The sequence below is a fragment of the Salvelinus sp. IW2-2015 genome, unplaced genomic scaffold (genome assembly GCF_002910315.2).
Source record: "Salvelinus sp. IW2-2015 unplaced genomic scaffold, ASM291031v2 Un_scaffold2056, whole genome shotgun sequence".
NCBI lineage: Eukaryota > Metazoa > Chordata > Actinopteri > Salmoniformes > Salmonidae > Salvelinus > Salvelinus sp. IW2-2015.
The window spans coordinates 1-109,857 of record NW_019943400.1 but is presented as its reverse complement, the minus strand read 5'-3'; the positions used below and the strand labels follow the sequence as shown (position 1 = coordinate 109,857).

General features: G+C 41.5%; 1 protein-coding gene across 1 annotated transcript; it reads right to left on the bottom strand.

The window, feature by feature from the left end:
- Positions 1-42,571: 42,571 nt before the first annotated feature.
- Positions 42,572-103,625, bottom strand: LOC139024947 (piggyBac transposable element-derived protein 4-like). The gene is made up of 3 exons (XM_070439944.1): positions 103,533-103,625; positions 46,595-46,653; positions 42,572-43,817 (listed from the first exon to the last, which is right to left on the bottom strand). Exons 1-3 carry the CDS (start codon positions 103,623-103,625, stop codon positions 42,572-42,574), a joined length of 1,398 nt encoding a protein of 465 aa, XP_070296045.1.
- Between the last annotated feature and the right edge of the window lie 6,232 nt (positions 103,626-109,857).

Genomic DNA, 109,857 nt, shown 5'->3' with positions numbered 1-109,857 from the left:
CAGGACTATTCCAGAGAAGTGACCTATACTCACGAAGGAGATGGAAGCAAGTACAATATATCACTGACCTCTTCTGGAAGAGATGGATCAGGGAGTATCTTCCACTTATGCAGGAGCGGAACAAGTGGAACAAAACTAAGAGAAACTTCAGTCCTGGTGACCATGTGGTCATCGTCGATGACACCGCCCCAAGGAACTCTTGGCTAATGGGGCGTGAGGTGAAGGCTTTGCCAGGGGCCAAAGGTCTTGTCCGGAGCGTCATGGTTAAGACTAAGACCAATATCTTACAGAGACATATCAATAAACTCTGTCTGCTCCTTGAGGCGACGAAGTGAGACACACACACACACACACACACACAGTGCTCCATCTTTGAATCACGTGCACCTCTGATTCYTTGATGTCGTACTCTTACATTCTTTGATGTCATAKWTTTTTMGGACGTCAAWCTCTTGACATTTTTTGGAAGTTGAACACCTTTACACTTCAACTCAGACTGAGATCTATGGACTATTTTCCTATATGGCACCTTGTATATTTGTATATAGCTATGAACTGTAATGGTGCTCTGGTATAGAATGTTTTTGTATTGGCTCTACGTTTGAATATTAAGTAATTGTTGTGCATTCAGTGCAGTCAACAATTAGGGGCCGGTATGTTAGAGACGATTTGGACATATTTGTATAAAAGACTGAACATACTGAGCTCCATGTACATTTGTGTAAATATATTAAATATGAATGTATATGATGAAATATTAGGTACGTACCTTTATGATTTATTTACCTGATTGAGATATATTCATTTGTTATTAGTGTAACTCAGTTTTTGGCCCCCCCTCTTGCCCATTCATTGTACTGTGTTAATTGTGTTAGTATAAAGGCAGGAAGTTGGGCCTTCGGGGGGGAGTCCTTGCTAGATGCGGGAGCGGTATAGTTTTTTGACGATACAGACATACAGAAATACAGAAATACAGACAGACAGACAGGTCATATTATATTATGTATTTGCATTTCAAGTAATCTCTGCTTTAAGTTGATTGGAGAATACCTTTTTGTTAGATAAGAAGAATAAAKAWWWWTTGTTGCACCATATCCCTGGATCTCATTGAATGTTTGGCCGTTTGGAAACGTTGAGTGTGGACTGTATGCGTCCGAAACAACCCCGCTTCAGGCTTGGGCAGTGGCTATGGTAAAGAGGAAAGGAAGCCACTACAAGAAATATAGAGGTATAGACCGCATAAAGGTACTGGAGTTGTACTGTATGTAGTAGGTGTTGTCATCTGATTGGATTATGTGTTTGACAGATCAGTTTTAAGAGCGACATGTTAAATCAGGTCAGACATATGAATAGCTTGGTGAATCACTTTATGGGATTGCAGTTAATAATATGCAATCAATACTGTGGCAGGGTTCAGGTTATCTTGTCGTGGGAGTAAACACAGTGATGTAGTGGTAAGAAAAACAACCATTAGTATTAACCAAAACGTATTACATTTTTAGAACTGTGTTGTTTGATTGCATTTTTACGCAGGTCTATAGAGAAGGCCTAGTGTAATTGTCTGTTTTGGAGGGGATTGAACTCTATTTCCCTCTAGATACACATACACTCTTACATATGCATTCACACATATGCATTCACACAGTGGGTAGAACAAATATTTGATACACTGCCGATTTTGCCGATTTTCCTACTTACAAAGCATGTAGAGGTCTGTAATTTTTATCATAGGTACACTTCAACTGTGAGAGACGGAATCTAAAACAAAAATCCAGAAAATCACATTGTATGATTTTTAAGTAATTTATTTGCATTTTATTGCATGACATAAGTATTTGATACCAACCAGTAAGAATTCCGGCTCTCACAGACCTGTTCGTTTTTCTTTAACTTCTCTGCGCTACGGATCCCTTTTACGGGATCACTTTCCTAAACAACCGCTAGAATTGCAGGGCGCCAAATGCATAAATATTACTAAAGATATTTATAATCATAAGTGAAATATATCAAAACACAGCTTAGCTTGTTGTTAATCCACCTATCGTGTCAGATTTTGAAAATATACTTTACAGCGAAAGAAATCCAAACTTTTGTGAGTGTTGCAATCAATGCTAGAACAGCTAGCCCCAAATTAGCATGGTCACGAAAGTCAGAAAAGCAATAAAATGAATCACTTACCTTTGATAATCTTCGGATGTTTGCACTCACGAGACTCCTAGTTACACCACAAATGTTATTTTTGTTCGATAAATATTACTTTAATCACAAAAAAACGCCATTTGGGTTGCGCATTATGTTGAGAAAACCAAAGCCGTGTTCCATTCGACAAATTCCAAAAAGTATCCATAATGGTCGTAGAAACATGTCAAATGTTTTTTATAATCAATCCTCAGGTTGTTTTTAACAAACATAATCGATAATATTTCAACCGGACCATAATCTATTCTTTAAGAGAGAAAAGGAAAATGGGGAGCCCCTCTCTCGCGCGCAGGAAACATTCAGAGGACACCTGACTACTTATGAAACATCTCGCTCATTTTTCAAAATAAAAGCCTGAAACTATGTCTAAAGCCCGATCACAGCCTGAGGAAGCCATTGGAAAGGAATCTGGTTGATACGCCTTTAAATGGAGGATAGACAGGCCAGGAAACACAGATTATTATTTTTTTTATCACTTCCGGGTTACATTTTGTCAGGTTTTCGCCTGCAGAATAAGTATTGTTATACTCACAGACAATATTCTGACAGTTTTGGAAACTTTGGAGTGTTTTCTATCCTAATCTGTAAATGACATGCATATTCTACAATCTGCACCAGAGAAAATGTCTGTTTACGTTGGGCACGTTATTTAAAAACCCTAGCGCTAAGAAGTTAAGAAGCCCTCCTGTTCTCCACTCATTACCTGTATTAACTGCACCTGTWTGAACTCGTTACCTGTATAAAATACACCTGTCCACACAATCAAACAGACTCTAACCTCTCCACAATGGCCAAGACCAGAGAGCTGTGTAAGGACATCAGGGATACAATTGTAGACCTGCACAAGGCTGGGATGGGCTACAGGACAATAGGCAAGCAGCTTGGTGAGAAGGCAACAACTGTTGGCGCAATTATTAGAAAATGAAAGAAGTTCAAGATGACGGTCAATCACCCTCGGTCTGGTGCTCCATGCAAGATCTCACCTCGTGGGGCATCAATGATCATGAGGAAGGTGAGGGATCAGCCCAGAACTACACGGCAGGACCTGGTCAATGACCTGAAGAAAGCTGGGACCACAGTCTCAAAGAAAACCATTAGTAACACACTACGCCGTCATGGATTAAAATCCTGCAGCGCACGCAAGGTCCCCCTGCTCAAGCCAGCGCATGTCCAGGCCCGTCTGAAGTTTGCCAATGACCATCTGGATGATCCAGAAGAGGAATGGGAGAAGGTCATGTGGTCTGATGAGACAAAAATATAGCTTTTTGGTCTAAACTCCACTCGCCGTGTTTGGAGGAAGAAGAAGGATGAGTACATCCCCAAGAACACCATCCCAACCGTGAAACATGGAAGTGGAAACATCATTCTTTGGGGATGCTTTTCTGCAAAGGGGACAGGACGACTGCACCGTACTGAGGGGAGGATGGATGGGGCCATTTATCGCGAGATCTTGGCCAACAACCTCCTTCCCTCAGTACGGTGCAGTCGTCCTGTCCCCTTTGCAGAAAAGCATCCCCAAAGAATTGGGGCAACTAAGGAGTGGCTCCTTAAGAAGCATCTCAAGGTCCTGGAGTGGCCTAACCAGTCTCCAGACCTGAACCCAATAGAAAGACCTGAACCCAATAGAAAATCTTTGGAGGGAGCTGAAAGTCCGTATTGCCCAGCGACAGCCCCGAAACCTGAAGGATCTGGAGAAGTCTGTATGGAGGAGTGGGCCAAAATCCCTGCTGCAGTGTGTGCAAACCTGGTCAAGAACTACAGGAAACGTATGATCTCTATAATTGCAAACAAAGGTTTCTGTACCAAATATTAAGTTCTGCTTTTCTGATGTATCAAATACTTATGTCATGCAATAAAATGCAAATTAATTACTTAAAAATCATACAATGGATTTCTGATTTGGTTTTAGATTTCCGTCTCTCACAGCTAGGTAAGTGCAAACCTGATGTCAAAATCCTTACCAGACTCTACATGCTTTGTGAAGTAGGCAAAACCTGCAAATCGTCAGTGTGTCATATAATTACTTGTCTCTCCTCCACTGTATATGCTTGACATGTTCCGCCCTAGACACACATTTGGTGCACAGGAGTTCAGGAGGTGGGCTTGTTGCTTTTGGAGTTCAGAGTTGGATCCAACTTAAACTTAATCATATGTTTGACATCTTAAATGATTGTGCCCATAAGAAAAAACAACATTGAATGGTCTATAAACCAACACTTACAATGTCTTGTAAATTCCCAAGATGTGAAACTTTACTGCAGGATCACGTTTTTCCTGATTACAGACAGTGTTGCCAATGGAATAGGCTTGGAGATTTCACGAAAAGTATAAATGTTTTTGTAGTTGTCTTACCTTTTAAATATTATTATGTGTCACTTGTTTTTACCATCGAGGTAAAAAAAAAAATAAAAACAATATCCCCTTTCCGCATTGGGGGGGGGGTGGAAAAAAACAGAGCATTTTAATTCTCTAGGAGTGGAGCATTCTAATAAGTATGCATAGTATAGTAGATTTGTATAGAAAAACACTGCTGAACTTTCGTAAACTGTTTTAGAATCAGATCTTTAGTTGTGAGTATAACAGAACTTATTTAGCAGGCCCGAAACCAGAGGGATCAACCATGTCAGAGTTTTTTTTTGGAGGTCACTCTCTTTTCAATGATATTTCATTGGGAATACAGATTTCTAAGCGACTTGCTTGCAGTTTCTACGGCTTCCACTGGATGTCAACAGTCCTGAGAAATTGGTTGAGGTTAATCCTTTGTGTAATGAAGAAATACGGCCATCTTGAAGTCGAGTCACTCTAGGTGTCCTGTTAGATTGAAGCTCATGACCAGAAGGCATGCTACATTTGGTTTTAATCCTGTATTGAACACACATCATCCCGTCTTCAATTTTATTGATTATTAACGTTATAAAATACCTAAAGTTGTATTACAAAAGTAGTTGTAATTTTTGGGCAAAGTTTACAGGTAACCTTGAGATATTTTATCGTCACGTTTGAGCAAGTTGGAACCTGTGTTTTTCTGGATCAAACGCACCAAATAAATGGAGCTTCTCAACTGTTTTTACCCCCAAGCGATAAGACTCCTGAACAGGTAAGCAAATGGCTACCCGGACTATTTGCATTGTGTGCCCACCCAAACCCCTCTTTTTTACGCTGCTGTTACTCTCTGTTTATCATATATGCATAGTCACTTTAAGTATACATTTATGTACATAATACCTCAATTGGGCCGACCAACCAGTGCTCCCGCACATTGGCTAACCGGGCAATCTGCATTGTGTCCCACCCACCACCCGCCAACCCCTCTTTTACACTACTGCTACTCTCTGTTCATCATATATGGATAGTCACTTTAACCATATCTACATGTACATACTACCTCAATCATCCTGACGAACCGCTGTCTGTATGTAGCCTCGCTACTGTATATAGCCTGTCTTTTTACTGTTGTTTTATTTCTTTACCTACCTATTTATCACATAATACTTTTTTTTGCATTATTGGTTAGAGCCTGTAAGTACGCATTTCACTAAGGTCTACACCTGTTGTACTCAGCACGTGACAAACGTTGAATTGATTGATTTGATTTCAGGTGATATCCTCTGGGTACACATTGTACATTTTGTTTTATATGTCTGTTACCCAAAATAAATTAAATTCCTATTCGACAAGTTACCACCGGCTAAATCGATGATGTTAAAATGCCTATTTACTCTGTTCCATCTGACTGCCCAATCCACTGTCTCATCAACCCTATCTACAGGCAGATCTCCACTATAAAAAGGATCTCGACATTATCTCACATTTCTTTAAGAATAACATTTAGTTTTCAACAGCGGAGATTTGTATAAACCTTGTCTCTCTGACATTTGCAACATTGTTTCAATATTCAAATTCAATCTCCAGCTGTCCCATAGTAATGAACGGGTAGGGGTCGGTAGTCAGGACGAGAGACAGGCAGGCAGAATTTCTCAGCCAGTCAAAATCATGAATCAGCTGGCATAATTTTTATGGATATATCCAAAGAAATGTCAATGGAAAAAAGGTAAAACTAAACCAAGTGCAGCTAGTTTGCAGTCTTTTCAGCTTCAGTGTTTGAAGTGATTGTGTTAGCTGTGTTGTTGGCTAGCTCCTCTGAACAACCAAGTCCCGACGAGAGAGCCCATTTTCTATGCCAGGCGAAGTCGCGCCTCATTAGCTCATTGTTATGGATGCATCCAAATAAATGTCACTAGAAAACAGCTTACACAAATGCAAACACAGCTACTGTTATTCTTTTTGATGTTTGACGTGACTGTAAGTTAGCCAGAGCTTGCTAGCTAGCAAGCAAGGGATAAGAACGTTGCCAGTCAGTATGGCAATGGAACATTTAGAACGAACGACTGGGTCGCGCCCATAGATACAGAACAAAAAGACTGAACGTCTGGGTCACGTCTCTGGCAAACGAACCAATAGAATGAACGACCAGCCGGGTTGGGTAGCAACCCTAGATTTGTGACAGGAATATATCTTCTGGAAGGATGAAATAGTATTCAAAAATTCATAAAAATAACATTTTTCATGAAAATATGTCAAACATAATTTGAATATGTTGGTAACCCATTGTATAAAGGTGATAATGCCCTTGAAGCCAGTGCCAATATATCCTACAAACACCGGTTTATTGGGCATTATCACTTAATTAATCAATTATAGAATAAGGCTGTAACGTAACAAACTGTGGAAAAAGGGAAGGGGTCGGAATAGTTTCCATATGCACTTTAGGCCTAAATAGCATCATTGATGATACTTGACTTATAAAGTATGGTTACATTCAATTTGCTCTGTTAAACCTACCCTTTGGAATTACTTCGATAGCAACAGTGAATCTAGTGGAGATTTCTCAACACGCATTCTCACGATAGCATATTGGTAATAGTCAGAAAAATATCAAAGCTAAGCAGGGCTTGGTTAAAATCCTGGATGTGAGACTGAACGGATAGCTGTAGATAGATCAACTCGCCAGTAGGAGTTGATTCCCACGATGAAGTGCTGACGTACTTTCAATGGTCAACATATTTTACATCTGCCTCACCTAAAGCCCATAACAGTCAGTATCTGGATAATATGTGTGAAATGATTAATGTATGTGTCACGTTCTGACCTTCTGACATTAATGTATGTGTCGCGTTTGCCTGTTACCAAACCTTGGGATACCCCCCCTTCTCTCAATTTCCACCTGAAGACATACCCTAATCTAACTGTCTGTAGCTCAGGCCCAGAAGCAAGGATATGCATATTCTTGGTATAATTTGAAAGGAAATACTCTGAGGTTTGTGGAAATGTGAATTGAATGTAGAAGAATATAACACAATAGATCTGGTAGAAGAAAATAAATATAAGTTTTCTGTTTTGTATTGTTGCATCATCTTTCAACTGAACAAGAACAGCCAAACATTCAGATATGATGCTGGGGATAATTTCGATGCAGAACATAAGAGGGCAACAGTATTTGAGAAATGTTACAGACATATCTTCAGGAATGAGTGAGCTACATGACATTGAGCATGTAGTCACCCAGGTGTCCCACAAAAGTTGCCCAAATGTACCCAAGTGGCCGAATTGGTACAGTGATACATTTTGATGTGAATAACTATATAGAAAATACTAAAATGCTATTCTAACACACACCCCAATTTTTTTAACAAAAATAACATTTGAAAGAAATAAAAATAACGGTAACTATTTACACACATTCAATGTATAATGTACAATATTGTGAAGACCCTCAGTCCTCTACACAATATTGTGCTGCTGATGCCATGCCCCATAGCAGTCTCTTTCTGTGGTTTTGCAGGCCTCAACCACACTGGTAGAGGTTTTATTTTGCAGAGCATATCAAACCTTGCTGTGCCTCGCTTCTTCTCGTTGTCCTCATCAACTTCTGGGTCACTGATATGAAGCGCCTGTGAGATTGTCAGAAACCTTTTGTATGACATGACAGTGGAGGTGAGCGGTTTTCCAGTAGTCTTTCAGGGTTTTCAGCTTCACAAGACCCATGTAAATGACCATTGACAGGTAACAAAAAAGATCTGACATGGAAATGGGCTTCCATCCCTCTTTCTTGCCTGCCTGCTTCTTAGCACCATACTTATTAGTGTTCAACACTAGGCAGTCAACAACTGACGAGGTGAAAAACAGCTGAAAAAGTTGAATGGGGCTTTGAGGTCATGTCCAGCTGAGGTCCTGGTGGCCTTTTGAATCTGATTGTTTGAGGAACTGGCTCGACATCCTCCTCCAGCACAGTGCTAACGACCCTCTTCCTCTCTGTTGCAGGTTTATCTCTTCCCCACCTCCGCTTCTTTGTCACTGACTTCACTGACTTCACACCCGGCCGGGCGGGGGTAGGTGTGGAGCCGGAGACAGCAGGGGTCCGGCTGGATGAACCAGCTTCTGTGGGGGATGGGCACCTTGGCAGTGGGGGCTCCCAGTCAGAATCGCTGGGACTGTGAAATAAAGACAGACACAGACACAGATTATATATAGAGGAGGGAACCAAATCACTATGGTGAGGTGTTGTTCCATTCTACCCATTCCATGTTTAGATAAAATAAAAATATATATTTTTTAAATATATACAGACACACAGATACAGACACAGATTATATATAGAGGGAACCAAATCACTATGGTGAGGTGTTGTTCCATTCTACCCATTCCATGTTTAGATAAAATAAATGTTAAAAATATCTAGTATATACAGACACACAGACACAGACATACACACAGACATACATACATACCTGCCCATACACCATGTAGAGCCATGTGTACTTTACAAATTTAATGACTGATTACATTTTTATTATTGGCAAATAAAATAAAAATATCTCCAAAACAACTCAAATGAATAATATTTGATTTTATTAATTTCAAACAACGGCATGAGAAGTACTTACCAGTCCAACACTGCATCTTCTCCATACAAGAACATCTCCTCGGATTTGCGAGTCAAAACTATTGTCACTATCTGACTCATCTTGTAGTAATTCCGTCTCACTTTCAATTTCGTTGATAATATCGTGTAGATATGTATACCTAGACTTTGCCTTTGATTTCCCCGATTTAGTCGCCATAATTCCTCAGATAAAACTGCGGAAAATGCTCTCTAAACAATACTGCTTTTGCATAACCAGCATGGCTGCTTCAGGTAAAATTTTCAATGGCGAATGAGTGTCTTTACGCTCGAGTTTCAAGCAAGGGCTAGTCTTCCCGGATATAACCATTACACATTGCCGTTTACCTCAGCTCATTGGCTATCTACCAAGCTATATTACAAGACGATCAGTGGTCATTGGGCTGAAATACAGTCAATCAACGAAGCACTGGTCATATCATTGGTGCGCAATGAGGTCATTGTAAATGTAAAATGTAAAATGTTGTTTGGTGTTTTCAAATCAGTTCCTTTCGGTCAATACGTCCCATGAAAAGAACCATGAAGTATGGTTGTGTTACTAACAGAGGATTGCAATGAAACCAACCATGACTAGATAAACGTAAGTTTTAGTGTGAGTAATTACATCGAATGTTTCGTCGAATGTTGAAGGAGACGGAATTCATGACACAAGCCGTTTACAAAATGTTTTGTGTTAGGCTATAAAAATGGATTTTATCGAACAAAACAACCATTTATTGTGTAGATTGGACCTTTTGTATTGCCAAAAGAAGAAGATCTTGAAAGGTAATTGATTATTTTATTGCTATTTCTGACTTTCGTGACGCTAATGCTTTGTTGGAAAATGCTAGTAATACTTGTGTGCTGGGCGCTGTCCTCAGATAATTGCATGGTATGCTTTCGCCGTAAAGCCTTTTTGAAATCTGACACAGCGGCTGGATTAACAAGAAGTTAAGCTTTTAAATGAGTTGTCATTTTATTTTATTTGTCGCGCTCTGGTCAATGTTGAGTAAGGATACACACCTGATTATGCATAGAAGTAGGCCTAGGCTACCTGGACTGCACGCAAACGTAGGCCTATAAATGTGACTATTTGGGGATCTGATAGTATTTCTGATTGTCTTATTTGTCTTAACCACTGTGAAGCTTCTCAAAGTAATGTTTTCTTTACCTCAAACAGTAAGTAAACATAGCTCTCTTTCGATAACCACTTGTGTGAAAGGGGTAAAACATTTCATAATCTGATCCAGTGGAAACGTAAAAAAATAGGCCTACCTGATTACTTCTTATCCCTTGCGCAAATAGCATACAGCTGTGTCTGTCTGGAACTCACTGGAGTGAGAAACTGAGGGACCAGAATATTTAATACAATGTTGCAAGTTTGTTAGCAAGAGCTTCAGACCAAGCCAAGTTGATACAATGTTTCAAGTTCCTTGTCAGACAGGCCCAGCATTGCCAATGTGATTCATAGGATTTTTATCAGGATATTTCATACCTGCAGGCTTCAATGTTTTTATTTGTTGGCTTTATATAGAATATTTTTACATAGTTGGCTACGGAAATATAGGTTATTTTGAGATACGAAGACTTTAATATAAATTCAATTAAACTGTTCCATATGAAAATCATAACTGGCACGCAGATCGGTAGAAATGGTAAGATAATTGGCACTCCAAATGGAAAAGGAGGTCGACCCCTGGTGTAACCTATTACCAGCAACTTCAGGAGCTTAATTATTTAATCACAGTGTGCTTAAAACATCTGACAAGCTCAGTAGCCTACATATAGCCTATTTGATTTTATTAATACATAGGATGTGTCTAAATGTGGAAAAAATACACATTTTTAAATTTCAACTTTCAATCGACCCAGATTTATTTTAGTAAGGGACAGCCCTACATGAACTGAAATTGAACTGAGACAGCATCCTTTAGAACTGAGAATATGTATTCCCATGTAGCCTAATGTATTAATATTGTAATATCACACATGTTCAAAGTTAAGCCATCGCTCAGGGATTTAATCCAGGCCTATGAACTCTGTTATACAACAGGTGGAGGATGAGTTTGTATGAAGAGAGATTGTTTGACTCTCTTTATGGAGTACAATTGTTTTACATGGAGTTTAAAATCTTCCTAGAGAGTCCAATTTGGGTGTTGCTTTATTTTCTGCCAACTCAGCATCCAAAATCTCCTCAGATGGCTCTGTACCCCCAGAGTGACATCATCAGCGCAAAACATCTGTCAGTGCTGCAAATGTATTTTAGAAAAGTGTGCTGGCAACCACTGTTTATTTTAGAGGATGGTTGCAGCATTACTCCTGACCACTAGAGTGTGATTAGCTGCTCTTCTGCTCTGATAAGAGGAGAGGATCCTGCAGGGCTGTGTCTCTCAGAGAGTAAGTAACAGGCCATTTTTAGACAATGACTCCACAGCCAGGACTAATGGCCCAAGATGCTGAATGGCTGCCTGGTGGCTTTGCTGCCTCCGGGCAAACAGAAATGGGCTCCATTAAAAGTAACGTTTCATTAAGTTGTGAGGGTGTGATGTGGAAACTGGGGATTGCTTGTTGGTTCTGTTGGCTGGGTTGAGCTGAACTGAGCTGCATTGCTCTGTGGTAGTCCTGGAGCCAAGCCCAGACCTATCTGTCTCACTGCAGCTGTAGGCCAGCGAGCACGCTAAAATGCTAAAGCTAACACGCCAGGATAGGAGGAACAGATTTCATAGAGCATATGGAGGCTCACCAGGGCCCAAAATAAGCAGGCTGCTGCTGAAGCCCTCTGCAGAAAACAATTAATCCTCACTGTTCCCTGCCTCACAGAGAGGGGAGGATATGGTGAGGGAAAATGAGAGGGAGAAAAGTGGAAGATATATAGGGTTCAGAAAACATGTCATGTTGCTCTTATTAGAGACAGTTGTTTTTAAAACTGAAAAGACAGCAATGTTCTTTGGCTTTTCACCCTGCCCAGACACTCTTCTCCAGTCACCTGTCCATGACCCTGGAAGATTCATATTTTTATTTGCTGAGAAAAAGAGAATGACACAGACAGCAGAAATTGTTTATAAAGACATAGGATGCACACAAAGTAGAGAGAATGGTGAAAATACAGGGTTCAGAAAGAAGAGAAGTACATGCTACTCTCGTCTGTTTCCATTAGAACAGGTATTCACAAACTGGGGTACGCGCAATGCCGTCAGGGGCACACATTTAAAAAAAAATATATATATATATATATTATTCACATTTACAAACAGTTAATTTATATTTTCCAATGCGGCTATACATTTGGATGAGGTTTTTTTCTCGCCTGAGTAGCCTCTTTTCACTGCCAAAAATAAAATAAAACCACCTAGTGTTCAGCGAAATAACAACAATGTCAAATACAGGTAACCTAGTAAAATAATTAACCTCTCTAGGACGTTCCGCTAGCGGTTCATATTTATATTTATATAAATTTATTTATATATTTATTTATATGAACCGTGTGGCTCAGTTGGTAGAGCATGGCGCTTGCAATGCCAGGGTTGTGGGTTCAATTCCCACGGAGGGACCAGGATGAATATGTATGAACTTTCCAATTTGTAAGTCGCTCTGGATAAGAGCATCTGCTAAATGACTTAAATGTAAATGTAAATGTAAATATCCAAAAACCTCAGTTTACATTTGGCTTTGCCTCCAAAACATCCCGTGAATTTGCACAGAGCCACATCAATTTACAGAAATACTCATAATAAACATTGATAAGATACAAGTGTTATTCACAGATTTAAATAAATTCTTCTCCTTCTTAGCGCTAGGGGTCAGATTATTATTWTTTTTTTTAAATAACGTGCCCAAAGTAAATGGACATTTTCTCTGGCCCAGATCGTAGAATATGCATATAATTTACAGAATATGATAGAAAACACTCCAAAGTTTCCAAAACTGTCAAAATATTGTCTGTGAGTATAACAATACAATACTTATTCTGTAAGCGAAAACCTGAGAAAATGTAACCCGGAAGTGATATTTAAAAAAAATAATCTGTGTTCCCTGGCCCGTCTAACCTCCATTTAAAGGGGTATCAACCAAATTCCTTTTCCAATGGCTTCCTCAGGCTGTGACCAGGCTTTAGACATAGTTTCAGGCTTTTCTTTTGAAAAATGAGCGCCATTTTTCAAAAGTAGTCAGGTGTCCTCTGAATATTTCCTGCGCGCGACAGAGGGGCTCCCCATTTTCCGTGTCTCTCTTAAAGAATAGGTTATGGTCCGTTTGAAATATTATCGATTATGTTTGTTAAAAACAACCTGATTATAAAAAAACATTTGACATGTTTCTACGACCATTATGGATACTTTTTGGAATTTGTCGAACGGAACACGGCTTTCGTTTTCTCAACATAATGCGCAACCCAAATGGCGTTTTTTTGTGATAAAGTAATATTCATCAAACAAAAACAACATTTGTTGTGTAACTGGGAGTCTCGTGAGTGGAAACATCCGAAGATTATCAAAGGTAAGCGATTAATTTTATTGCTCCAAATATTAATCCCAGCTTCGAAGCCATCATCACAGTAGGCATTGATTTCCAAAATGCTCTGTGTAGTCCATTTTTCTTCTCCAGATCGGGCGAATTCAGTCTGTAGAAACTGGCATGTGACAGAAAACTCAGCTTCCACAAAGTCTCATGAGATTAAGTCCAGCAGTGACTTCACTTTTTCCACATCCATAAAGGTTTCATTCTCTGGGTGCAAGGCACACAGGGCCTCAACAAGTTGGCTTTTTTGTTCATTAAATCTTGCTGACATTTCTCCCAATACAGCATCCAGAGTGCTAAAAAACAGTATTTTGCACTCCCTCTCATTATCCCCTTCTTGCTGGCCCATTGTTGTTTCAATCAGATATTCTTTCAGATTACTACTCACTACTCTTTGCCGTTTGCTTGGAGCAAGAGTATCCGTGTGCTTGTATTTCTCCCATAACTCATCAAACTCAGTCATGTCACAGTTTTTCTAATTAATTGTGGGCACTGAGGACGACTTGGATGCCAGTGTACAGATCAGTTGCCTGAAGTAAATTGTTAGGGGGAGGTTGAGCAGGCTGAGGATTTTGTGGACCATGATGGCAATGAATCTGAAGCTCGGCTCGGAAACAGTCACACCTCTGTAACGTAGGTGCGGGTACTCTCGATTTTTCTAAGCAGGTGGCCAAATGACCAGTCCATCGCTGCTCAAGTAGCCATTTCAGTTTCTCTCCTGTATATTGTGCAGCCACAGTTGGTTTCCTGAGAAACACTGTAAAGGGAATTACACACATAAAAAAAGTAATCCAATGCACCCTCAGAGGACATGGCGTGCACTATGACTAAATGCAGCTCGTAGTTAAAGCACTCCACATACAGCACATCCCGATTCAGTTTGTCCTACACTTCCTTTTTCATGCCCCCATGTTACCAGACATCACCCTGCCCCATCATAATATTGACTAAGAATATTCTCGGTGCTAAGACCACCATTTGTTAGCTCTGACAGGACCAAGTTAGTCAGTAATAAAGCATCACGTTCTTCACTAGTTGCCATTGACAGTAGCCGCTCACAAACACGGTTGTTTTCGCCCACATAACGGAGTACAATTGAAGTGTTCTCACACCCGGTTGGGTCTTTAGTCCCATCCACTTTAGGTGTGTACCATGAATCACCTACTTCCTTCACAATTTCCTCTGTGACTATCTCACTCATGAGCCCAATTATTTTGTTCTGGATGTCATGAGAAGTGGCATGAGATGTGGCATTATGGGGAAGTTCCTTGTCTTTCCTGAGTTTATAATCCAACATTGCCAGGAATAGTCCACCACCCCCCTCCCCTCTTGCATCCATCACATCCAAAGTTCCCCTGAGAGTAAGCTCGTTGTGTCACGTTCCTGACCTGTTTTATGTTATTTTTTGTATGTGTTTAGTTGGTCAGGGCGTGAGTTGGGGTGGGCATTATATGTTTTGTGTTTCTGTTTAGGTCACTTGAAATTAGCCTTATATGGTTCTCAATCAGAGACAGGTGTTTGACGTTTTCCTCTGATTGAGAACCATATATAGGTTGGCTGTTTCACACTGTTTGTTTGGTGGTGTTGTCTTCCGTGTCAGTGTATGTTCGCACCACACGGGACTGTTTCGTTGTCGTTAGTATATGTAGTCTGTTCCTGTTCGTGCGTCTTTCATGTTTTATGTAAGTTCTCTCGTTCAGGTCTGTCTACGTCGTTTTGTTGTTTTGTAAAATTATCAAGTGTTCTTCGTGTGTTTAGTTTCGTCTTGTTAATAAAAATATCATGTCATCATACCTCGCTGCAAATTGGTCTTCCGATCCCTCTCTCCTCTCCTCGTCCGAGGAGGAGGAAGAATTAGAGTTGCGTTACAGAACAACCCACAAATTACCAGAACAAAGCAGCGGGGAAAAGGGCAGCGACAGCAACCGCAGAAATCCCAGGATTAATGGACATGGGAGGAGTTCTTGAACGGAGAAGGACCCTGGGCACAGGCTGGGGAGTATCGCCGCCCAAAGCTGAGCTGGAGGAAGCGAAAGCTGAGCGGCGGCGATATGAGGAGGCAGCACGGCAGCGGGACAGGTACGAGAGGCACCAGAATTTTTTTGGGGTGGGGGCTAGAGAGGAGTGTGGCTAAGCGGTAGCAGACTGAGCGCACTCCTCGTGCTTATTATAAGCAACGCGTCACTGGTCAGGCACCGTGTTATGCGGTTAGAGCCACGGTGTCGCCAGTGCGTGCCCATAGCCCGGTGCGCTATAGGGCAGCCCCCGAAAGTGTCAAGTGAGTGTGGGCATCCAGCCGGGGCGTATTGTGCCTGCTCAGCGGTCTGGTCTCCGGTACGCAGTTTCGTCCAGGATATCCTGCGCCGGCTCTGCGTGCTGTGTCTCCGGGGCGCTGGGAGGGTGCAGTGCGTCCTATGCCTACACTCCGCTCGTACCGGGACATGTGGGAGTGGAGCCTAAGGGAGAAGTGCGCGTAGTAGGCACTAGATCTCCAGTGCTCATCCAGCCCGTTTCAACCTGTGCCTGCACTCTGGAGGGTACGGGCTGGAGTAGTATGCCAGCCTGGGGGAGTGGTGCCAAGGCTGCGCACCAGAGCTCCAGTGCTCCCCACAGCCCGGTCCTTCAGGTGCCTTTTAACATCAAGCCTCCTGTAGGTCGCTCCAGCTGGTGGGTCCTGTGGCAGCCCCACGCACCAGGCTGTCTCTCCGTCTCCTCCTACAGGTGTGCCCGTCTACCCAGCGGCACTGAATGCCCGTGCCAATGGCGCTGAACTGCCGTCTGCCCAATGGCGCCTGAACTGCCCGTCTGCCCAATGGCCGCTGAACTGCCCGTCTGCCCAATGGCGCTGAACTGCCCGTCTGCCCAACGGCGCCTGAACTGCCCGTCTGCCATGAGCCTGCAAAGCCGCCCGTCTGCCATGAGCCTGCAAAGCCGCCCGTCTGCCATGAGCCTACAGAGCCGTCCGCCAGACAGGAGCCGCTAGAGCCTTCCGCCAGACCGGATCAGCCAGAGCCTTCCGCCAGACCGGATCAGCCAGAGCCTTCCGCCAGACGGATCAGCCAGAGCCTTCCGCAGACGGATCAGCCAGAGCCTTCCGCCAGACCGGATCAGCCAGAGCCTCCGAGACGGATCAGCCAGAGCCGTCCAGCCAGGACCAGCCTTCAGAGCCGTCCAGCCAGGACCAGCCTTCAGAGCCGTCAGCCAGGACCAGCCTTCAGAGCGTCCTGCCAGGACAGCCTTCAGAGCTCCAGCCAGGACCAGCCTTCAGAGCCGTCCAGCCAGGACCAGCCTTCAGAGCCGTCCAGCCAGGACCAGCTTCAGAGCGTCCAGAGGACCAGCCTTCAGAGCCGTCCAGCCAGGACCAGCCTTCAGAGCCGTCAGCCATGACAGCCAGAGCCGTCAGCGAGCCATGACCAGCAGAGCCGTCAGCGAGCCATGACAGCCAGAGCGTCAGCGAGCCATGACCAGCCAGAGCCGTCAGCAGCCATGACCAGCCAGAGCCGTCAGCGAGCCATGACCAGCCAGAGCCGTCATCCAGCCAGGGTCGCCACCTTGAGAAGGCACAGAAGGGGGGATTTATTATGGTGGGATGGGATCCACGTCCTGCGCCAGAGCCGCGCCGCGGACAGATGCCACCCAGACCCTCCCCTAGACTTTTTTGTGGTGTGTCCGGAGTTCGCACCTTAAGGGGTTGTCACGTTCCTGACCTGTTTTATGTTATTTTTTGTATGTGTTTAGTTGGTCAGGGCGTGAGTTGGGGTGGGCATTATATGTTTTGTGTTTCTTGTTTAGGTCACTTGAAATTAGCCTTATATGGTTCTCAATCAGAGACAGGTGTTTGACGTTTTCCTCTGATTGAGAACCATATATAGGTTGGCTGTTTCACACTGTTTGTTTGTGGGTGGTTGTCTTCCGTGTCAGTGTATGTTCGCACCACACGGGACTGTTTCGTTGTCGTTAGTWTATGTAGTCTGTTCCTGTTCGTGCGTTCTTCATGTTTTATGTAAGTTCTCTCGTTCAGGTCTGTCTACGTCGTTTTGTTGTTTTGTAAAATTATCAAGTGTTCTACGTGTGTTTAGTTTCGTCTTGTGAATAAAGAATATCATGTCATCATACCTCGCTGCAAATTGGTCTTCCGATCCCTCTCTCCTCTCCTCGTCCGAGGAGGAGGAAGAATTAGAGTTGCGTTACACGTTGACAGCAAGACATTCCACAATGTCCACAATTGATGACAAATACATACAGAATCTGTGCAGAATTCACAAGTGTTGAAGTCTCCGCTCCCTGTGAATTCCTTGCTTGCCTTTCTGACCAAAGTACCATGAATTTCAAATGTTCTTTGCTTGATGCGTGCCTCCCAAGTCCCTTGTTGCTATCAATGGCATGTCACCAGTTATTATATCCAGTTTGGGTGAATGCCTTATCGGCCTTTTAACCAAATGCTACAAAATGCCCATTTTCTCCAACAGTACAGGCGGATTTGGTATTTCCCCAGACAAACCTGCGCTGGCTCCTCATCACCGAGGTTGTCAGGCACTAACCGAGGTGTGGGTGCTGGTAATATCCTGGTGGTGCTGCTGCTAGTTTCGGTCTTGGTGACTGCAGGCCGGTTGGTTACCTCCTATGTCACAGGCTGCAAGACGGTTGCGCAGGTACCTTTGCTGCTGGGCTTGACGTCCTTGGCCTCGGTGATTAGCATCGGCTCAGCGGCCTTGTGGCAGGCTTCTCCCCCTCCCTGCCGCTTTGATCCGATGCTGCCTTTCTAATATCCATCATGCTATTAGCTACCTACCTAACATTAGCTAAATTACATCCAGCAGCACAGTTAAACTTGTATTTATTTCCTAGTACGTAACTTTGAAAGTAAACCTAAACGGTCAAATTGACCCCGTCCTTCTACTGTGAAGGTCAATCAAAATTCATATTTTTCAACTGCGTTACCCCCTTTTGCCCCCTTGTGGCGCCTACGTAACATGGATTTTTTTCAATTTACAGAATGTTGACAAGGCTTCCAGCTTCCCCTTCTCACCCGGATATATGCAATTTCAGCAGAAGGTTCTGGAACACAAAACACCACAGCACCCAGTTGCTTTCCATGGTCCCTCTCTACCTCTAGAGCACATACAGTATACCAAGTATCCCACCAGGAAAAACACAATCTGCCCGCTGGGCCAATGCGGAGATGTGGCCCGGATAGACAGGGGATCAGTTGGGTATACCCTGGCTCAAGACAAAATGTGAAGTAGTAGACTGAAGCAATTCCAATCCTGATTTAAAATGCAACAGCTGTAATATTGGTGGGCTGGCTTTAGGACCACACAGAGCATTGCTCGGAGAGCAGCTGCCAGCCTGCGCCCTTTTCTTTAACTTTTAGAAGGCAGCGACAGTGCCAGTTTTCTTTGCCAGTCAGACCATTTCTTTGAATTTGATGTTGATATTTGTATTTGGCCTTGTAAATCTCGTTGTAGTCTGATAGCTAGGAGTTAATTGAATTGTGAGGTGAGGGAACCCTCCTTTTTGGTGACCATTTTATTTCTGTTAAAAAATACTCTAGGCCTAATTCATATGTTCATTCATTTGCCCAGCAGGCTTGTGCAATTTTGGCTTCATGTATTGGTATGAAAATTAACAACATGCAATTTACTGAACTGAAAAACATGCAATTTAGATTATTCCCCCAAAAGACAATTGTAGGCTATAACAAATGTACATTGTCATGCAGTGACAGAATGATAATTGAGATAATGCAAATCATTCATGATTTAGTTAAGCTAACTTTTTGAAATGTATTGCTGTGGGCCTACATGCCACAAGTGGTCTCTTCACAGTCCCCAAGTCCAGAACAGACTATGGGTGGCACACAGTACTACATAGAGCCATGACTACATGGAACTCTATTCCACATCAAGTAACTGACTCAAGCAGTAAAATTAGATTTTAAAAACAGATAAAAAAACACCTTATGGAACAGCGGGAACTGTGAAGCAACACAAACATTGGCACAGACACATGCCTGCCTACACACCACATCACACACACCACACACACCCAACACACACACACACACACACACACACACACACACACACACACACACACACACACACACACACACACACACACACACACACACACACACACACACACACACACACACACACACACACGATAACATACACACTATACATAGACATGGATTTAGTACTGTAGATATGTTGCAGTGAAGTAGGGGCCTGAGGGCACAAAGTGTGTTGTGAAATCTGTGAATGTATTGTAATGTTTTAAAATTGTATAAACTGCCTTAATTTTGCTGGACCCCAGGAAGAGTAGCTGCTGCTCTGGCAGCAGCTAATGGGGATCGATAATAAATATATCCATCTTCCCAGAAAATCTTACAGCTTAATCTTGCTGGCAAAACGTCATTAAATATTGCTAAGTTAATTAGCTGTAATGTGGATGTAGGAAACTTAAATATAATAATCACCCAGATAGTGCAAATACCTGGGGAAAAATGTACGATCCACCCCTTTGTTGGCAACTATGTTGCAGTCAATATTCTCAGAGCCGCCTTGTTTATACAAAATGTTTCAATATCCTTAGAGCTGCGCTGGTGATACATTGCTTCAATATTCCCTGGCGAATAATGGAGACTGGCAAATGCTAAAATTTGCGGGAAGAGCAGGTGACAATTTTAGTGGAAAGCGCAGGAGACAATGACACTGTCATAGTACACTGTATGCACCGTTCCAGAAGGGGGTTTTCATATAGCCTATAGCAGGGGGTTGGCAATCTTTTTCATGTGGAGTGCCAATTTACAATTGATCCTACCATTTCTAAAGATCTGCATGCCAGTTATGATTTTTATATGCATTGTAGGTTACCTAACTGTGCCCAAAACATTTCTAAAGGACCACAAACTAAATAATTCTATAGCTGGTTACTAAACAGAGGCGCTGTCCATTCAGCGCCGAGGTGCTGTCCATTCAGCGGCCTTAAATCTCCTTTTAAAAAGGCATGTGTAGATTTTCCTTTTGTATATCATGATTTTCTTCGGTCTAGTTTCTTTGTCTTCATGCATCCTTGTCGATTATAGGCCTAAGTAAGTCCTTTGATTTTTTATATTTTTAGCTTTATTTAGGCAAGTCACTTCTTACGGCTGAGATCCCGTTAACGGGATTGATATGACAACAGCCAGTGAAAGTGCAGGGCGCCAAATTCAAAGCAACAGAAATCTCATAATTAAAATTCCTCAAACATACAAGTATTTTACACCATTTTAAAGATACACTTCTTGTTAATCCCACCACAGTGTCTGATTTCAAATAAGCTTTTCGGCGAAAGCACCACAAACGATTATGTTAGGTCAGAGCCAAGTCACAGAAAAACACAGCCATTTTTCCAGCCAAAGAAAGGAGTAACAAAAATCAGAAATAGAGATAGAATTAATCACTAACCTTTGATGATCTTCATCAGATGACACACATAGGACGTCATGTTACACAATGTTTTGTTCGATAAAGTTCATATTTTTATCCAAAAATCGTAGTTTACATTGGCGAGTTATGTTCAGTAATGTTTTGCCTCCAAAACATCCAGTGATTTTGCAGAGAGCCACATCAATTTACAGAAATACTCATAATAAACATTGATAAAAGATACAAGTATTAAACTATAAACTTTTCCTTAATGCAACCGCTGTGTCAGATTTTTTAAAAACTTTACGGAAAAAGCACACCATGCTATTATCTGAGTGCAGCGCTCAGAGCCCAAATAAGCCATAAAGATATCCGCCATGTTGTGGAGTCAACAGATGTCAGAATAGCATTATAAATATTCACTTACCTTTGATGATCTTCATCAGAATGCACTCCCAGGAATCCCAGTTCCACAATAAATGTTTGTTTTGTTCGATATAGTCCATCATTTATGTCCAAATACCTTCATTTTGTTCACGTGTTCAGTCCAGTAATCCACATTCATGACGCGCAGGTCAGACAAAGTCAAACAATTCCATTACAGTTCGTAGAAACATGTCAAACGATGTATAGAATCAATCTTTAGGATGTTTTTAACATAAATCTTCAATAATGTTTCAACCGGAGAATTCCTTTGTCTTCAGAAATGCGATGGAAAGCAGGTCACGCTCACGTGACCGCCCATGTTCAGCTCGTGCCAAACACCTGACTCAGAGCTCTCCTTCCCTCATTCTTCACAGTAGAAGCATCAAACAAGGTTCTAAAGACTGTTGACATCTAGTGGAAGCAAAATGAGCAATATCCCACTGTATATTGGATAGGCAAACTTACAAACCTCAGATTTCCCCATTCCTGGTTGGATTTTATCTCAGGTTTTTGCCTGCCATATGAGTTCTGTTACACTCACAGACATCATTCAAACAGTTTTAGAAACATCATCATGTTTTCTATCCAAATCTACTAATAATATGCATATCTTAGCCTCTGAGCCTGAGTAGCAGGCAGTTTACTCTGGGCACCTTTTCATCCAAGCTACTCAATACTGCCACCCAGCCATAAGAAGTTATTTAATGCCACACGGTCAAGGATAGGCTTGCACAGATCGGGAGGACCGTAGGAACGTTCCTGTGATTGAATTGTCCTTCTAGCCCTAACAGTTCCGCCTCTGTCCCCCAAAAGCACCTGAAATTTAGGGCCAGGCTTCATTTTGGGCCTACTTTTTTGAACGGTCGCTGCGCTCAGAACGAGTGAGCTACGGTAAAGTGGGGTATCTCGTTGAACTCTGCACGGCCTAGAGAATAGGTTGATGGCATTTGTTTCCATTTCTGTGATGATTTCAGCCTGTCTGTAAGTTTCTAGTAAATATTGTGCTTCCAGAACAGCAGGAATACAGACTACAGCAGGTCTTTATTGTTTATTTCACTTTTGTTTATTATGTACTTCACTTGCTTTGGCAATGTTAACATATGTTTCCCATGCCAATAAAGCCTAACTGTTTTTTCCAACCTTGAAAGACAGTAAACACAGTGAAAGTTCAACACTTGCATATTAAGTGACGCAGACCAAATCCAAACCTTAAAAAAAGCACAACACAAAGAATTACTCAAATAATTATTTAATAAAACAGCACAAACCTTGACATTATAAAGAATCACACCGAAATAGAAAATAGAACAGACAGTTAGAGTAAATTACACACATTGTACATTTTTGAAATCTGAACAAGCACACGCCAAAATAGAAAACCACAACAAACAAAATCAGAACAGAGTAAATGTAAGACAGTCTTTAAGAGTCTTCGGGAAGAGGAAGTCTCATTGTTGGTCAGCTCCCCTTCCTTCTAGATGCATCAGGGCTCCCCTCTTCCCTTGTGAGCCTCCTTTATCCTCCTTGAGGCAATGGCTTTTTTGAGTCTGACTCTTTTTGAATTCAGCTGATGCATGCCTTGCAATGTGACAATGGGGGAGTTGAGGGCCGACTTGCTCTTCACTTTGAGGGGTGAGACTAGCAGGGGGCTGACGGCCACCACCATGCGGCGCCTGAGGATCGTCTGCTTCCTCTTTGGCGTAAGTTCCAGCTGAGGCTTGGTCACCTTGGAGGGTGTCTTCTGACAGAGCAAACACAAGAAATTAGATATATCTCAAAATTCACACTTGACTGTTTCATAGTTTACAAGTACATTTTGATAATCGAATGTGTCCTGTCAGAATAGCTGATCTTACTGCAGATTGTCTGGCCGTCTGTTCCTCATCTTCATCCTCTTCCTCCTCCGAGTTCCCGGGGGACGTGCCAGACTCCTGGTAGATCACCTTGGTCTCTTCAGGGGTGGTGCTCCCCTCTGAGATGGAGGCGTCCTCTCTCACCATCTGCTTTCTTTTTCCTGAGTTGGAGGGCTGGTTGCCTTGTTTTTCTGGAGGAATTGAACCCATTTCAAAAACACACACACAAATACAAAAAGGCACTCGCACATCTGAGCAATCTTATTTGCAGGTGCATGGCATCAATTGAACAAGATGAAGGAAAAGGAAACCGCACACTGCTCTTGATAGTATCACCGATATTTAATAAGCTTACGTATCGGCCACACGGCCTTCGTCAGAGCTTTTGGGATTTTTTGAAAGTTGCACCCTTATGTAGACCTGGCTCCACCCACATCCGTTCTACACATCGAAGGGGGTTGGAAGCAAAGGAAAATAAATAAGTGCTACCAAATATAACAATGTGCATTTCATAAATATTACAAAAGTGTATAAATAAGGCGTATTGAACACTTCTGTATAATCTCAATGAGGACATAGCAAGTTCATTAGTCATTGGGTACATCATATGAAAAACGTCAGAATAATCTACAAGAGACACACACTTTCATGTTCCAATTCACAGCATAACATACAAAGGCATTTCATCATTAAGTCCTTTTGGAAACAATGTCTGGAGGGTGAAAATCCAAAAACATTCTCTTTTACTCAGAGTATTATTAATATCACCTCCCCTGTTCTGATATAAAAACACACACACACACACACCATATAATCAAATACTGTATTGTTAAACTTCTTATGGCTGCATCCGCTACCGGGATCAATATGACAACAGCCAGTGAAAGTGCAGGGCGCCAAATTCAAACAACAGAAATCTCATAATTAAATTCCTCAAACATACATGTGTCATATTATTTTAAAAGTAATCTAGTTGTTAATCCACCAAAGTGACCATTTTAAATATGCTTTTCAGCGAAAGCACTACAAACGATTATGTTAGGTCACAAAACCAAACACAATAAGCACAGCCATTTTTCCAGAAATATAGCAGTCACAAAAAGCAGAAATAGAGAAAATGAATCACTAATCTTTGATTATCTTCATCAGATGACACTCATAGGACTTCATGTTACACAATACATGCATGTTTTGTTTTTTGATACAGTTCATATTTATATAAATATATATATATATAATAAAAAGGACTCCTTGTACAACATTCTGAGGAAGCTCAGCAAAAGTAAGAAAAATGTATGATGTTATTTCGTATTTTTGTGTAAAATGTTGAGTCCTATTTCTCCGCCGTTTTGGTGAGCGGTGTCTCGCAATAACGCAAGCTGTATGTTATGGTAAAGTTATTTTAAAAAATTGGATCTAAAAATCTACAGCGGTTGCATTAAGAACCAGTGTATCTTTCATTTCCATACAACAAGTTATTTTTATGTAAAGTTTATGATGAGTTTATGATGAGTTCTTTGGTCAGATTAGGTGAGTGTCCAAAATATCTCCGGAGATTCTGGTGAATCGATGCTACGTAATTCACAATGTATAATCAGGATTTGTAGCTCTAAATATGCACATTTTCGAACAAAACATAATTGTATTGTATAACATGTATAACATTGTATAACATGATGTTATAAGACTGTCATCTGATGAATTTGTTCAAGGTTAGTGATTAATTTTATATATTTTTGTGGTTTTTGCGAAAGCTACCTTTTGCGGTGAATAAATGCGTTTGTGTGTTTGGCTATCGTGGTAAGCTAATATAATTCTATATTGTGTTTTCCCTGTAAAACACTTAAAAAATCGGAAATATTGGCTGGATTCATAAGATGTTTATCTCTCATTTGCTGTACACCATGTATTTTTCATAAATTTTATGATGAGTATTTATGTATTTCACGTTGCTCTCTGTAATTATTCTGGCTGCTTTGGTGATATTTTTTGATGGTAGCTGCAATGTAAAACTATGATTATACCTCAAATATGCACACTTTCGAACAAAACATAAATGTATTGTATAACATGTTATAAGACTGTCATCTGATGAAGTTGTTTCTTGGTTAGTGACTAATTTTATCTCTATTTTGTCGGTTTGTGAAAGCTACCTATGCGGTAGAAACATGGTGAAAATATGCGGTTGTGTGTTTGGCTATTGTGGTTAGCTAATAGAAATACATATTGTGTTTTCGCTGTAAAACATTTAAAAAATCGGAAAAGATGGCTGGATTCACAAGCTGTTTATCTTCTTTGGGCTGCAGGGGCAGTATTGAGTAGCCTGGATAAAAGGTGCCCATTTCAAACGGCCTCATACTCAATTCTTGCTCGTACAATATGCATATTATTATTACTATTGGATAGAAAACACTCTCTAGTTTCTAAAACCGTTTGAATTATATCTTTGAGTAAAACAGAACTCATTTTGCAGCAAACTTCCTGACAGGAAGTGGAAAATCTGAAATCGATGCTCTGTTCCAGGGCATCCCTATCAATTTGCTTGTAATTTATGACTATACATGAACTTCATACGCCTTCCACTAGATGTCAATAGGCTGTGAGAGGTGAAATGGGGTTTCTAGGTATATCTAGGGTCAAAAGAGATAGCTTGGAATGACATGACCCCAGAAATCCTCTGTTCAGGAAGCGCATAGAGGTCACCAGTTTTGGCTTCTGAAAAGCATTCGTTATAAGACGTCTATATCTCCGGCTTTGATTTTATTTGATAAATGTGATAATATCATCGTAAAGTATGTTTTTTCAATATAGTTTTATTAGATTATTGAATTGTTTTCGGGACGTTAGGCGTGTTGCGTTGTCTGCATTTGTTGACAATGGAGAGCTTCGCGCAACTTGGCTAGTTTGGCTTGCTAATTCGAGAGGGAAAAATGCCATTCTAAAACCAAACAACGATTGTTCTGGACAAAGGACCTCTTGTACAACATTCTGATGGAAGATCATCAAAAGTAGGACCCATTTTATGATGTTATTTCATATATCTGTCGGAACATGCTTACTATTAGTTTTGCGCCCAGATTTTGGGCACTCTCTCGCAATAACGTAAGCTGGATGTCGTAATGAAGTTATTTTTAGAATTCTAACACGGCGATTGCATTAAGAACTAGTGTATCTATCATTTCCTATACAACATGTATTTTTTAGTAACAATTATGAATAGTTATTTGGTCAGAATAGTTGTGTCATAAAAATATCTGGACTTTCTGGGGAAAAGATGCTACGTTAGCACAATGTATAACCACTGATTTCAGCTCTAAATATGCACATTTTCGAACAAAACGTAAGTGTATGTATAACCTGATGTTATAGGACTGTCATCTGATGAAGCTTATCAAGGTTAGTCAAAAATGATATATCTTTTGCTGGTTTGTTACGATCGCTAACTTTTGCTGCTGGTAAATGGCTTGTGTTTCTGGCTATTGTGGTAAGCTAATATAATGCTATATTGTGTTTTCGCTGTAAAACACTTAAAGAATCAGAAATATTGGCTGGATTCACAAGATGTCTGTCTTTCATTTGCTGTACATCATGTATTTTTCATAAATGTTTTATGATGAGTATTTAGGTATTTCAATTTGGTCTCTGTAATTGTTCTAGCTGCTTCGGTGCTATTTCCGATTGTAGCTGCAATGTAAATCTATGATTTATACCTCAAATATGCACATTTTTCGAACAAAACATAGATTTATTGTATAACTTGTTATAAGACTGTCATCTGATGAAGTTGTTTCTTGGTTAGTTTGGTTGGTTCTTGGTTAGTTAGGTTGGTTTTGTGCAAGCTACCTGTGCTGTGAAAAATGTCTGTGCTTTTTTGTATTTGGTGGTGAGCTAACATAAATATACGTGGTGTTTTCGCTGTAAAACATTTTAAAAATCGGACATGTTGGCTGGATTCACAAGATGTGTATTTTTCATTTGCTGTATTGGACTTGTTAATGTGTGAAAGTTAAATATTTCTAAAAAATATATTTTGAATTTCGCGCCCTGCACTTGGACGGGCTGTTGTCATAAGTGTACCGACACCGGGCTGCAGCCATAACAGGTTATCTTTCATTTGCTGTATTGGACTTGTGATTTCATGAAAATTATATTATATGATATCCCTGTCCCGTTAGGCTAGGCTATGCTAGTCAGCTTTTTTGATGAGGAGGATCCCGGATCCGGGAGAGAGAGGCGGTAACTTCTCTAGGATAGGGGGCAGCATTTTCATTTTTGGATAAATAGCGTGCCCAATATCAACTTCCTTCTACTCATCCCCAGAATATAAGATATGCATATCATTAGTAGATTTGGATAGAAAACCCTCTGATGTTTCTAAACTGTTTGAATCATGTCTGTGAGTATAACAGAACTTATGTAGCAGGCAAAGCCCCGAGGACTAACCATTCAGATTCTTTTATTTTTTTTTCTGTTCAATGATTTTTCATTGGGATACTAGATTTCTAAGGGACTTATTTGCAGTTCCTACCGCTTCCACTGGATGTCACCAGTCTTTGGAAATTGGTTGAGGTTATTCCTTTGTGTAATGCAGAAGTAGGGCTATCGTAAATGAGGGTCACATGAAGTAAATTGTTTGAGAGATGCACGTTACGAAAAAAGTTGCGTCAGTTTGTTTTCTTTTTGTATTGAACACAGATCATCCCGTCTTCAATTTGATCGATTATTAACGTTTAGAAATACCTAAAGTTGTATTACAAAAGTAGTTTGAAATGTTTTGGCAAAGTTTACACGTAACTTTTGAGATATTTCTTAGTGACGTTGCGCAAATTGGAAGCTGTTTTTTCCTGGATCAAACGCGCCAAATAAATGGACATTTTGGATATATATGGACGGAATTAATTGAACAAAAGGACCATTTGTGATGTTTATGGGACATATTGGAATGCCAACAAAAGAAGCTCGTCAAAGGTAAGGCATGATTCATATTTTATTTCTGCGTTTTGTGTTGCGCCTGCAGGGTTGAAATATGCTACACTCTCTTTGTTTACGTTTGTGCTATCATCAGATAATAGCATCTTATGCTTTCGCCGAAAAGCCTTTTTGAAATCTGACATGTTGGCTGGATTCACAACGAGTGTAGCTTTAATTTGGTGTCTTACATGTGTGATTTAATGAAAGTTTGATTTTTATATAATTTTATTTGAATTTGACGCTCTGCATTTTCCCTGGCTTTTGGCCAAGTGGGACGCAAGCATCCCGCCTATCCCAGAGAGGTTAACATGATGCCTTCTAATTGCAGTCGCTGTACTCATAATATACAGGAGAGAGGATAGCTGTGCTGCAAGCCCAGCATCAGACGCAATCATTAGGCAAGGGTAATTTCAGTGTAGGAAAGGATGAAATAGCGTCTGTGCCACCAGTAAGTACAGATAGTAGTATAAATCCCCTCGCACAGTCCCCGCAGCCGGACAACTTTCTCATGGCTTCTGGAGGGAAATGCTGTAGGAATGCTCAACCGGTGTCGCTCATTCAGCCGACAGAAACTTTCAACCCTTTTTTCCCCATTAAGCAGCGGGTCGGAGTCTGAGGCCGAGCATTATCTTGTTTCCACTCCTCCCGTTACGGGGTCTGAGACGCCGAAGCTTCCCACCATTAGCTCTGACAAATTGAAAACCCTAGTCATTGGCGACTCCATTACCCGCAGTATTAGACTTAAAACGAATCATCCAGCGATCATACACTGTTTACCAGGGGBCAGGGCTACCGACGTTAAGGCTAATCTGAAGATGGTGCTGGCTAAAGCTAAAACTGGCGAGTGTAGAGAATATAGAGATATTGTTATCCACGTCGGCACCAATGATGTTAGGATGAAACAGTCAAAGGTCACCAAGCGCAACATAGCTTCAGCATGTAAATCAGCTAGAAAGATGTGTCGGCATCGAGTAATTGTCTCTGGCCACCTCCCAGTTAGGGGGAGTGATGAGCTCTACAGCAGTCTCACAACTTAATCGCTGGTTAAACTGTTTTCTGCCCCTCCCAAAAGATAGGCAGCAGGCTGTTAGCCAGGCTGTTAGGGGAGTCTGCCACTAGCACAGTCAGTATAGTCAGCTCAGCTATCCCCATTGAGACCATGTCTGTGCCTCGACCTAGGTTGGGCAAACTAAACTAGGATAAATACCTCCTCCATTCCTGCCATTATTGAAAGAGATCGTGATACCTCACATCTCAAAATAGGGCTACTTAATGTTAGATCCCTCACTTCAAAGGCAGTTATAGTCAATGAACTGATCATAATCTTGATGTGATTGGCCTGACTGAAACATGGCTTAAGCCTGATGAATTTACTGTGTTAAATGAGGCCTCTCCCCCATGCATCCCGCAAAGGCGGAGGTGTTGCTAACATTTACATTAGAAAATTTCAATTTACCAAAAAAAAAAAGACATTTTTGTCTTTTGAGCTTCTAGTCATGAAATCTATGCAGCCTCCTCAATCACTTTTTATAGCTACTGTTTACAGGCCTCCTGGGCCATATACAGCGTTCCTCACTGAGTTCCCTGAATTCCTATCGGACCTTGTAGTCATAGCAGATAATATTCTAATTTTTGGTGATTTTAATATTCACATGGAAAAGTCCACAGACCCACTCCCAAAGGCTTTCGGAGCCATCATCGACTCAGTGTGTTGTCCAACATGTCTCTGGACCTACTCACTGCCACAGTCATACTCTGGACCTAGTTTTGTCCCATGGAATAAATGTTGTAGATCTTAATGTTTTTCCACATAATCCTGGACTATCGGACCACCATTTTATTACGTTTGCAATCGCAACAAATAATCTGCTCAGACCCCAACCAAGGAGCATCAAAAGTCGTGCTATAAATTCTCAGACAACACAACAATTCATTGATGCCCTTCCAGACTCCTTCTGCCTACCCAAGGACGTCAGAGGACAAAAATCAGTTAACCACCTAACTGAGGAACTCAATTTAACCTTGTACAATATCCTAGATGCAGTTGCACCCCTACAAATATTTGTCATAAGAAACTAGCTCCCTGGTATACAGAAAATACCCAAGCTCTGAAGCAAGCTTCCAGAAAATTGGAACGGAAATTGTGCAACACCAAACTGGAAGTCTTCCGACTAGCTTGGAAAGACAGTACCGTGCAGAATCAAAGAGCCCTCACTGCAGCTCGATCATCCTATTTTTCCAACTTAATTGAGGAAAATAAGAACAATTCGAAATTTCTTTTTGATACTGTCGCAAAGCTAACTAAAAAGCAGCATTCCCCAAGTGAGGATGGCTCTCACTTCAGCAGTAATAAATTCATGAACTTCTTTCTAAGATCATGATCATTAGAAAGCAAATTACGGACTCCTCTTTAAATCTGCGTATTCCTCCAAAGCTCAGCTGTCCTGAGTCTGCACAACTCTGCCAGTACTTAGGATCAAGAGAGACTCAAGTGTTTTAGTACTATATCTCTAGACACAATGATGAAAATAATCATGGCCTCTAAACCTACAAGCTGCATACTGGACCCTATTCCAACAAAACTACTGAAAGAGCTGCTTCCTGTGCTTGGCCCTCCTATGTTGAACATAATAAACGGCTCTCTATCCACCGGATGTGTACCAAACTCACTAAAAAAGTGGCAGTAATAAAGCCTCTCTTGAAAAAGACAAACCTTGACCCAGAAAATATAAAAAACTAAAATCGGCCTATATCGAATCTTCCATTCCTCTCAAAAAAATTTTAAAAGCTGTTGCGCAGCAACTCACTGACTTCCTGAAGACAAACAATGTATACGAAATGCTTCAGTCTGGTTTTAGACCCCATCATAGCACTGAGACTGCACTTGTGAAGGTGGTAAATGACCTTTTAATGGCGTCAGACCTAGGCTCTGCATCTGTTGTCGTGCTCCTAGACCTTAGTGCTGCCTTTGATACCATCGATCACCACATTCTTTTGGAGAGATTGGAAACCCAAATTGGTCTACATGGACAAGTTCTGGCCAGGTTTAGATCTTATCTGTCGGAAAGATATCAGTTTGTCTCTGTGAATGGTTTGTCCTCTGACAAATCAACTGTACATTTCGGTGTTCCTCAAGGTTCCGTTTTAGGACCACTATTGTTTTCACTATATATTTTACCTCTTGGGGATGTCATTCGAAAACATAATGTTAACTTTCACTGCTATGCGGATGACACACAGCTGTACATTTCAATGAAACATGGTGAAGCCCTAAAATTGCCCTCGCTAGAAGCCTGTGTTTGACATAAGGAAGTGGATGGCTGAAAACGTTCTACTTTTAAACTCGGACAAAACAGAGATGCTTGTTCTAGTTCCCAAGAAACAAAGAGATCTTCTGTTGAATCTGACAATTAATCTTGATGGTTGTAAATTCACAAATTAAACTGTGAGGACCTCGGTGTTACTCTGGACCCTGATCTCTCTAGAAACACATCCTGTTTCAAGGACAGCTTTTTTCCATCTACGTAACATTGCAAAAATCAGAAACTTTGTCCAAAAATTATGCAGAAAAATGTATCCATGCTTTTGTTACTTCTAGGTTAGACTACTGCAATGCTCTACTTTCCGGCTACCCGGATAAAGCACTAAATAAACTTCAGTTAGTGCTAAATACGTCTGCTAGAATCCTGACTAGAACCAAAACATTTGATCATATTACTCCAGTGCTAGCCTCCCTACACTGGCTTCCTGTTAAGGCAAGGGCTGATGTCAAGGTTTTACTGCTAACCTACAAAGCATTACATGGGCTTGCTCCTACCTATCTTTCCGATTTGGTCCTGCCGTACATACCTACACGTACGCTACGCTCACAAGACGCAGGCCTCCTAATTGTCCCTAGAATTTCTAAGCAAACAGCTGGAGGCAGGGCTTTCTCCTATAGATCTCCATTTTTATGGAATGGTTTGCCTACTGTCATGACGTTGGGTTGGGGGTAGGTTTACGACAGTCATAAATACCTCCTTCCCCCTTTTTCTCTCTCCCCACTATAACTGATGTGACATAAGGAAACCCATGGGTTAACATAGAGATTCTGGGTAACATCAGAAGTTGGGGGGAAATGAACTATATTCTGGCAATCCAACCAACTGAACATATGCGGTGGTACTTAAGGTATATTATGTCAGTTCGGTTGCCCGCTGACACATTCTCATCAATGATAGAATGACAAACTCTACTGTGAAAAGTCTAAACGTCAGAGGTATCGGATTCACATGGAATTGTTGTTTAATTGAAATGTTTGAATATGACATTATTTGTGAAGAGGTGAAATGTAATTTTAGCTTCCAAATGAGAGATCTGTGCTTTCATAAGTTTTCCTCTGCTCACAGTGGCCCGCCCCTGTGAAGAGGCATGGGTTATAAACTTTTCAGACACACCCCTCTACCTCCACTATATAAAGCCAGTGACAAAAAGGTAACATCCTGTTCCGGGCACATTTTGGATGACGATCCGATGTCAAGATGGTTCAGACAATAACTACAGAACTAGGCCAACATCAGCATGGACTTTGATTGTGAATGGTATGAACTTTGAACTCGTGTTCACTACAGAAGTGATATCTCCTAGCCGTTGAGTTGGCAACAGCTGCTACAAACGCAGGTTAGGAAGGACAGTCCGAGTATCCCGTCTTCCACACACAACGGTACTACAAAGTATCCCGTGACTACCAGAGACCAGAGACATCCTCCAAAGGACAGAGGACTCGGGTTGGCGATACGGTCTTCCATCTACCACCAACCTACTGAAGCYCAGCTCAGAGTAAATATGTATTGCATTTTCTTTCTTAAATGGGCGGTAATTTAGAATGCACCAAATACTGATTTACGAGAGCACAGCTCGCCTATGTTCCGAATCTCCCGCTCTTTCACTAAAATCCCGCCCCTTCCCTTTGTGTAACAAGCTGTCATATCTATTCCGCCCGCTAGGGACGTTTTCTGTATGACGTAATTTGTGATCAAGTTATGATTTAATTGTATATGTGTGATTCTGTGTGATTAGTTAGGTATTTAGTAAATAAATAATTAAACCCAATTTTGTATTGCTGATTCAACTTGTTAGCCAGGATTCTTGCAGACAATCAAGGACTTACAACTTTCAGATGAGACTGAATAAAATTACGATTAATGTGACTGTTATTTAGTAAAATATTACAAAATCTTTAAGAGTTTATTCGAAAGATAACAGCTCTATAAATATTATTTCGTGGTGTCCCTCTCTAGTTAATTAATATTTACATGGTTAGTTCAATCAGGTAATATTGATACCGGAGAAATTATTTTATAGAATAGCATGTCATAGCAATCAATCTGGCATAGTCAAAGACACGACACTACCCATGTGAGAGACGCAGACTCGGTTTCAAAGTTTAAGTCTTTACTGAAGACTCATCTCTTCAGTGGGTCATATGATTGAGTGTGGTCTGGCCCAGGTGAACGGAAAGGCTCTGGAGCAACGAACCGCCCTTGCTGTCTCTGCCTGGCCGGTTCCCCTCTCTCCACTGGGATTCTCTGCCTCCAACCCTATTACAGGGGCTGAGTCACTGGCGCTCTTTCATGCCGTCCCTAGGAGGGGTGCGTCACTTGAGTGTGTTGAGTCACTGACGTGATCTTCCTGTCTGGGTTGGCGCCCCCCTTGGGTTGTGCCGTGGCGGAAATCTTTGTGGGCTATACCCGGCGTTGTCTCAGGATGGTTAGTTGGTGGTTGAAGATATCTCTCTAGTGGTGTGGGGGCTGTGCTTTTGCAAAGTGGGTGGGGTTATATCCTTCCTGTTTGGCCCTGTCCGGGGGTATCATCGGATGGGGCCACAGTGTCTCCTGACCCCTCCTGTCTCAGCCTCCAGTATTTATGCTGCATTAGTTTGTGTCGGGGGGCTAGGGTCAGTTTGTTATATCTGGAGTACTTCTGTCTTATCCAGTGTCCTGTGTGAATTTAAGTATGCTCTCTCTAATTCTCTCTCTCTCTCGGAGGACCTGAGCCCTAGGACCATGCCTCAGGACTACCTGGCATGATGACTCCTTGCTGTCCCCAGTCCACCTGGCCGTGCTGCTGCTCCAGTTTCAACTGTTCTGCCTGCGGCTATGGAACCCTGACCTGTTCACCGGACGTGCTACCTGTCCCAGACCTGCTGTTTTCAACTCTCTAGAGACAGCAGGAGCGGTAGAGATACTCTTAATGATCGGCTATGAAAAGCCAACTGACATTTACTCCTGAGGTGCTGACTTGCTGCACCATCGACAACTACTGTGATTATTATTATTTTACCATGCTGGTCATTTATGAACATTTGAACATCTTGGCCATGTTCTGTTATAATCTCCACCCGGCACAGCCAGAAGAGGACTGGCCACCCCTCATAGCCTGGTTCCTCTTGGTTTCTTCCTAGGTTTTGGCCTTTCTAGAGAGTTTTTCCTAGCCACCGTGCTTCTACACCTGCATTGCTTGCTGTTTGGGGTTTTAGGCTGGGTTTCTGTACAGCACTTTGAGATATCAGCTATAAGGGCTATATAAATAAATTTGATTTTATTTAATTGCTGCCACCTACTGTGTGGGCTGTGTATCAGCCTACTGTTCTGGAGTGTGAATTAATTACAATTTGTGACACAAAAAGGAAAGGGGAAAAAAGAATGGCGAAAAGGGAAGAAAAAATTGCCCTACCAACTAACCCTACACCCATTAAAACCTCACCACTATTCCACTACTTGGCGCTATCTGATTCTACACCAGGCCAGCAGCCTGTGAGGACAGGACACTATCAACCAACACACCTTGTAACTCTTCTACAGTAAAATCTCATACACCTAAGTACTCCTTTGTAGCTACTACCATAACATCTATTTTCTGGGATTTACTGTTTTTCCAATCACTCTCTATTGGCCTCGGCCTACTCACTGGGATCCCCATATTCCTCTACTACTACTCATATCTAGGAATCTCTCACCTACACACTGCTGCAACATGACCATGAGCTTGGCACATAAAACATTGTAATGGGTTCAGGACAAAAGCTCTCACTGACACATCCTAACCTGACTTTGTCAGCTAATGACTCTGCATTAAACTCAGTGTCTTCTCTGTTTCACCACACTCTCCACCTGGTCTGCATCGCACCAAACGGCGGGCGTCAAAGACACCGGGAATATGACATTTCAGTTGATTTAGTAATGATCGCATTTGCTTTCCAAACTGTTCTCTCAATTGCATTTTGAAAATTACGAAAGGCAAACTGACAGCCCCAACCAAACATAGACATATAATCCATAGATGGCAGTTCCCATTCAAGTCAAGACTGCCAGCCTATGCTAGTGTACCCATGAGTTCAACAGTAAAATGTCCAGGGTTAGAGGTTTATGGGTTTTATGTCTATGGTCACAATGGTCACAATGAAACAAGCTGTTCCACAGATAGAAGGAGCAATAAGAGTAGGAAAAAGGTGTTTGTGCGTTAATTGATAAGCACACCAAAGACGGCATCAATGATAAGTAATAGTATAAAGACGGTACTTCTAAAAGCCTATTTCACACCATAGCCTGCTGAATTTGCAAGATTCATTTTGATTTCGGCACAAATGAAAATGTGGCATTGACTCGCCCATGGATTGATGTTTCAGCATGATCTTAATGAAGAGTTCAGCGTTCGACTAGCCATGTGCGACATGCACACACAGTCACAAGCCTGCTAGAGTTAGCGGCAGAAGGACGACCAATATCCACTGTCATAGTACAGATGAAGCCTGAGCTGGAATGTGAAGATAAATTAAGCTGGTTAGCTTTAGAAAACCCTGAGTAGATCTAGGTTGCTTCGTAGGTTACCTCACTGATGCCGTGTCACAATAAAAAATAAATACTTTTGCAAGATTAATGCCTAAGGAAATTCATTTCCATATGTCCTATCTGTGCTTGGAGTTCAACAAAGTTAAGTATAAGCTAGCAGTGTTAAAGAACGTCCAGTTTTACTGGTCAGGAAACGTACGGCTTTGTTCCCACAACCAATGTGAAACCAAAAATATACATTCCCACAACTTCCAAGAAACCAAATGTGCTAGCTGGGTGTGCTCAAATTCACCACCAAACACGCATTTACCCCAAAAAAGAGAAGGGAGAGGAAGACAAATGAAAATGTTTGTGTTTGATTTGCCAAGTACTTCAACTTAAGCACAGACTAGAGTTTTTTTTAAATGAACCTACAACTCCTTTGAGTCGCTATGCAGCTGAAAGATTAAAAAAAGGTCTGTTCCTCTAAGATGGCAACTCTAACGTGCAAATTGAATCTCCCATCACCCATTCTCCAAATACTCAATAAAAAGTATGGATTTCAGCAAACATAGAAAGCACGCAACAAGAGAGGACAAACATAGGTATACAGTAAGGGTCTAAAAAGTTATGTTTTTTTAAGTATCGACTGCATAGCAACTCGAAAGAGTCGGATGTCTCTGGTCTATGCTCAACTCCGTGGAGGAGTTGAGATATTTGACTAGTGTTTGCTCAACACAGCAAATGCAGACTGAAGTGTGGCAAATTCCTCTAGACTTTTACACAATCACAAGTGGTCTATTAGTGCAAGTGAGTATTCTGAGTTTCCGCAGCTGAGATGTGCAGCTAGCTGTGATCCTGCCATCTGCTCAGATGAGCATCAGACACACTGGACCCAATTCACAATCAACAGAGGTTTGACAAGCTCGGTGAATCAGACTCAAGGCCAGATTGAAGAGACAGAAGCTGCTTAATGTGGCCTTGGCAGGTAGCAGAAACAACAGAGATCGTCAGGTTACAGGTCCTGAGGCTTTAACAAGATGGAACCAACACAACTGACAACTGATACAGAAGCCTTTTAGAGATTAAGCATATCTCAGAGAGAGTAGCAGTGCCGAGAGGAGATATACCCCCACGGAGACAAAGTCAACCGGATGCGTCATGCTGCTACACTACAAGAATGCAGTAGAGAGAGGACAGAAAGGAGAAAGAGGGATAGAGGATGAGAGTGGGAGTGGGAAATAGAGAGAGCGCCGACACAACTGTAGACTGCTGCAGGCTGAGAGGCCAAATGCAAAGTGTAGAGGGCGAAGAGAGAAAGAGAGAGTGAGGCGAAAGGGGACATCAACAGAGGCCAACGATACTGATCATTTTAAGGCCAGAGAGAGCGATAGAGAGGATGGGGGAGGCCAGAGAGAGAGAAAGGCCAGACACCAGACATTCATTATCACCTCACCAACCTGAGAACCACACTGTGTGACTGTAATAGGACTGGACATACTCATCTGCCAAAGCCCGGCGAGAGACGAGACGCTTTCATTCCCTCTCCTCCATATCTCACACCACTCCATTTTCCATTCTCGTTGTAACCCCTCACTTTTTTGCTCTCTCTCTCCCTCTCCTGTGCCCACGCCTCTGAGAGTCTCTGAAATAACAGCCCATGATTATTCTGATTGCGAGTCAACTGCCTCAGCTTTAGTGAAATGTTGAAATACTTGAATGGAAGCTCAGATGTTAAAGACCTTGTAATATTACATTGTCACTCACCCTTGCAAACCTGTAGGTGAAGTAATAATGTCTATTTATATATATTTCACATCCCACATTTTGTACTTTACATTTTTTTCTCTTGACTGCTTGCCCTAAAACAATAGAGTGCTATTTCACGTTTGCATATTTGCCTTTGCCAGAGGAAAGAAGCATTCGCTATCCAGCGAGGTTTGAGTAATAGTGTGTGTGTTTCAGCTGTTGGATTCAACATTTTGAACATTGAGATATTAAATAAATGAAAGGAAAGAAGCATAGAATTAACCTCTTGACGCTAGGGGTCAAAATTGTTTTTCTTCTTAAATTAACATTCCCAAGGTAAACGGACATTTTCTCTGGCCCAGATCGTAGAATATGCATATAATTTACAGATTAGGATAGAAAACACTCCAACGTTTCCAAAACTGTCAAAATATTGTCTGTGAGTATAACAAAACGTATTCTGCAGACGAAAACCTAGAAAATATAACCCGTAAGTGATATTTAAAAAAAATAAAAAAAATCTGTGTTTCCTGGACCGTCTTTCTTCCATTTAAAGGGGTATCAACCAGATTCCTTTTCCAATGGCTTCCTCAGGCTGTGACCAGGCTTTAGACATAGTTTCAGGCTTTTATTTTGAAAAATGAACGAAATCTTTCAAAAGTAGTCAGGTGTCCTCCAAATAGTTCCTGCATGCGCGAGAGGAGCTCTCCATTTTCCTTTTGTCTCTTAATGAATAGGTTATGGTCCGGTTTAAATATTATCGATTACGTTTGTTAAAAACAACCTGAGGATTATAAAAAACATTTTACATGTTTCTACGAACAGTACGGATACTTTTTGGAATTTGTCTAATGGAACAAGGCTTTGGTTTTCTGAACATAACGCGGAACCCAAATGGCGTTTTTTTGTGATAAAAGTAATATTTATCGAACAAAAATAACATTTGTTGTGTAACTGGGAGTCTCGTGAGTGCAAACATGGATCCCTTTTACGGGATCACTTTCCTGAACCACCGCTAGAATTGCAGGGCACCAAATGCAAAAATATTACAAAAAATATTTATAATCATGCAATCACAATTGAAATATAGATTCCCTTAAGGGAGTAATACGGGTTTGGTATCCTGTTACCTTCTTTCTATTGAACCATAAGATGTAAGGATTGGAGAGAAGGCATGTCTTAAGTAGGATGCTTATAACTGTGATGTAGAGAAATGATTTGCTGTCTGAATTACAGCTGTAAGGTAAGTCGTATGGGGTAACGCCCTAGTAGGTTGGTTCCTGCTAGTACTATAAAGTCAATAGTAAATCCCAGTGGATTAATACCTGTGATTACTATTAATATAGGTTGAGTCCCAGAAGGTAAGCCCGCGCAGGTTGGAACCTGCGAAGGGTAAGTCCTAGGGGGTAAATTCCCGCGGGGTTGGTTCCCTGCATAAACTATAACGGGGTGAGAGCCACTAGCATAATCTGCTATTGTTCATCACCCCAACAGGGCACAGAACTAACCTCCCATTCACACACACACACTTTTATGGCTACTACAACTATGTTGAACTATGTTGAAGAAGCAAACCCAATTGCTTCTTCAACTCGACAAATGCTTCCTCATACTCTTGATTCCACTGTCACATAATCTGCTATTGTTCATCACCCCAACAGGGCACAGAACTAACCTCCCATTCACACACACACACRTTTATGGCTACTACAWKMWTGTAGTASRRWTAWYYSTACTACAWKMWTGTAGTAGCCATAAAYGTGTGTGTGTGTGAATGGGAGGTTAGTTCTGTGCCCTGTTGGGGTGATGAACAATAGCAGATTATGTGACAGTGGAATCAAGAGTATGAGGAAGCATTTGTCGAGTTGAAGAAGCAATTGGGTCAAGCGCCAGCATTGGGATTGCCAAACTTAAAATGAACTTTTCATTTTTTTATGTGGTATGATGGTTATGGAGAACCACATGGGGAGAAGGAGACCAGTGAATCGTTAGACACGATGGAGAGATACTATCGCCGCGTTGTGGGATTTATTGGATGGGGTCTTTTCAATTCAGTTAAAATGGGTATGCAGGAGGATGAAATGTTTGAACAGGTATTTAAATGGTTTCCGAAGGACAGGGAAAGAAAGGGAGAGGAAACATTTTAATGGTGTCGAAAGCCCTGAATATTAAAAATTCCTAATGTGTCACGCCCTGACTTTAGTTGTATTTGCTTTCTTTATTATTTGGTTAGGTCAGGGTGTGACAAGGGGTGGTTTGTTTAGTTTTTGTATTGTCTAGGGGTTTTGTCTTGTCTAGGGTTTTTTGTTATATATGGGGATTTTGTATTGTCTAGGGGTTGTAGGTTTATGGTGGCCTGAGTGGGTTCCCAATCAGACAGCTGTTTATCGTTGTCTCTGATTGGGGAGCCTATTTAGGTTGCCATTTTCCATGTTGGTTTGGTGGGTAGTTGTCTATGTTTAGTTGTCTGTGAGCACTATGTTGGTGTTTCGTTTGTTAAGTGTTCTTTGTTTGTGTGCAGGGAGTTTGCGTGCAGGGAGTTTGCGTGCAGGGAGTTTGCACATCGAAGCTGTTCGGTCGTTGTATTCTTTATTGTTTTGTCCTGTTTTAGTTTCACTTCCTGATTAAATTATGTGGAACTCTAAGAACGCTGCGCCTTGGTCTCTTCCTTCCGACGTCACCCGTTACATAATGAAGAATAATCAACTTCATTAGGAATTAAATAGACAGGGGGATTTCATTATATAATTCATGAGAAACACCATTCTCTGTCCAAATTGTACCATTACATTAGGAGATTATTATTTTTTCTGTAGGGAGTTATAAAGAGTTGCAATTCTAAGTTGATTAGTTATACGAATCTATTAATTCTTTATTTAACATGTTTTTGTTTAATCACGTGTTTGAAAGGGGTATATTACCAGTTCCCTGAGGTCCTGGTCTTTGGGGTACTTATACAGTGATACTGTGTTCAGGCTGTATATAGAAAGGACAATATATGTTAATAAGGGATGACAATAACTTCAAATGGATTGTGATATATGTATTGCTGATTTAATGTTGAGTTTTTGTTTTGACACAAATTTCACCAGATTGGGATCCTGGAGTGGGAATTCTGTGAGGGGTTAGGGTGCTATCTTCATGATCTGGTAACTCTTCCTAGAGGTCGCCAGTAGAAAAAGGGAGTATGGACTAATTTAGAAGATGTTTTTTTAGATGTAACATTATGTTATGTTTTTTGACATTTGTCTTAGAGATGTTATTAAGAAAAGGTTGTCATAATTTGTCATATGGTCAATGTTTGTCTGGTTTCCTGAAACTGAAATGTAATGAACTTAACTGTTGTTATGATCTCTGCTTTTTTGAGGTTATCATGGAAGGTGATGTCAGATCGTGTCTTAAAACTTGTTAGGGATAGCCCTCCCCATTTTCTCAATTTCTGCCTGAAAACATACCCTAATCTAACTGCTTGTAGCTCAGGCCTAGAAGGAAGGATATGCATATTCTTGGTATCATTTGAAAGGAAACACTCTGAAGTTTGTGTAAATGTGAATTGGTCCCGTGTGGCTCAGTTGGTAGAGCATGGCGCTTGCAACGCCAGGGTTGTGGGTTCATTCCCCACGGGGGGACCAGGATGAATATGTATGAGCTTTCCAATTTGTAAGTCGCTCTGGATAAGAGCGTCTGCTAAATGACTTAAAATGTAAATGTAAATTGAATGTAGGAGAATATAACATAATAGATCTGGTAGAAGAAAATACAAGGAAATCAACAGACGTTTTTTGTTCTTTTACTGTTGTTGCATCTTTAAAATCAACAAGAAAGGCCAAACATTCAGTTATGATACTGGGGATCATTTCAAATCAGAACATAAGTAGGCAACAGTATTTGACCAAAGTTTCAGATAGATACCTTCAGGAATGAGTGAGGTACATGCCATTGAGCATGAAGTCACCCAGGTGTCCGTCACAAGTCTCCCAAATGTACCCAAGTGGCCGAATTGGTACATTGATACAAATAACTATATACAAAATACAAAACAATTATTCTAACATACCCCAAAACATATATATATATGACAAATTCAAGAAAAAAAATGGATATTTAAAAAAAATTATAATAACAAGGGTAACTATTTACACTTCAATGTTCAATCATGTGAAGATTCTCAGTCCTCTACACAATGTTGCGCTCCTGATGCCATAGCCCATAGCAGTCTCTCTCTGGTGTGAAACAGAGGGTCACAGAACAGGTGGTGCAGGTGACAGGGGACTTCTTATGGCACAGGGCACAACGAAGCCGCCCTACTGAGCCCTTTTTTCCCTGAGGCACATTCCTGCCTGCAATGATGAATTTCAGCATGTGCGTACCYCTGGTTGGAGCAGAAGGGACAGAGGTAGAGGGGACAGAAGGTGCTACAGTGTTCTTGCTGTAGCTAGCAAGCTCCTGGATGAGCAGCTCCTTGAAGGCTAGCTGTGAGATGGGGGGCTGTCCACAGCTCTTGGCCATTTCCTTCTGGAGGATGAAGGAATTCACCACAGCAATGTCAATAAAATGATAAAACAAAGTCTTGTACCATTTCATGGTCTTGTGAAGAACATTATAGTAGCCTATCAGCGCATCCGATAGGTCTACACCTCCCAAGCTCTTGTTGTAATCCTTCACAGCAGCTGGAATGGGGACATTTTTGGTGGTTCAAGCGCCTGTAGGACCTTTCAAACGTCGAACAACGTGATCCCCACCGAAGGACTTGTGAATAGTGGAGCACATGACCACCTCTCTGGTGTCCATCCACTTCAAAAAGAGCAGGCCATCTTCACGGATCCATCTCATGGTACCCCGCTCAGCCCGCTTAGGCATGTCYTTCACCCTGGTTTTTGGAAAGCCCACTCTGTTGGTCCGAATGGTGCCACAGGCCCACATCTCCAGCTTCCTCAGGTCTGTGAACAGGGTAGGGCTTGTGTAGAAGTTGTCTACAAATAGTTTGTAGCCCTTCCCTAGCAGCTGGAAATCTAACAACTGCATAACGGAGTCATAGCTAAGTCCCTTACCGCTCGCACAACTGTTCTTCCCCTCATAGACAAAAAAATTGCACGTGTATGCACACGCAGAATCGGCCAAAACAAACAGTTTGTAACCCCATTTTGTCGGTTTGTTACGCATGTACTGTTTTAGGCCAATTCTGGCCTTTGAGGCTACCATTCTCTCATCTATGGAAAGGTTCTGGGCGGGCTYAAAATAAGTCTTGCAMGCCTCAARGATATCGTGGTAGAGAGGTTWYATCTTGCAGAGCTTATCAAACCCTGCCGTGCCTCGTTTCGTCTCGTTGTCCTTATCAACTTCTGGGTCACTGATGTGAAGCGCCCGTGAAATTGTCAGAAACCTTTTGCAAGACATGACCGTTGAGGGGAAAGGCAGTTGATAGAGGGGTGCAGTTTTCCAGTAGTCTTTCAGGGTTTTAAGCTTTACAAGACCCATGTAGATGACCATAGAAAGGTAGCGAAACAGATCTGACATGGAAATGGCCTTCCATGTCTCTGTCTTGCCTTCCTGCTTCTTAGCGCCATACTTATTCGTGCTCATCACCAGGGTATCAACAACTGCCGAGGTGAAAAACAACTGGAAAAGTTGCATGGGGCTGTACTTGGAAGTTAGGTCCAATTGAGGGCCTACTTGCCTTTTTGGTCGGAAAATTGGAGGTGGTGGGGCCACATCCTCCTCCAGAACAGAGTGCCAACGGTCCTCCTCCGCTCTGGCAGGTTCCACGCTGGACGCTCTGGACGGTTCCACGCTGCCCTTCCTCCGCTTCTTTGCCGCCGGCTTACCACCCCTTGATGGCTGGGCGGGGGTAGGTGTGGTGCCGGAAACAGCAGGGGTCCAGCTGGATGGACCAGCTTCAGTGGGGGATTTGCACCTTGGCTGCCAATCAGAATCGCTGGGACTGTGAAATAAAGACACAGACACAGATTATATATACAGTAAGTGACTATGGTGAGGTGTTGTCCATTCCATTTTAGATATAAAATACATGTAAAAAAAGATGTAATAATTACACAGACACAGATTATATATACAGTAAGTGACTATGGTGAGGTGTTGTCCATTCCATTTTAGATATAAAATACATGTAAAAAAAGATGTAATAATTATACAGACACACAGGCACAGACACAGGCACAGACATACACCCACAATGTAGAGCAATATGTACTTTCTACATTTCAATATACTTATGTGTACTTTATATTTCATGTCCTAGTCATATTTTTATATAAGGCAAATAAAATACAAATATCTCAAACAACTCAAATGAATAATATTTGATATTATTAATTTCAAACAGCGTTACTCACCGATACAAAACAGCGTCTTCCCCGTAGAGGAACATTTCTTTAAATTCAGAATCAAAGGAATTCTCACTTTCCGATTCATTTTGGTGTTCACTTTCACTATCTCTATCTATTTCGTCAATTATGTTGTGTAGATCTGTGTATTTGGTCTTCGTCTTCGATTTCACTGATTTATTTGCCATTATTCCGCTCTGAAAATGCTCTAAAAAAACTGAAATGTTGCGCGTAACCTGCGTGGATAGTTCTTGTAGAATTTTCAATGGCGAATAGCTGTGTGTACACATGAGTTTCCAACAAAGGCTAGTCTTCCCGGGTCGAACCATTACATGTTCCCATTTACCTCAGTTCATTGGCTATCTACCCAGCTAGATTTCAAGAAGATCAGTGGTCATCGGTCCGAAATACAGTCAATCAACGAAGAACAGGTCATATCATTGGTGCGCAATGATGTCGTTGTTTGGTGTGTTCAAATCAGTTCCTTTCGGTCAATATGTCCCGGGAAAAGAACCATGAAGTTTGGTTGTTTTACTAACAAACAGAGGATTGCAATGAAACCGAACATGACTCGATAAACGTCCGTTTAGAGTGAGTAATTACATTGAATGTTACGTCCAAAGTTGAAGGACACTGAATTTTCCACACAGGCCGTTTACAAAATGTTTCGTGTTAGGCTATAAAAATTGATTATATCGAACAAAACGCCACTTCATTGTTTCGTCGTGACCTTTAGTATTGCCAAAAAAGAAGATTTACAAAGGTAATTGATGAATTTTATTGCTATTTCTGACTTTCGTGACTAATCTACTTTGCTGTAACTGTACCTAATGTGTTGTTTACTGATCGATAATCGCTTTTGCAGTGAAGCTTTTCGAAATCGGACATGGTGGCTAGATTAACAAGAGGTATAGCTTTCAATTGGTGTATTGCACTTCTGATTTAATTGAAGTTAAATATTTATAATAATGTCATTTCGCCAATTTTTTTGAAACGTTCCGCTAGCGGAACCCCAGTCCTAGACAGGTTAATGCATGGTAGAAATAATTTGACCATAGACAGTGTGTGTAAACCTCAAAAGCCTCCCTAACCGGCTGAAGAAAGAGCGACACAGGCGTGTAATGAGAGACAGTGACTTTTACCACTCCTATTTGAGTCCGAGCCATAAACCAGGGCCGGAGTGCTGAGAGCGCGTGTGGAGTGAGCGTGGAGAGAGAGAACAAGCTCAGGTGAGAGATTCATGTACATGGGAGGGTTGGAGGTATCTACTTGGATATTAAAATTGGGACATTATCAAGGGAAATGAAATGTGACAGGCAAAAGTTACATGTGCCATTGGGAAAATGAACTGTAAACAATATCTGAAGAAGACACGCTAGAATGTGCCAGGTGAAGGAAAGGGGGGGAGTGGTATACGCCCTGCTAAATATTTAGACTAAGAATGCATTGAGATACTGACCTTTCTTTACCAGGCCACTCGTGACAGGAAAACAGAGACAAAGGGGGGGGCTGTAACGAGAAGAGTTATGACTGGCAATAAAAGGTTGTTCATAAATGTATGTTCTAACAGGGATGATGTGTGCCAAGTTGATAAACTGGAATTACTAGACGCAAAGTAAGCACTGAAGTCAGTCTATCTAAAATGGGGATGGATGATTGATACAATGTTTTAATTGTCATTGGGATACAGCGAGAGAGAATTGCTAAAGCAAGATTACATTTATTTGGACGAAACTTGGTTAAAGTTTCTCTAGTGTCCGTGGGTTATTTACTCTGGGAAAAAAAGAACCTAACACTGCAATCTATGTCTGAGTGCTGTCTGCGTTACCTATCCCTGTAAACTTGGATGAGCTGAACGCTGCTTGAATCAGAAACCTTGACAGCCAAAACAAAGAGCACCATAGGTTCCACCGCCTGCACACAATCAAATGAAATTAAACATGGAAAACATAAAAAATATAAAAGAGATAAGATGTATGCCCCTGAGATGGTGTCATGCTAGTGTAATAGAAGGGTTTGCTCCAGGAGGGTTTGGTAAGAACAGAGGAGGCTCTACTGGATAGAAGGAAACACCTCCTCTAGGGGACTAAGCCAGCCTTATCAGGTGTGAAGCAGAAATCTTGACAGTAAATTCCAGTTTGTGCCTTGAAATCTGGACATTCCACCTGAGACCGCCTCCGGTGCTTTGGTATGTATGTACCCCTCCAAACCCGCTTTCAACACGCAAACTCCTGCACAGACACAGACACACACAAGAGCACACACACACACACACACACACACACACACACACACACACACACACACACACACACACACACACACACACATGAAGCTCTTACATCCTGTTCAGTCTGATCTGTATTTCTTGTACATTATGGAGTTGGTGGCGTTGCCTCTGATCTCAGCCACTCTGGTCTCTGAGCAATACTCCTGTGAAGAAAGGGGAAAGGGGGATACCTAGTCAGTTGTACAACTGAATGCTTTCAACTGAAATGTGTCTTCCGCATTTAACCCAACCCCTCTGAATCAGAGAGGTGCGGGTGGCTGCCTTAATTGACATCCACGAGGTTATTGTTTATAGGGGTGCCAGGTAGGTTGTGCCTACCAGAGAAAACATTGGTTCCTCCTTTTGGTTTGGGGGGAATGAGTCCCATCTGGTCCGTCAAGTCTACACCAATACAAAGGACGTATGTAAAAGTCAGGATGGAAATACACTTTTCATAAACCCTTAAAACATTGGAAAGAAGTTCAAAAACAACTCTTCTTTTGCGTGGGTTGTATTACCAACATAAATGATCACACACACATAACAATATAACAAATAATGAGCTCTGGTTCTTCCAGAAATGTCCTGTACCTCGGGCCTAAAAAGAGTCCAGCCCGGTAAAGAAGTTCAGGGAGCTCAAGTGACCTTAGTCACGCAATGTTTGTCCATTCATACAAGTGTAGTGTAAGACCCAGTATCAAATCATACAATCAAAATACCAATTATTTGACCACACAACCATCAAGCGTATCAACTCTTAATAAGTCCTCAACTACATCTACATAAATCCTCACGGTATACATCACACCACGTCAGTCGGTCAGTCAGACAATCCAATCCGCCAACAGATCTCCAGCGGAGAAAGGCCACGAAGAACAACAGAGAGGTGTAGTCCAACAGAAGCAAAGAGTGGATCCGATCCTGGATAAACTTGCTATTAGGCTACAAAACACACTTTTAAAGGCAACAAAACAAACGGAATAAAGATGCTTCGGAACTGAGGGTTGAACACATCCTCATTCACGTCACAACCCAACTTTTGCGCAGCAGATACTGGGTATTTAATTGGGAATTAAAGGGGAAGCGCCCTATTGGAAAGAGAAGCACTGAGACGGTTCAGAAAAATTCAGGGCCGTCACACACCCCCTCCCCTGGAAAAAGCCGACCATTGCCCTGGAAGGCACATCTTGGTCGGGGAAACCGAGAAAGGTCTCCTCATCACTTTCCTCTACAAAAATATGCATGACTTTTTGGAGCTCACGCTCCTCAGCTGAGGGGTTACAGGCCTTAATCTTTCATTGCTACCCATCCCGGATCCGGGAGCATCCTCATCAAAAAATATTTTTTCCAAAGTGGAAACAGCGCCCCCATATTGACAAGAGGTTTTAAGGCGTGAGACTTCTGGGTCTGGGAATCTGAGAAAAATCTCCTCACTTTCCTCTTCAAATATATCCAGGACCTTGTGGCGCTCAATCTCCTCCAATTGCTCAGCCGAGGGGTAACAGGCCTTAACCTCTCCTTAATAGGGGGCGCTGTTTTCACTTTGGGAAAAAATCGTGCCCAATTTAAACGGCCTCGTACTCTATTCTAGATCGTACAATATGCATATTATTACTATTGGATAGAAACACTCTCCAGTTTCTAAAACTGTTTGAATTATATCTGTGAGTAAAACAGAACTCATTTTGCAGCAAACTTCCTGACAGGAAGTGAAAAATCTGAAAATGATGCTATGTTCCAGGGCCTGCCTATTGAATTGCCTTATATTTATGGATTTGCATGCACTGCATACGCCTTCCACTAGATGTCAACAGGCAGTGGAAGGTGGAATGGGGTGTCTAGCTTGATCTGAGGTCGAACAAGAGCTCTTGGAATGACGTGACCACAATTTCCTTTCTCTACCTAGGCGCAGGAAGGACATCAACATTGGCTTCTGAAAAGCGTTCGGTATACACGGTGGATGTCTCCGGCTCTGATTTTATTTGATAGATGTGATAAAAACATCATGAGGTAGTTTTTTTCAACCGAGTTGTATCAGTTTATTCAACGTTTATTGCGACTTTTGGAATTTTCCTTTCTTTGCGTCGGGAGAGTGATGGGCATGTTCGCGCCACATGGCTAGCTAAGGTTGCTAATTCGACAGGAAAGAAGGACATTCTAAAACCAAACAACGATTTATTCTGGACAAAGGACTCCTTGTACAAGATTCTGATGGAAGCTCAGCAAAAGTAGGAACAATTTATGATGTTATTTCGTATTTCTGTGAAAAATGTTTAGTTCTATTTTCCGCCCTTTTTGCGGGCGCTGTCTCGCTATAACGTAAGCTGTTTGTTATGGTAAAGTTATTTTTTTAAATCTAACACGGCGGTTGCACTTTCATTTGCTGTCCAACATGTATTTTTTAGTAAAGTTTATGATGAGTTCTTTGGTCAGATTAGGTGAGTGTCCAAAATATCTCCTGACATTCTGGGGAATCAACGCTACATTTTCACAATGTATAACCACGGGTCGCAGCTCTAAATATGCACATTTTCGAACAAAACATAAGTGTATTGTATAACCTGATGTTATAAGACTGTCATCTGATGAAGTTGGTCAAGGTTAGTGATTAATTTTATATATTTTGCTGGTTTTTGCGATCGCTACCTTTTGCTGCTGATAAATGCATTTGTGTGTTTGGCTATTGTGGTAAGCTAATATAATGCTATATTGTGTTTTCGCTGTAAAACACTTTAAAAAATCTGAAATATTGGCTGGATTCACAAGATGTTTATCTTTCATTTGCTGTACACCATGTATTTTTCATAAATGTTTTATGATGAGTATTTAGGTATTTCACGTTGCTCTCTGTAATTATTCTGGCTGCTTTGGTGATATTTTTGATGGTAGCTGCAATGTAAAACTAAGATTTATACCTCAAATATGCAAATTTTCGAACAAAACATACATTTATTGTATAACATGTTATAAGACTGTCATCTGATGAACATGTTTCTTGGTTAGTGACTAATTATGTCTCTATTTGGTCAGTTTTGTGATAGCTACCTATGCGATAGAAAAATGGTGAAAATATGCGGTTGAGTCTTTTGCTATTGTGGTTAGCTAATAGAAATACATATTGTGTTTTCGCTGTAAAACATTTTAAAAATCGGAAATGATGGCTGAATTCACAAGATGTTTATCTTTCATTTGCTGTATTGGACTTGTGATTTCATGAAAATTATATTATATGATATCCCTGTCGCGTTAGGCTAGGCTATGCTAGTCAGCTTTTTTTATGAGGAGGATCCCGGATCCGGGAGAGAGAAGCGGTAGAGGTTAACACTGCTTCACCTGGCTATCAGCGGAGCCTTGTCTGGCAGCAAAACAGTTTATTCAAACTAATTTACTGGCTTTTAAAAAAACATAGCTGATATAGCTGACTAAACAAATTTGGTTTCTAATGAAAATTGAGATTTACAAACTATGGCAAAAGGGGACGACAAGTGGATAAGAGGCAATAAGATTAAGACATTATTGTGCGAGCTAGGACGTACGTAGTCAATATAACTATTTGTTCAGCACTTTTGAAATGTACAGCGATAGAATTCAGAACATGGGCCGTTCTTGCAGTGTTCTCCCTGTACACCAAGTCAGAACTGCAGGATAAATCTAGAGGGCATGTAAGCAGACAATGAAAGCTCTTAAAGTCGATGATTACATTTCTCCAAAACAGGCTATAGGTAACATGTAGCACTACCAAGTCAGAACAGTAGGCTAAATTCATGAGGGGAAAATTGCCCGAAGTAAAACGGTGAGGCACAAGGGTTACTAACAGATTACTACACAACATACATTTAGTATTACTTTTTTAGCTAGAGTATACTTATCTCCCTGGCATATTACATAATTTATGCAGCAGCATACAAGACACTTTCAGGCTCACATTGTTGTGCTGTGAACTACAGGACTGTTTTGCTATCACAGACTGGTACGTGTTCCGGGATTCTTCCGATGGCATTGAAGAGTACACCACATTCATTGACTACAGCTCAGCGTTCAACACGATAGTACCCTCAAAGCTCATCACTAAGCTAAGGATCCTGGTACTAAACACCTCCCTCTGCAACTGGATCCTGGACTTCCTGACGGGATGGTGAGGGTAGGTATCAACACATTTGCCACGCTGATCCTCAACACTGGAGCTCCCCAGGGGTGCGTGCTCAGTCCCCTCCTGTGTTCCCTGTTCACCCACGACTGCATGGCGAGGCACGACTCCAACACCATCATTACGTTTGCAGACAACACAACAGTGGTAGGCCTGATCACCGACAACAACGAGACAGCCTATAGGGAGGAGGTCAGAAACCTTGCCGGGTGGTGCCAGAATAACAACCTATCCCTCAACATAACCAAGACTAAGGAGATGATTGTGGACTACAGGAAAAGGAGGACCGAGCACGCCCCCCCTTCATATCGACGGGGCTGTAGTGGAGCAGGTTGAGAGCTTCAAGTTCCTTGGTGTCCACATCAACAACAAACTAGAATGGTCCAAACACACCAAGACAGCCGTGAAGAGGGCACGACAAAGCCTATTCCCCCTCAGGAAACTAAAAAGATTTGGCATGGGTCCAGAGATCCTCAAAAGGTTCTACAGCTGCAACATCGAGAGCTTCCTGACTGGTTGCATCACTGCCTGGTACGGCAATTGCTCGGCCTCTGACCACATGGCACTACAGAGGGTATTGCGTATGGCCCAGTACATCACTGGGGCTAAGCTGCCTGCCATCCAGGACCTCTACACCAGGCGGTGTCAGAGGAAGGCCCTAAAAATGTTCAAATACTCCAGCCACCCCAGTCATAGACTGTTCTCTCTACTACCGCTTGGCAAGGGATACCGGAGTGCCAAGTCTAGGACAAAAGGCTTCTCAACACTTTTTACCCCCGAACCATAAGACTCCTGAACAGGTAATCAAATGGCTACCCAGACTATATGCATTGTGTGCCCCCACCCAACCCCTCTTTTTACATTGCTGCTACTCTCTGTTTATCATATATGCATAGTCACTTTAACTCTACATTCATGTACATACTACCTCAATTGTGCCGACCAACCAGTGCTCCCGCACATTGGCTAACCGTGCTATCTGCATTGTGTCCCGCCAACACCTCTTTTTATGCTACTGCAACTCGCTGTTCATCATATATGCATAGTCACTTTAACCATATCTACATGTACATACTACCTCAATCATCCTGACTAACCGGTGTCTGTATGTAGCCTCGCTACTTTTATAGCCTCGCTACTGTATATAGCCTGTCTTTTTACTGTTGTTTTATTTCTTTACTTACCTATTGTTCACCTAATAACTTTTTTGCACTATTGGTTAGAGTTACACTTTGATTTGATTTGATTTTTAACGGGAACACCACAGGTGTACAAAAGTTAAATAAAACACCCAAGATAAAAATCATCAACATGTTTTTTGTGTGTTCAAATGCCCTGTGTGGACAAAGTCATGGAACCTTATGACAATCAGATTAAATTAACGAAGTAAATTCGTCCAATTCGACTGGAACACAGCAGGAGGGTTATGTTTTGGCGCATTATATATTTTTTGGAATATTCAGCTTCAGCTAACCATCCTAAAATGTCACTAGAAATTATGTTTTTGGTATGATAGTTATGTTATAGGCCTACTTGTAAGGGTGTTTAACTGGCGGCAGAGAAGTCAGACGCAGGAGAGAAATAACTGTTTCCAACAGCGCAGTTTATTTACAAAAAACCCACCGGAAAACATAATAATAAAAATCAATGGGTAACATAACCCGACGCACACCAGTACAGACATACACATACACTTACAATAAACAATCACCAACAAGGACATGAGGGGGAACAGAGGGTTAAATACACAACATGTAATTTATGGGATTGGAACCAGGTGTGATGGAAGACAAGACAAAACCAATGGAAAATGAACAACTTCGGCAGAAGTCGTGACACTACTGTGCTATGGTATTATATTCGGTTTTGTTATATAAAATACAAATTAATCATTATGTGATCTTGCGAGACATTGATTCCGCTTTGATCTAACTTGAATAAACAAGCACCATTGTGAGAAGTGATAATCTTCGATTTGTAATAATAATAATAATTATTATAATAATAATAATAAGGGATGAGTATGACTATTAGGCTTAGGCAACAGATCTTGATGAAATGTAATTTCAAGTGATTGGAGTGTCATTCGTTGTGCTGAAAGGACAGCTCCTGGATCTTATGATCGCACGTGGTATAGCTATGTGTAGGCTAAAGCCTAATGTAAATACAAATACATTTAGCTTAATATTATTGCACTGTTTGCGAGGAGAGCTTTATTGCAATTATAGGTATTTCATTGTATTGAAAGCCATGAATAAAGAATGGTACCAACACATCCTCCGAGAGCAACTTCTCCCTTCTCAACCATCCAGGAACAGTTTGGTGACGAACAATGCCTTTTCCAGCATGATGGAGCACCTTGCCATGAGGCAAAAGTGATAACTAAGTGGCTCGGGGAACAAAACATTGATATTTTGGGTCCATGGCCAGGAAACTCCCCAGACACTAATCTCATTGAGAACTTGTGGTCAATCCTCAAGAGGCGGGTGGACAAACAAAAACCCACAAATTCTGACAAACTCCATGCATTGATTATGCAAGAATGGGCTGCCATCAATCAGGATGTGGCCCAGAAGTTAATTGACAGCATGCCAGGGCGAATTGCAGAGGTCTTGAAAAAAAAGGGTCAACACTGCAAATATTGACTCTTTGATTTGTAATAATACTTCATGTAATTGTCAATAAAAGCCTTTGACACTTATGAAATGCTTATAATTATATTTCAGTATTCCATAGTAACATCTGACAAAAATATCTAAAGACACTGAAGTAGCAAAGTTTGTGGAAATGAATATTTGTGTCATTCTCAAAACCTTTGGCCCCGACTGTACAGTATCAGTTTTCTATGATACATAGTATGGAGTATGGAGCTGAAGTATTGCTTCTTCATCCGATGTTATGTATTATCAGTGAATATGGTGATGTATTTCACCCCCGTTCAGAGAAATTAGTCATACAAGTTGTTAGGTACATCCTGATATTATAAGGTTCTGACAACTAGATGGTATTGTTCATGCTACTAGTTTTCTATCCCCTTAATGTGAAAGGAATACGTCACCAAAATTCCAAAATAAGATATTGGTTTAAAGTCTATGGACAAGGTATGACAGCAACCCATGCTTTGGTTTTGTTTACCTGGCCACTGTTTCAAATGCAAACGTTTCAGCATTTGTGGCACAAATCCAATGCAAGTCAATGGTACCTATATTAGCATTTTAATGTAACATAATTGAGTTACACAATAAATGTTTAGATACTTTAGGACTGGCCAACCCTCTTCATGGAGTTCTACTGTCCTGTGGATTTTCAGTCCAACCCTAATTTAACACACCTGATTCTACTAATTGGCTGTGCAACATGATTTTAACTAGCTGAATCAGATACCCTAAATTAGGGTTGGACTGAACCTACAGGACAGTAGGATGATTTGAAATGTTGTTCCAAATCGTATGTTAGGTACTATATTTATCAAAGGTTATATGAATTCTATGAATTAAAATGGCCAATTTGGATGCAATCAATTAGCTGAATTTCGCAGAGATCAAATTATATTTCAACAAAATTGCAGGAATTCTAATCTCATCTATTTCTAACTACAGAAACGATTTCAGAACAATCTGTAATGGTGGGTGTCTAAATCCTCTTTCCTTTGCTTTTTGAGGTGGAACTACCCTGCCATCAAATCAATTGACCAGGTAGTGAACATAAATCTACGTAGAATTGCAGGACATTTGTTTTAAAACAGCCATAAAATCAAGCTTTTGGTGTGGTGTATTCATGCATCTCAGTAAACGATAACCTAAATGCATTATAACCTCCTAATCTGCCTAATTGACATTTCCAATTGCCCACCTTTACTTACCGAACTAGAACGGGCCCTGCATTTCAACCAAATGCCAATTCAGGCTAAATATCCCAAGCGGGGCTACAGCAACATCCAGAGAGAGTCATGCTACTTGGGCTTTGCTGTGGCCACTCTGGTTTGGGTGTCCTCAGCACAACGGTGTCAGCGTAACCAAGTATCGTTCTGCATTCCACTGCACAAGAGGGGGTCCGTGGAGTTTCATGAACATCAAGGCAGACACACAGTGAATTTTTATCCCCCTGACTGGCCTCCTCCACAGATAAACAATGAGCCAGATATTTCACCGGATGTATAAATGTGAATCATCCAGTTGACCTTTCCCATCACTACCAAATATGGTGACGGGAGGAAGCCCAGTGGCTGGCATGGGGAGAAGATGGAGCGAGAAGGATTTTAGCCAACATTCTGCTATATTTCACATCGATTAAACATTTGATCTCAAAAAATGTCATTGTTTAGAATGAGTGGAAGGGCGAAATGAGTTATTTAAACACATGCACTTCACGTTCCCTAACGGAAATATGCTAATAAATGAACGCCCCAATAGGATCTCACTAGCTCGTGCTTGGCTCTGCCCACATCCTTGCTTTTTCTGCACCTATGATTATTTTGCTCACATTGGATACAACAAGCTCTGGTCTATCTTGGGTTGGTTACAAAAATCTTTGCCTCTAGTTCTTTATCATTTTATCATCAGGTTCTTTATCATCAGGTCCTGGAGTGGCCTAGCCAGTCTCCAGATCTCAACCCCATAGAAAATCTTTGGAGGGAGTTGAAAGTCCGCGTTGCCCAGCAACAGCCCCAAAACATCACTGCTCTAGAGGAGATCTGCATGGAGGAATGGGCCAAAAAAACAGCAACAGTGTGTGAAAACCTTGTGAAGACTTACAGAAAACGTTTGACCTCTGTCATTGCCAACAAAGGGTATATAACAAAGTATTGAGATAAACTTTTGTTATTGACCAAATACTTATTTTCTACCATAATTTCCAAATAAATAAATAAAAAATCCTACAATGTGATTTTCAGGATTTTTTTTCTCATTTTGTCTGTCATAGTTGAAGTGTACCTATGATGAAAATTACAGGCCTCTCTCATATTTTTAAGTGGGAGAACTTGCACAATTGGTGGCTGACTAAATACTTTTTTGCCCCACTGTATGTGTTTTCTCACATTTAAACAAATGAGGAGGCTCCATTCCTCCACACTACGGTAGCACTTCACCCCTTATTATTAGCCTGGTCAGCACAGTTTTGGCTCAGTTCAACCTAGCGGTTAAGAGCATTGGGCCAGTAACCGAAAGGTCGCTGGTTCGAATCCCAGAGCCGCCTAGGTGAATAAAAAAAATGCAGCCTGTTTTCTTGAGCAAGGCACTTAACCTTAATTGCTCCTGTAAGTCTCTACGGATAACATCATCTGCTAAATTACTAAAATATGACATGTACATTTAAATATGTATTAACAGCCAAAACAGCCTCCATGTCCAGTTCAAATGCCTGCAGTAGCCCACCCCTTTAGTGTACAATGTGAAGGGCAGACCGTAATTCATCCATGCCCTTAACATTTATTAGAGTGGATAAAAAAAGAACAGCATTCAGGTCGCTGGTGCAAGAAGGAACAGATAACGTCTTGTGGTTTTTACTTGAATCAGAAAATCTTCGGGGGGTCACCAGTGTGTGAAATGAAAGACGTGTTGAGGCTCTCAGCAACACCACATATCAAACATGTCAGTTAGATTCCAAGAAATTCAACTAAAAGGATGAACATTTTCAACGGAAGGAAGAGACACAAGGATATATAAGCGATTTGACTGTTGGCGACTAGGAATTTTATGACCAGAGTTGACACAGGTTGAATTATGCAAATTTTTGGTGAAGCGACTTTGAGATTCACTAATTGAACCAGTTGTGGGAGACAAGTTCTTGCTAGCAAGCTGATTTTTGTGATTTCAGCAATGTCTTACTACCAAGTAGTGAGCAGTGTGTGTGTGTGTACTGTTACCCCCTTGACATGAAGAGGAATCTAATTTGTACAGTAGTCATACCGATTATGACATCTATGTATTAACTTCTGCCTGAGGGATGTACGTACAGTATGTGGAGAGCATAGGCCTTCAATTCCCATCTAAATACTCCAGCGTGGTCCGTTGAGGTTACCAGCAGAATAATTAAACAGAATCTGCATACTGTAATTGGTAGCTCTGGGGGTCCTCTCTTCTTAACTGAGACAAATGCTTTAACTTCATCGCAGGCGATGTTCTTATTTGAAAGATTCTGCTTATCATATGAATCTCCAGTGCATCATATTCCTCTCTGTGGAGTTTACTAAAACAACCATGAATGTTAATAACAACAATACAGTAAAACCCTTTGATGTTACCTCAGGAGCTCTGTGGTTTGTGTAAAACGTGTTTGCGCACGTTGCTATTTATTCTTGCTTTTGTTTAGTCTGAGTAAATCACATTCACAATGAAGAAGAATAGACAAAAGAGAACAGAAGACTCAACAACAGAACATCTGTTTCTGTCCTGTTGGCTACTATTCACCATGACACATGAGGTAGTGGTAATAAACAGCTCTGGACCAGTGTTGGAACTGGAACTCTCCTGTCTAAAGACAAAGTGAGGTTTGTGACAGTTCAAAGATCCCCACGTCACCAGCTGCTACGCTGGGTTTCTGTGTTCAAAGGTAGTGGAAGGACTGATGGAATAGAGACGCCTGAACTTCTTGAACTCCAGAACTTCTTTACCGGGCTGGACTCTTTTTAGGCCCGAGGTACAGGACATTTCTGGAAGAACCAGAGCTCATTATTTGTTATATTGTCATGTGTGTGTGATAATTTATGTTGGTAATACAACCCACGCAAACCCACGCAAAAAAAGCACGCTCCTAAATAGCAAGGACCATATAGGATTGTGGAGCAGATGGGCCGTTTGAACAACAGAGTGGTGAAATAAGACACAGGGGAAGATATGCGCGTTGTCCATGTCTCGCGCCTTAAGGTGTTGGGACTGCTGTTGGGATCTGCTGTTGGGACAGCTTTATGTTGGCCCTAACAGTTTGTGGGCACCGTTTGTCACCATTATATTGTAATTAATGTATTGTTTAGTGTTGTGTTGTGGCTTTGCTGTCATGCATCCCCCATTTATTTATTTTTTTGCCCCACCAACATTTACATGCTAAAATCGCCACTGAAAGGGTCTTTGATTCATTGTTTTTTATTTTTTGTTTCTGCACAGCTGTTGTGAGATACTTACACTCTCTCTCTCTTTCATGCTTTCTCTTTCCACCCAATGGACTTTTGGCCTTTCAGTTTATGATTTCTCTCGCTCTCTGACCATGTTTAGAATAATACCAAACGTTAATAGATTACTAGCAGGGTCAAATAATAATAATCGCAGTGGTTGAAGAGGGTGCAACAGGTCAGCACCTCAGGAGTAAAGGTCAGTTGGCTTTTCATAGCCGAGCATTCAGAGTTAGAGACCGCAGGTGTGGTATAGAGAGAGAGAGTCGAAAAACAGCAAGTCCGGGACAAGGTAGCATGTCCGGTGAACAAGTCAGGGTTCCATAGCCGCAGGAAGAACAGTTGAAACTGGAGCAGCAGCATGACCACGTGGACTGCGGACAGCAAGGAGTCATCAGGCCAGGTAGTCCTGAGGAATTATCCCAGGGCTCAGGTCCTCCGGGAGGGGAGAGAGAGAAAATTTGAGTGAGCATACTTAAATTCACACAGGACACCGGATTTACTCCAGAAATAACAGACTGACCCTAGCACCCTAACCCTAACACATTAACTGTTGCAGCATACCGACGATACCCCCGGACATTGCCAACCAGTCAGGACATAACCTAACCCACTTTGCCAAAGCACAGCCACCACACAACTAGAGCGATATCTTGAAACCACAAACTTACTACCCTGAGAAAAGGCTGAGTATAGCCCACGAAGATCTCACCCACGGCACGAACCTAAGGGGGGCGCCAACCCGAACAGGAAGATCACATCAGTGACTCAACCCACTCAACTGAATCACCCCTCCTAGGGACGGCATGGAAGAGCACCAGTACGCCATTTACTCAGCCCCCGTAATAGGGTTAGAGACAGAGAATCCCAGTGGAGAGAGGGGAACCGGCCAGGCAGAGACAGCAAGGGCGGTTCGTCGCTCCAGTGCTTTTCAGTTCACCTTCACACCCCTGAGCCAGACTACACTCAATCATAGGACCTACTGAAAAGATGAGTCTTCGTCTCTCATGTGGCTAGGCAGACCATTTCATAAAAATTGAGCTCTATAAGAGAAGGCCCTGCATCTAGCTGTTTGCTTAGAAATTCTAGGGACAATAAGGAGGCCTGTGTCTTATGAACGTAGCGTACGTGTAGGTATGTACGGCAGGACCAAATCGGAGAGATGGGTAGGAGCAAGCCCATGTAATACTTTGTAGGTTAGCAGTAAAACCTTGAAACCAGTCCTAGCCTTAACAGGAGTAATATGACAGATCCTTGCTGTTTGTTGTTTTCAATGTTCCATGTGACCTGCCCTGTCTGAAACTGGGAGGAGTAACAGCATAACCTACGTTGCTAGCTACCATGACAAGACCAATGCTGCCGTGAGTACAACTGATGAAAGGGGGTCTCTCTATCATACGTGAAGGATCTCTTAACCTCTCTGGGATATGTGGGATGGTAGCGTCCCACCTGGCCAACATCCAGTAAAAATGCAGAGCGCCAAATTCAAATAAATTACTATAACATTTTTACTTTCATGAAATCACACATTCAATTTACCAAATTAAAGCTACACTTGTTGTGAATATAGCCAACGGGTCAGATTTCAAAAATGCTTTACGGCGAAAGCAAACAATGCTATAATCTGAGGATAACACCCCAGCTAAAAATCACAGACCATCATATTTCAACCCTTCTGGCGTGACACAAAACACAGAAATAAAGATATAATTCATGCCTTACCTTTGATAAGCTTCTTCTGTTGGCACTCCAATATGTCCCATAAACATCACAAATGCTCCTTTTGTTCGATTAATTCCGTCGATATATATCCAAAATGTCCATTTATTTGGCGCGTTTGATCCAGAAAAACACCGGTTCCAACTCGCTCAACATGACTACAAAAGTTACTTGTAAGCTTTGACCAAACATTTCAAACTACTTTTGTAAAATAAACTTTAGGCATTTTTTTACGTGAAAAATAGATACAATTGAAGACGGGATGATCTGTGTTCAATACTGGACGAAAACAATGTGTAGCATGCTTTCTGGTCACGCGCCTCTAACAAACAGTACACTTCACTCGACCCTCGTTCTGAACAGGGCTACTTATTCATTTCTCAAAGGAAAAAGCTCAACCAAATTCTAAAGACTGTTAACATCCAGTGGAAGCGATAGGAACTGCAGGAAGGTCCCTTAGAAATCTGGATTCCCAATGAAACCTCATTGAAAAGAGAGTAACCTCAAAAAAAAAAAATCTGAATGGTTTGTCCTCTGGGTTTTGCCTGCCAAATAAGTTATGTTATAGTCACAGACATGATTCAAACAGTTTTAGAAACTCCAGAGTGTGTTATATCCAATACAAATAATAATATGCATATTTTAGCATCTGGGACTGAGTAGGAGGCAGTTTACTCTGGGCACGCTTTTCATCCAAATGAGAAAATGCTGCCCCCTATCCATAAGAAGTTTAACCAATCAAAAATAGGGTTCTACAAGCAGTTCTTACAACAACTAGAAAATGCTTCAAATGTTTTGTCCAAATAATGATGGATTCAACTAAAAAAAGAATGGATGACCTTACCAGAGAGGTCCAGGACCTGAAGAACTGTTTTACAGTTCTCCCAGGGTCAGCTCGATAAGTTGAAACAGGAGATCTGCAAAATGACAGCAATCTATAAGTCATTGAGAGGACATCAGTTCTGTGTGAATCCATGATACATTGATGGATAAATCAGACTCTCGAGGGACAATCAGACTCTCGAGGGACAATCAAGGCAGAACAACATGGTTGTGGATGGAATTGCAGAAGACTTGAGACCTGGATGGAGTCTGAGGACAAATTGAGGAAAATTATCTCTGAGAAAGATGAACCACAGGAATATTGAGGTGGAGTGCGCCCACAGGACTGGAAAACCCACCACCGGCCCAGGTGACAAGCCTGATAGTAGTCAAGTTCCTGAGGTTCAAGGACAAGGTAGCTGTTCTGGAAAGAGACAAGAACTTGAGAGGAATGTATATATTTCCTCAACAAGGACTATCCTGAATCTTGTGCCAGAAGAGGAAAGAACTTATCCCAGCCATGAAAGCTGGCAGAGCACGTGTGGACATTGCTTACATCCGCTATGACAGGCTCATTGTCCACCCTCCCTTAATGGACTACTGAATGAGAGAGCCAAGCCTATGGGTTCGTAGCTTCAACCATGCAGCGCGCACACACACACACACCAATTGATTAAGGGATAGGCGTCCCGCGAGCAGGACACCAGCCGACAACATCCAGTGAAATTGGAGGGCGCGCAATTCAAATAAATAATCGTAATATTAAACATTCATGAACATACAAATACTTTATATAATTTAAAATATTAAATTCTTGTTAATCTAACTGCATTGTCCGATTTACAGTAGGCTGTATGGCGAAAGCATACCATGCGATTGTCTGAGGACGGCGCCCCACGCCAAATTTTTTTGGCCATCAGCACAGGCTTCATAAAATCACATATAGCGATTAAATAACTCACTTACTTTGAAAATCTTCCTCTCTTTGCAATCCCAAGGGTTCCAGCTACAACATGAATGGTCAGTTTGTTAGATAAAATCCTTCTTTATATCCCAAAAAGTCAGTTTAGTTGGCGCCATCAATTTCAGTGATCTACTCGTTCAACATGCAGACAAAGGAGTACAAAAAGCTACCGGTAAACTTCATCCAATCAAGTCAAACAACGTTTATACACTGCTCAAAAACATAAAGGGAACACTTAAACAACACAATGTAACTTCAAGTCAATCACACTTCTGTGAAATCAAACTGTCCACTTAGGAAGCAACACTGATTGACAATAAATTTCACATGCTGTTGTGCAAATGAAAGACAAAAGTGAAATTATAGGCAATAGCAAGAACACCCCCAATAAAGGAGTGGTTCTGCAGGTGGTGACCACAGACCACTTCTCAGTTCCTATGCTTCCTGGCTGATGTTTTGGTCACTTTTGAATGCTGGCGGTGCTTTCACTCTAGTGTTAGCATGAGACGGAGTCTACAACCCACACAAGTGGCTCAGGTAGTGCAGCTCATCCAGGATGGCACATCAATGCGAGCTGTGGCAAGAAGGTTTCTGTGTCTGTCAGCGTAGTGTCCAGAGCATGAGGGCGCTACCAGGAACAGGCCAGTACATCAGGAATGTGGAGGAGGCCGTAGGAGGGCAACAACCCAGCAGCAGGACCGCTACCTCCGCCTTTGTGCAAGGAGGAGCAGGGAGGCACTGCCAGAGCCCTGCAAAATGATCTCCAGCAGGCCACAAATATGCATGTGTCTGCTCAAACGGTCAGAAACAGACTCCATGAGGGTGGTATGAGGGCCCGACGTCCAAGGTGGGGGTTGTGCTTACAGCCCAACACCGTGCAGACGTTTGCATTTGCCAGAGAACACACAAGATTGGCAAATTCGCCACTGGCGCCCTGTGCTCTTCACAGATGAAAGCAGGTTCACAACTGAGCACATGAGCACATTGACAGACGTGACAGAGTCTGGAGACGCCGTGGAGAACGTTCTGCTGCCTGCAACATCCCTCTAGCATGACCGGTTTGGCGCGTGGGTCAGTCATGGCGTGGGGTGACATTTCTTTTGCTGCGCCAGAGGTAGCCTGACTGCCATTAGGTACCGAGATGAGATCCTCAGACCCCTTGTGAGACCATATGCTGGTGCGGTTGCCCGGGTTCCTCCTAATGCAAGACAATGCTAGCTCATGTGGCTGAGTGTGTCAGCAGTTCCTGCAAGAGGAAGGCATTGATGCTATGGACTGGCCCGCCCGTTCCCCAGACCTGAATCCAATTGAGCACATCTGGGACATCATGTCTCGCTCATCACCAACGCCACTGCACCACAGACTGTCCAGGAGTTGGCTTTAGTCCAGGTCTGGAGGAGATCCCTCAGGAGACCATCCGCCACTCATCAGGAGCATGCCCAGGCGTTGTAGGGAGGTCATACAGGCACGTGGAGGCCACACACACTACGAGCCTCATTTTGACTTGTTTTAAGGACATTACATCAAAGATGGATCAGCCTGTAGTGGGGTTTTCCACTTTAATTTTGAGTGTGCGATCCAAATCCAGACCTCCATGGGTTGATAAATTTGATTCAATTGATCATTTTGTGTGATTTTGTATGTAAAAAAAAAAAGTATTAATAAGAATATTTCATTCATTCAGATCTAGGATGTGTTATTTAGTGTTCCCTTTATTTTTTTGAGCAGTGTATATATACCTGAGGTACTCTTAAAGTAAATAAACTATAATATTATTACGGAAAGTAGTATGTCCAATAGGAAAGCAAAATTAGCAAGCCCACGCCCTCTCCCTCACGCGCCGAAATACTGATACATTTCCGGTGCTCTCATCACCAAAAAACAAGCCTGAAACCTTGAATAAAGTGTTGACATCTAGTGGAAGCCATAGGAATTGCAATCTGTGAGACGGAATTACATATTAACAATAGATTTCCATTATGAGCCTGGGACCTCAAATGAAAATATATTCTGGTTGGTTTTTCTCCGGATTTGTGCCTGCCATATCTATTCTGTATAGTCTCAGACATGGTCTTAACGTTTTAGAAACTTCAAAGTATTTTCTATCCAATGCTACCAATAACATGCATATCCTGGCTCTGGGCAAGAGTAACAGGCAGTTTACTTGGGCACGTCAGTCGGCGGAAATTCAGAAACAGACCCTACCCTAACCTTTTGTCAATAGGGGAGCTGTTAGCATTATTTTTTTTACATTTCCAAATTAAACTGCCTCGTACTCAATTCTTGATCGTACAATATGCATATTATTGTTATTATTGATAGAAAACAGTCTATAGTTTCTATAGGAGTTGAAATTTTGTCTCTGAGTGGTACAGAACAATTTCTACAGCACTTTTCAGACAGGGTTAGATTTCAGAAATTTTTTACCTCTGATCGGGGGTCTGTTATAAGGCCACAGTGAATGCTATGAAGAACCGACACTGCCTACGTCTTCCTCTGGGTGTCTGTACGTCATCACGTTTTCAATGAAGTGGATGGGACGTTCACAGCCATTATAAATGACCAAAATGTACAGAGACCGTTCTTTCTCAACGTGCGCCTCAAGCGTGAAGGCCATCGGACCTGTCTCGTTCCAAGTCGTTTTCTAACCAGCAATATTTCTCCGGTCATGTTTTCAGTCGTTATAGTTGTTAAAAACATCATAATGTAGTGAATTTGAACCGTTTATATCAATTTATCCGTTGTGTCGATTTTGAGGAATTTCTTTGTTGTCGCTTCTGAAAGTTGGACACACGTTTTAGGGATCGGTCGTGGTGCTGGACATTTCGAAGGACAGAGGACATCTATCGACCAAAAGACGTTTATAACATGAGAAGGATACATTGCCCAAGAATATGATGGAAGATCAGCTCAAAGTAAGCAATATTTAATATGATAAACCGTGTTTCTGTCGAAATATTTTAAACGCACATATCGCCATTTTGTTTGGTATAGCTTCACTTGGCCAACCCTGTATTGAAAAGTAAGGATAATTTTAAAAATGAAATCAGCGGTTGCATTAAGAACTAATTTGTCTTTCGATTCCTGTCAACCCTGTATTTTTTAGTCAAGTAATGATTAGCTTTTAATTAAACTAGATCACTCTGATAGATGACGTCAGACATATTGAGGCTTGATTTCCTAGTATTTTCATTGTGTACCACGGTTTTGTATGGCTAAATATGCACCTTTTCGAACAAACTGTATATGTATGTTGTAAAATGATGTTAAGAGTGTCATCGGAAGAATTCTGAGAAGGTTAGTGAAAAAATAATATCTTTTGGCGGTGTTACGTTATAGCGCTCTTTGGCTGGAATCGATGCTCTGGTAACGTTGGAACATGTAGTATGCTAACTTATCGATTTATGTGTTTTCGCTGAAAAACGCTTAGAAAATCTGAAATATGGTCTGAAATCACAAGAACTGGGTTTCCATTGCTATGCTTTGTCTATTTTTATGAAATGTTTTATGATGAGTAAATTGGTCATACACGTTGCTCTATTGATAATTCTAGTGGATTTGTGATGCGGTGCAATTGTAAACTGTGATTTCTACCTGAAATATGCACTTTTTTCTAACAAAACTAATCCTATATACCATGAATATGTTATCCGACTGTCATCTGATGGTTTTTTTTATAGGTTATTGGCTATCAATATCTTAGTGAGCCGAATTGGTGATAGCACCTGAAGGAGTAAGAAACTGATGGAGTTAGAATAGTGGTGTATTTTGCTAACGTGTTTAGCTAATAGATTTACATATTTTCTTCCCTGTAAAACATTTTAAAAATCTGAAATGGTGGCTTTATTCACAAGATCTGTATCTTTCATCTGGTGTCTTGGACTTGTGATTTAATGATATTTAGATGCTACTATCTACTTCTGAAGCTATGCTATCTATGCTAATCAGTGTGTGGGGGGTGGGGGGTGCTCCCGGATCCGGGTTTCTGAGGCAGTAAAAGTTAATGGACATACTGTATAAATATTTTATTATCTTGCTTTGTTTTCTCTTTTCAGCATTATGTCTATCTCTGATAAGCTACCCAGGAAAGGGCTGAAAATAACCATATAGAATATATTTAGCCTTAGAAATAAGGTTCATGAAATCAATAACTTGCTAACATCAGATAACATTCATATATTACTCTTTCTGAGACTCACTTAGATAATTAATTTGATGATACAGCAGTAGCAATACAAGGATATAACATAGAAGAGAAGAGACAGCAATGCTTATGGGGGAGGTGTTGCTGTATATATTCAGAGCCATATTCCTGTAATGCTTAGAGTAGATCTTATGTCAAGTGTTATTGAAGTGTTGCGGTTGCAGGTTCACTTGGCACATCTAAAGCCTTTTCTTTTGGGGTGTTGCTATAGGCCACCAAGTGCGAACAGCCAGTATCTAAATAATGTGTGAAATGCTTGATTGTGTATGTGATGTAAACAGAAAGGTCTACTTTCTTGGGGACCTGAATATTGATTGGTTTTCATCAAGCTGTCTGCTCAAAAGGAAGCTTCTTACTGTAAACAATGCATGTAATCTCGTTCAGGTTATTAATCAAACTACCAGGGTGTTTACAAACACACTAGGAACAAGATCATCCACATGTAACTACCAGATTTTTGCTAATACTGTAGAACTTTGTTCTTATGCTGTATCCATACCCATTGGATGCGGTGATCACAATATAGTGGCTATATCCAGGAAAGTGTCACGCCTGCTCCCGCTACCCCTCTGGCACTCGAGGGCACCAGGCCATTATGAAGCCAAGTTTAATTATATAAAGTACTTTAAATGAAATTATGGACAGAAAGACAAATTCAACTCCATATTTCATCAAATCAGATGGCTTATTCATCACAGAAACATTTGATGTTGCCAATTATTTTAATGTTTACTTCATTGGCAAGGTGGGCAAACAACGAACAGTGAGTCATCGTATTCATGCATAAATAAACAAATAATGAAACAAAAGCATTGCAAGTTTGATTTCTGTAAAGATAGTGTGGGAGCGGTGAAAACTTTACTGTAATCGATCAATAATAAAGATATTGGAGGGTATTGTGAGTAGACAAATATGGGAGTACATGGAAAAGAATGATCTGATTACAGCCAATCAGCATGCTTATCGCAAAAACCATTCCACTACCACTGCATTGGTTGACATGACTGACCAGTGGCTCAATGCTATGTTTGCTCAAATGCACGTTTGTGGGTGTACTATTTTTAGATTTCAGTGCAGCATTTGATTTAGTGGATCATGAAATAATTTGGACAACATTAATGCATTATGGTTTTAAGGAGGTAGCATTGAATTGGGTACAGTCATATCTAACTGACAGGAAACAGTCCACCTATATCAATGGTTCATTTTCTTCCCCTCATGTGTTAAACTGTGGAATACCGCAGGGCAGCTGCCTTGGGCCACTTCTCTATTTAATATATACCAACGACCTTCCCMATGCCTTAGCTGAAACTCAAGCTACTATATTTGCAGATGATACTACAATTTATGCAGCAAGACAATCGGTTCAACAGGTACAGCAAGCTTTACAAGGAGATTTGGAGAATATTAGGTAGTGGGTTTGCCAAAACAAACTTGTTTTAAACGCCAAGAAAACCAAAGTTATGTTGGTCTGTTCCACTAGGAAAAGGCCAAAACAGCATGGGATACAATTAAGTATGGGAGGAGTACAAATTGAAGAAGTGGCAGAAACCAAACTATTGGGAGTGCAGCTAGACAACTGCTTATCATGGTCGTCTCAAATAACTAATCTATGTAAAATATTAAAACAGCATGCATAATCAGAAGGATAGCTAAATTTTATTTTATTTTATTTGTAATAGTGTGTTATATGTGGAAATGTGCATATTTATAGGTATAAATCGTAGTTTTACATTGCAGCCACCGTCACAAATAGCACCAAAACAGCCAGAATAATTACAGAGAGCAACGTGAAATATATAAATACTCATCATAAAACATTTATGAAAATACATGTTGTACAGCAAATGAAAGATAAACATATTGTGAATCCAGACAATATTTCCTGATTTTTTAAAGTGTTTTACTGTGACAACACAACATATATTTATGTTAGCTCACCACAATATCCAAAAACACAACGCCATTTTTCCACCGCAAAGGTAGCTTTCACAAAACCCACAAATAGAGAATAAATTAATCACTAACATTTGAACAACTTCATCAGATGACAGTCTTATAACATCATGTTATACAATACATTTATGTTTTGTTCGAAAATGTGCATATTTATAGCTACAAATCCTGGTTTTACATTGTGAATACGGCGCCAGAATGCACCAAATTGTCCGGAGAAATTTTGGACAGTCACGTAATCTAACCAAAAAACTCATCATAAACTTTACTAAAAAATACATGTTATACAGCAAATGAACGATACACTGGTTCTTAATAACAGTTACATACCAATAAAACCATTTTTATTTTATTTTAAATACTAGCCTGCTGATCTTATTGAGTCGATAGGAACATTAGCCAGAGCTATTTAGGAGGGATATCACACCTGGCACAAATTGTCTAGTTCTGTTTTTCCAGCTGAGGGGTGCCCTATTCCTGCGCCCAGAGGGGAGTAGTTCAAAGTCCAGGTACAGGGGGTGGCTTGGGGGTCTTCCTCTTCATTGTTTTATTTAATTTATTTATTTAACCTTCATTTAACTAAGTCAGTTAAGAACAAATTCTTATTTACAATGACTGCCTACCTCGGCCAAACCCGGACGACGCTGGGCCAATTGTGCGCCGCCCAATGGGATTGTAATGAGAGGGCTGATAAAAATACTATGCATGCCAGTTTCTCTTGGCTAATAGTTGAGGAGACTGACTGTGTGGAAATCCCACATTTTTTGCATAGTCAACTTACACACAGCTTTGACACACACACTTACTCCACCAGACATGCCACCAGGTGTCTTTTCACAACAAGTGCTCAGCATATGTGGGAACTCTTTCAAGACTGTTGGTAAAGCGTTCCAGGTGAAGCTGGTTGAGAGAATGCCAAGGGTGTGCAAATATGTCATCAAGGAAAAGGGTGGCTACTTTGAAGAATATAACATATATTTGATTTGTTTAACACATTTTTGGTTACTACATGATTCCATATGTGTTATTTCATAATTTTATTGTCTTCACTATTATTCTACAATACAGTCTCAATTGGGCTACAATGAAATTGCACTTACCCATTCTACCTGCTTGTAAATATCCTCTGCCATTTACTGTTGTTTTTCAATATGTGATTTTGTTTGTATGTTTTATGACTGCTGCAAAATGAATTGCCTCTTTGAGGACATGAAAGTTATTCTAAATCTGAAATACCCTTGAGGGTTCTAGCCCTACCCCAGAGTGTAATGTGGATTTTAGCAAACAACTAACAAAAGCTAACACATTCACATCAAACTCTAAAATGACAGTTAAATAGCTCCCTATTCATTTATTTGAGCTGTTTTGCATTGACATATTAATGATGCTACTGCATGATTTCAACTGTTTAGAAAAATGGCTAGCTGGCATCCGACACAATTAACTGTCTTTGTCAGGATTAAATCAAATTCGCATTTTGCAACATTGGTCAGAGTGGCAAACGGCAAGATTCATACAAACCTATGCTTTCGCAAACTAAAAGCTAGCTAGAAACAAGAGGAAATAACCAATAAGAGTGTAAGCCCTTTCTAAGCTGGGGGAGGGCTCATAACAAGAATCATTTAGCTATTTGATTTTGAATTTTAAAACCCCGTGAAGTATCAAAAAATACTTACACAGAGGAGTCATATTAGTGTGCTGCCCAAACTGTTCGGACGCTACAGATAAAAGTTGGCAGATCGGAGTCCCTTGTGAGGTCAAACCGGTTGGACAATACAAACGATTTTGTGAGAAGACAGATTCTCTGTCTCATGGTCTGACAAACGCCGCTGTAGCTCTGTCTCCTTTCACCACATATACAGAAGTGCGAAATTAGCAGATGCTTTGGATTGTGAAAAAAAATTATATCTCTAGCTGATGGATTTTGATTTTGATTGTTTTATTGTGTAAATTACATTTCAGCAGGGGATCGGACATCAACTCTTGGGGTTTTTAATAAAAGCATACACTCTTATAGATAGAAATGGGGTGCTATATATACACTAAAGAAATTATGTACAGACGCAACATGTAAAGTGTTGGTCCCAAGCTTCTTGAGCTGAAAAAATTTATTCCAGAAATTTTACATACGGACAAAAATGTGTTTACGTCCCTGTTAGTTAGCATTTTAGATGCTAACCTGTTAGATAATCCATCCACCTGACAGGTGTGGCATATCAAGAAGCTGATTAAACAGCATGATCATTACACAGTTGAACCTTGTGCTGGGGACAATAAAATGTGCAGTTTTGTCACACAACACAGATATCTCAAGTTTTGAGGGTGTTGAATTGGCATAATGACTAAATGAATGTCCACCAGAGCTTTCGCCAGAGAATTGAATTTTCATTAAATGCTATTTTACAGTATTTGGCAGTACGTCCAACCAGCATCACAAACGCAGACCACGTGAAACCACGCCAGCCCAGGACTACAACCAAAGACTTTCTGTACAAACTGTCAGAAACCGTCTCAAGGAAGCTCATCTGCGTGCTCATCGACCTCACTAGGGTGTTGACCTGACTGAAGTTCGGCGTTGTAACTAACTTCAGTGTGCAAATGTTCACCTTTGAAGGCCACTGGCACGCTGGAGAAGTGTGCTCTTCATGGATGAATCCCAGTTTCAACTGTACTGGGCAGATGGCAGACAGTGTTTATGGCCTTGTGTGGGCAAATGATTTCCTGATGTCATACTCACACGATATGTAACTCATAGAGTATGTTTGGGATGATCTGTAACTCAGTAAAATCTTTGAAATTGTTGCATGATGCATTTACATTTGAAGTCGGAAGTTTACAATACACTTTAGCGAAGTACATTTGAACTTAGTTTTTCACCATGCCTGACATTTAATCCAAGTAAAAATTCTCTGTCTTAAGATCACCACTTTATTTTAAGAATGGGAAATGTCAGAATAGTAGAAGATAGAATGATTTATTTCAGCTTTTATTTCTTTCATCACATTCCCAGTGGGTCAGAAGATTACATACACTCAACTAGTATTTGGTGGCACTGCCTTTAAATGGTTAATCTTGGGTCAATTGTTTCAGGTAGCCTTCAACAAGCTTCCCACAAAAAGTTGGGTGAATTTTGGCCCATTCCACCCGACAGAGCTGGTGTATCTGAGCTAGGTTAGTAGACCTTTCTCGCACACGCTTTTCAGTTCTCCCCACACATTTTCTATAGGATTGAGGTCAGGGCTTTGTGATGGCCACTCCAATACCTTGATTTTGTTGTCCTTAAGCCATTTTGCCACAACTTTGGAAGTATGCTTGGGGTCATTGTCCATTTGGAAGACAAATTTGCGACCAAGCTTAAACTTCCTGACTGATGTCTTGAGATGTTGCTTCAATATATCCACATAATTTTACTCCCTCATGATGGCATCTATTTTGTGAAGTGCACCAGTCTCTCATGCATCAAGTTGGGATGGTATTCTTCAAGCCTTCCCCTTTTCCCTGCAAACATAACAATGGTCATTATGGCCAAACAGTGCTATTTTCGTTTCATCAGACCAGAGGACATTTCTTAATTTCTTCCTTTCTGGTTATGTCGATATAGGTCTCGTTTTACTGTGGATAAAAATACTTTTGTACCTGTTTCCTCAAGCATCTTCACAAGGTCCTTGCTGTTGTTCTGGGATTGATTTGCACTTTTGCACCAAAGTACGTTCATCTCTAGGAGACAGAACACATCTCCTTCCTGAGCAGTATGACGGCCATGGTGTTTATACTTGCGTACTATTGTTTGTACATGTGAATGTGGTACCTTTAGGCGTTTGGAAAATTCTCCCGAGGATGAACCAGACTTGTGGAGGTCTACAATTATTTTTCTGAGGTCTTGGCTGATTTATTTTGATTTTCCCATGATGTCAAGCAAAGAGGCACTGAGTACATCCGCAGGTACACCTCCAATTGACTCAAATTATGTCAATTAGCCTATCAAAAGTTTCTAAAGGCATGACATCATTTTCTGGAATTGTTCAAGCTGTTTAAAGGCACAGTCAGCTTAGTGTATGTACATTTCTGACCCACTGGAATAGTGATACAGTGAGTTATAAGTGAAATAATCTGTCTGTCTGTAAACAATTGTTGGAAAAATGACTTGTGTCATGCACACAGTTGCAAAAACTATACTTTTTTAACTTTTCTGCGCTACGGATACCGAATACGGGTTCACTTCCCTAAACAACCGCTGAATTGCAGGGCGCCAAATTCAAAAATATTACAAAAAATATTTATAATCATGCAATCACAAGTGAAATATACCAAAACACAGCTTAGCTTGTTGTTAATCCACCTATCGTGTCAGATTTAGAAAATATATTTTACAGCGAAAGAAATCCAAGCTTTTGTGAGTGTAGCTTTCAATCCTACATCAGCTAGCCCCAAATTAGCATGGTCACGAAAGTCAGAAAAGCAATAAATTTAATCGCTTACCTTTGATAATCTTCGGACGTTTCCACCCACGAGACTCCCAGTTACACAACAAATGTTATTTTTGTTCGATAAATATTACTTTTATCACAAAAAAACGCCATTTGGGTTGCGCGTTATGAGGAGAAAACTACAGCCTCGTTCCGTTCGACAAATCCCAAAAAGTATCCGAAATGGTCGTAGAAACATAGCAAATGTTTTTCATAATCAAACCTCAGGTTGTCTTTAACAAACATAATCGATAATATTTCAACCGGAGCATAACCTATTCATTAACAAGAAATTTGTGGAGTGGTAGAAAAATACGTTTTAATGACTCCAACCTAAGTGTATGTAAACTTCACCATATGTTTTGCTGATTCCGGCATTAACCCAACCATCAGAGACATAGAGATCCTCCTTCGGCTTCTGCTGACAACAACTGCATGGAAGTTGATCTTCTACATCTTAATAATTATGACAGCAAAGAATTTTGTGATAATTTTGGCAGATAAATTCATGCTTATTTCTGAAGATGAACTTGTGTTTTTGCTCCTATTTTTATATTCTCTGGAACAAGCCTAGTAAAAAACCCACAATGTACTGTTCCATGAAGAAGTCAGCCAGAGTTGGTAACTAGATTTAAGTAGGCCATCATTCAAACAAACAGATGCCTCCCTGGCCATCAGTGCATGTTTTCAAACCATGTTTGCATATTTTTAGGATTGGTTAACTCTTGAGATTCCCTAGGTCTCCACCGAACTAGGTAAATCTGCTTTTAGTCTTAACCACTGAAGGATCCGCCCCTTTTTTTAAATTTTCGCCTAAAATGACATACCCAAATCTAACTGCCTGTAGCTCAGGCCCTGAAGCCAGGATATGCATATTCATGGTACCATTGGAAAGGATACTCTTTGCAGTGTGTGGAAATGTGAGAATATAACACAATATATCTGGTTAAAGAGAATACAAAGAAAAAAACAACCGTTCATTTGTCATTTTGTATGTATTATGTATTTTGTAATGTATTATTCCAGCTCAGGTGTAATTTCGATATTGGCCACTATATGTCAGCAATGTATGTGCAAAGTTTTAGACTGATCCAATGAACCATTGTATTTCTGTTCAAAATGTTGTATCAAGACTGCCCAAATGAGCCTAATTTGTTTATTAATAACTTTTCATGTTCAAAATTGTGCACTCTCCTCAAACAATAGCATGGTCTTATTTCACTGTAATTCACTGTAATTTTAGCTTTCTGCCAATATCAGATACAGTGGGGAGAACAAGTATTTGATACACTGCCGATTTTGCAGGTTTTCCTACTTACAAAGCATGTAGAGGTCTGTAATTTTTATCATAGGTACACTTCAACTGTGAGAGACGGAATCTAAAATAAAAATCCAGAAAATCACATTGTATGATTTTTAAATAATTAATTTGTATTTTATTGCATGACATAAGTATTTGATCACCTACCAACCAGTAAGAATTCCGGCTCTCACAGACCTGTTAGTTTTTTTTTAAGAAGCCCTCCTGTTCTCCACTCATTACCTGTATTAACTGCACCTGTTTGAACTCGTTACCTGTATYAAAGACACCTGTCCACACACTCAATGAAACAGATTCCAACCTCTCCACAATGGCCAAGACCAGAGAGCTGTGTAAGGACATCAGGGATAAAATTGTAGACCTGCACAAGGCTGGGATGGGCTACAGGACAATAGGCAAGCAGCTTGGTGAGAAGGAAACAACTGTTGGCGCAATTATTAGAAAATGGAAGAAGTTCAAGATGACGGTCAATCACCCTCGGTCTGGGGCTCCATGCAAGATTTCACTCGGGGGCATCAATGATCATGAGGAAGGTGAGGATGCAGCCAGACTACACGGCAGGACCTGGTCAATGACGCTGAAGAGAGCTGGGACACAGTCTCAAAGAAAACCAATTAGTAACACACTACGCCGTCATGGATTAAAATCGCTGCGCGCACAGCAAGGCCCCTGCTTAAGCCAGTGCATACGTCCAGGCCTGTCTGAAGTTTGCCAATGACTCTGGATGATCAGAGGAGAATGGGAGAAGGTCATGTGGTCTGATGAGACAAAAATAGAGCTTTTGGTCTAACTCCACTCGCGTGTTTGGAGGAAGAAGAAGTATGAGTACAACCCAAGAACACCATCCCAACCGTGAAGCATGGAGGTGGAAACATCATTTTCTTTGGGGATGCTTTCTGCAAAGGGGACAGGACGACTGCACGTATTGAGGGGAGGATGGATGGGGCCATGTATGCGCGAGATCTTGGCCAACAACCTCCTTCCCTCAGTAGAGCATTGAAGATGGGTCGTGGCTGGGTCTTCAGCATGGACAACGACACGAAGCACACAGCCATGGCAACTAAGGAGTGGCTCCGTAAGAAGCATCTCAAGGTCCTGGAGTGGCCTAGCCAGTCTCCAGACCTGAACCCAATAGAAAATCTTTGGAGGGAGCTGAAAGTCCGTATTGCCCAGCGACAGCCCCGAAACCTGAAGGATCTGGAGAAGATCTGTAGGGAGGAGTGGGCCAAAATCCCTGCTGCAGTGTGTGCAAACTAGTCAAGAACTACAGGAAACGTATGATCTCTGTAATTGCAAACAAAGGTTTCTGTACCAAATATTAAGTTCTGCTTTTCTGATGTATCAAATACTTATGTCATGCAATAAAATGCAAATTAATTACTTAAAAATCATACAATGTGATTTTCTGGATTTTTGTTTTAGATTCCGTCTCTCACAGTTGAAGTGTACCTATGATAAAAATACAGACCTCTACATGTTTTTGTAAGTAGGAAAACCTGCAAAATCGGCAGTGTATCAAATCTTGTTCTCCCCACTGTATGTCTATGTCCTGGGAAATGTTCTTGTTACTTACAACCTCATGCTAATCATATTAGCCTACTTTAGTTCAGTCTGGTTCATCCTTGGGAGCATTTTCAAAACGGCTCAAGGTACTACGTTCATCTATAAAAGCAATAGTACGCAAGTATAAACACCATGGGACCACGCAGCTGTCATACCGCTCAGGAAGGAGACGCGTTCTGTCTACTAGAGATGAACGTACTTTGGTGTGAAAAGTGCAAATCAATCCCAGAGCAACAGCAAAGGACCTTGTGAAGATAATGGAGGAAACAGGTAGAAAAGTATTTTTATCCACAGTAAAACGAGTCCTATATCAACTTAACCTGAAAGGCCACTCAGCAAGGAAGAAGCCACTGCTCCAAAACCGCCATAAAAAAGCCAGACTACGGTTTGCAACTGCACATGGGGACAAATATCGTACTTTTTGGAGAAATGTCCTCTGGTCTGATGAAAGAAAAATATAATTGTTTGGCCATAATAACCATCGAAATGCTTGGAGGAAAAAGGGGGGGGCTTGCAAGCCGGAGAACACCATCCCAACCGTGAAGCACGGGGGTGGCAGTATAATGTTGTGGGGGTGCTTTGCTGCAGGAGGGACTGGTTCAATTCACAAAATAGATGGCATGATGAGGCAGGAAAAATATGTAGATATATTGAAGCAACATCTCAAGACATCAGTCAGGAAGTTAATGCTTGGTTGCAAATTGGTCTTCCAAATGAACAATGACCCCAAGCATACTTCCAAAGTTGAGGCAAAATGGCTTTAGGACAACAAAGTCAAGGTATTGGAGTGGCCATCACAAAGCCCTGACCTCAATCCCATAGAACAATTGTGGGCAGAACTGAAAAGCGTGTGCGAGCAAGAAGGCCTACAAACCTGACTCAATTACACCACCTATGTCAGGAGGAATGGGCCAAAATTCACCCAAATTGTTGTGCGAAGCTTGTTGAAGGCTACCCGAAACAATTGACCCAAGATAAAACATTTAAAGGCAGTGCTACCAAATACTAGTTGAGTGTATGTAAACGTCTGACCCACTGGGATTGTGATGAAAGAAATACAATCTGAAATAAATAATTTTCTCTACTATTATTCTGACATTTCACATTCTTAAAATAAAGTGGTGATGCTGACTGACCTAACACAGGGGATTTGTACTATGATTAAATGTCAGGAATTGTGAAAAACTGAGTTTAAATGTATTTGGCTAAGGTGTATGTAAACTTCAGAATTCAACTGTACCAAGCATTGGATTAATAATATAAACTTCAACCAAGATGATCTATTATTCACAAGCACCACTTTCCCGCCTTCCCTATACTGTAGCTCTGCCTCTGTCTTCCAGGTTATCTGTACAATGAAGTACCTCAGCCTCAATTCAGGGACTACAATAGGAAGCTTTGCATTCCATTCTGTTGTGAAAAGTAGGGGTTCAGATGGAGGGGAAAGGCAGTGCTGAACATAATGCTGCTCCCTGCCAGGACTTTGTGCTTACTGCTGGTATTGATAAGTGAAAGCAGTCACAGGCCAGAGGAACATCCTCTGAATTAATCACAGCATGACTGAGCCATTTCAAAAATGGGACACGGAGTCAAAGCTCAGCTGTCAAATGTTTTTACATATCGTTGTGGTCATGCCAATTAAAAAGAAAGACATTTTAACTTTCAAAAACTTTGAAGAGTGCCTTGGAATCATTATATTCACCAAGAATTTATCAAGAACCCCTCCATTATTGAAGAGTGCCTTGGAATTTACAATCACCAAGAATTGATCAAGAACCCCTCCAGAGCACCATAGTATTTTTCTACCTGTTGTCATCCAAGCTCTGCCAATCCAAGCCAAATGTCCTGGCAACGGCACCATGTTGCAAGTCAGATGCCCAGACATAACAAATTATTCTCATCAAATTAGATTTCGGAATATTAAATATGACAACATTTGAAGGGCATCTCAGTCTATTTGAATTAATCTCAAAGCTTAAGAGTAGTTCCAAACGGACAAATCTATTTGCTTGCAAAAATATCCAATTCAACATCAAAGGAGAGTAAATTCAGACGATCCACTCACCGAGTAAGCCCAATAACCAACAAATTTAGCATAGAGGGAAAGAGAAACCTGCAGCAGTTCTGGAATCTCATTTTAGGGCCTATACATGGTTTAAGAAACCGCGCCTTCGAGCAACATAAAGGGGGACGATCAAGAAATTAACGGACCCAGTTGATATGCTTCATGTAAATTTGTAAACACTGCTGTGGATTTCTGAGCCACAGAGGCGCTGCAGCAGACAGTCTCAGTGCACAGGATCCAGCCTCCTAGAGGGGGGAGCTCCCACTGAAGGCGGGCTTATGAGAGCTTTTCCAGTTCCGTTATTTACGAGTTGGCTGGGAGCCAGTGGGCCTTGTTTAACAGCCATAGGCACATGTTCACCTTGCTTCCATGGCCAATAGAAAGACAGGGGAAATCATTCCCAGCCCTCTCACACAAAGCCCCAGCCTAGTATTTGGCAGGTTAGGTTCCTGGCAGAATTCGAGGACATTGCATTTCACCCACAAATAAGCAAAAATAAATCACATTCAATACCAGCTGGAGAATAAAAGCAACATGGTGACAGGGCTAAATCAACACTGTGGGATTTTTTCCCTCCAAAATCACATCAATCTGTGGTTAATTTTCCATCTTAATTATAAACCTCTCACAATAGCATGATTGACTACAGGGTATAGAACAGAAACAATATGGAGATACTGTGAGGATCCGGAGAGTGCCTAGCTGTTTTACCTACAGTAATTAGATTTAGGAGGAATAAAATACTTATTCTGGTCTCAAGTCAAGACCTCAAAGCAGCCTTGTATATGAAGTGGCAGATCGGCTCAACTCTCCCTGTCAAAACGAGAAGATTCTCAGTGGAAGTTAATGGATCCAAGAGCAAGGGGAGAGGTAGACATAAAGAGGCCAATACTACTGCAAATAGGCAGTGTTCTCCTTCATGCTTCTCTCTGCTGCCTCCCTGGAGCTTTTGACAGTAACAACACCATAAACCGAACTGCTGAAAATCAACTCTTTTAAAAGTGATAACAACAGTAAATGAAATGGCTACGAAGGTCACTGCCAGGTCATAGAAAAAAAGAGTGCAGAACTGTGAATACAAAGTTTAAAGTTTCACACGTCAAACAGAAAGGACCAATATAGTCAAGAGCAGACTGTTTCTTGAATAATATGCTACCCTTCATTCATAACAGCTGGACATTTCCAGAGCTAATTTCTGAGCTAAATGAGAAAACCAGCAGGCATGCTGATTCAGCCAGCCCAGTGTGTAATCTCTCCATGCAGGCTGAGACTGATCCAGTATTCTGATGAGTCTGGTCAGATGTTCATTGTCATCCTCAACTCTAATATTAATGGTTAATTACCCTCTTTCAATAGGCTCTGAAGCCTGCTCTCAGTCTAATATGAGAGCTAAGCTTATAACATTCCCTGAAATGCCATTCACCTCCATTGAAATGATCAGCCTTGTAGTTCCGTAGGCTATATTAACCATGTACTGTGCAAAATAATGTAATCCATTTAAAAAAGGGGGAGGTGAGGATTTCTTTTCAAACTTCAGCTTTAATGTAGTCTAGTCCAGGTAGTCCTATTGTGCAAAATAATGGCGTCCATGATCCTGTGATAGGAGGAGGACGCTATGTTGGTTTCTCAACAAAGTAATCATTAAGATTTGAATATCTCAAAGTACAATAATAGTACACTTGAGCACTCCACTCAATGATGGCTAATAGTTGCAATAAATGGAAAGTTTCATCAATGTAAATCTGGTAAACATGCTTCAAATTGTTCTTTACTCTTTTCAGCTACAGTGTTCTAACTGCCTACCTTCACATAATTTCAGATTGGTCTCCGGTCTCCTGCTGCTTCAGTAAAGCACACACGTTTTATAAATGTTTCCAATCCTGTTTATCCACTGAACTCCAAAAAGGTCTGCCAAGAAATTCAATTTAGACAGAATGTAAATGTTGAGTCAGATGACCCATGACCATTAACGATGGTTGAATTATTTCACAATTTCATCAACATTGCTGCATTATGAATATCAGAATAGGCTCTGTTTCTCTATAAAACAATTCTCTGCCCACCACTTTCCCTGCTATAGTCCTACAGAGCAGAGTTGTAGCATAAAGCAATGCATAAATAATTAACTGTTTGGAGGCAACACAATGAATACCAATTCCCTCCTATTGCAGAGCACTATCCTCAAGGCTGATTGCAATACCTGAGGTCATTAACTTAATCTGTGGCAATGTGCCGGCAATTCCAAATGGCCAGTTCAGACTGCTGACACCAAGGTTACACAGCAACCTGTTAAAGTTAGAGGGCCCGTCTGCTGGCCACACAACTGGAATGAAGAGAGAGAGGAAATTACTTTCTGGGTTCAAATTGTTTTCACATTAGACTTGGTCTCTGCCCCTTCTGCAAGGCGTGGGATTCCGCATTAAAAATGACTGGGAATTGGACAGGGTTAACCACAGTTGACACACACACTCTGGGTCAAAAACAAATGCTCAAATGTAGGCTACATATTTAATATCACTGCAAAACTGCTGTTGTGAACCATCAATTCCAGATTTTTTAGCTGTGTCCATATTGGCTAATTCTGATGTCAGCTTTTTTAGAGCACAGTGCTCTCTAGTGCAATATGACATTCCCCCTGCATCAGCTCCACCCACACAAAGCTCTGTAATTAAGAGTAACAACAGGTGTCCGCCATGGTAACATACTGCGCATTCGGAAAGTGTTCAGACCCCTTCACTTTTTACACATTTTGTTACGATACAGCCTTATTCTAAAATGGATTAAATAAAACAATTTCCTCATCAATCTACACACAATACCCCATAATGACAAATTACTAGTCTGTTCAACCTCTCTTTCGTATCGGCTGAGATTTGTCAAGATTGGAAAGTGGCCGCGGTCATCCCCCTCTTCAAGGGGGGAGACACTCTTGACCGAAGCTGTTACAGACCTATATCCATCCTGCCCTGCCTTTCTAAATTCTTCGAAAGCCAAGTGAACAAACAGATCACCGACTATTTCGAAATCCACCGTACCTTCTCCGCTATGCATTCTTGTTTCCGAGCTGGTTACGGGTGCACCTCAGCCACGCTCAAGGTCCACCATCGATAAAAGACAGTACTGTGTAGCCGTCTTCATCGACCTGGCCAAGGCTTTTGACTCTGTCAATCACCGTATTCTTATCGGCAGACTCAACAGCCTTGGTTTCTCTAATGACTGCCTCGCCTGGTTCACTAACTACTTCTCAGATAGAGTTCAGTCTGTCAAATCGGAGGGCCTGTTGTCCGGACCTCTGGCAGTCTCTATGGGGGTGCCACAGGGTTCAAATCTCGGGCCGACTCTTTTCTCTATTCTGTATACATCTGGCCCTTCTTTGGACACTGTTAACTTCTCTAGGATAGGGGGCAGCATTCGGAATTGTGGATGAAAGTGTGCCCAAATTAAACTGCCTGCTACTCATAACCAGAAACTAAGATATGCATATTATTAGTAGACTTGGATAGAAAACACTCTGAAGTTTCCAAAAAAAATTGAATCATGGCTGTGACTATCACAGAACTTATTTGGCAGGCGAAACCCCGAGGACAAACCATTCAGAATAAGAAAAATTGAGGTCGATAGGAACTGCAAGGGACCTTCTTGCAGTTCCAATCGCTTTCACTGGATGTCAACAGTCTTTAGAAATTGGTTGAGGTTTTTCCCTTGAGAAATTAACTTCTTGTCGCATGGATCCCTTTAGCGGGATCATTTTCGTAAACAACCGCTGAATTGCAGAGCGCCAAATTAAAAAATAATACAAAAAATATTTATAATCATGAAATCACAAGTGAAATATACCAAAACACAGCTTAGCTTGTTGTTAATCCACCTATCGTGTCAGATTTTGAAAATATGCTTTACAGGGAAAGCAATCCAACCGTTTGAGTTTATCAGAGGCGCCTTTCTCAGGCCCAGATGCTAGAATATGCATATAATTGACAGAGTAGGATAGAAAACACTCTAAAGTTTCCAAAACTGTCCAAATATTGTCTGTGAGTATAACAGAACTGATTTTGCAGGCGAAAACCTGAGGAAATCCAACCCGGAAGTACCTTTTATTTGGAAAAATCCCTGTTTCATTGCCTGCCCATCCTCCATTTAAAGGGGTATCAACCAGAGTTTCAAGTTTTTATTTTGAAAAAATAGCGAGATTTTTCAAAACGTGTCAGGTGTCCTTTGATTAGTTCATGCGCCCGAGAGTTGTAGCTCGACATTTTCTTTCTCTGTAGTATTGAATAGTTTACCGTCCGGTTGAAATATGATCGATTATGTATGTTAAAAACAACCTGAGGATTGATTATAAAAACGTTTGACATGTTTCTACGAACATTACGGATACTTTTTGGAATTTTCGTCTGCTCTCGTCTGCCCTTCAGGACCGGCACGAGCCTGTGGTTTTCTGAGCATAACGCGCAAACCAAATGGAGGTTTTTGCTTATAAAAATAATCTTTATCGAACAAAAATAACATTTATTGTGTAACTGGGAGTCTCGTGAGTGCAAACATCCGAAGATCATCAAAGGTAAGTGATTAATTGTATTGCTTTTCTGACTTTCGTGACCAAGCTAATTTGCGTTTAGCTGTTCTTACTGTTTTGTCTAGTGATTGATAAACTCACAAATGCTTGGATTGCTTTCGCTGTAAAGCATATTTTCAAAATCTGACACGATAGGTGGATTATCAACAAGCTAAGCTGTGTTTTGGTATATTTCAACTGTGATTTCATGATTATAAATATTTTTAATATTTTTGGGGAATTTGGCGCTCTGCAATTCAGCGGTTGTTTACGAAAATGATCCCGCTAAAGGGATCCGTGCGTGAAGAAGTTAACTTCTCTAGGGTATGTGGGATGGTAGCGTCCCACCTCGTCAACAGCCAGTGAAACTGCAGGCCGCCAAATTCAAAACAACAGAAATCCCATAATTTCAATTTCTCAAACATACAAATATTTTACACCATTTTAAAGATACACTTGTTGTAAATCCAGCCAAAGTGTCCGATTTCAAAAAGATTTTACGACGAAAGCACACCAAACGATTATGTTAGGTATGAGCCAAGGCACAGAAAAAGACAGCAATTTTTCCAGCCAAAGAGAGCAGTAACAAAAAGCAGAAACAGAGATAAAATTAATCACTAACCTTTGATGATCTTCATCAGATGACACTCATAGGACTTCATGTTACACAATAGATGTATGTTTTGTTCGGTAAAGTTCATATTTATATTAAAAAATCGGAGTTTAGACGGGACGCTACTGTCTCACTTGGCAAAAAGCCTGAGAAAATGCAGAGAGATACGCATATTTCAACCCTGCAGGCGCGACACAAAACACAGAAATAAAAATATAATTCATGCCTTACCTTTGACGAGCTTCTGTTGTTGGCACTCCAATATGTCCCATAAACATCACAAATGGTTCTTTTGTTCGATTAATTCCATCGATATATATCCAAATGTTCATTTATTTGGTGCGTTTGATCCAGAAAAACACAGGTTCCAACTTGCTCAAACGTGATGACAAAATATCTCAAAAGTTACCTGTAAACTTTGCCAAAAAATGTCAAACTACTTTTGTAATACAACTTAAGGTATTTTTTTACGTTAATAATCGATTAAATTGAAGACGGGATGATCTGTGTTCAAAACAGGATTAAAACCAACTGTAGCATGCTTTCAGGTCTCGCGCCTCTAACAAACAGGACACGTCAAGTGACTCGACTTCAAGATGGCCGTACTTCTTCATTACACAAGGAATAACCTCAACCAATTTCTCAGGACTGTTGACATCCAGTGGAAGCCGTAGGAACTGCACGCAGGTCGCTTAGAAATCTGGTTTCCCAATGAACACTCATTGAAAAGAGAGTGACCTAAAAAAAATGAAATCTGAATGGTTTGTCCTCGGGGTTTCGCCTGCTAAATAAGTTCTGTTATACACACGGACATGATTCAAACAGTTTTAGAAACTTCAGAGTGTTTTCTATCCAAATCTACTAACTTTTAACAAGAAAACAAAAAATGCATATCTTATCTTCTGGGGATGAATAGCTGGCAGTTGAATTTGGGTATGCTTTTCATCCAAACGTGAAAATGCTGCCCCCTACCCTAGAGAAGTTAACCACCTAACTGAGGAACTCAATTTAACCTTGCACAACACCCTAAATGCAGTTGCACCCCTAAAAACATTTGTCATAAGAAACTAGCTCCCTGGTATACAGAAAATACCCAAGCTCTGAAGCAAGCTTCCAGAAAATTGGAACGGAAATGGCGCCACACCAAACTGGAAGTCTTCCGACTAGCTTGGAAAGACAGTACAGTGCAGAATCGAAGAGCCCTCACTGCTGCCCAATCATCCTATTTTTCCAACTTAAATGAGGAAAATAAGAACAATCCCAAATTTATTTTTGATACTGTGGCAAAGCTAACTAAAAAGCAGCATTCCCCAAGAGAGGATGGCTCTCACTTCAGCAGTAATAAATTCATGAACTTCTTTGAGGAAAAGATCATGATCATTAGAAAGCAAATTACGAACTCCTCTTTAAATCTGCATATTCCTCCAAAGCTCAGGTTTCCTGAGTCTGCACAACTCTGCCAGGACCTAGGATGAAGAGAGACACAAGTGATTTAGTACTATATCTCTAGACACAATGATGAAAATAATCATGGTCTCTAAACCTTCAAGCTGCATACTGGACTCTATTCCAACTAAGCTACTGAAAGAGCTGCTTCCTGTGCTTGGCCCTCCTATGTTGAACATAATAAACGTCTCTCTATCCACCGGATGTGTACCAAACTCACTAAAAGTGGCAGTAATAAAGCCTCTCTTGAAAAGGCCAAACCTTGAACCAGAAAATATAAAAAACTATTGGCCTATATCGAATCTTCCATTCCTCTCAAAAAAAATTGAAAAAGCTGTTGCTCAGCAACTCACCTTCCTGAAGCCAAACAATGTACACGAAACACTTCAGTCTGGTTTTAGACCACTGAGACATAGCACTGAGACTGCACTTGTGAAGGTGGTAAATTACCTTTTAATGGCGTCAGACCGAGGCTCTGCATCTGTCCTCGTGCTCCTAGACCTTAGTGCTGCTTTTGATACCATCGATCACCACATACTTTTGGATAGATTGAAAACCCAAATTGGTCTACATGGACAAGTTCTGGCCTGGTTTAGATCTTATCTGTCGGAAAGATATCAGTTTGTCTCTGTGAATGGTTTGTCCTCTGACAAATCAACTGTGAATTTCGGTGTTCCTCAAGGTTTCGTTTTAGGACCACTATTGTTTTCACTATATATTTTACCTCTTGGGGATGTCATTCGAAAACATAATGTTAACTTTCACTGCTATGCGGATGACACACAGCTGTACATTTCAATGAAACATGGTGAAGCCCCAAAATTTCCCTCGCTAGAAGCCTGTGTTTGACATAAGGAAGTGGATGGCTGCAAACGTTCTACTTTTAAACTCGGACAAAACAGAGATGCTTGTTCTAGGTCCCAAGAAACGAAGAGTTCTTCTGTTGAATCTGACAATTCATCTTGATGGTTGTACAGTCGTCTCAAATAAAACTGTGAAGGACCTTGGCGTTACTCTGGACCCTGATCTCTCTTTTGACGAACATATCAAGACTGTTTCAAGGACAGCTTTTTTCCATCTATGTAACATAGCAAAAATCAGAAACTCTTTGTCCAAAAATGATGCAGAAAAATGTATCCATGCTTTTGTTTCTTCTAGGTTAGACTACCGCAATGCTCTCCTTTCCGGCTACCCGGATAAAGCACTAAATAAACTTCAGTTAGTGCTAAATACGTCTGCTAGAATCCTGACTAGAACCCCAAAATTTGATCATATTACTCCAGTGCTAGCCTCCCTACACTGGCTTCCTGTTAAGGCAAGGGCTGATGTCAAGGTTTTACTGCTAACCTACAAAGCATTACATGGGCTTGCTCCTACCTATCTTTCCGATTTGGTCCTGCCGTACATACCTACACGTAAGCTACGGTCACAAGACGCAGGCCTCCTAATTGTCCCTAGAATTTCTAAGCAAACAGCTGGAGGCAGGGCTTTCTCCTATAGAGCTCCATTTTTATTGAATGGTCTGCCTACCCATGTGAGAGACGCAGACTCGGTCTCAATCCTTAAGTCTTTACTGAAGACTCATCTCTTCAGTAGGTCATATGATTGAGTGTAGTCTGGCCCAGGAGTGTGAAGGTGAACGAAAAGGCTCTGGAGCAACGAACCGCCCTTGCTGTCTCTGCCTGGCCGGTTAACCTCTCTCTACTGGGATTCACTGCCTCTAACCCTATTACAGGGGCTGAGTCACTGGCTTACTGGTGCTCTTCCATGCCGTCCCTAGGAGGGGTGTGTCACTTGAGTGGGTTGAGTCGCTGACGTGATCATTGGGGGAGCGGAATGACCCCCGACCTTGGGTTTGATAGCCCACGTGGCGAGAATCTTTGTGGGCTTAACTACAGCTTTGTCTCAGGATGGTAAGAGTTAGGTGGTTGAAGATATCCCTTAGTGGTGTGGGGGCTGTGCTTTGGCAAAGTGGGTTGGGTTATATCCTGCCTGTTTGGCCTTGATCCGGGGGTATAATCGGATGGGGAACAGTGTCTCCTGACCCCTCTCGTCTCAGCCTCCAGTATTTATGCTGCAGTAGTTTGTGGTCGGGGGCTAGGGTCAGTCTGTTATATCTCTGGTGTACTTCTCTGTTTATCTGTGTCCGGTGAATTAGTAGCTTCTCATAATTCTCCTTTTCTTATATTCTTAAATCTTTTCTTTTCTTTATCTCTTGTCTCTTCTTCTTTCTTTCTTTCTTTCTTTCTTTCTTTCTTCCTCTCGGAGGACCTGAGCCCTAGACCATGCTCAGGACTACCTGGCATGATGACTCTTGCTGTCCAGTCCACCTGGCCATGCTGCTGCTCCAGTTTCCACTGTTCTGCCTGCGGCTAAGGAACCCTGACTGTTCACCGGACGTGCTACCTGTCCAGACTGCTGTTTTCAACTCTCATAGAGAGCAGGGGCGTAAGATATCTCTCATGATGGGCTATGAAAGCCAACTGACATTTACTCCTGAGGTTCTGACTTGCTGCACTCAACAACCACTGTGATTATTATTATTTGACCATGCTGGTCATTTATGACCATTTGAACATCTTGGCATGTTCTGTTATAATCTCCACCCAGCACAGCAGAAGAGGATGGCACCCTCATAGCCAAATCAAATCAAATCAAATGTATTTGTCATATACACATGGTTAGCAGATGTTAACCTTTTCTCAATACAGGGGGTGCTGTTTCCACTTTGGAAAATATCGTCTCAAATAAAACTGCCTCATACTCAATTTTGCTCGTACAATATGCATATTATAATTATCTATTGGATAGAATATGCGAGTGTTGCGAAATGCTTGTGCTTCTAGTTCGACAATGCAGTAATAACCAACAGTAATCTAACCTAACAAATCCACAATCACCTTATACCACACAAGTGTAAAGGGATAAAGAATAGTTACATAAAGATATTTGAATGAGTGATGGTACAGAACGGCATAGGCAAGATGCAGTAAATGGTATAGAGTAACAGTCTATACATATGAGATGAGTAATGTAGGGTATAAAACATAAAGTGGCATAGTTTAAAGTGGCTAGTGATACTTGTATTACATAAAGATGGCAAGATGCAGTGGATGATATACAGTACAGTACATATACAATATGAGATGAGTAATGTAGGGTATGTAAACATTATATTAAGTGGCATTGTTTAAAGTGGCTAGTGATACATTTTACATAATTAATCAATTCCCCATTATTGAAGTGGCTGGAGTTGAGTCAGTATGTTGGCAGCGGCCACTTAACAGTCTGATGGCCTTGAGATAGAAGCTGTTTTTCAGTCTCTCGGTCCTGCTTGATGCACCTGTACTGACCTCGCCTTCTGGATGATAGCGGGGTGAACAGGCAGTGACAACTGGTTGTTGTCTCTTGATGATCTTTATGGCTTCCTGTGACATCGGGTGGTGTAGGTGTCTGGAGGGCAGGTAGTTGCCCGTGATGCGTTGTGCAGACCTCACTACCTCTGGAGAGCCTTACGGTTGTGGGCGGTGCAGTTGCGTACCAGGCGGTGATAAGCCGACAGGATGCTCTCGATTGTGCTTTTGGTGACAAGCGATTTTTTCATCCTTAAGCGCTGCTGCGCCTTCTTCACAACGCAGTTGTGTGGGTGAACCAATTCAGTGATGTGATGTGTACACCGAGCAACTTAAAACTTTCCACCTTCTCCATACTGTCCCGTCGATGTGGATAGGGGGGTGTCCCTCTGTTGTTTCTGAAGTCCACAATCATCTCCTTTGTTTTTGTTGAGTTGAGTGTGAGGTTATTTTCCTGACACAACACTTCCGAGGGCCTCACCTCTCCCTGTAGCCATCTCGTCGTTGTTGTGTAATCAAGCTACCACTGTAGTGTCGTCGCAAACTTGATTATTGAGTTGGAGGCGTGCATGGCCACGCAGTCATGGGTGAACAGGGAGTAAGGAGAGGGCTCAGAACGCACCTCCTGTGGGGCCCCAGTGTTGAGGATAGCGGGTGGAGATGTTGTTACATATCACCTACACCTGGGGCGGCCCGTCAGGAAGTCAGGACCCAGTTGCACAGGGCGGGTCGGCCAGCAGGTCCTAGCGAGCTTGATGACGAGTTTTGGGGGTACTATGGTGTTAAATGCTGAGCTGTAGTCGATGAACAGCATTCTCACATAGTTTATTCCTCTTGTCCAGATGGTTAGGGCAGTGGTGCAGTGTGTTGGATGTGTGTGTCTGTGGACCTATTGTGTCGGTAAGGAAGCAAATTGGAGTGTCGTATAGGGTGTCAGGTAGGGTGGAGGTGAATGTCCTTGACTAGTCTCTCAAAGCACGTCCATTCATGATGAGGAAGTGAAGTATGCTACGGGGGCAGTAGTGTTTAGCTCAGTTACCTTGCTTTCTTGGGAACAGGAACAATGGTGGGCCTCTTGAAGCATGTGGGAACAGCAGACTGGGATAAAAGGATTGATTGACATATTCTTTAACCACACCAGCCAGCTGGTTGCGCATGCCTGAGGACGCGGCTGGGAATAGCCGTCTGGGCCTGCAGCCTTGCGAGGGTTAACAGTTTATATGTTTTACTCACTGCGGCGCAGTCAAAGGAGACCCGAGGTTTGTGCTAGCTGGGCATGTCAATGTGACACTGTATTGTCCTCAAGCGAGCAAAAAGTTATTTAGTCTTCTAGGAGCAAGACATTCCTGGTTCCGCGAAGTGGCTGGTTTCTTTTATGTATATTGTAATCCGTGATTGACTGTAGACCCTGCCACAAACCTCTTGTGTCTGAGCTGTTGAATTGCGACTCTACTTTGTCTCTATACTGGCACTTAGCTTGTTTGATTGCCTTGCGGAGGGAATAGCTACACTGTTTGTATTCGGTCATGTTTCCGGTCACCTTGCCCTGGTTAAAAGCAGTGGTTCGCGCTTTCAGTTTCACGCGAATGTTGCCATCAATCCACGGTTTCTGGTTTGGGAATGTTTTAATCGTTGCTGTGGGTACGACATCGTCAATGCACTTTCTGTTGAACTCGCTCACCGAATCAGCGTATTTGTCAATGTTGTTGTTGGACGCAATGCGGAACATATTCCAATCCACGTGATCGAAGCAGTCTTGAAGCGTGGAATCAGATTGGTRGGACCAGCGTTGAACAGACCTGAGCGCGGGAGCTTGCCGTTTTAGTTTCTGTTTGTAGGCTGGAAGCAACAAAATTGAGTCGTGGTCAGCTTTTCCGAAAGGAGGGCGGGGGAGGGCCTTATATGCGTCGCGTAAGTTAGTATAACAATGATCCAAGGTTTTACCAGCCCTGGTAGCACAATCYATATGCTGATAGAATTTAGGGAGTTTTGTTTTCAGATTAGCCTTGTTAAAATCCCCAGCTACGATGAATGCAGCCTCAGGGTGTGTGGTTTCCAGTTTACATAACGTCAGATAAAGTTCGTTCAGGGCCATCGATGTGTCTGCTTGGGGGGGAATATATACGGCTGTGATTATAATCGAAGAGAATTCCCTTGGTAGATAATGCGGTCGACATTTGATTGTGAGGAATTCTAAATCAGGTGAACAGAATGACTCGAGTTCCTGTATGTTGTTATGATCACACCACGTCTTGTTAATCATAAGGCATACACCCCCGCCCCTCTTCTTACCAGAAAGTTGTTTGTTTCTGTCGGCGCGATGCYTGAAGAAACCAGCTGGCTGCACCGACTCCGTTAGCGTCTCTCGAGTGAGTAATGTTTCCGTGAAGCAAAGAACGTTACAGTCTCTGATGTCTCTCTGGAATGTTACCCTTGCTCGGATTTCATCAACCTTYTTGTCAAGAGACTGGACATTGGCGAGTAGTATGCTAGGGAGTGGAGCGCGATGTGCCCGTCTCCGAAGCCTGACCAGAAGACCGCTTTGTTTGCCCCTTTTACGGCGTCGTTGTTTAGGGTCGCCGGCTGGGATCAGATCCATTGTACTGGGTGGAAGGCAAAACACAGGATCCGCTTCAGGAGAGTCATATTCCTGGTTGTAATGATGGTGAGTTGACGTTGCTCTTATATTCAGTAGTTCCTCCCGACTGTATGTAATGAAACCTAAGATTACCTGGGGTACCAATGTAAGAAATAACACATCAAAAAATAATATACTGCATAGTTTCCTAGGAACGCGAAGCGAGGCGGCCATCTCTGTCGGCGCCGGAAGTAGCCTGTAAGTAGAAGTAGCCTGGTTCCTCTCTAGGTTTCTTCCTAGGTTTTGGCCTTTCTATGGAGTGTTTCCTAGCCACCGTGCTTCTACACCTGCATTGCTTGCTGTTTGGGGTTTTAGGCTGGGTTTCTGTACAGCACTTTGAGATATCAGCTGATGTAAGATGGCTATATAAATAGATTTGATTTGATTTTATGGTCTGTGTTTGTTTGCTTGGGTGCTATGCTCAGATAATAGCATCGTTTGCTTTCGCCGTAAAGAATTTAAAAAATCTGACACCGTGGCTGGATTCACAACAAGTGTAGCTTTAATTTGGTATATTGAATGTGTGATTTCATAAGAGTTTAATTTTTATAGTAATTTATTTGAATTTGCCTCTGCATTTTCACTGGATGTTGGCCAGTTGGGACGCTAGCGTCCCACATATCCCAGAGAGGTTAACAAACCTCCAAACGAACTGCTCTTACATGCAAGTAAAAATGAAAAGCATGCCCTTGAACCGATCGCTGCAACCACCCACCCGACTAGCATCACTACTCTGGACAGTTCTGATCTAGAATATGTGCAGAACTATAAATACCTTGGTGTCTGGCTAGACTGTAAACTCTCCTTCCAGACCCACATTAAGCATCTCCAATCCAAAATGACATTTTTGAATTGGCTTCCTATTTCGCAACAAAGTGTCATGCCCTGACCATAGAGAGCCTGTTATTCTCTATGTTGGTTAGGTCGGGGTGTGACTAGGATGGGTCATCTAGGTAATTATATATCAATGTTGGCCTGGTATGATTCCCAATCAGAGGCAGCTGTTTATTGTTGTCTCTGATTGGGGATCATATTTAGGCAGCCATTCCCCTTTGAGCTTCGTGGGATCTTGTCTAGGTATAGTTGCCTGTGAGCAGTACTCTGAGCTTCACGTTTCGTTTGTTCGCTTTATTGTTTTTTTGTTATTTGAGTTTTCTCTTCCTAATAAAAAGGATGGAAACATACCACGCTGCATATTGGTCCACTCCTTATGACGATCGTGACAGAAGATCCCACCACAAACAGACCAAGCAGCATGGCCAGGAGGAGAAGACATCCTGGACTTGGGAGGAGATAATGGCAGGAGACGAAATCCTTCCATGGAAGCAGACGCAGGGGGCAGCAAAGGATTATCAACGGCGACTCCGAAGTTCACGACCACGACGGAAGCCCGAGAGGCAGCCCCCAATTTTTTTTGGGGGGGGGGGGACACGGGCTGGTCGGCGAAGCCGAGAGGCGAGTCTGCAAGCGAAGAGGAATATTTGGATAGACTGAGCGAGGAGTATTGTGAGATAGTTGAGGGGAGTGATGAGGTAGAGTGGATGTTTGGTGTCTGGAGCAAGACAGTCGCCATGAGGAGCGTGGGACCAGTCAGGCACCATGTTTTGCGGAGATACGCAATGTGTCTCCAGTGCGCATCCACAGCCCGGTGCATTCTGTGCCAGCTCCTCGCACTTGCCGTGCGAAAGTGAGCATCCAGCCAGGACGGGTTGTGCCAGCTCAGCGCTCCTGATCTCCAGTACGCCTCCTCGGTCCAGGATATCCTGCGCCGGCTCTACGCACTGTGTAGCCAGTGCACCTTCACAGCCCAGTGCATCCTGTACCAGCGCCCCGCACATGCCGGGCTAAAGTTAGCATCCAGCCAGAACGCGTTGTGCCAGCTCTATGCTCCAGACCTCCGGTGCACCTCCACGGCCCTGTATATCCTGCGCCGGCCATAAATACTGTGTCTTCAGTGCACCTTCACAGGCTGGTGCGTCCTGTACCTCCTCCCCGCACTCTCCCTGAGGTGCATGTCATCAGCCCGGTGCCACCTGTACCGGTCCCACGCATCAGGCCTCCAGTGCGCCTCCACAGTCCAGTACGTCCTGTGCCTCCTCCCCGCACTCNGCCCGGTGCCACCTGTACCGGTCCCACGCATCAGGCCTCCAGTGCGCCTCCACAGTCCAGTACGTCCTGTGCCTCCTCCCCGCACTCGCCCTGAGGTGTGTGTCATCAGCCCGGTGCCACCTGTACCGGTCCCTTCCCAGTCCAGAGCTTCCGGCGACAGTTCCCAGTCCAGAGCTTCCGGCGGCAGTTCTCAGTCCAGAGCTGTGTAACTGTGTGTTGTTGGTTTTGTCGCACTGCTTTGCTTTATCTTGGCCAGGTCGCAGTTGTAAATGAGAACTTGTTCTCTTAATAGCCCCTTTTTTTCAACTTTCGCCTAAAATGACATACCCAAATCTAACTGCCTGTATTTCAGGACCTGAAGCATGGATATGCATAGTCTTGGTATCATTTGAAAGTCAACAGTTTAATGTTTATGGAAATGTGAAAGGATACGTAGTAGAATATAACACAATATATCTGGTTTAAGATAATACAAAGAAAAAAACAACCATTCTATTGTATTTTTTGTGTACCATCAACTTTGAAATACAAGAGAAAGACCATAATGTGTTTTTCCAGCCCTGGTGCAATTTAGATTTTGGCCAATAGATGGCCGAAGTGTATGTGCAAAGTTTTAGACTGATCCAATGAACCATTGCATTTCTGTTCAAAATGTTGTATCAAGACTGTCCAAATGTGCCTAATTTGTTTATTAATAATTTTTCATGTTTAAAATTGTGCACTTTCCTCAAACAGCATGGACTTTTTTCACTGTAATAGCTTCTGTAAATTGCACAGGGCAGTTAGATAACTTCTTGGAACTATAGGGGGTGCTGTTCCGCATTAGCATATTTGGGTCTCCAAATTAAACTGCCTCGTGCTAAATTCTTGATCGTACAATATGCATATTATTGTTATTATTGGATAGAAAACACTTTCTAGTTTCTATAGCCGTTGGAATTTTGTCTCTGATGTACAGAACAATATTACAGCACTTTTCATGACAGCGGGTCAGATTTCAGAAATTTTTACCCTGATCTGGAGTCTGTTTTTAAGGCGACAGTGAATGCTATGAAGAAACCGACCCTGCCTACGTCTTCCTCTGGGTGTCTGTACGTCATCACGTTTTGAATGGAATCTATTGCACAATCACAGCCACTATAAAACACGAAAAACGTGCAAGTACCCTCTCTTCCTGCATGCGTCGTGCGCAACATGGACATCAGACCTGCCTCCTTCCAAATCGTTGTTTAGAGAGTAATATTTTTCCGGTCATGTTTTTAGTCGTTATGTTGTTAAAAACATCATAATGTAGTTAATTTGAACCGTTTTATAGCAATTTATTCCGTTTAGTGCGATTTGAGATTTGTTTGTTGTGCCCTCTGAAACTTTGGACACGTTTTGGGGTCCCGTTCGATCGTTAGTGGATATTTCGAAGGACAGAGGACATCTATCGACCAAAAGAAGATTACAACATAGAAAGGATACATGCCCAAGAATCTGATGGAAGAACAGCTCAAAGTAAGCAATATTTTAATTTGATAAATCGTTGTTCTGTCGAAATATTTTAAACGCATATTTCGCCATTTTGTTTGTTATCGCGTCACTTGGCGAACCCTGTATTGAAAGTAAGGATAATTTTAAAAATGTAAGTCAGCGGTTGCATTAAGAACTAATTGTCTTTTCGATTCCTGTCAACCCTGTATTTTTTAGTCATGATATGATTAGCTTTCAATTAAACTAGATCACTCTGAAAGATGACGTCAGACATTTGGAGCTTGATTTCCTAGTATTTTCATTGTGTAACACGGTTTTGTATGGCTAAATATGCACATTTTCGAACAAACTGTATATGTATGTTGTAAAATGATGTTACAGGAGTGTCATCGGAAGAATTCTGAGAAGGTTAGTGAAAAAATTAATATATTTGGCGTGTGATTACGTTATAGCGCTCTTGGTGAGATCGATGCTCTGGTAACGTTTGCACATGTGGTATGCTAACTTATCGATTTATTGTGTTTTCGCTGAAAAACGCTTAGAAAATCTGAAATATGGTCTGAAATCACAAGAAACTGTGTCTTCTCCTGCTCATGCTTTGTGTATTGTTTATGAAATGTTTTATGATGAGTAAATTGGTCATACACGTTGCTGCTATCTAGTAATCTAGTCGATTTGTGATGGTCGGTGCAATTGTAAACTGTGATTTCTACCTGAAATATGCACTTGTTTTCTAACAACACTATCCTATAGCCATAAAATATGTTTATCAGACTGTCATCTGATGAGTTTTTCTTGGTTTGTGGCTATCAATATCTTAGTTTAGCCGAATTGGTGATAGCTAGTGGTGGAGGAGAAAATGTGGACAAGAAGATGGTGTTTTGCTAACGTGGTTAGCTAATAAATTTACTATTGTTGTCTTCCTGTAAAACATTTTAAAACAGAAATGATGGTTTATTCACAAGATCTGTATCTTTCATCTGGTGCTTGGACTTGTGATTTAATGATATTAGATGCCTACTATTACTTGTGAAGCTATGCTAGCTATGCAATCAGTGTGGGGGGGGTGGGGGGTGCTCCCGGATCCGGGTTTCTGAGGCAGTAGAGGATAAACAAGAATTTAAGCTTTCTGCCAATATCAGATATGTCTATGTCCTGGGAAATCTTCTTGTTACTTACAACCTCATGGTAATCGCATTAGCCTACGTTAGCTCAACCGTCCCGTGGAAGGACACGACTCCAAAAAGGTGATTATTTTTTAAATTTTTATAAATCATCTCTGAGAGACCGAGAATATCTGAGCGACAATCCATCTAACTTGTGAGGATCTGCAGTAAGAATGGGGAAACCCCTAAATACAGGTGTGCCAAATTTGTAGCGTCATACCCACAAATACTCTTGACTGTAATAGCTGCCAAAGGTGCTTTAACAAAGTACTGAGGGTCTTACAGTACCAGTCACAAGTTGGACACCACTACTCATTCAAGGGTTTTTCTTTTATTTTACTATTTTCTACATTGTAGAATAATAGTGAGACATCAACCCATGAAATAACACATTTGGAATCATGTAGTAACCAAAACGTGTTAAATCAAAAACATATTTTATATTTGAGATTCTTCAAAGTAGCCACGCATTGCCCTTGAATGAAAGCTTTGCACACTCTTGCCCTTCTCTCAACCAGCTTCACCTGGAATGCTTTTCCAACAGTCTTGAAGGAGGTCCCACATATGCTGAGCACTTGTTGGCTGCTTTTCCTTCACTCTGCAGTCCAACTCATCCCATACCATCTTATTTGGGTTGAGGTCGGGTGCTCTCCGTCACTCTCCTTGTTGGTCAAATAGCCCTTACACAGCCTGGAGGTGTGTTGGGTCATTATCCAGTTCAAAAACAAATGATAGTCCCAGTAAGCACAAACCAGATGGGATGGCATATCACTGCAGAATGCTGTGGTAGCCATGCTGGTTAAGTATGGCCTGAATTCGAGATAAATCACAGACAGTGGCACCCGCAAAGCACCCCCACACCATCACACCTCCTCCTCCATGCTTCATGGTGGGAATCACTCATGCAGAGATTATCCATTCACCTAATATGCGTCTCACAAAGACACAGCGGTTGGATCTAAAATTCTCAAATTTGGACTCATCAGACCAAGGTACAGATTTCCACCGGTCTAATGTCCATTGCTTGTGTTTCTTGGCCCAAACAAGTTTATTTTTCTTATTGGTGTCCTTTAGTAATGGTTTCTTTACAGCAATCAGACCATGAGGGCCTGATTCACGCAGTCTCCTCTGAACAGTTGACATTGAGATGTGTCTCATACTTGAACTCTGAGAAGCATTTATTTGGGCTGCAATTTCTGAGGTGCAGTTAACTCTAATAAACTTGTCCTCAGCAGCAGAGGTAATTCTGGGTTTTCCTTTCCTGTGGCGGTCCTCATGAGACATTTTCTTCATAGCACTTGATGGTTTTTGCAACTGCACGTGAAGAAACTTTCAAAGTTCTTGAAATGTATTACTATCCATTTGCCTTGCTAGTTATCGCATCATGCTAGCTAGCTAACATTGAACCTGGTTGGTTAACTACCTGCGGATTCATGCACGGTAGTACCGTTATGAGTTGGGATTATGGTTCATTGTTTAGCTAGCTAGCTACATGTCTAAACAAAAGACTCCACTGCGATTTCAGATCATTCTCATCTGAGTGTGCCAGAGCACAGAATAACAGACACATTTACCAACGCTCAACGCCCATTGAATACGGCCAGTGTCAGTAAACGTTGGCCAAAAAAATGCTTTATTAAATTGTTGCCAACAGCACAAACGCTCTGGATGACGTAAAAAAAGCCTAACCAGCTCCAATAGTGCCAGTAAAATGGTCAGAGTGTGCTGTTCTCTCATTTGTGTCTGGAAGTAGCTAGCAAGCTAGCCAACTTCAGCCAGGTAGCTTGGGTGCTTGACTACTGTTGTTAGGTCAGAAAGCTTGGATCAACCCTATTTTTCGGCCAGAGCATCCAGTGTATGCTCCGAGAGCGAAATGTTCTGAGTTTACGAACACCCAGTGCACACTCTGGCAGATTAAATTTACGAACACAGCCGTAGTATAAACCAGGCGTTAGTCTTGAAATCTTTGGTTGTTTATTACACAGCCTCACATGTGAATCTTTAAAGAGATAGGTGAGACAAAAGCTTAAAAGGGTGTGAATGATCCTGAATGGGTGTAGACAAAGAAGACCTCTCCAGTAGGTACCAAAACATTCAAGGGCCATTTTGTCAAACGTGAGGTTACACGTTTATCAACTTTCAAAGCAGAATTACTTTCCCATTGTTCTTCAACTGTAGTATATGATATACCATTTTCTAGTTCTGAGTCTCAGCTTTTATCAAATGTAAAAAGCACCATTTAAAATGTTGCTACATAAGACCGAATTGAGCTGGTCGATCACAAATTTGGAAAAAGTCAAGGGGTCTGAAAACTTTCCCGATGCATTGTAGTTCAAAGAACAGGGTCAAAAGAACAGATGGGATTTTCAAGAAAACAACCTAAAAATAACACCCTCAAGACCTCTAAATGACATATCAAAATAGTCAACAGCCAGCTTTGGTGAATCCCACCTTGCCATGTACCAAATATAATTTCAAGTGAGAGGAGCTCCATTCTCCTGTCCCATGTCTCCTCACACGTTGGTCATGGTACAGACCAGACTGATCATCTCTGTCTGGCCCAATTGACTGATGGAAATCCAGCCACTGCAACAGACAAAAATATTAAGTGGGCTGCAGCAACAAATTACTTTATACTGTTTCCCAGGGTGCAGCAATTGGCTCAGCAATTCCTGCCTGTTATTGTCTCGGAAGGGTGTGACTAAGTTAATTTCTTGCTAGACAAGCACAAAAACGTTAACATACTGATACAATAGATGAAACCAGTGATATCAACCACTTGGGTTGTTGTTTAATCTGGTCATAGGAAAGGACAGAAAAAACAGGCTGAACAGATACAGTGGCTTGCGAAAGTTTCCACCCCCCTTGGCATTTTTCCTATTTTGTTGCCTTACAACCTGGAATTAAAATAGATTTTGGGGGGGTTTGTATCATTTGATTTAACCAACATGCCTACCACTTTCATATGTTTAATTGTGAAACAAACAAGAAGGCAAAAAAACATAACTTGAGCATGCATAACTATTCACCCCCCAAAGTCAATACATTGTAGAGCCAGCTTTTGCAGCAATTACAGCTGCAAGTCTCTTGGGGTATGTCTCTATAAGCTTGGCACATCTACCACCGGGATTTTTGCCCATTCTTCAAGGCAAAACTGCTCCAGTTCCTTCTAGTTGGATGGGTTCCGCTGGTGTACAGCAATCTTTTAGTCACACCACAGATTCTCAATTGGATTGAGGTCTGGGATTTGACTAGGCCATTCCAAGACATTTAAATGTTTCCCCTTAAATCACTTGAGTGTTGCTTTAGCAGTATGCTTAGGGCCATTGTCCTGCTGGAAGGTGAACCTCTGCCCCAGTCTCAAATCTCTGGAAGACTGAAACAGGTTTCCCTCAATAATTTCCCTGTATTTAGCGCCATCCATCATTCCTTCAATTCTGACCAGTTTCTCAGTCCCTGCCGATGAAAAACATCTCCACAGCATGATGCTGCCACCACCGTGCTTCACTGTGGGGATGATGTTCTCAGGGTGATGAAAGTTGGGTTTGCACCAGACACAGCATTTTCCTTGATGGCCAAAAAATATCAATTTTAGTCTCATCTGTCTCCCACATGCCGTTTGTCGAACACCAAATGTGTTTGCTTATTTTTTACTTTAAGCAATGGCTTTTTTTCTGGCCACTCCGTAAATTCCAAGAGCTGGGATTCCGTAAATCCCAGCTCTTGGGTTAAAGTGGTCCTATGGAAAGATACTCCAATCTCCACTGTGAAGTGTTGCAGCTCCTTCAGGGTTATTTTTGGTCTCTTTGTTGCTTCTCTGATTAATGCCCTCCTTGCCTGGTCTGTGAGTTTTTGTGGGCGGCCCTCTCTTGGCAGGTTGGTTGTGGTGCTATATTCTTTAATTTTTTTTATAATGGATTTAAGGGGGCTCTGTGGGAAAGTTTCTGATATTTTTTTATAACTCAACCCTAATCTGTACTTTTTCCAAAACTTTGTCCCTGACCTGTTTGGAGAGCTCCTTGATCTCCATGGTGCCGCTTGCTTGGTTGGTGCCCCTTGCTTTGTGATGTTGCAGACTCTGCGGCATTTCAGAACAGAGGCATATATACTGACTTTATTTAACTAATTATGTGACTTCTGAAGGTAATTGGTAGCACCAGATCTTATTTGTGGGCTTCATAGCAAAGGGAGTGAATACATATGCACGCACCACTTTTCCCCCCCCCAAAAAAACATTTTTTTAAAACAAGTAATTTTTTAAATTTCACTTCACCAAATTGGACTATTTTGTGTATGTCCATTACATGAAATCCAAATAAAAATCCATTTCAATTACAGGTTGTAATGCAGCAAAATAGGAAAACGCCAAGGGAGATGAATTATTTTCCAAGGCACTGTATAAACAACATTTTTCCCCCGTCAATAAAATTATTAAAAAGAATGGGAGGTACAGAGGCAGATTAGGGTGCTAATAATTTTGGACTGGAGCCTGGCCTTTAGGCCTTACATCATGTTGAACTGACATCTAAGACACAGCCTTGCCTGGCATAAAATGTTGTGTGGTGGGGAGGGGGGTGTATGATGGGGTTTTATACTATGCATGTTTTGTCAATTGATTCTATATATTTATGTGGAAGCAGCAGCACTCTTTAATTGTCGGAGTCAAATCTCCCCTCGTAGGAAATAAAGAATATCATATATCAAATTAATTTCCCTCTGGTAGTCAAGGTAAATAACCTTTCCTAAATTGATGTCTTTGGCGTAACAAAACAACATACATTTAAACACATTCTATTATACTGCGATTTTTACCGCCTCCTTAGTTTTCTACAATAGTTTTATGATGGTGTTCTACAAAGCAACGGTCCTCGGTAAATGCGGAAGACCCATTTCAGTTGAATACATTCAGTTGGAGAACTGACTAAGTATCCCCCTTTCCTTTCCCTTTCCCTCTATTGTGACATTCAGAAATATTCAATGTGCAATAAACAGCATTCAAGTTAACATTTTGTACATACAGTACAAAAAAAAGGCAAATTAAGCATGATTGGCATGCTGCTAAGGAAAATGTGTGCTTTTACTGGGCTCCAGAGTGGCGCAGCGGTCCAAAGCACTGCATCTCAGTGCTAGAGGTGTCATTACAGACCCTGGTTCCAGGCTGAATCAAAACTGGCCGTGATTGGGAGTCACATAGGGCGGCACACAATTGGCACAGCATTTGGGTTTGGCCGGGGTAGGCCGTCATTGTAAATAAGAATTTCTTCTTAACTAACTTGCCTAGTTAAATAAAAAATTATGAAATACTGTAAAACTGCATAACTGTGTGGGAAAGATTGTAACCCTCTGTGCCACAGACCTGACTATTTTCACATTATTACTGGTCACATTTCTCTATTATGAAACAAATCCTAAATTGTATTAATGGAGACAACATCCTGGATGGCCTGGGCCTCTTCTGGGTCTCTGTGATTTAAGTGTGCCTGTCATGGTTGATTCCCACTCCTAAAACCCACTGACACAGGGGACATTTAGTAGCAGATCTGCATAAGTCGACAAGGCCGGGGAGAAAAGACCCACAAATACAAGACAATGTCTTCACGTTGCATAGCAACATTGCATAGAAATACATTCTCAGAGTCTAATTCAATTGCTATGGGTACATCTCTGTTGCCAGGTGTTTAGAAGAGAAAGATAATTGTTGTTAAATATCAGATATAATGAACAGATATCTACAGTATCTATAGCTGACGAGTCATGTACTGTACACCATGACCAATACGAGTAAGACGAACACCGTATACAAAGCCAGCAATGGTACATGTGGTTCAAAGGTATGTCTGTATTCTTGCAGGATCAATTACAACTTAGAAAAAGGGGATTTAAACTGGTTAAAAACTGTCAGGTGTGTTGGTCACATATTTCCCTCTCCGCTCCATTGTAGTGAGTGGGGCTTAGCAGAAAGGACCTGTCTGGAGACCTTATCTTGCTGTGGAGCATGAAGCACTGTGCAGCATGTGCTGCTGTCTCTATTGACAGGATGATGGAGGGGAAGCCTGCCTTTCCAGATAAACAGTCCCTCTGTTCTCAGGACAGTTCAGCAGGCCTCCTGTTTGCTGCCACCTCTGGAGAAACTGCTCCTACTGCCGTTAGAAACCTCCCATGTATATGGAGACAAGCTAGTTTAACTGACTGTGGGAGGGGGCATATACTGGAAAGTGAATAGAATAAAATAGAGAAAGATGGAGTATAGAAGAGAAGAGAGGAGGGGGCACAGACTGGTGAGAAAGGATGGATGGGGACAAATTCGGGGATGACGAAGTGGACAGATGCTGTTGCAGATACTGTTATGTAATTTGGTTGTGTTACTTTTTATTACATTTTTTATGTAGTACATATTTTCTTAACTCTATTTCCTGAACCACATTATTGGTTAACCTCTCTTGGGTACGTGAGACGTTAGCGTCCCACCTCTTCAACAGCCAGTGAAACTGCTGGGCGCCAAATTCAAATACAGAAATACTCATTATAAAAATTCAGAAAACAAAAATATTTGACATTTTACAAGATTAACTTGTAAATCCAACCACGGTGTCAGATTTAAAAAATGCTTTACTGTCACGTTCTGACCTTAGTTCCTTTGTTATGTCTTTATTTTAGTTTGGTCAGGGCGTGAGTTGGGGTGGGCATTCTATGCTGTTTTTCTATGTTTTGTTCTGTTGGTAGATTTCTATGTGTTGGGCCTAGTGTGGTTCTCAATCAGAGGCAGGTGTCAGTCGTTGTCTCTGATTGTGAGCCATATTTAGGTAGCCTGTTTTTCATTGTGTTTTGTGGGTGATTATTTTCTGTTCTGTGTTTTTGTTTCACCGTACAGGAATGTTTGTTTGTCGTTTTCTTGTTTTTGTTCAGTGTTCATTATTTCGTATTAAAACAATATGGACACTTACCACGCTGCACATTGGTCCTCCTCTTCTTCCAACCACGACAAGCGTTACATTTACGGCGAAAGCATACCTTACGATTATTTGAGAACATAGCCCACTAGACAAATCATTACAAACAGTAACCAGCCAAGTAGAAGAGTTACACAAGTCAGAAATAGAGATAAAATTAATCCCTTATCTTTGATGATCTTCATATGGTTGCACTCTGCAGACATTCATTTACTAAATAAATGTTCCCTTTGTTCGATAAAGTCTTTTATTTAGCATTTTCTTCAGTAATCCACAGGCTAAAACCCAGTCAAAACAGACAGACAAAAAAATTTAAGTTCATAGAAACATGTCAAACCATGTTTCTATTCAATCCTCCGGTTGTTTTTAGCCTAAATATTCGATAATATTTCAACCGGACAATAACGTCGTCAATTTAAAAGGTAAACAAGAAAGGCACTCTCGGTCGTGCGCATGAAAAAGCTCTGTGACACTTTAGGGTCCACTCATTCAGACTGCTCTTACTTCCTCATTTTTCTGAAAACAAGCCTGAAACAATTTCTAAAGACTGTTGACATCTAGTGGAAGGCATAGAAACTGCAAATTGAGTCCTAAGTCAATGGATACTGTAATGGCATTGAATAGAAAACTACAAAACAAAACAAACAAAAAATTCCTTCATTGATTTTTCTCAGGTTTTTGCCTGCCAAATCAGTTCTGTTATACTCTCAGACACTATTTTAACAGTTTTGGAAACTTCAGAGTATTTTCCATCCAAATCTACCAGTTATATGCATTTCATCCAAAATTCCCGAATGCTGCCCCCTACGGTAAAGTCTACACCTGTTATATTCGGGGCATGTGACAAATATAATTTGATTTAATACCGGGGAAGGGAAGAGGGGGGAAATATACTGGAGACGGAGGACAGAGACTGAGAGGAGGATGGGGGAGAGATACTGGGGGAGAGATGGAGGGGAACAGAGACACTGAGGTGGCCATCTCATGATGGACCATTTACTCCCAGAAATGTCACCTTCCTGGAACTCCAGGGGAAAGTCTGTCATGTGGAATGTTTGACTGCAATATCACATCCAGTTAACACGAGAATGGATACTGGAGTCCTTTTCAAGTTCTTTCATAAGACTCCTTTCAAAATACTTTTCTTCTCAAGCAATATAATATCTGCCTCCACACTGCCAAAGCACAAAACATACACAAAGATAAGTCCTATGCAGGTAATAGGCTTTCCTTATTTGTTACGGTGCCATTTATTGAATTATATTTCAGAGAAGTGAAAAGTGGACCTTGTTTATGTGGTAGGAGTAAGATCCTCAGAACAAACCTCTAGGCTATACCACACCTCATAAACAGACAAAAGTCAAGTAACTAGATAAGCTAAAATGTAATGTATATTTCAGCCAATACAAAAAACACCTCGGAAATGAATAACAAATCACATCAAATCAAATGTATTGGTCATGTACACAAAGTTAGCAGATGTTATTGAAAGTGTAGTGAAATGCTTGTGCTTCTAGTTACGACAGTGCAGCAATATCTAACAATTCCACAACAAATACCTAATGAACACAAATCTATGGAATAAGAATATATACATATATGGATGAGCAATGACAGAGTGGCATGGGCTAAGATGCAATAGATAGTGTAGAATACAAAATATACAGATGAGTTGAGTAATGCAAGATTTGTAAACATTATATAATGTGGCATTATGAAAGTGAATAGTGTTCCATTTACTAAAGTGGCCAATGATTTCAAGTCTATGAAGGCAGCAGCCTCTCTGTGCTAGTGATGGCTGATTAACAGTCTGATGGCATTGAGATAGAAGCTGTTTTTCAGTCTCTCGGTAACAGCTTGATACACCAATACTGACTCGTCTTCTGGATGGTAGCGGGGTGAACAGGCATTGGCTCGGGTGGCTGTTGTCCTTGATGATCTTTTTGGCCTTCCTGTGACATCAGGTGCTGTAGGTGTCCTGGAGGGCATGTAGTTTGCCCCCGGTGATGTGTTGGGCAGACCGCACCACCCTCTGGAGAGCCCTGTGGTTGTGGGTTGTGCAGTTGCAGTACCAGACGGCGATACAGCCCGACAGGATGCTCTCAATTGTACATCTGTAAATGTTTGTGAGGGTTTTGGGCGACAAGCCAAATTTATTCAGCATCCTGAGGTTGAAGAGACGCTGTTGTGCCTTCTTCACCACGCTGTCTGTGTGGGTGGACCATTTCAGTTTCTCTGTGATGTATACGCAGAGGAACTTTCCACCTTCTCCACTGCTGTCTTGTCGATGTGGATAGGGGGATGCTCCCTCTGCTGTTCCTGAAGTCCACGATCATTTCCTTTGTTTTGTCGACGTTGAGTGAGAGGTTATTTTCCTGACACCACACTCCGAGAGCCCTCACCTCCTCCCTGTAGGCCGTCTCGTTGTTGTTGATAATCAAACCTACTACTGTTGTGTCGTCTGCAAACTTGATGATTGAGTTGGAGGCGTACATGGCCACGCAATCATGGGTGAACAGGGAGTACAGGAGGGGGCTGAGCACGCACCCCTGTGGGGCCCCAGTGTTGAGGATCAGTGAAGTGGAGATGTTGTTTCCTACCTTCACAACCTGGGGGTGGCCCGTCAGGAAGTCCAGGACCTAATTGCACAGGGCAGGGTTGAGACCCAGGGACTCAAGCTTAATGATGAGCTTGGAGGGTACTATGGTGTTGAATGCTGAGCTTTACTCAATGAATAGCATTCTTACATACAGTGAGGGAAAAATGTATTTGATCCCCTGCTGATTTTGTAAATTTGCCCACTGACAAAGAAATGATCTATAATTTTAATGGCAGGTTTATTTGAACAGTGAGAGACAGAATAACAACCAAAAAATCCAGAAAAACGCATGTCAAAAATGTTATAAATTGATTTGCATTTTAATGAGGGAAATAAGTATTTGACCCCCTCTCAATCAGAAAGATTTCTGGCTCCRAGGTGTCTTTRATACAGGTAARGAMCTGAGATTAGGAGCACACTCTTAAAGGGAGTGCTCCTAATCTCAGTTTSTTACCTGTATAAAAGACACCTGTCCACAGAAGCAATCAATCAATCAGATTCCAAACTCTCCACCATGGCCAAGACCAAAGAGCTCTCCAAGGATGTCAGGGACAAGATTGTAGACCTACACAAGGCTGGAATGGGCTACAAGACCATCGCCAAGCAGCTTGGTGAGAAYGTGACAARAGTTGGTMCGATTATTCGCAAATGGAAGAAACACAAAAGAACTGTCAATCTCCCTCGGCCTGGGGCTCCAAGCAAGATCTCACCTCGTGGAGTTGCAATGATCATGAGAACGGTGAGGAATCAGCCCAGAACTATACGGGAGGATCTTGTCAATGATCTCAAGGCAGCTGGGACCATAGTCACCAAGAAAACAATTTAACACACTACGCCTGAAGGACTGAAATCCTGCAGCGGCTGCAAGGTCCCCTGCCAAGAAAGCACATACATGGGGCAAAAAGTATTTAGTCAGCCACCAATTGTGCAAGTTCTCCCACTTAAAAAGATGAGAGAGGCCTGTAATTTTCATCATAGGTACACTTCAACATGACAGACAAAATGAGAAAATAAAATCCAGAAAATCACATTATAGGATTTTTTATGAATTTATTTGCAAATTATGGTGAAAATAAGTATTTGGTCACCTACAAACAATCAAGATTTCTGGCTCTCACAGACCTGTAACTTCTTCTTTAAGAGGCTCCTCTGTCCTCCACTCGTTACCTGTATTAATGGCACCTGTTTGAACTTGTATCAGTATAAAAGACACCTGTCCACAACCTCAAACAGTCACACTCCAAACTCCACTATGGCCAAGACCAAAGAGCTGTCAATGGACACCAGAAACAAAATTGTAGACCTGCACCAGGCTGGAAGACTGAATCTGCAATAGGTAAGCAGTTTGGATTGAAGAAATCAACTGTGGGAGCAATTATTAGGAAATGGAAGACATACAAGACCACTGATAATCTCCCTCGATCTGTGCTCCACGCAACATCTCACCCTGTGGGCTAAAATGATCACAAGAACGGTGAGCAAAAATCCCAGAACCACACGGGGGGACCTAGTGAATGACCTGCAGAGAGCTGGGACCAAAGTAACAAAGCCTACCATCAGTAACACACTACGCCGCCAGGGACTCAAATCCTGCAGTGCCAGACGTGTCCCCCTGCTTAAGCCAGTACATGTCCAGGCCCGTCTGAAGTTTGCTAGAGAGCATTTGGATGATCCAGATGAAGATTGGGAAATGTCATATGGTCAGATGAAACCAAAATAGATGTTTTGGTAAAAACTCAACTCGTCGTGTTTGGAGGACAAAGAATGCTGAGTTGCATCCAAAGAACACCATACCTACTGTGAAGCAGGGGGTGGAAAATCATGCTTTGGGGCTGTTTTTCTGCAAAGGGACCAGGACGACTGATCCGTGTAAAGGAAAGAATGAATGGGCCATGTATCGTGAGATTATGAGTGAAAACCTCCTTCCATCAGCAAGGGCATTGAAGATGAAACATGGCTGGTCTTTCAGCATGACAATGATCCAAACACACGCCCGGGCAACGAAGGAGTGGCTTCGTAAAAGCATTTCAAGGTCCTGGAGTGGCCTAGCCAGTCTCCAGATCTCAACCCCATAGAAAATCTTTGAGGGAGTTGAAAGTCCGTGTTGCCCAGCAACAGCCCCAAAACATCACTGTCTACAGGAAATCTGCATGGAGGAATGGCCAAAATACCAGCAACAGTGGTGAAAACCTTGTGAAGACTTACAGAAAATGTTTGACCTCTGTCATTGCCAACAAAGGGTATATAACAAAGTATTGAGATAAACTTTTGTTATGACCAAATACTTATTTTCACCATAATTTGCAAATAAATTCATAAAAAAATCCTACAATGGTGATTTTCTGGAATTTTTTTTCTCATTTCGTCTGTCATAGTTGAAGTGTACCTACAGGCCTCTCTCACCTTTTAAGTGGGAGAACTTGCACAATTGGTGCTGACTAAATAATTTTTGCCCCACTGTACATGCCCGTCAGAAGTTTGCCAATGAACATCTGAAATTTCAGAGGACAACTGGGTGAAAGTGTGTGGTCAGATGAGACCAAAATGGAGCTCTTTGCATCAACTCAACTCGCCGTGTTTTTATAGGAGGAGAATGCTGCCTATGACCCCAAGAACACCATCCCCACCATCAAACATGGGGTGGAAACATTATGCTTTGGGGTGTTTTTCTGCTAAGGGACAGGACAACTTCACCACAATGAAGGGACGATGACGGGCCATGTACTGTCAAATCTTGGTGAGAACCTCCTTCCGTCAGCCAGTCCATTGAAAATGGGTCGTGGATGGGTATTCCAGCATGACAATGACCCAAAACACACGGCCAAGCAACAAAGGAGTGGCTCAAGAAGAAGCACATTAACTTCTTATGGCTGAAGGGGCAGTATGAGTAGCTTGGATGAAAGGTGCCCATATCAAATGGCCTGCTCCTCAATCATAGTTGCTAATATTTGCATATTTATTAGTAATTGGATAGAAAACACTCTAAAGTTTCTAAAACTGTTTGAATTATGTCTGTGAGATTAACAGAACTCATATTGGCAGGCAAAATCCTGAGTTGAAATCAAAACAGGAAGTCAGAAATCTGAGCTTGTATGTATCACCAGAGTCCCTAATGAAATCCCTTGAGATATGAATGATGTTGCACTGCCTAGGGTTCCACTAGATGTCAACCATCAATAAGAAATTATAATGAGACTTCTATGATGTTGTGGAGAGAATGATAGCAGAATCAGTCAGGTTCCATCAAGCAGCCATTTTCTGATCATGCTTTTTCCTCGTGGTAGTCACTTGCGTTCCATTGCTCACGAAGACAAGAAAGAATACTCCGGTTGGAACTTTATTGAAGCTATATGTTAAAAACATCCTAATGATTGATTCTGTACTTAGTTTGAAATGTTTCTTCGACCGGTAATATCACTTTTTGAAGTTTTTGTCCGATATAACGCTGACCAGAATTAGCATTTGGATATGTAAACCAGACGCGCTAACAAAAGAAGGTATTTGGACATAAATAACGGATTTTTTTCGAACAAAACAAACATTTGTGGACCTGGGATTCCTGGTGTGCTTTCTGATGTCGATCATCAAAGGTAAGGGAATATTTATCATATATTTTCTTGTTTATGTTGACGGCATCTTTGCGGCTGTGGTGTTTTACTTTTGAGCGCCGTCTCAGATTATAGCGTGGGTTTCTTTTTCCGTAAAGTTTTTTTGTAATCTGACACAGCGGTTGCATTAAGGAGAGGTATATCTATAATTTCATGTGTATAACTTGTGTTATCATCTATATTTATGAGTATTTCTGTTGAAACGATGTGGCTATGCAAAGTCACTTAATGTTTTTGCCACTAGTGAATCTAGTTGCTTCAATGTAAACTCAGATTTTTTGATATAAATATGAATTTAATCAAACAAAACATGCATGTATTGTGTAACATGAAGTCCTATGAGTGTCATCTGATGAAAATAATTGAAGGTTAGTGATTAATTTTATCTCTTCTGGTTTTTGTGAAGCTATCTTTAGCTGGAAAAAATGGCTGTGATTATTGTGGTTTTGTGGTGACCTAACATAATCGTTTGTAGTGCTTTCGCTGAAAAGCCTATTTGAAATCGGACACTTTGGTGGGATTAACAACAAGATTAKCTTTAAAATGACACATGAATGTCTGAGGAATTTTAATTATGAGATTTCTGTTTTTTGAATTTGGCGCCCTGCACTTCGACTGGCTGTTGTCATATTGGTCCCGTTAACGGGACTGCAGCCATAAGAAGTTTTAAGGTCCTGGAGTGGCCTAGCCAGTCTCCAGACCTTAATCCCATAGAAAATCTGTGGAGGGAGCTGAAGATTCGAGTTGCCAAACGTCAGCCTCAACCTTAATGACTTGGAGAAGATCTGCAAAGAGGAGTGGGACAAAATCCCTCCTGAGATGTGTGCAAACCTGGTGGCCAACTACAAGAAACGTCTGACCTCTGTGATTGCCAACAAGGGTTTTGCCACCAAGTACTAAGTCATGTTTTGCAGAGGGGTCAAATACTTATTTCCCTCATTAAAATGCAAATCAATTTAGAACATTTTTGACATGTGATTTTCTGGATTTTTTTGTTGTTATTCTGTCTCTCACTGTTCAAATACACCTACCATTACAATTATAGACTGATCATTTCATTGTCAGTGGGCAAACGTTCAAAATCAGCAGGGGATCAAATACTTTTTTCCCTCACTGTAGGTATTCCTCTTGTCCAGATGGGATAGGGCAGTGTGATGGCGATTGTATCATCTCTGGACCTATTGGGCGGTAAGCAAATTGAAGTGGGTCTAGGGTGACAGGTAAGATGGAGGTGATATGATCCTTGACTAGTCTCTCAAAGAACTTCATGATGACAGAAGTGAGTGCTACGGGGCGATAATCATTTAGTTCAGTTACCTTTGCATTCTTGGGTACAGGAACAATGGTGGCCATCTTGAAGCATGTGGGGACAGCAGACTGGGATAGGGAGAAATTGAAAATGTCTGTAAACACACCAGCCAGCTGGTCTGCGCACGCTCTGAGGACACGGCTATGGATGCCATCTGGGCCGGCAGCCTTGCGAGAGTTAACACGTTTAAACGTCTTACTCATGTCGGCCACGGTGGAGAACCCACAGTCCTTGGTTGCGGGCTGTGTTGGTGGCACTGTGTTATTCTCAAAGCAGGCAAAAAGGTGTTTAGCTTGTTCGGAGCAAGACGTCGGAATCCGCGACGTGGCTGGATTTCCCTTTGTAGTCAGTGATTGTATGTAGACCCTGCCACATACATCTCGTGTCTGAGCCGTTGAATTGCGACTCCACTTTGTCTCTATATTGACCTTTTGCTTGTTTAATTGCCTTGCGGAGGGAATAACTACACTGTTTGTATTCAGCCATATTCCCAGTCACCTCTCCATGGTTAAATGCGGTGGTTCGCGCTTTTAGTTTTGCGTGAAGGCCGCCATCTATCCACGGTTTCTGGTAAGGGTAGGTTTTAATAGTTACAGTGGGTACAATATCTCCTATACACTTCCTGTCACGTTCGTTAGTATAGACGGACTAAGGCGCAGCGTACTTTGAGTTCCACATAATTTATTAAAGAAGTGAAACTTTAGCAAAGACAAAACAATAAAGAATAAACATGACGACAATGCAGTGCTAACAGGCAATTAAACATAAACAATCCCGGCTCCTCCTGACCGCACTGCTTGGTCCTTTGGTGGTGGGAACTTCTGTTACGTCCGTCGTCAATTGAATGAGACCAAAGCGCAGCGTAGAAAGGCTGTCTAAGTATGATTCCCAATCAGAGATAACGATAGACAGCTGCCTCTGATTGGGAACCATACCCGGCCAACAAAGGAATAGAAATCTAGAATGCCCACCCAAATCACAAATACACATGCGGAGAACATCCGTTCACCCACACCGCGTCTCACAAAGACACGGCAGTTGTAACCAAAAATCTCTAATTTGGACTCCAGACCAAATGACAAATTTCCACCAGTCTAATGTCCGTTGCTCATATTTCTTTGCCTAAGCAAGTCTCTTCTTATTTTTGGTGTCCTTTAGTAGTGGTTTCTTTGCAGCAATTCAAGCATGAAGGCCTGATTCACAGTCTCCAA